Source organism: Squalius cephalus, assembly GCF_949319135.1.
Source record: "Squalius cephalus genome assembly, chromosome: 17".
In the NCBI taxonomy this organism is placed as follows: Eukaryota; Metazoa; Chordata; class Actinopteri; order Cypriniformes; family Leuciscidae; genus Squalius; species Squalius cephalus.
The window spans coordinates 17,500,594-17,618,397 of NC_137138.1; the positions used below are offsets into that span (position 1 = coordinate 17,500,594).

General features: G+C 36.6%; 4 protein-coding genes across 7 annotated transcripts; all 4 read left to right on the plus strand.

Moving 5' to 3' along the window:
* The first annotated feature begins 19,115 nt into the window (after nucleotides 1–19,115).
* On the plus strand, nucleotides 19,116–49,895 carry jam3b (junctional adhesion molecule 3b). Its single transcript, XM_079846973.1, has 9 exons — nucleotides 19,116–19,325; nucleotides 43,270–43,338; nucleotides 43,445–43,558; nucleotides 44,741–44,893; nucleotides 45,308–45,510; nucleotides 46,955–47,054; nucleotides 47,136–47,265; nucleotides 47,482–47,536; nucleotides 47,655–49,895. The coding sequence occupies exons 1-9, from the start codon at nucleotides 19,118–19,120 to the stop codon at nucleotides 47,688–47,690; spliced, it is 1,068 nt and encodes a 355-aa protein (XP_079703099.1). The 5' UTR covers nucleotides 19,116–19,117; the 3' UTR covers nucleotides 47,691–49,895.
* A 2,440-nt stretch (nucleotides 49,896–52,335) lies between these two features.
* On the plus strand, nucleotides 52,336–57,001 carry LOC307144289 (E3 ubiquitin-protein ligase rififylin). Its single transcript, XM_079846549.1, has 6 exons — nucleotides 52,336–52,503; nucleotides 53,382–53,557; nucleotides 53,630–54,052; nucleotides 54,644–54,854; nucleotides 55,658–55,681; nucleotides 55,787–57,001. The coding sequence occupies exons 3-6, from the start codon at nucleotides 53,753–53,755 to the stop codon at nucleotides 55,969–55,971; spliced, it is 720 nt and encodes a 239-aa protein (XP_079702675.1). The 5' UTR covers nucleotides 52,336–52,503; nucleotides 53,382–53,557; nucleotides 53,630–53,752; the 3' UTR covers nucleotides 55,972–57,001.
* A 2,541-nt stretch (nucleotides 57,002–59,542) lies between these two features.
* Nucleotides 59,543–89,205, plus strand: dixdc1b (DIX domain containing 1b). Of its 4 annotated transcripts, none has more exons than XM_079847268.1 (20): nucleotides 59,543–59,635; nucleotides 66,083–66,209; nucleotides 66,296–66,421; nucleotides 66,496–66,745; nucleotides 67,627–67,746; nucleotides 77,825–77,931; nucleotides 78,017–78,171; nucleotides 78,253–78,342; nucleotides 78,728–78,781; nucleotides 79,416–79,466; nucleotides 79,777–79,881; nucleotides 80,003–80,056; nucleotides 80,521–80,613; nucleotides 84,557–84,622; nucleotides 84,699–84,860; nucleotides 84,936–85,002; nucleotides 85,672–85,780; nucleotides 85,901–86,009; nucleotides 87,625–87,704; nucleotides 87,786–89,205. In XM_079847268.1, exons 1-20 carry the CDS (start codon nucleotides 59,603–59,605, stop codon nucleotides 87,790–87,792), a joined length of 1,965 nt encoding a protein of 654 aa, XP_079703394.1. In that variant the 5' UTR covers nucleotides 59,543–59,602; the 3' UTR covers nucleotides 87,793–89,205. The 4 variants fall into 4 exon arrangements, with proteins under 4 accessions (XP_079703394.1, XP_079703393.1, XP_079703391.1 ...); XM_079847267.1 differs by having other exon boundaries at nucleotides 59,558–59,635; nucleotides 66,080–66,209; XM_079847265.1 differs by lacking the exon at nucleotides 59,543–59,635 and adding an exon at nucleotides 61,190–61,470 and having other exon boundaries at nucleotides 66,080–66,209.
* A 370-nt stretch (nucleotides 89,206–89,575) lies between these two features.
* Nucleotides 89,576–112,533, plus strand: ddx10 (DEAD (Asp-Glu-Ala-Asp) box polypeptide 10). Its single transcript, XM_079847374.1, has 18 exons — nucleotides 89,576–89,881; nucleotides 90,401–90,461; nucleotides 90,544–90,674; nucleotides 92,496–92,654; nucleotides 92,757–92,877; nucleotides 93,277–93,466; nucleotides 93,577–93,703; nucleotides 94,631–94,793; nucleotides 95,000–95,084; nucleotides 95,967–96,068; nucleotides 96,575–96,662; nucleotides 96,969–97,057; nucleotides 97,399–97,729; nucleotides 99,025–99,144; nucleotides 99,221–99,385; nucleotides 103,342–103,398; nucleotides 106,896–107,059; nucleotides 112,181–112,533. The coding sequence occupies exons 1-18, from the start codon at nucleotides 89,693–89,695 to the stop codon at nucleotides 112,389–112,391; spliced, it is 2,553 nt and encodes an 850-aa protein (XP_079703500.1). The 5' UTR covers nucleotides 89,576–89,692; the 3' UTR covers nucleotides 112,392–112,533.
* The last annotated feature ends 5,271 nt before the right edge of the window (nucleotides 112,534–117,804 follow it).

Consider the following 117,804-nt stretch of genomic DNA (forward strand, 5'->3'; position numbering starts at 1 on the left):
GGGAGAGGCCTTCATATTCTTATCCATGGGGATAAGGATCGCTTAGCAACTTTTGTTGGTTACGGCCTCTCCTGGTTGTGACACAACCACTCCACAACATAGGACCCCTGGCAAGAGGTGACATTTACATCTCTGTGTGTTTTGCATTTAATAATACTACAGATGCCTACATGCGCAAGAGGCATCTGTTACCACTTGTGCATGTGACGTGTAGTATAGTGTGGACAGAGATCGTTTCTGAAACGCAGTGGAAACGCCATTATAAAATGACAGTATAAAACGAAAATGCACATAGCCTTGGTTTGTTTCTCTAAGGCTACGTTTACACTGTCAGTCCAAATCCGATCATATTTAGCTAGTGTGAACGGCAAAAAACGCAATTTTTACAAATCTGTTTTAAGCCTGATTCATATGTGGTTTGAAATCCTATTCAAATCGCCGTTTCAGTCTGATCGGTTTTCGCATGCATTATGTGACATAAAATGTAAACGTCAGACGTTGTTATAGGAAACATGATGAAAGTCGTTTGAATTTCATTTTGAATGAATTTCATTTCATTTTCAGACGAGCAGAAAATGATGATATGCTTTGTATAGCCTATGTAACGGAGACATGTTTTGAAACGGGCGGAGACGACAGCATGGAATAAAGCAGTGCATACCAGCCTCTATGTTTCTGCTGCTGCTTCATAAGACGCAGTAGTGCAGCGCGGCGGCTACACGTTGTCATGCTGTAAATGAGAAAACATCTGTATTGCAACACCCTCCATGTTGCGGTTGTTTTTTTGACGTGCATACCATCGCAACGTCATTGCCATAGAAACCAATGCAGATATTCCGGAAAACGAAAGATTGGCATGGACACACAAATCGGATCTGAACAGTTGCGATACACAGTGTGAACGTCAATCATTTTAGATCAGATTCCTGTCGGATACACAAATAATCGGATTTGGACTGACAGTCTGAACGTAGTCAACCTGTTTCCTGTGTTCCCAGTTGTCATGGATACTCGTTTAATGATCACACCTGTTAGTCTTTGAGCTTTATTATCGTGTATTTAAGTTCCTCATTTCCTTCAGTTTTTACTATCTATGCATGCTGTTCATTTGTGTTTCTTCGTATTGGATTACCTGAGTTTAAACCACGCTTCTATTTTAAACCCTTTTGCCTATCTTCTTTGGACTAAACTATTAACATAGTTGACAGAATTTTTGCGGACATTAATAAAATGAAATATTGTCTTATTTGAACGAAAATTAAATTTAAACCCAATCCGAATTTCGAAGGTCTTTCGATAATATAGATAAATTGAATGTAGATCATCTTGATTTAAAAAAATGTAATAGTTATTTTTGAAATTTTTTAGACCCACTCACTACAAAAAACGGACATTGCAAAAACTGTAATTTAAGGGACATAAAGGCAATTTCAAGCAAACTGAAAAACTGGGTGGCGGGTGCATAAAATATTGGTGTGAGATTATAATATACATTCTCTTAATGGATAAAATATGATATTTCTGAAGAAAATTATAAAAAATATTATCATCAATGGACATGAAATGTACCCTAAATTATAGAACGACCCATATCAAATTTTAGTACAGAGGTGGGCATTCTGAAACATAATCATATTAGCCTATTACTGAGATTTGAGTGTGAATAAACTTTAATATTCCCTATGTTTAATAAAGGAAAAACTTTATTCATCACCTTATTTAACTATATTGTATCACACCTCTCATTATAGCAGATGAAAATGCACCGACTGGCATCACAGAAGATTTGTACCCTGCTATTATATATCCAGACATAAGGTCATTTAAATTCAATGTGATTTTACACTAACTTCATTATCACTGACTATTTTTAATGTCTCTATAAGAGCTGGTAAGTCCCGCCCCTTCCGCTAACCCCACTGGACCTCTAGATTGAAAAATCGTCAATGCAAGTGAATGGGAGAAAATAATTATTTTCTGGTCCCGTTTGAATTGTGCCATGAATGTGAACATATGTTGTCTGTGAATTTTTTATATAATTTTTCATGTAAAGAATGCTACAATTTAGCGGGTAGAAGTTTGATACGGTTAGACTTTGTGTGAGAGCACTTTGTGGACTACAACTCTTCGCTGCTTTTTGAAACGTCACCACCACTCGCACACGGACACTAGCTCACGGATCCCGCTAAACATGGCTGTGTCTTTGGTGCACTTCACCGCCTTCTTTCAGGGAGAGGACAAAATCGTTGAGATTGGCGAAAACCACGGGTAAGTCAACTTTATGGGGTGACGTCACATAGGCGACATGTAGTCTTTCTCGTTATGTCTTTTCCACAACTGCTAGCCGAAGAATCATACCATATACTGTCAAACTCGTAACATGAAAAATTATATAATAAATTCACAGACAACATATGTTCACATTCATGGCACAATTCAAACGGGACCAGAAAATAATTATTTTCTCCCATTCACTTGCATTGACGATTTTTCAACCTAGAGGTCCAGTGGGGTTAGCGGAAGGGGCGGGACTTACCAGCTCTATAGAAGCCTCAACAGAAGCCTATGAGGAAAACTCAATTTGGGCATCTGCAAGGTCTTCCTCAATCTTCTGAGTCTTGTGTGGTAACAGGCAATCATCTACTTAATCTGGGTCCTTTTGGAAACTTTTTACATCTTTATAAAACTTAGTCACTCTGGACAGAAATAAGAGGCTTTAGTGGCTCCTAGATGTCAAGTAGGCCTATGAATGAATACTGATTAATAAGTTGGTATAAGTTTACTATAAAAATGAAAAATCAACCATATTTATTTATTTATTACATGTGATGCATATTTTGAAAGCACGTGCACAACTTCATCAAAACCATTAACTTAATTCCCTAAATTAAGTTTGATTGAAATTTATAATTGATCACTTGTTAGTCCAGCTAAATTCTTGGTGAAATGGTGCCACCTAAAGGATACAGCAATGGAAAAAAAAAAATCACGTGTGGTGTTGATCTTGTATATGTAATTAATGTAATTAATAATGGTTAGTTATTAAATTAAATTATTAAATAATTATTAAAAGGTATAAATTATTATTAATAATGTTTTCATTTGGGCATAGTCTAGCTCAAAGCATAAATTCAGAAGAAAAAAAATCGCTTTTATTTTAGGTCTAGGTCTCATTTCAACCGCTAGATGTCAGTCATGAACCAGAGTTTTCTGTCTTCATGTTATCTTTCTAGGACTTAACATCTAGAAATAAGTAATTCAGTCATGTTTCATTATTCTTCATCAGTTTATTATAAAAGTTAATAGAGCAGATTATCAAACAGCTGTAATGCTTTTTCTGCCAATTTGTCAATATATAGTACTGTTGACTATTGATTGACAGCATTGTGGATTTTGGAAAATACTAATTAGGGTGTATAAAAGTATGATAGACAATAAAAAATACTATTAATGGTTCTTCTGCTGCAGTTGATTTTGAAGTCATCATGAGAATACGGTAAAAAGGGAATGAAAACTATTCTTACTTAAGCCTAAAATGTATTGCAACATTACTTGTGTTGTCATCATTTCTTTACAGCAGACATTTACAGAACCAAAAACAGGTTACATTACAAGAAATTAATTGAGATCTATTGCATTTATAGAGCTCCAAAGACTGGGACAAAGGTCAAAGTGTATCTCAGTGTGCTTTACCTTGTATTCCTATGCTGTCAGAGCTGTTTTTCCTCAGTGCGCCTGATGGCGGTCTTGGAACTGGCCTTTTTTTTCTTTTTCTTTTTTTTTTTTGAGGAGAGACTTGAAGTGACTTTGCTGTGGGCAGGTGTTTCCACTAACAGGTTCAGGATGAGATTCCTTGGATCTGACAAGGCATTTAAGGCCTCCTCACGGTGCTCTGCCGCCTCAGGCGGACCTGCCGCTTAAACATTTAGCATGGAAATGGCCTGGGATGTCAGAGTCACAGTTTAACACATTTGCCATTCTGTCCAATATTCCAAATGCCTTCATTCATTCAATTCATGCATAATATTAGAGTGTAGAAAGATGGATGGATGGATGAATATATAATAGGGTTGTGTAATGGTTACTCACGAATCACAAATTACTCACGGTTCAATTTGTATCATGATTTAGGGTCACGGTTTCGGTACAGTTCGGTGTGTGCTATGTTCAGGGAAAAAATAAAGAAAATAACAAGAACAAATAATCTAACTACAAGCAACGGCACAAATAAATACATTAGAGCAAAGATACAACTAAAATAAAGAGGTTTCATGTATCTACAGTAACAGTATTTTTCAGGTACAGAAATTGAATAAAGTAATCAAATGTAAAACAACATTGCATATACTCTTCACTGTATAAATTACATAAAGATGAATCATTATTAAAGTTACAAAAGCTATTTAGTCAAGAGCAGTGAGTGATTTCCTTGTCTTTTGTTGTTTGATTAACATTAAAAACACAGACAGCAGGAATATTAGGCTGCTGTCACTTTAAGACACAGATCCAATATACTGATACTGTACACATGCGTTGTCTTTCTCGACTGTTTACGTTCACTTAAGACATAACCTACTATGTTTGCTAGTGCGCACACAAATCTTCTCACAGAATGCGCCCGAGTTCTCTATAGCGTCTTGTTTGAATGTTTAAATTGGCAAGGCTTAAATGAGTTTAGTTTAAACACAGATAGCAACGTGTGCTGTTCATCAACACTCGGATGATGACGGCATAAATGACTTGTCATATTAGACCATAGACCACCAGAATGCGTATCCATCAACAGAAACATTCATTAGCCTAACTCTGTCTGTTTTATGCGTTGTTATTTTTAACAAACCATATTATAGATGCTTATGTGTCGTCAGATTTGAGATGAACCGTGGAGCAAGTGAATGCCGAACCGTGGGTGGAGAACAGAACGGTTAGATTTTTTACAGACAGATTGACAGACAGACAGAATGATAGACAGATCAATAATTGCAAACGATCTCTCATGACTTGCCACCATATAACCTACTTTACAAAGTTTGCTTCTCTGACAACAAACAGTGAGTGAGAGGACTATCTCTTCATCTTTTAGGGCATCTTTAGTTGTGCCTGTGCCAAGAGGCTTTTGTGACTTGGCAGAGGGAACATCCCATAGCGGAGTGGCCCACTCATCTGTCATCACAGCTCCGCTAGACTCTGGCTGATGTTAACACACTTTGATGTCAACTGTACATTCTGATGACATTCTTTCTCTAGTGTTTCATTTACAACATTAGAAAGCATTTGGCAGATCACAAAATGACAGCAACTGACAGTCTGGAGCCTTTATGACGCGCTGCTAAACAATTGTCCTTGCTATGGAAGCTATGCAATGTCTGTTTTCATACAGTGTGGAGCCATAGAAGTTGAAATCCCTCTGGTGTCAGTATTTGCTCCTGGGGTAAACAATTCAGCTGCACCGTACTGATTTTACTGCAGTATTGTATTTCAATTTATGTGGGGGGGTTTTACCGCAATCTTTTCATTTGAAATATTAAACATTTTTGTTCCGTTTTATAGTTAATTTATGCTCAAATTATTTGTATGTTATATTTATATATGTTATATTTAATTCTGTATATTATATAAAACAAAATATTATAAAATATATATTTATTTACTTTTCCCTTTTATTTCTTTCCTTATTCGTTGTATGTTCTTAAATGAGTTTAATCTTTATTTATTGATGTATTTATTTCTCTTTTTCTCCACTATGCTCTGTTGAGCACTTCACTTTACCATTATGCATGACATGTGCAGTAAAATAACTTGCTTGCCCCTTGTGTAATCTACCACAAGGGTCTTTCTGTGGTTATTTTTAGTGAGGTTATTTTCATTTTTCACATTTTCACGTTGCTTACTCAGAGAAACACTAGAATGTTCATAGGCCAAGGGTAATATGCGACTTGCTTTCTAAAACAAATTGATGACATAACCAACAAAGAAGCGTGCAAGTCACAGAAAGGATTTTCAATAATATATACACAAGCTTGTTTGCGTGAAAGCTTTTAGCATGAGCCCTGATGAAACATCTGCTCTTAAATCTGACAAATGTGACAACCTCTCACAATCTCATTAGAGACCAGTCTAAACGAATAAAGGACTCCTTTTATCAGAAGGTCACAAGATGTGTGACCGATGCTTCTCACAAACCTCACTGACAACTTCTTTTAAATCTTTGAGCATATGATGACATATTTCCATAAAAGATGAAAGTAGTGAATAATGCAGAAGACTCCTTCATGAAACATTGACTGTTCCTCTGATGTCACTTCTTGACACTTTTTGATGCACCTCTCTGATGATTTGTAGATCTGTAGATCTGAGGCTCATGGTACCATAAATTATATGTAATGTATATTACATATTTGTATATTTATGGGTCATGAGATAAAGCTGTGATCTTTGATAATACAGCCTGATCTCATTAGTAAAATTTGTATGTAATGTTTACATTTTTGTACGTCTGGATAGTATATGCTGGAACTTCCTATTTGGCTGGACTGACAGCATCTAAAATGTAAATGTTATATTATATTTATATTACAGTTTTGTTTTTATTTGTAGTTGTGTTTCACTTTTATAGCTATAGATATTTTTGGTTTGAGTCATGTCAAATTAGTTCAATTCAAATGCAATAAATAAATGTCATGGCATTGAATATATTGAAGTAATCTTTGACTAAAAAATACAGTAATGTGTTAAAAATAAACATTTTGTGAAATTATTGAATAACTTTTTTCTATTTGAATACATTTTAAAATGTCATTTTTTCATGGCAAAGCTTATCATTACTCATCTTCAGTGTCACATGATACTTCAGAAATCATTATGATTCACCTTTTTTCAAGATTTAATGATTTTTTCAGGATGCAAGTCTAATTTTAGTCAATTTAATGTGTCCTTGCACAATAAAAGTACCAATTAAAAAAAAACATCTTACTGACTGCATTTTTGAACATTATACATATGATAACATTTGCTAATGAAATTAAGTTACATAATATTTATAACATAGTATGTTTGCTTCCTGTATGAATCACTAGTGCAATATCTGCTAATAAATGTACGTGTATTTTCAAAGGATTCATATTACACCGTATGAAGTTAATTAGCGTATGACGTTAAGAAGCTAACCAGCTCCAGATGTGGCCAGTTTCTCTTACAAAAGAACACCTTGAGTAAGTTAGCCTGTTAGCCTCAAACGTGGCGGGGGTTGTTTTGAAAGACACCAGTGAAACAGGTGTTATGAATTCATCATCTGCACACTGTATTATTGCTTCTGCTCTGAGAATTTCACTTTGCCAAGGGCGTTTGAGGGTTTGAGAGCTGGCAGCATCTTAAAAGGCCTTGCAACCTGGACAACCAACCTGGAATTTGAACAAACTTTGGGAAACACTAAATTCCTTTTACTACTGAGAGGCTCTTTTACAGCAAACACACCTCGTGCATATACACACACTCAGTGGTGAATTTGAATCATGCAGTAGCCTATTTGAAACATTATGTCAGTGACTGACTAATCAGAATCATAGAGAGTAAAAGTATGGTAATTTACAATGTTAAGCGTTTTTTTGCTGTCTGTTTTTGAATGAAAGATTTTTTTAAAATATGCAATGTATCCCTAAACTATATTTCATACATTGTCCGGTTTTGTTTAATCTTTGTGGTTCCAGCAGAATTAAATATAGGGAAAGTGATTTTACAACCTTCTCTGTCTTCTTAGGCATGAAATTCAAACAAGTAAATCAGATCACACAAGACTAATTGCTGAATCAGATTATTGTCTTGTCCGATAATCATGATTTCAAATCAAATTGTAAACCAGAAGACTAGAGTGTTTTTTCTACCTCAATTTTTTTTATTATTAATATTAGTACTTGTGTTTTGTCCTGTAAATCCTTCATATTTGTACACAGAAACTTACTTCTACTGTCACCTTAGGTGGATGGTGGGAATGTTGGATAGAGATTTCATCTCTGTAGCAAATTTCTAACTTAAACTCACTGGTACGTCTGTAAGATGTCTGCTAAAGATCTGTTAATCTGAAAAGCATCTGCTGTGTAAAAACATCCGATAAATGTCTTAGAAAAGGAAGTTTTACATACATAAACATCTTAAAGACATCTTCTAAATGTCTATATGACATCTTACAGGAAGAGACGTAGCTAGAGACGTATTGCAGATGAGCAAACACTCAGATGTAAATGCAGACATCAAATAGACATCTCCGAGATGTACTTGTGCTATTTCAACTCAGCCCTCCAGCTGTAATCAAAGGTCTAAGAAATGCCTCCCATTAAGTTGCATTCTTGCTTAACACAGTTGCCATGCAACGCAGGTATATATTTCCTCCCACAATGGAAATTACCTTGGGAGCTGCCAATGAACGAAAGGGCTATAAATACGATACATGATAATTATCATTGGTTCAGGGGTTTTTCAGAAGTGTGATTCTTTGGCTCATCTGTGCACGGGGAGGTTAGACTGTAGACCCAGGTGCTCCTGTGTGCAGCATCTGCTCGCATGGCAGACATCCAGAGCCCCGTCTCTCTCCCCACGCTCTCTTTTTCTGTCTCTTCTTTAGGGTTGGGAACGGAGATCCGGGTCTTGTTTAGAACCGCTTCCGTTTTTCCATTCTTTTGCCAAGGGAGTATTGTACTGTACCAATACCCTGGCAGCATTTACCACACTGCTTATTCAACGGCACGGCAACACTGAAAATGAATCAACATCACAAAACGGACATATTCTGATTCCCAAACCAATGACGCTGATAAACTGGGCCTTTTTAGTGAATCAAAAACATGCCAAGAAATCATTAGTATTCCCAATGTGATGGTTATTTTTAGTGAATCAGAAACATTCAGTGCAACCTATGAAGTCTGATTCTTGAATGAATCACTCTGTTCTTTAAGGTGTGTCAAAACATACATTGCAAGCAATGTATCCTAATCCAATTCTCAAACAAATTACTCTAATTAATTTTTTAAGTGATTTCAAATATAGCCTACGGTGTAGTCCGATCACGAGCAAATGAATCTAATGAGTCGGTTCTTTTAAATTTTTTAGACTATTTCCGGTCAAATTCCTTTAATGAGTCATCTCTTTTTTGTGAATCAAAAATATACAGCGCAACCTGTAGTCAAATTCTCAAGATAATGACTCATGAATCGGTTGTTTTTAGTGAAGAAAAAAAAAATGCAGTGTAACCATAGTAGTCCAATTATTGGACAAATGACTCTTATGAAATCCTTCTTTTTAGTGAATCAAACACATAGATTTAACCCTTGTGCTGTGTTCAAAACCCTTTACCTGGTGTTCCCCGTCAAAAATAACCGGCCTTTCAACTGTTAAGTCTCTCATTACACGATATTATAACTTGGATTTAATTTCTCAGCTTGTTTTCTTTCAATTAGCACAGATTTTGTATTTCTTTTTGGATCTGATTGATCATATGCCTCATTAATCTGAGTTTATGCACCTCAATTTTTGACAGAAAAAAAAACATTATTATTTGTGGTTAATTTTGTTAATATTGAATTGAATAACTAGTGTGCTTTAAAAGAAGTTCACAAAAAAAATCGAATTATTTTCTCACCTTCACATCATTCAAAACCTAAATATTATATTCAAAATATTGTAAAATGTTATTTAATTATTATTTATTGTTTTCCTTTTACCCATTTTATCCAGCTTGAATTTGCTTGAACACCACCCTTATTCAACATATATTTTTTGTGTGTTCCACAGAAGAAATTCATTTTGGGACAACATGAGGGTAAGTAAATGATGACAGAAATCTTTTTATTTTGGGTGAACTATTGTAAAAAGTGATCAGTTGACTTAACTTAAAAAAAGTGAAGAAATTCTTTATCTTAACATTTTTAAGTAATAAACTTCATGCGTAATTGAAACAATTAAGTTATGTGAACTTGACAATTCGACATAACTTAATTTTTTCATTTATGTATGAAGTTTATTTACTTGATAATTTTAAGGCTATAGGTTTTCTCACTTTTTTAAGTTAAGTCAACTGATCACTTTTCACAGTGTCCAATCATTTCAAGAGTTCCACTTACATCTAACTGAATGGAGTGCTGTTTGGGTGGGAGGGCTCTGAGCTTGGAATTTGTCCCGAACCCAGAGTTGGGGTGTGTTTTAGTTGAGAGTGAGGGGTTGGGGTGGAGGAGGGATGCAGGAAAACTGTCGTGTAGGCCTCCTTGCACTGATTATCTGAACGTCCTCCTCCCAAACTTTGTTAATAAAACATCATTAAAGGGAATTCTTTATGATTCACATCCCTGCTCTTCTTGCTCATATCGTTGGTCTACTCCTTTGCAGATGTTTCCTTCTGTCCTATTAGAGCAGTGACTACAGCCAGGCTGCGTTCCATCAGTGGGATACGCCGTCTCTATGTTTTGGCCAGCTCAGGCTCTGCCCTCTTTAGCTCCTCTGACCACATGCACGCCTGACACGCTGGAGGCTCGTGACAGCTGTAACTGTGGAGGGCCAGACGGTGATAGGGCCTGAATCTTGGCAAGACGAAGCAAACAGGTGGATAAGACCAGTGCTAGCAGACCCATCTGTGTATGGGGCTGGCCAAGGGCACACCTATATCACGTGCCAGGAATGTGAGGCATCGGTGTTCAAGCAACTTAATCTATTTGTGACTAATACCTGGAAAGAGTAAACATGGAGCTGTGAAAAGCTCCACGTTGCGCAATCTCGGGCTCTTTTAAAGTAAAACCTGATGTTTCGGCAGTGTGTGAATTTATTTAATTAGCATTGTAAGTGCTGAATCGTTTAAATCAACTATAGCTTATCGCAAACGCACATGCCGAAATATCTGCAAAAACATATTAAACGTGCTTCTTGCACATTTCGTGACACTAGAATGGAGTCACAACATGACTTAATTCCTCACTTTGTGACTCTGACTTCGACAGTTTTCTTAGGAAAGAGTGGGCTTTCTTTCTGGAAATGAACAATTCTGCAGGGATTTCACCATCAATATTGTGGGAAACGAGTAAGGCAGCAATTACAGGAAAAAAATATATATTCTATTATTCTCTCCTTTTTCTCCTTTCTTCTTTTTAAAATTCTCTCTCTATATATATATTTATATACATGAAAGATAGAGAGGCACACATGCACAACACATCCTCACACCAACACACATTTCACATAATCACATGTAAAACCAAACTTTGTTGTTTTGATTGTCTGTTCTTTTATATTTACAATGCTGTCTTTTTATATCTTGTCTTACTATGACCTGTCCTAGAAGCTAATAAAATAAATAAATAAAGCATGTTCATCTAAAACAAATGATCGTAAATCTTCCAGCGTTTATTACATCGCTGATGTTTCTGACGTCACAAACAATCTTGTAACCAATCACGTCAACGTGTGATCATCAACGAGTGAATCTCTGAGCTGCTGTGAGTGAGTGGAGGCAGGGATAATTTGCATATTCATAGAATGAGGTTACATTCAAGCTATTTTAAGGCAAGAAGAATTTCTTCATTTAAATATATCATTTTGGTGATCAAAGAGGAGTTTTAAGGGATACAATTATTGACTACATCATCGGGACTTTAACCGACAGTGTTAACAAAAGCAAACATGACATAAAAACACATTTTCTGAAACAATCATACCATTTCGCTTGCTTGTTCAAATCTTTCAGCTCTTTTATCTGGACTGTTTAATACATTAAAAAAGCCATATGGAGCTGAATGGTTATGTCAAAATATATTAGTTTACAAATCATGCACAAGTGTTTTGAGGTGAAAACATAATATTGTGCAAGGGATTGTGCAAAAATACATCTTTATTAATCAATAATCTACCCTTGTAATCAAAAATGTATGTGAAAGGAATGAAAGTTGTTGGTGTCTGTGCCGACAGCCTCCCTTTTCATAGACAAAAGTAGAGATTTTTCCTTTTGTTACATTTCATGGACATTTACCGGCACAATCCAACATCATATTACAGTTTGAAAAGAAAGGTGTAAGAGGTTTAGGACTTAATACCTTCTAGAAAGCTCCTCTAATGTCCTTGTAAGAAGCTCGACTCCGATTGAGAGCTTTACATCAAATGGATTCAGTGAATCTTAATCCCTCTTAATTTAGGTGTGTAAACCAGCAGTGCACACTTCACCCAAGTGAATTAAGCAATTAATTCCCTTGCGTTGTGCTGCACTGAGTCTACTCTATGATTTCATTGTGACATCTTCAAACCTTCGGTTACTTCCAGCAATTGTTTTTTGTTGCTGGCAGGGTCCGCCTGCATCCTATCTCCAGCCTCCTGCCCCAAAGGGATTCAAGGGGTGTAGGGTAAGAGCTTCAGCTCTCTCTCTCCCCTTGAACCAAGGCTGTGGGCACCAACACTGTCAGCTTCCATTACCTAATTGGAGTTGAAATGCAGCTGTCCCGTGTTTCCTGCGTGGCGTGCCTCGCTCAGCCTCACACAGATGCTGCGTGTTGTAGACTTTAAAGGCATCCGACAATCTCTCTGCGATAAAAAGGGAGTATCAGCCACTGACAATGTACCAACGGGTATAGCAACGGCTTTTTTTGTACACACTGAAGCTGTGCGAAGCTCTCATATGCAACATGAAATGTTTAAGCTAGCAAAGAGTTACGATGTGCTTTATCATGCAGCTGTTTTTCAAAATATGTGGAGGAGAATAACAACCACACCCCACAAATGTCACAATCCTATCAACTGCAAGTTGTGGCATTGGTTCATAATAGAAACAGTTGGAATTTAAATGACTGTACTGTAAATCTGAATTTGAATCAGCGTGCAGCATCCACAATGACTCTTATTTAGCTTCACCACAAGAAGGAAGTGATCAATGCCCATTTGAACGTAGACATTGATCAGTTTTCTTGTCTTCTCTGAAAGTACATCTCATTGTTGCAGGCTAAAGCTGAACTCATTGGTGAAAAGGGTTTAGGTCTATAGAATTTGAAGCTAAAAATCTGTAGGGCAGGGAGTTGCTAACTTAATAAGCATACTTCCTTTTTCAAGCAGTTCCCATAGGACAGCTTACAAGAGCCATACTGAACAATTATAAAAATTATATCCATTAGTGTTCGCATCCTATATGGAACAAAACCGCTCACTGCACTGTTAACCTGAATTTGAGCCCAAAAAAAAAAGCCAATCAGTTACATCAAAATATTAAAGTTAAGAAATTCAAAGTTTAAGTAAGCAGAACTAGCTGATTTTTATTTTGTACGCATACTGTACATTTTAACTGCTCTTAACTTGAAATATTTGAGTAAGATAATTAAAACATTTCACTTAAAATTATCATATAATCTCAACTTAAATATTTTTAGTAGTAGTTAAACTTAAGTAGATTTAATTAGCTAATTCAGTAAATTCTAACTTGCTAATTGCTAATACAATACTTTGATACATTAACATAGCATAGCATAGCAATTTCTGCACGAGTACAGCCATTTAGAACATTTAATATACCTGTTCTCAAACCGAGCTTATGCTCCACTCGTCACTATGATGTTAACCCCCACAAACAAACACACACATAAAAAAATGCACATAACAGATACTCTGCTAAATTAGCATAGCTAAACATTAAACACTACTAAATCCCCCACTTAACATGAATCATGCACATAACACTTAATTTTAGCATTTACTCTCCCTTTCGGGTGTCATGGCAAAGCATGCTGGGAAATAAAAATCCCAGCCCAGTTTCAGTTAAATTTAAGGTTGTCTAAATTAATAAAACTCAAAACAATGAAACAACGACAATTATTTCAAATGTGTCTGTTTGTGACACATGAAAAAGAAAGTTCTATATAACTCATAGGCCCGGTTTCACAGACAGGGCTTAGACTAAGCCAGGATTAGACCATAGATCAATTAGGACATTTAAGTAATTTTTATAAACATGCTTAGAAAAAAACATTACCGATGTGCATCTTAAAACTAAAAAGGCACTGATATATTTTTAAGATCAGTCAGTGCAAGTTTATTTCAGTGGAAACAGCTCAGACTTACATTTTAGTCTAGGACTAGTCTTAAGCCCTGTCTGTGAAACCAGGGGATAAAAGTTAATTTGATTGAACTAATGTGTTTAATTTAAGTTTACCTTACTCAAACCAATTAATTATTTTGAACAGTAGGGTTTACAGAGAAAAAAAAATCTGTAGAAAAACAGATAGTGTTCTGGCAGAAAATTACCAGCACTTTTTCAGTTAAGTTTACGGGCAATTCCTTCAAACCTAAAACAATGCAATGCATGATTCAAAATACAAGTAAAACCAACAAGTTCTCACTCCCAGCCGTTCACATATTGACACTTGGACGCCTCAGCAAACTTCCAGAGCGGTCCCCATAAGTCTTCAAATCATTTACATGTAGTTATATTAAAGGTGCACTGTGTAATATTTAGGAGGATCTGTTGACAGAAATGCAATATCATATACATAACTATGTTTTCAGTGGTGTATAAAGACCTTACTAAATGAACTTTCTGTGTGAACCAGCCCTAAGAAGCAGAAATGGCCGAATAAGTATTTCCATCATGACTAAACTTTATGCAAATACAGCTGGATTAAAGACAAACCATAAAACAGGATTAATCATATAAATAACCTTAAAGAATAATCATAATAATCATACGCATACATTTAACAAGATTTCATTTTTAATATAAATGAATTGAATAATTGTTACTTTTTAGTTGCATTTGTTTGGTTCTTTGTTCATCCTCAAACAATTATTTTATTTTTATTAAGAGGTTTTCACAAGAGTTAACTGTAAACTGCAAACATTAAACTTTGCTGAAATTAAATGTCTTTAACTGGAAGTGTTCTGTTAACACCGCTAAACTGAAACTAAATATATAAAAACTAAATAGAAATGTGTTCACAAAATAAAAACTAAACTAAAACTAACAAAACCATTAATGAAACTAACTAACACAAAACCTGGTAATGTATTTTAATTTGGTTCAGGTAACACAATTTCCACCCAAATTAGTGAAAGGATCTGATGTGCCGTACATATATCAGTGTATGTGGGTTGATATTGTGAGATTGTTGATCCTCTAAAAGACATTTCCTCCCCAACAAAGGGGGGTTGGTTGTCAGTATTGCAGGATGCAGCCCACTTGAGTTGAAATCCACATTTTCAAAAGGGATTTTATAATGTTCTTTAAAATCTGAAAAATCTTTAACATGGGCTATTTAAGCTGCATGAGGACTGGATCAGTTTTCACCACTTTTGGCTGAAGTCATTTTTTGGCAGCTTGACTTAATGTGTCATCTTACAGTGTGACTCATCAAACGAGTGGAACAACAACACAAAATCCTGAACTGAACTGTTTTTCACCATTCCTCAAATAAACTGCAGATGTTTTCTCTCTGTAATTGAATGTAACAAATTACAACTGCTTGCAATCAGACAAAGAACATCTCAACCCTTAAATGCTTGAATGTTCGCCAATTATTAGGCTATTATATTTGAGTCTTTAGTGAACCCGGATATCTAACACGGATGGATCGATTTCTGCCGTCGTGTTAGATAGCCTATCATGTTAACTCTCCTGATATTAGAGTAACAATGACAGAAGAATAAAAAAGGTAAAGAATAAAATAAAATAAAGCATATAAAGTGACTTGACTTGACTTGACTTGACTTGACTTGACTTGACTTGACTTGACTTGACTTGACTTGACTTGACAGATTACACAAGGAAAGCTAGACAAGATACAATGGTAAACATGGAGGCTATTTAAACAACAAGACTAATGACTAACAAGAAACACCTGTGTCAATAAAGATGCTCAACCAATCATAACATGACACATAAGACAAGGGAAGCACAAGATATGATCACATGAGGGAGAAACCAAGTCACATGACAAGAAACCAGGAAACATGACTGAGAATTTCTAAATAAAAGACATGAAGCATAAAACTTGAGCCCAAAACCAAACATGACAGGAGGGTAGTGAATTACATCCCGGGTCACTATAGACCCGAGGTATGCCTTTAAGGGTTAATAGAACAAACTATACAGTCACGTTAACTATACAGTCAGAACTTGTATTTTTTGGTTCCATACCTTTGTCACAGGAAAGAAAATAATAATAAAGCTTTTTTACTTTGTCACAAGAAATTTTAATAAATAAATAATAACAACTAAAATAAGAATATAATAGGTGTCATCATGAAATTGCCTTTTTGGTCCCAAGCCTTTGTCTCAAGAAATTACTTATTTATTGTTGTTGTTATTATTGTTGTTGTTATTATTTATTGATAATAATACTAATAGTCATTATCATCAACAGCAACAATTGTATGCATGGAAACCTTTGAATGTAAATGACACAGAACACAATATTTTGTGATGTTTATGAACACATCCTTCCTTACTATAGTAGGAAGAAATATGTTGTTGTGGTACATGAGGAAGCACAGATCGACGCCAGTATGGAAGTAGGGAATATTGTTTAACTTAAGTGCATGACGGGAAGTGTGTTAACTCAGGAAGTCGAAGGAATTCTGCATGACTGGAACAAGAGGAAAAGGAGTAACTGCATAGGTATGTTTGCAAATACCTTGGTATTTACAGTATCTGGTGTTATTATGTAAAGAACTTGTTCATCAGAAAGGCATAAGTGTGCAGTGTGATCTGACATTAGGCAGCCACATCTTGCTCATGCATATTTGACAAAGCATTGTTTTAATTGTTTATTCTAATGTAGAATGTATGGTGATGTATTTAATTTAGACTTTAGTCTACAGTTAACCAGCCTGTTTTATCAGACATGAGTAATGAGTCTGTCAGGTGCCTGCGGTTTTCCAGTAAACCATGTATAATGCCCTTAAGTAATTCAAGCAGTGTCCGATGCAAAATTACAAAATTCCTTTGACAGAAGCTCTGTTGCCCCCCAGAATATCATGTACATCTTCGCACACTAAACTGCTCCTGCTCTCCTGTGTTCAGCGGCCAGGGGTTGCCGTGAGTGTGAGTGTGAATGTGAAAGATGCCGGGATGTCTGCCTGAATTCATTCATTTCCCCTGAGCTCACCACACTGTCCACCTTACACAGCACCATCTGGCTCTCTTCTCTCAACAGACAGCTTTCACTGTTCATTTTCTCTGTTTGTGGTGCGAAAACAAATCACATTAAAAGCCTAAGGTGCAAAAGGTGAAACTTACCCAAATGGAAATATGTTATATTTCTATTCCACTTTTCTATTCTACCCCCCCACCCCCATGCATTTATTGCTAATTTTAGTGTTATCATAGTAAGACTATAAAAAATATATATTTTACATGGCTGTTGGTCTAATGGCTAATGGTTAAGATAGTTTAAATTCATTTTGAAATAAAATATTATAGCTGAACATCACTATTTATTTACCTATAGAACTTATGTAGCCCCGCCCCTTTTCAGCGCTGCGCTCGTTCCGGTCTGTATTTTCACAGCGATTTTGCGTGTTTATTAATGAACGGCTCGTTTTAAAATATTCCCGGTCGACTGACATTTGTTAAGTCATCTGCTTTAAACATTACAGTCCTCATGATAACTTTCGTTTACTTTACATTAAGTAAATCCACTTCAAAAGCTAAACCTGGACAGCAGCGCCATAGAAATATACAGAGCGACCGCAAAAACGGAAGTTAAAAGACAATATTCTAAAGATGGCGGCGCCCTCGTTTCTCTGGCGCATATGGTCTATAACCAGAGCTCCATTGGGTGCTGTGCTTTGGCTCCGAACTATAATTTAATTAGGCCTATAATTTTTGAGAAATAAGGCTTTGCTAAATAAGTAAATATCTTTTTTTGTTGTTGTTGTTGTTGTTTTTGACATCCAATTTCTGGAGCTTGCAACAATAGTAGGTAGGCTAGAGAATGTGTGGAAACAATATATTTAATACAATATGATGCTTAGTCCATGTCCTTTTTCAGCCTGGTTGTCATGTAGCCTAAATGTAATTTCCCCCTGTATTTTTATTTATGAATTTGTATTATTTATTTATATTTCTTGTCGAACAAGAGTGAGATTGAATGTGAATGGCCTTGGTGAACCCTTCAAATAAAACATAGAACATCAAGATATAAATACACTTACTTGATGCACTGATTATGGACTCCTCTTATAGTCTGTGCTCAAGTGCTGCAAGTGGTTGGCGAAGTGAGAGACTCTTGCTTTGAACGTCCTTGTTGTCGATAATGTCTGGAATAGGAAAAACATGATGTGCCCTAAGCCTTCTGGATTTGCGCTTATCTCCCATTGTCAGACACTGGAATGGTCTTTGTGTTGAAACGGTCCCACACACATTCTAACCTTGCCATCAGACAAATTCACATAAACAGAGTGTGATGACATCAATTATTATCTCTAATGCTGCGGCATTTGTGCAGATTGAAATCCTGAAATTCAAAATCCTGAAAACCCATCTATCTATCTATCTATCTATCTATCTATCTATCTATCTATCTATCTATCTATCTATCTATCCATACATCCATACATCCATCTATCTATCTGTCTAATAGATAGGCTCATGTGGTCATTTAAAATACACTTTTACTGTATGTAATTTCTTTTGAACCGTTTCTTTTTAACCTTGTATGTCATATATTTAAGTAGATTTTAATTACACATTTGTAATTATAAAGTTGCAGTTTGGTAAATTTACAATATTTAGTTTATACCCTAATATTAACACACTACAGTCAAAACAATCAAGTACTTTACATGTGCTTTTTAGTCTGTCAGTCAGCACAACAAAAGTGTAGCTTTAAAGCACAACAAATGATTATTGATAGGCTACATAATGATTTAAAATAGGCCTATAGCCAAGTACCAAGTCTTTGCTTGTTCAATGGAAATATCGAAATATTTACGAAATGTATAAAATTGTGATATAAAATTTCAAAGTTTGTAAAAACGTCCATGATCCATCCTTAGATAATTTGTATGTTCCAATATAATGCAGTTTTTGTATTATTGGAACTTAAGCAACTTCACTGGCGTGGCATGAAAAAACAAATCCATAAATACATGTTACAAATTCATGACGATGATGCTGTTTGTAGTCATGGAAACTCCTCACAATAGCTCGACGTGCCTCTCTCTCACTTCGGTCGGTGAGCGCGAGCAGAGCTCTGAGCTCCATCCTCTCCTAAAGCCCTTTACTTTGCGCATGTACAGCCGAACTGAACATTTCATCGACTCCAAGATGGCGTTAACACCACTGGCTTGCGTTCTGCTTCTCCTTTCCATGCAATGTGAGTACACATCACCGCACATTTATACTTTCTTTGTAGAAGAAGCAAAAGTGATACAAACTGTGGTGAATCATTTATCGAAGTTCTTGAAATGTGTTTCAATGAGCTTCCCTTTTTCACTAAAGTGCTTGTCTCTTTAAGCCAACTAAACTATTGAGCTAACCCGTTAGCTCTTTTAGATGCGATGTTAGATGTGGACGTTGAATCTAAACTGAGATAAAAGTAACATTTTGCGGTGGATGTGCGGTGTTTCTTGACACGAGCTTCAGGTTTTAGTTGTCTCGCGCTGAAATGTTTCTCATCGCGGGCTGGAGACTCACTCGCATCCCGCTCTGCTTGTTTGTCTAACCAACCATAAAAGAAATCCGTTCGCCTTATTCTACAGGTTACATTGGTTGTTTACGGGAATATTAGACTTGTTTTGTTGTTGTTGTTTTTAACTCAGGCTTTATTATGACATAAAACCTGTTTTCGTGCGTGTTTGCTCCGCTGGATCATTCGCCTCAGTTCTTTGTTCACGCTTTAAAAGTTTTTGAAACGAAATAAGCAAACAAATTTGGACTGAGTGGTTAGTGTTGTTGTTGATTTTCATTTTGCTTTCTCAAAACGGTCGCGTGTGTGTTAGGTTTGAGTGTGTTTTAACGATTGGAAACTATTTCTATAGAAACTGGGCATGTTTATTGCGAGATAACGGTTTTCCGCCTCAAGTGTTCACGAGAGAGGGGATCAGGCAGCGCGCGCCAGGCATTAACACAGGCTGTGAGTGATATCAACATTTACAGCATATTGCCTTCAATATTCACAATATACTTAAGTCTTATGTTTTGAGCTCAGGGAAATAATTAAAAAAGGTGGGATGTTTTTGTCCTGGATCGTTTGAACAGTCGGTTGTAATTGAATTAAATACTTAGTCTAGACCAATAGCTTAATTAAATTATTCAGTCAGAAGATGAAGATTTCGTTTCTTACGGTTGACTGGAAATAGCCTAATCAGTAGCTTCGCTTTAAAGATCATTTATATTTGTTAAGTCGTTTTGAGCCATAGGACTAAACTCTCTAAATTTGCTATTTAGGCTATTGTGTTTTTGGTAACACTTTACAATAAGGGTTAATTTGTTAATATTAATGTAGTAACATGTTACTACATTAACTAATATTAACAAATGAATCCTTATTGTATCCTTAGCAATTAGCAATATAGGCCTATTTGTTACTGTAGCCTATATTTGTTAATCTTTGTTAAAAATACAGTTGTTCATTCTTTGTTCATGTTACTTCACACTCACAGTGCATTAACTAATGTTAACAAATGCAACTTTAATAATGTATTAGTAAATGTTGAAATAAACATGAACAAAAATGAATAAATACTGTAGAAGTGCAGTTCATTATTAGTTCACGTTAACTAATGAAATCTTATTGTAAAGTGTTACCGTGTTTTTTCACCTTTTTATTTATCTCAGTTGCTTTTGTTTGATTAATAAAATGAACATTTGATGACCCTTTTAAAGGTTAACTGTAATTGTAGTTGTAGGGACTGTAGGCTGAAACTGCTCATCTCCTGTGATTATTCAAGTGCGCTGATTGGCTTAATTAGAGACCACAGCACTAAATACTGCTGGTTAATCTGTGTTGTGATGTACTCTAAATGTACCATTTCTCTCTTTTTAAATTTCTGTTAACTTATGACTTTTTATCCCCTCATTTATTCAAATTAATTTATTAATTTTGTTTTGTTTGTAAAAAATGAAAAAGAAAAAAAAAAGAAATCTGTTTGCAAATAGATTCTGCAAATTAGTCAGTAGTTTACTGACTATAAATTAAAAAGGTAGCTGGCCATGTTACATTTATTACTTGTAAAAATATTTTTTTCCATGTTTAGGCTACTTGTGTAAATACATTGCAGCATACTTATGTGAAGTGTGATTTTTAAGAAAAAATGTATGAGTTTCCTAGAAGTTATTAATCAGTGCAGTAAAATTTCTATTAAAAGTAAAGTTACAGCTGAATGTAAAATGAAAATGTCGGCCGACTCCAAAAGCAGTTTCTCCGTGGTTTGTTATACCTTATGTTTAGAGTGCATTTGTGGAGTGGAAACTCTGATGTCTTTTGCCAGCACTTTTGTTGCCAAGTTATGCTTTACTGGACAGGATAAAATAGATTCAGGAATAGTACAAAGGTTGAGATCACACCCCATATTTTAAATGAATACTTGGACGAGTGGCAGCCTTCCATTTTAGTCCACACCGAATGCTTTGGACTTTGAAGAAATGTGGTGTCATGGAACAATATTCTGAGATAATATTCACCATTATGTTGCCTATGAAAATGCTGAAAATTGTCTGTTGTTGAGATTAATACTTCAGATGTGATTAAATACAGCTTAAAGTGAAAAACAGTGAAAGTGATAGCTTGTCCCTTGAAGGCTGAGTGTCCTTTCTCTTCCACCCGCTGCTTCCCAGCAAATTGCTTTCTGGGGGTTCATGAAAAGCGTACTGGAGCTTCTGGGCATGTCCATCAGTTACAGGCTGACATTTTTGATGTGTTCAGTAAGCGACCGAGAGAAATAAGCTCAGAAAAGATAGCCGTACTCTGTGTGCTTTACTTAGGGCTGTTGCAGACAAAGACACGTTGCCCTTCCGCACATGCTTAGGTTCGTTTTAGTTGGAAGGTACCACATGAAAAAAAGTATGTTGTGAACAGTATCTAGTATTCGTAAAGGCTGTTTATTGTCACTGTATAGTGATGGGAAAAATTCCATACGGGGGGTCCCAGCGTAATCCACATGGGTACCATGACAGGCAGGCTTTGGGATGAAACATGCTGAGTCTTTGAGCAACAGGAGAACGGCACATGTCCGGCCGACCAGCCGGAGTATCCCGGAGTAACGTGAGGAAACAGCTGAGCGGCTGTGGGTGCGAGTGAATGGAGGACCCCCCCGCCGACACCAGGCTGAAATATGTCCCACTCAGCCCACCACATATACTCGGCATTGAGAACAAATGTGGAATGCTCACACACAAACAGAAGCGAGAATTCATTCACTTCATATGCGTAATAACGGGGACGCAGAGGTGAAGATCGTATAAAAGTGTCAGCTGAGGAAGAAACATTTAGCATTTTCAACATTAAAAACCATTTAAGTAAAAGTGTTAGAAGGAAATCTGAGAGTTTCTCAAGAAAATGGAAATCCCAATGAAATCTCTGAAAGAAACATGAAAGGTGTTTTTTTTCCATGCTTATCCTGGTTTTATTACTTTGTATTTTTTGGTAAGCAGTGACAGATGTGGAAGGGAAAGCCTAGAACTAACAGATTCCCAGATCAGGAATGGCAAGCATGCGCATTCCCTAAATGTCAATAAGACTTCCATGCATGTGTAAGATGGGCATTGATCAAAATAGTTCCTGACTGCAAGGCTGGATATCCTGGAGCCTATGCAAAGGAGTAGGATTAGGACAGACCCCACTTTTTATTTTTATTTCATGTCATTCCAAACCTGTATGACTTTCTTTCTTCTATGGAGCAAAAGAAGATATTTTGAAGAAAGTTTCAGCTGTTTTGGGGGTTCAAATGGGGTTCAAAACAGAACTGAACCCTTTGACTTTCATTGCGTGGACAAAAAAAAACACACACACTGAAACAAATCCCAATTTTTTTTTCCATAGAAGGAAGAAAGTAATTTTGAGTGAATTATCCACTATTTTTTAAAAAAAAAAATTTTCATGTAGCCCAATTATCATAATACATAATTAGTGTTTTTTTAACCACTTCCTTACTCAAGAAGACACAGTTCTTCCATATTTGTTCCAAGTTTGGGGGATCATTTTTGAACAATGAAGACTGTTCAGATGATTTCCTGTCATTGATCTCTATATTGTCACCTGCTTTCAAAAGAAAGGAGGATTATGCCTGTGCAAATGTCTTCCTCAACTGTGTCTTTGCCAGCTGCTTGTTAGAGTAGGTGAATAGCTCTGGAATAAATCAGTTGAAAACTCTCAGCTTCATCCAATAATTACTTATTAGCCGATATCAGAGATTGATATAACGAGTTTTTCTTTCCAGTTCAGTTTTCATTTTCAAATATAATTGTTTTGACCGAAATTAAAATTGAACCTTGATTTTTAATGTAATCACAAAGGTAATTATTATTGCTAAAAATAGAAATGCAACAGATCATCTGACAGCCGTGGAATCAAATGCTGCTCTCTCTATGGAAACCAGCCATGCCAGTGTGCTCTCATTATAAGCTCAGAAATGCATACAAGAGAAATAGTTTGAACAGAACTAACATGGTATTAATTAAAATTCTAATCATAACATTTTCTGTCGATTTTACATATTAGATACATATACAGACTATAAGGTGCTGTTCACACAGAATGCATTTTTGCATTCCTCTGTTCTGATTTTTCCATGTTTTTCCATATAAACATGCACTAGACGTATTTGACCGTTGTGCTAACGTCTTTTGATATGCCTGTCCCATGACACAATATTCAAAAAATGCAGCGCTCAAGTTAAAAGAAGTCTCTACGCATGTCTCTTTTTCATTTCATTGCCCTGCATCTTACAGTTTTAAAAGTCCTCTAATGACTTGTAAGGACAGAAAACAAATGGGATATGACACCTTCATCTCGTGTAATGGAGAGAAATGTCATCTTCATTGAGTTCAAACATCTGCCATTTGCACACCTATCACAAGTACAGATGTTGACAGATAGAACTCCCATGATTCACCTTGGTGATGATGATTTGAATCCCTCGCAGCAGATATCAAGTTCTAAAGCGACTGCTATGAAGAGCAGATGACTCCGGCGTGGTGATAAAAAAAGACCCGCAAATGTACTTCTTGACTGTTCCAGCAGAGGTTTTGAAGGAATAAGATGATGAGCGTGACAGACTTTGACATTTCCAAATACTGAAAAGATTTTTCACACAAACCGAAGCTCATTTTTTGAGGTTAGTGTTGTGAACGAGGGAGATGATGTGTGGCTCTACAAGAAATCCAGATACAAGATGCAAAGCTCCATCAACAAACAGCTCATCCATTTGGATTTATTATCTCTCCATCGAATTACACTTTGTCATTTTTACGACTCAAGTCAGACCCCCAGACAGTCAATCATAGAGACAATTTATCACCTGCTCGACGGCTCACTTTTTCATTGGGTTCGCACGGCTGTTCACCAGAAAAGAGAAAATGAATTACCCTCGCCTATTTCATATCATTTTTTAACTATTTCCATTTGTAGCGCCTATAAGCCTATATATTTTAAAGAGCAATAGCTGCAAAATACCTCGCTTAAAATAGTGCCCCACTGCCTCTGAGCTTGTGCTGTTGCCTATCAAAGAATGATTAGCAGTTGATAAGTTAAGGGAACAGAAATGGAGCAACCTTAATGAGAATCTTATTTGGAGTGTGACTCCTCTGGGTTAAAATCCACCATTAGCACCAGATTTGTTGTGTGTGTTTAGCCGACTGGTCAGATTGTACTGACAGATTGTGGCCAGACCATCTGGCGGGCTGGCGTTAAGGCCACCTCATAACGCTTCTCTCACTTACTTGCTAAGTTAGCAGGGAAGAATTTGAAAACCAGGCAACCTTTAAAGCTGAGCTTGACCCTCTTATTATAACCATATAGGCTATGTATTAGATCTATTTCACATCTGATTCAGAAAAAACTATTAAATCTGAGCTTCTTTATTTTTAGATTAATAATATAGAACTTAAAAGTCTTTATTTGAGTCAGATTACCATAGCTCCCCAATAGACATTACACAGGGCAGCTGGGCAAAATCAGAGGGGAAAAAAGCAAGTTACCTGAAATTCTCCTAAATACGAGTTTAATGGCTTGCCTGTGATTTGAAAAGTTTGATTCCTCCAGTGGCCTCAGAACATAAAGGCTAAGTTTACCCAAAAATGAAAATTATCCCATTATTTACTCGCCCTCAAGTCATCCTAGGTGTATATGACTTTCTTCTTTCAGCCAAACATAATCTAAATTATATTTAAATATATCCTGGCTCTTCCCAGCTTTATAATGGGAGTGAATGGTACCCTAAAATGTTGAGGCCCAAAAAAACGCATCTTTCTGAAGCAACGTATTGATGTATGCAGAAGCACAGAGGATAGACCAAAACAAAACACCAGTCTCGAATTAGAAGTCACGAGAATTTTTAAAGAGAAATGTCAGAGGATTTCAATATAAGAGAAGAGGTGCTTGAATTTGTTCCCCGGCCCTATTTGTTATAATCTCAAGAGGTGTCTATTCTCACCTAAGCTTACGCTACGCCTACATCCTACATCATGCGTCGGGTCAGAGGTCACTCTTCGACCAGAACTCGACTCTCGAAGCTGGAAGCCAGTGATTATAGTTTATATAAAGTTAACATTTTGTATAGTTTTCTTACAAAAACGCATCGCTTCACTTCAGAAGGCCTTTATTAACCCCCTGGAGCCGTATGGATTACTTTTATGATGGATGGATGTGCTTTTTTGGGGTTCAAAATCTAGGGTACAATTCACTCCCATTATAAAACTGGGAAGAGCAATGATATTTTTTAATATAAAGAAGAAAGTCATAAACACCTAGGATGGCTTGAGGGTGAGTAAATGATGGGATAATTTTCATCTTTGGGTGAACCGACCCTTTAAGTGAACTTTGTGATAGTACGCGCTGAGTACAGCTGCTGTGGGTTTGTGAGCGTGCCCTGAACAAGTGCTTGGGATATTTGTCATTAAGCCAGACAGTGGTCAAGATCGTTCTGCCCGGTGGCCCTGAGGTGGGTTGTATTTAAGCCTACAGTATATTTAATAGGCAAATAGGTTTGTTTTGACTGGTTGTTTTATAGATAAGGCTGTTAAGCAGTAAACATTTTGCTGACAATAATGCAGTTCAGTCATGGCGTTAATTTGTAGGCCAACGCGAATGGCTTGAGAATTTTAGTATAGCCTAGTGGTTTCCAATTAATGAGTAAATTAAAGGGTTAGATCACTCAAATATTGTCATCATTCACTCACATTCATTCCTAACCTGTATGATTTTCTTTCTTCTGTAAAACGCAGAAAAGTTTGTCTTTTCCACACAGTGAATGTCAATGTGGTTCAGTTGACTGTTATTTTAGACCCCATTGACTTTTATTGTATGGAGGGGGAAATGGTATTTAATGGAAACCTACTTTGCAATTCATTTTCGTCAACGGTTCTATAGCCCAAGTATCATGGCAAAAAGCTGAGATATGTGACGGTTATACACACAGTTTGTTAGGGGGGTCCCAAGGCGAACACATTATCTCAGAGATTTGCCTTATCAAGAGATTTGCCTTGGTAAACGCTGCATATCAGCGTTTACCAAGATGACCTTAAAAGGAGTCGCTAAGATAGGCCGCATGAGACGCTTCCTGAAGGAAACTAATCAGTCAGTAGCCTTTAAGAAGATTTGCTGAGACTTAAGACGTCCTAATAACGTGCAGAGATACGAAAACAATGCTAGAACGCTGGATGTAATTAAAAGATCTTACTGTTACCAACCCAAGTGGAAAAGATGCTGCTGTTATTGATGTTTTCTGGAACATCACAGCAAAGCAGAGTGCAAAGACAAATGCAGAGGGAATGTAAAGTTTACATTCTGCGTAAACTGCGTTTTTGAATGAATCTCTTGAATGAATGATTCAATGACAATACATTTTTAACATTCATTTGTCGCCACCTACTATTTTAACAATGTAATGATACAATCTTTATTTGATGCGTCAAGTCACTTTCAAAAGGTGATTTGCTTTATTTTGATTTCTTCCATAGACATCAGTGTTTATATCTGAAATATAAACTCTTATCCTAGTACTTATCCTGATGTTATCCTGAAAGTTCACTGTGATCGTGCTTCAAAGGTTTAAATGACATAGTCAAATTGTCATTAGGAATGAAATCAGGTGGGTGTTTGGATCGAGATCTTTTAGCGATTAGGCTAATCGTGCAGCTCTAATGTAAAAATTTAATTTGAGTATAAGATTACAGATGGTAAGGAAATTGGATGTTTTCCATATTCTCTACCTTTATAGGCTATCAAAATATTGAATATAGTTTCATATGTTCCAGTATCAAAATAGCAGTGGTCAGGCAAGGTCCTTTTGGCTCTGGATTATAATTTTGTTTACATCCATTTAGTATTCGATATACACTGAAAAGTGTGATGTGTATTTGCTAGCATTATTGCTCTACATTAACAGTCTCTATCTGTTGTACTTGTTCTGTTCATTGCCAAAGCTCTGAGAGTGTTCCTGGCCTGGGGGATGTTCTCATAACAAGTAATGATTGGCTGTAGCAATTTTTTCCTAATGCCCTTTGATCATTTCTGTCTTCTAAAAGTATTGAATTGGATTGTTTTTTGCATAAATTGTCTCTTTAGAGGACAGAATATTTCTAATTTGCAATTATACTGATGTTAGTTTCAACCATTTGCCTTTGAACTCAAGGGACACTTATTTTCTCCTTTTTTCTTCTTTCATTTGCTTTGCATTTTCTGCTCTTGTTTACCACAATGTTTCGGAAAGTATTATTATTTTTTATAAAGGAGTTCTTTAAGATTTTAACAAGTTTAAATAATGTAGTAAAAATATTTGTTACATATTTGTCTATGATGCAGTATGCTAACTGTGGATTAGTCAGGTTTATTGTGTTAAAATTGACAGCACTGCTCTCAAAGAGGCTGGAAGCCACTATTGTCTGAGGCCATGTTGTGCTTTACCTTAAATTACAGCTGTTGTGGCAAATTCAAAGTTCTTTTTGGTTCAGGAATTTTCTCAGAGTCGAGGTTCCAGGTCAGAAGAATTAACTTTATTGTACAAACAATAAAGGAGAAGCCAGCTGGTCATTCTGAAGTTACAACATCCAGCACTCATTTTTTATATATTTTTCATATCATCAAGTCTCCAATGGATACCCTCAAATCTATCTCTTCCCCTCTGTCACGCCTGACCTTGGCACAGTTAGAAATGTCTTCTCTATTGGTCAAACCTCTTTCATATAGTATTTTGACACCTTGCATACTGGGTATTTTTCCATTATCTCATCCTTTTCAGACCTATTTTTTCATGCTTGTCATTTCATTGCATCATACTTAGACATGAATCAAGGGAAAATTCTCCAACACAGCTTCCCTTTGTTGTTCTGTGTATTGAAGAACAAAGACAACACTGATGTGTAGGTTCTTGAAATATTAAAAACATAAAACAGAAGAGAAAGAAAAGAGACAAATAATTTATGGCAAAAATAAGGCCCAAGAAGACACGCAAATAATGCCTTTTAGCATGGTCCCTTGAAAGTACGGGGCATAGCCATTGCACTCCTCAAAAGTAAAAGTTTTCCCCAAAGTTGAGGGAAGGCTCTTTTTCTTTCCATTCTCCACTGCACTGATCTTATGGTTCTGTGCACATTCTTGGAATTTCCAGTTTGAGCGGATGAAACTGCCGCAGACATACAGTGAAATAAAGTCTCTGCTACAGTCATTCATGCAGAAATGGGCAACCATGCAGCTTTATTTCTTATCAGCACCACTCAAGATCACTCCTCATATGTCTGTGGGCAACATCCTATGGTTGGGGGAGAATATTTGGACTAGCTTGAAGACCATCAGTGTGATGGAATCTCCAAATCTGAGGTAGAAAATGTAGGGTAAAGCATTAAAGCTCTCATATCAGTATCCTCTGAATGCTGGATGTTTGAGCTGGCCACATTTCAGGAAAATATAGTGCAGTTGTCTATCATAAGTAAACATCGCATATGTTACACTTATCATGGGTGGGGTTAATTACATCTACTGCTATCCAAATTGGAGATTCCGAAATGACGGCAATAGAGTTGACAAAGTGGGAGATATTTTCAGCAGTTGAGGAAATACTATTCCCCTCGTAAAACTACCCTCATTAGTGAGTTTACATTGTATTCTCTCTGGGCAGCAAAGGCTTAAAGCAGATAAGCATAGTGCAGTCAGTCAGGACATTAAAAATGGGCAGGAATGCACATCTGGATCAACCAATGCAAAATGTAAGCAGCGTGGATAAATCCTAACAGTGAAGGTGGAGTTTGTGTTTGTGTAGTTTTCTCTGCTCCAGGTTTTGGAGGTTTGATGATGATCATTGTGAGATCTTGAACAGTTGAATCCTCAATTTGAGTCTTTAAATCAATCTTTTACTCTACGCCAGTGTTTCCTGCTCCACTTTTTTTGCTGAATCTGCAGCCCCACAGCAAAACAAGTCATATTCTACCTCAGTTTGCTCTCCAAATCAAATGTGATGAGACAAAAACTACATGGTAGTAATTGAAACGTCTTCTGTTGTGATCGTGGGCTCCACGCAATAACACAAACTAATGATACTTATGAACTGGTTCAGTGAATCAAAAAAATGCCAAACAACCAGTGTAGTTTGATTCACAAACACATTTTAATGAATCATTAAAAAAAACTCACTGAATCAACATCGTTACCATTACCTCACATTACCATTACCTTTTAAATGGACATTGTAACTGAAATAAACCCAAATTAATCGGAATTGAATCAGGAAATGTGTATCAATGCCCAGCCCTACTTTCCGATAAGTCTCAGGTTGTTTCATAAAAGGATGGATATTTAACTGGTTTCACTTTATTTGAATACTTCTGGCTTAAGCTCCACTTGTAAGAACAGTTCTTTCCTTTATTATTTGTTTTTAAAACCAAGCATGCTAGCATCAGATGTGTCTTTAATCTCCAACCTTAATCAGTGCAGCCTCCTGGGCCTTGAAGAAGCGCCAACGCAGTTGAAATGTCACTGTTGGTAAATCATGAAGGATTGTGAGAGCTCTGTCCAAGTTTTAATGTTGCCTCTGTGGCAAACCAAGAACATTTTATGATTTGAAAAATGCTGCGTTTGTTTTTGCAAGTGTTAACGCTTCTGGCAAATCTGCAAATGGGGAAAAGAGCAACAGAATCTGAAGGAATATATGTACACACCCTCGCTACGCTGCTACAGCCACATGATATCATGTGCTTTCCTGTAGTTGCATCAAGATGTCAGCCTTTTGCATCCTCCCACGGTCCACTGGAATGTCCACATTTGTTTTAGATGACCGGGCAGCGGATGGGCATCGAATGCTCCACATTTTCGCCGAGTGAGCAGGAGAAAAGCGTTTCCCAAACAAGTAGGGGATCTTCATGAGCAGGTGATGAAGTGGTTCCTTTGGGGAGGTCACTCCTTACGTGGTGCTCAGATGGTGTGTGTCCCGAGCCGTGAACCCCCCACTCTCACCCCACCTGTTTTACTGCAACATTCCCTCTCTGGCCACTTAGACGGCGAATGCGAACTATTCAAGTCTGAGGCATGCCTTTGTGAACATTTGTTGTTTCAGCCTAACTCGCTCTCTTTAAATTCCTCAGCCTTTTTTTAGGTGAAGCATAAGTATATTTTGTAGATTTATGCAAGAATCTCACTGTTTTAATTTGATCTAGTCTCTGAGGAATGATCAGTCTAGCAAATGAAATTGAAGATGTTTATACATAAAGATTCTCAGTACAGGCTGGGAAATTCTCACTGTTTTATAATGGAATTTATATGAATATTTTATGTTTGTTTATATTTTGTGTTTAATATATATGTGAAACAAATGAAGATATTTTGAAGAATCTTCTGCTAATTTTTTCATGCAGTTCAATGAATGGAGATTTGAGATTTAACGCATCAAAAGGCCACAAAAACAAACATGTCGTAAAATTAGTTCATATGACACGTTACATATAAGTCTTGTCTTCTGAATCCTTTGTGTTTTATGTGAGAAATTTAAGTTTATTCACTTAAAATTCTTGACATCTTGTCCTTTTTATTGTTTAGTTTTTTTTATATATATATTTTCTAATTATACACTACCATTCATAGGGATCATTGGAATGAGTAATATTAAAATTAATTATAAAAGTATATATATATATATATTTATATATATATACTTTTATTCAGCTAGGATGCATTATATAAATCAAGTTACAGTAAAGACATTTATAATGTTACAAAATGTTTCTATTTAAAATAAATGCTGTTCTTTTTGAAAATATATCACAATGTCCACAAAATATTATTGTTATAGCACTGTTTTCAACATTGATAATAAGAAGAAATCTTTCAGGGCTGGGAGAAAAAAAATCATGTTTTTTTATTCTAAAATAGATTTTTTTATTCCAGCATCGATATTAATTTAAATTCAATTGCTTTATTTTTGTCCCTGCTTGTAGATGAGGTTGACAGAAGTTGGCCACTTTCGCTCCAATAGAGGATGAAATGTGTCGTTATCTATGAGTGTTGAGTGAAGTAATATCCCAAGTGGACGCGTAGAAAAGACATGAGACTGAAAGCACTGAAAAGCCCTCGCGCTACTCATATGCTGAGAGAGAGATAAGACAATAGAGCTGCACGATTCATCTGTAAAAAGACTGTGATCTCGATTCAAACACCCACGCGATCTTTCAATTCGTCTGTCTATTAAACTTTGACAAAATCATATCATTCAAAGCTGTGTTGGCGCTGCCGCTGACCCGGAGAGAGTTGTCATGAAACAGCTCCACAAACAGTCTTTTCAACCTCATAGTATCATTACTTCTGTGATGCAATAGTTAAAATTATATTGGATAAAAGTTTACAGTTCAAATATGAACACTGATGTCTATAGACATCAGTGTTCATATTTGAACTGTAAACTTTTATCCAATATAATGATTTTATCGTATACGATTTTATCGTATACGATAGCGATCAAAATCAGCTTTTGATAGAAACTTGGTGCTTAAAATAACGCATTTATCGATTACATTGTTTCGCCACTTAGTGGGGACAAGTGACTGTTAAAAAATGTATTTGTTATTGAATCATTTATTCAAGAGAATGTAGTATTATATGATGCTTCTGAAATAAAAGTCAGAAAGATGTGATGGTTTGTTTTTGTAAATATGACTCATCTTATACATCATGTACAGTCTGTATAAGTGTATGATTTAACTTTTCCTGATGGTCTAGTGTTAAAATCCTTGTAGAATCGCAATTCTTAAAAAAAAAATCACAATGCATATCGTTTCGGCACACAAGTATCGTGATAGTATCGAATCGGGAGATAGGTGTATCGTCCCAGCCCTAATATATATATAGCCATACAGGTTTGAAACAACATTTTTGACTTAACTATCCCTTGTAATCAGCAAACAGGGAAAGTTGCAACAGTAGTAGAAAGTCGATCCGTGCCTTAAAGTAGCTTTTCCTGGTTAACCTCTCACCTTCAGTGTCTGTCCAAACACTGACTCACCTGTTGTCTGCTGTCTCAGACCGTCACACATTCTCAGTGACCCTCGTGCCTGGCTGGCCTGCGTTACCTCTACGGATCTGGCAGGATACACATTAATTTGACATCAAAGTAGCAGTGAATTACAGTCCCTCAAAACAGGTCCAAAAGCCTTTCTCAAACAGGCGAGTCTGTTAAACACAGTATAAATCATCCTGAGAGTAGACCCTCTCTCGTTTACATTAGGCCTTTTTGAGATACAAAAGCCCGGAAGACTGTTACAAGATGACCCGAGTACTCGCGTCTGCTGTTACGTGGTTTAGTATGCAGTTATGTTAATTCATTTCTGCAGATATAGGCCTAGTTTTTGCTGCTTTTTAGTGCCGCTGAAAACCTCAAGGTTTATTAGTTTGGCCATTTCCCAAACAAAAGGCTTGCAGAACCAGCTAGAGTATTTGCAGAACTGTGTTCATGGATTGATTGGGTTTGTGGTCAAGATTGAAAATTCTCTGTGCTAGTACATCACTGGTATTTCAGCAAAGCCAAGGCATGCTTTATGGCGTTGCTATAGAGCCAGAAGTGAATGCGGCCTGTATTTGTAGTGTACATATGCAAATGAAAAGAGAGAAATGGCCATGTAGGAACATACCTTTTTGCAGATTGTACTTATATAACACCATATAACTATTTTTTTTTATTTTTAGATTTTATTCAAATTTGATTTAAAGAGAAAACTAAATTAATAAAAAAATGTACAACACATAAATGAATAAGCACTCAGATATTTAAAAAAAGATAATAATATAATGCATTTTATACATTGAGATAGCTAATAAATGATTCTCATTTTACTTGTCATTTTCTAGAATTCCCTGTATTGTAAATACAGTATATGATGACAGGAAATCAATCCACAATCACTAATAAACTAACGTTATGCTTAAGCCAATAAACATATTGATTTCATTTTTAAATGCAACCTATTTTATAACAAATGCATGTGGCAGAGGTAAAGATTTTTAAGCCTACTCCAAAGAGAAGCAACAACTGTTCAGAACTGCGAGTAGCGCAACACAACATGGCTTTTGAGTGCAAACAAAAGACAATTAATGAGAGATGCTACGGGGGGCCAGCGCTGTACAATAGACAATGAGAGTTCAGGGGTTTTTGCTTGGCTTGCTGTTTTAGCACTGATTGTATCTTGAAGAGAGGAATGAATGCTGTGACCGGATCTATTATGCAGTTTATAGGCTTCCTGCTGATGGTTTAGTCACTGTTCAGTGAGAGCTTGGTTCTCTCCAATATAGACTGACAACTCCATTGTGTTGCTTTTATTTTGTTTTATAAATTTAGATTAGATTACATTAGATATATCTCATGTTTAGTATGATATAACTTTTTTTTTTTACTTTTGTGTTAAGGTGGTGATACACGGGGCAACTTTTTGAGCAATCTTGCCGAACGATTGTTGCTTGGGCACTTTTTCCCTTTGAAAATGGGCAATAAATTTCTATCTGGATAATTTAGATCGGTCGTGGGCCGTGTGTCTCATCTGGTTGCTCGTTGACGGCAACATTGCTCAAAAAGTTGCCCTGTGTATCATCACCTTTAGATTATAGTGTGTTAAAATGACATAAGCATGTCACATTTCCAAAAGAAATCCTTTTTAAATCTACAGAAAAAAACTTTTTTTCCACCAATGTGTGATTCCACAGAGAAGTTGTAAAACGCAACAATATTCCCTCTCAAAAAGAGTCACCCCCAGGGTGCTGTTTTCACCTGCCCCGTTGCATCCTGGGGCATTTCTTTTCAACAGGAAGTGAAAAGGATTATGAGCATATCCCTGTTAAATCAACAAGTCTCCAGCGACAGTGGGGTGGTATTATTCAGCTGTCAGTACCTCATTGCTTTGCTACACAATTCACGCGCTCAACAATAGATGCTGTTTGCAGCACTGGGACCTTTTAAGGCTCGAGCAGCAGAGAGAATATACGAGTTAATGTCCACGAGGACTGGAGCACCGCTGCAGTGACGCTTGTGTGCATTTCATGCTCTAATCCATCATCGTAAAGACGTCATCAGAAATCCAGAAACGTCACCATCTCATATTGTTTAATGTCACGAGAAGAGAAGGTTTCTCTTTACGTTTCAAAGCGTGCGCTTGTGCTGCCACTGCTCTTGAAGAAGGCTCTGGCAGAAATTAATTAGGATTATGGAAGAGGTCAGTGTGCTTGTGCTAGTATGCGAGGCATTTGCAGCGAGCGGCGATGACGCCATCTGTGCTGAAAGCAGTGAGCGGCTAATTCTGGAACTGAGTGCGACACGATTTACAGATTTTGGGTTGGAGCCGCCTCACGGCGAATACGTGATCCTCCGATCAGCCGAAAACAATTTGGTGAGCTAAATTAGGGCCTTTTATCGCTGACGGAGGAGATAAGCATAGCCTAAATATTATGTGCATGTATGCAAATGCATTGCAGATCTCTGATTATCAGTTTCAGTGGAAAGCAGTTGTTGAAATGGCATCTCACAGCCACAAGCTTGAAAAATAAGCCTCCAGTAGATCTTATCGGGGGGTGGTCAGTGCTCCCAGCTGCCCACAAATGGGACAGGAGGAGATGCACAGCTCTGACTTACCTGCAAATGCAACCAATTAGTATGTTGCACAGTCTCTGCCTGCTGTTGACAGCTGCTATAAATAGCAAAGGCTTCTCCAACAGTAACCTGTTCTCACCCCTGTGGAAAATAACTCATGGTCTTGCTACGTACAACTGCCCTCTGAAGAATCACTAACCTGCATTGGGAGAGGTTAAGTGATGTTGGTCAGTTGAGCCTATATTTTAACCAACCCGATCTCACGAATCAGTCACATTTGTACGAATTGGTCGTGAGATAGCGTTGATTTTAACACTCGTGTTCTATGCGGTTCTAACCCTCATGTTCTAAATATCATGTCGATTTTCCCGAGGCTTTTCATATGTAATATTTTTATATACAAAATAAAATAAATAAATAAGCAGAGGCAATATATATATTTTAAAAATGTAATTAAAAAATATGTTACATTTCTTATGTTTGGGGTCTCAGAGAGCACATTTGTTTTTTTCTATTTCATCTATTTTTCCATTTTCATTCATCCATTCTCCAAACCACTTGTCCTATGTGGGGTTGCAGGGATATACTGGAGCCTATCCCAGCATCGTGAACCCTAGGCAGGGAAAAGGCCATAGCTTTTTTTTATTTTAATATGTTTGTTTTTTTAATCATTATTAATATTTATTAATAAATAAAATATTTATTTATTTTATTTTAAAATATTTTATATATTTAAATTCTTTAAAACATTATTTTCATTTAAAATATTTTATTTTATAAATATTTTTGCATGTACAACACTTTTATATTAGATAAAACATTCAATTCCGTTAACAGAACTTGAGTGTTAAAATTTATATTTTTGTTATCTTTTATCAAATACTTTTCCTATTTCCTAAAATTGGGGTACTAAAAAGTAACCCGCCTTTGTACTGTTGCTATGTGGAATGCTTTTGTTCTGCCGCAGTAGCCATCAGGCCCTGTCCCGATTAATTTAGTATTCATTCACTCCCACTGCCTGAAACTGTGTCACAAAACAAAGGCTTCAATTGGCGTTCATGTGGACTTCAACCATGTGATGTGTGACACTAAACAAGTGGTCTATTTTTATTGGAAAAAAAAAAGAAATCTAGGCGATCTAATCAAGCCCAGTTATTTCCTGTGACTGGAATGTGGGGTGAAAAGTACTCCTAATATGATATATCTGTAAAATGTATTTCCCTGTACTGCTTTTTGGTGCCAAAATATAGTATTTCCAAATGCAATCAAATAAAGCCATAATCAGCCCAACACTAAATCACAGCTGACTGTGAAAATCTCACCTCATTTGAAACCTGTCTCTATGCAGAGGAGGCGTAAAGGGATACAGGACAGAGATGTGGAATGGGAGATACGCACACTCGCTGAGCCCACCGGTCCCGTGAACTCCAGTCGGCTGGAGGACAAAAGGAAAAGGGGCCTCCTGCAGTAACTAATGCTGACGCAAAGTGACATGTACTCAGGCATTCTGTGACACCGCTGCCCCTCTCTCACTGGCTCAACTCAAGCTTAGTCTTTGACCTGGCTAGATCAGAGCAGAGCTCGGCTGCGGTCTAGCCCTCAAATACCTCTAAGAGAGCCTATAGCATCCACATGCGAAGGCAAAAAATTACAAATGCAAAGAGCAGAGCCTCTGGCTAAATGTGAACTGGCACAGAACACCGAATTTGGAATAATGCAAATGAACCCTGTTGCATGTGATCCTGTGCAACCTAGTCTAGTTTACCTGGATTTACTTAATCTAAATAAATAAAATGCTACAGGATACTCTACATCTTTAATTTCTAAAATCTAAAAACCTTTCAATTCTTTAATTTGGATAATTTTGATGTATTTGTGTAATTTAATTATTATTATATATGTCTAATATAGTATAATAAAGTATAACATATAAGTATATATATATATATATATATAATATCTATCTTTTTTTGTGCTTATTTTGGGGATATGTCACATATAGGATATATGTATACAGACGTCTTTAACTGTTGCGTGCCGTATAACACTGGCCGTTTTCTGAGCGTCTCAAGGTGGTGCGTTTTTGAGGCGCTGTGTCAAGTTATAAAAAGTCAAACTTTTAAAAATGTGTCTCAATTCCCTGCATTCTGTTTCATCCCTTTGCTTGTCTGCTCGTTTTTGAACACAGGAATGCGTCCTATAGCTGTAGATTTCACAAAGACAATGAACATTCCTCCTACTGTCGACCATAGCAAGTCAGTGTTGTGTTTTAGTTAGAGGTGCACTTCAGGAGGAATGCCTGCTTGTTCTACACTTGCACTTTGAAGTGACGCCTAGTGACATTTGCTCAGCAGCTGAAGGAATATCAGAGGTATTTTCGTTTTGGAGATTGCCTTATCTTTGCTGAATGCTACTATTTTTAGTCTTGGTGGAACAAGAAAGAAACTCATTTCTTCCACGATAGAAATCTACTCATCTAGCAGTTCACAACATTTAGAGTAATGGGACTTTGGGAATATGTTACATAACAGAATAATTTTCCTCAACTGAATAAGAATCAGAGAGTACAGATATATCCAACATGAGGGTTACATGTAAATGAACAAAATAAATATCCAGCCAATATAATGACTGCGTCTATCTCCCTGAGGTACCTTCCTCTCGGCTTTCTTTATTAGACATCTTCAATTGAGATTGGATGAAACGGATGAGTGTGAGGGCAGAACAAAAGGTCATTATTTTTCATTTCTCCAGCCACTTGGGACTTTTTAGACTGTAAGCGAATGAATATTCGACTTTAGACCTCTAAAAACGAGCATTTTCTCTTCGTAATCTTCTGTGCTTATGCAAAGGAGTCTTTGTTGAACCTATCTGACTTGTAACACTCATGCAAATAAACCTATGGCAGACCTAAATGTGTAAATATCTTTAAAGGAGATAAAACTGTAGACCGTTTAGAATAGATCATCCATTTGGGCAGCGTCAAGAGAGTAAGAGCCGTCCGCAGCTGTAAAACCACCACCATTACTGACTGAAAGCTTAAACCTCTACACTTTTGTTGATGCCGTCGTTTTCATGAGTTCTGAGAGGTCAGCTATAAGCTACTTTCCCTGTAGCAGGTGGGATGTCCTACGCGGAGATTATTTAGAGGGGGGTTTAACACAGCCATGCCAAGTACTGAGGCGACTGGCTTCACAAGAAGCCTTAAACTCAACAGAAATACACTTTTACATGGGATTTTCCCATGGGATTTTTTTTATGCACATTAGAGTATATTGAATACATCCAGTATGGGCATTAATATTTTTGGATTAATATCATTAATATAAGTGGCTGATGTTTCTTTGCTAGTGACTTATACATTTTTTATTTTATTTTGTATTTATTTATTTATTTGAGATAATAAATAACTGATCCATAACTGTGTTTATGAGCTGTATATTGAGGAAAAATTGTGAGCTAAATGCACCTTTTTAAAGCTGAAATATGTCAAATTGACTATTATGAATTAAATTAAATTAAAAATTAAATAAATAATTTTCTGGATGAAATTTAAAATAAAATGTCTAAAATGTGCAATTTTAGCTGGATATTATTATTATTATTATTATTATTTCAGTTCCCCTGATGTGGCAGTTGTGGCATGTTTTTGTGATAAATGAATTAATTTGCTTGATTACTAACTTAATTATCCTACTTTAATACCTTGATTTGAGCATCATTTGTTTCCTTTTATAAAAAAAAGCCAACCCATGCACTGCAACAGGCTCAGTGAAAAACTAAATCAAAAATCGCAGACGAAGCGAGAGAAATGTTAATGATTAATATAATTGTTAATTATAATAATAACTGTTTTCAAAACCGAGTTATTGCCTAATTAAAGTGCTCCACATCACTCACTATGAGGTTAGGATGCTCCCTTAGAAGGCAGCTGTCTATGTAGGCGGTAGATAGCCCACTAGATTTCACAAGAGAGCTTGTATTCCTCCCATCGGCATTAAACAAAAACAGATGCCAAAATGCCCATGAGACAAAATGTGAATTTAAAACACGTGGTCTCCTCTGTTATTTCTCAATGGTTTGCCCTCGTCAGTCCACACAAGTGTTCGTACAGGCTCGAAGGGTGTAGTGTACGAAATACACTCCTCAGCGAAGTCACACTGGGAATATTGCTGTACAGTTCTCCATGTGAGGAGGATTTCTGACCTCTTGCACATCATGAATTGTTCAGGGCTACAAACATGCAGATCGTTTTAAAGCTGCGGGGGCAGAGCCCGAGTGTGACTGTCTATGATGTGAAATCACTCTGAACTTCAGAATCTATTCCAGTTGGATACGATCAGCTTATAGGGAGCTATGGGACACATCCAATCCAATCCCAGTGAAGTAGACCCGGGATGTGAAATGAATGGCTCTGTGGGCATCTCTTTCTCAGCCAGTGAACAACCTCCCAGCCTCCTCCCCCCTAGCGAAATGAATCAATGCTGCAGTTTAAAAATAACAAGGAATATTATCCACTTCATGCATTGCTGAGTGAACCGAATGCGTTGAATGCTCTCTGACAGGCTGCGTCGGAGCAGAATGTGTTCGGGCTCTTCTGCACACTGGTCGCGGATCACGATGCAGGGTGTGGTGGGTTTTTAAACGTCGCACTGTGGAGGCTGTCCAAACAGCCCCATGATTCTGGCTGTATAACTCATTTCTCTGTGGTGTAATGTTTCTCCATAAGCCGTCATGCTGAGTTAGGTGTTGAAGACAGGATTAGAAAATGGCCTCCTCGAATAGGGCGACCTCACCGTCGTGCACTTTTCTGAGTTCAGTTCCAAGGTGGTCCATTCATGCAGTTTTAAATACAAGTTAAGCTCAGACAGCGTAATGCTGATTACCTCAATAATTTGGGCAAAAAAAGGGCAAATATCGAGTTTAAGGTGAGACACTTAAAGTGAATGGGACTGATTTAAGAGCAGTAATGTGAAGCTTATAATTTTATAAAAGTACTTACACTAGCATTCAAAAGTTTGGGGTCAGTAAGGTATTTTTTTCTTGAAGTGAAGTACTTTTATTCAGCAAGAATGCATTAAATTGATCAAAAGTGACAGTAAAGACATTTATAATGTTACAAAATCAATTTGAAACAAATACTGATCTTTTGAACTTTGTTCATCAGCATTATTGATAATGATTTCTGAAGGATCATGTGACACTAAAGACTGGAATAATTCAGCATTACCATCACAGGAATAAATTGCATACATTTTAAACTATATTAAAATAGAAAAGAGCTGTTTTAAATTGTAATAATATTTAACTGTTTTTACTGTATTTTTAATCAAATAAATGCAGTGTTGGTGAGCATAAGAGACTTCTCTTTCCGACCCTAAACCTAATGTATCTTAATTTTTTTCTGTTAAAACTTGTGCTGTAAAGCGGTTTCAAATCATCATTTTGCAGTCTTTCTAGGGTTTAAGGAGTTACATGGTCATGGTGGCAACGCTGAATATGAACATAACTTCAAACAGAAAAGAATAGTTAAAATTATGTGCATATCTTGTGGTTATCCTATTGAAACAATGACTATTTTGGTGTTTACTTGGTGCCCTATTCACTTCCTTTGTGCCTCACTGTAAATCAGCCCCTTTACAAAAATTGCCACAAATTCTGTTGAGTATTACAGCACACAGATGCTTTATGTAGATATGGAAATTTGGCTAAGTCAGTAAAGCTCTCTCTCTCTCTCTCTCTTTTTGTCTCTCTATTATATTATTCAGTTCTGTAATGCCCAGGATTTTACCCAGGCATTACACTAAGATTACTGAAGAGAACCAACAGTTATGCCTCTAAAGGAAGAAGTGGGAGATTAAAGCTCGGCTAGGATTGTCACATCTCATCCAGCTGTGCTCTCCTAACAGGAAGAGAGAGGTCAGGATATATAGGTCATAGAACACCTGCCTTGTTTGAGGGCTCAATTATCCCTCAAATGGCACTTCACCCGACGGGACAGACCCTACATCATCGGGTGAGGTGTACGGAGGCAAACATTACTGACACAAGCTACGCTTTTGGTAGTGCTGCTGAGCACCAGCCTCCTATTTGATGGCATGAGAGGACAGGATGTGGCAGGGAAAAGTAGACTAGAGACGGCATCACCGCTTCCTGGACGTCTAGTCACAGAGTGGACAATGGGCTTTGTGTCCTCCATCTGGCTGAACGTGATTGTAAAAGAGGATGTAAACCTGTGGATGTGTTTGTGTGGGGGTTTTTTTTGGGCACATCCTGCATCCTTTCCCATTATGTCATTGCATTGATCGGCACCTCTTCCTAAAATTTCTGCATTAAAAAGTATTATTTACACTAATGCGACTAAAAATGTGTGACCATTATTCAGATATCTAAGCAGGGAAGCTTTGTGTGCAGTTTCACCAGATCCTGCGGTGTTATTGTTAACTGAAACCAATAAAAATGTTCAGTAATTGAAATAAATCTGAAATCAAATCAAATATAAAATATTCATTAAAATATAAAATTTAAAAATATGAATAAATCTAAAATTGAATCTGATATAAAATAAATTGGAGCTAAATAGAAACATTTAAAAAGAAAATAAAGACAAAAGTACAATTAAAATGAAAACAAAATATAAAAATAAAACAATTTAAAATATGAATAATACTATTATAGTAAGTAATACTAAAATAGCACTGGATCCTACTAGGGTGTGCATGAGTGTTTTCTGCACAGTGTGAGTAGTGATGTCCTGATTTGTGCTCAAATGACTCTTATGAACTCATTCTTTTGAATGATTCAGTCAAAAAGATTCAACTTGCTCACTTGTAAATCATCCAAAGCCATTACTCAGTTGACAACTGATTCACTCACTGAGTCCGATTCTAAATAAACCGAGAATCGTTACAGAGATTTTAGATTTGTTAAAAATGACATAATTCTATTTACTCCCTGGTTGCTAACATGACAAAGAGTTGCAATGATGCACATGACAAAAATGCATATTCACAACAGTTAAGTTGTATAAATTAATAATGGCATTCGGGAACAAAAAAATGAAACAACACCAATATTTCTTACAGTAACAATTTTTGTTGTACTGTCCTTCTCATATGTGGTTTCTCTCTCAGATTTGCATCCATGTCTGTTGTATTACTAGCCTTGTTCTGTGTTGGATGGATGAATTCTCAAGAGCCTTGGCCCAAAAATACAATCATCAAAGATTCATAAAAATTATCCCTAGCAATTGATGGCCATTAAAATTTCAGTGCCCTGAATATATGCTCTTTCAGGAAAAAAAAAAAAAAATACACAATGTTTTAAAAATATTTGTATGGAAGATTATGACACAAAATTACCACAGACATACAGTGCTTGTTTTGGATGGTGTTCAATTCCTTATCCATGGTGAACCCAATGATTTTAACCGACCAGCTTTTCATAGGGAGTTAACCTGTAACCTTTTAAAGTGGCAGAGAAAGCGTCGAGGTTTATAGGTCGTGTTCTATGCAAATAGAGCAAGTGTTCTTCTTCCTCTGTGAACACACACCATTACTAGATTCATTTAAATACATTTTCTTGATGTTGGACAAAAACGAAGAGACACAAACTTCTAAAAATAGTACGGACTTCAAAGTTGACCTTTTTGATTTAACATGTTTATTAGTGACTACGTGAACTTCTTGAGCCCCTCTGGCCTTCACTTTAAAGCAGTCAGCTGTTATTCATAACACAGAATGGAGACTGCCAGTCAGCCTCCACAATTATCTGTGGTGGGACGCTTTTACATCAGTGATGTTTGTTGTGAGAGTGAAACTAAAAATGGCTGGTAACATATCCGTTCACAGCTCACAGGGATGCGAAGAATGTGTGCTGTCAGGGTGGAGGGGGATGACTGTTAATTGAGTTTCATGAATCTTTAAAAGAGTTTAGCTGTACCAATATCGCATGTAGTTTAGGTCGCAACGACACCCCTGAAATGTCAGTGGGCGAAGTTGTTAATTCAACATAAAACTGATGTTTGTCTCCATCTTCTCGTTGCAGGCTACATCAGCACCTTGGCGGTCATCCTCAAGACGGCGAATGGAAAACCGTGGGTCAATGAGTTTGAATGTAAGGCTGAGTAATTTACTCCCCAGCAGTCTTTAGCTGCGGATTCTAACATTAAACTCGGCACTTGAACTGCTCACAAGCTCTCTCGTTTTGTCTTCCCATGCAGCAGTCGAGCTGTCCTGCGTGATAGAGTCCATCACCACTTCTAATCCCAGAATAGAATGGAAGAAGATTAAGAATGGAGAGCCCAGTTATGTGTATTTTGAAAAGGAAATCGCAGGTAAACTATACGACACTCTTCTGAACACTGTGCCATACAACATATTGATGCATAATATTTTACAATGAGGTTAGCTAATGCAATAGTTGACATGAAATAACAGTAAACATATCATTCGCTAATTCTACAAACACTACTGTTATAAAATTTGGGGTTGGTAAGATATATTATATCATATTATTATTATTATTATTATTATTATTTATTTTTGAAATAAGTCTCTGATGCATTTATTTGATCAAATTAAAACAGGAAAACAGCAATATTGTGAAATATGATTACAATTTAAAATAATTGTTTTCTATTTTAATTTATTTTAAAATGTAATTTATTCCTGTGATTGGGAAATATTAATTTTTAGCATCATTACTCCAGTCTTTAGTGTCACATGATCCTTCAGAAATCATTCTAATATGCTGATTTGGTGGTCAAGATACATTTATTACTATTATCAATATTGAAAACAGTTGTGCTCCAAAATAGAAATCTTATTTAAGATGATAAATGTCTTTAATGTCAATGATCAATTTAATCTGTGCTTGCAGAATAAATGCATTACTTTCTTTTAAGTACTAGAAATGAAAGTACTAGAAATAAATATGAATGAACAATAAACAATTAGATATTTATGCATAAACATTCACCCAGATTAATGTTGTAAAAAATATAGTAACAATTTGGAAAATCATTTTATAATAAAATCAAATTTGTAAACAGTTAACAACTTACTTGAACAAACAATGAACAATACAGCATTTATTAATATAGGGACATTTTTACGTAACACTTTTTTTTTAACACTTCAAATGATATAAATTAAAATCTGGTAAAATATTCTAAACAAACACCAATTAACAATGAATAATTGAGTAGTTATTATTGATGTTATATTATTATTATTATTATAAATTAACATTAAGCTAGATTAACAAATACTGTAAAGGTATTGATCATTGTTAGTTCAAGTTAGCTATTGTACCAAATGTTACTGTAAATGTTATCAAATTAAAACTCATGAAACCTAATACGTCAACCAATGTCAATGAATTGAAACGCATTTCCTCACATTCCATCAGTGTTTAGTAAGCATTTGGGGTTGGAGTATAATTTACATCACATTGCATGTAGGGGAACGGCTTTCAGTCCACCATTTTAACCTTCTCTCGTTTTCATTTTCTCCAGGTGACCTGGAAAAGAGAGCGAAAATTCGAGAACCTGCGACCTTAGTCATTCTCAACGCAACGAGATCTGACACTGCTGATTACCGCTGTGAAGTCACCGCCCCCAGTGACCAAAAATCCTTCGATGAGATTTTGATATCACTCGTTGTAAGAGGTGAGCGGTTCCACTCAAATAATTCTACATCTATTGATTATTGTCTGAAAGCCCTCAGTACTGTGCCTTGTGCTGAAATGGGTTTTGGTTTTTTTAGAGGAATTTTGAATCTGTTGTAGACATTGTTAGTATTTCCCAACTGCTACGATGTAACGTGAGATGGAGCGGCGAGCCAAGGCACCCACCCTTGGCGCACATTTGAGGATGCTTGCTCAAACCCTACAGGGCGTGTCCAGGGCTATATGAGGAAACCTCTGAAACTGCATCTGAGTTTAATCAGGGATCTAAAAGGGGAAAGAGCAGCATGTTCAGTTAGCCAGGATGCTTTGCAGTCAGAGTCACTATGGTGCATGTGTGTGAGGATGCTATTGTCTGTGCAATTACGTTATGTTGATTCTCTTGTGTGCCATGCAGTGAAGCCCGTCGTGCCCAGATGCTCCGTACCCAAGTCCGTCCCAGTGGGCAAACCAGCAGAACTGCATTGTGTGGAGGATGAGGGCCACCCAAAGTCCCAGTACCAGTGGTTCCGTAACAAGGAGGAAATCCCAGAAGACCCCAAGACCAGCCCAAAGTTCTTAAACTCCACTTACACCCTGAACGGAGAGATGGGCACTCTGGTGAGTTCGGAAAAAGAGGCAATGGGGTAGGCGTAGGGATATTTTTGGGGACCCAGTTGATGTGCGATGGGCTCAGCCATGAGGGGAATCTGCTGCCCTCATTTGCACATTCCAGAGTGCCATTCTCCGCCATTTGTACTCGGTGCCCTCGACAACCTTCACACCACTTTTTTAAAGTTTGACCTGCACTGCAGAACAGCCTCTTCCCCCTAAGGAGGCAACGTCTGAAGGCCCGACCGGGTCTTTAAAGATCTGCCAGATCCTCGTTTGACACCTCCGTCTTACTTTTTATAACATCGCACCACAATCAGAAAGATGCTTCCAGGTTTCACACAGATTTTTTAGTTTTAGTCTAGTTTTTGTTTTTTGATGAGAGGGTCCTTACATTTTTTCATTTTTATTCAGTTTAATCAGTTTTTGGTACCTAATTTTAGGTGACGAAAATTTAATTTGAATTGATGCAAGAGTTGAAAATTAAACTAAATATTTAAACCATTTAGTATATTTTCTTCCTTAAAAAAACAAACATTTTTTGTTTGCAGTTTTTTTCAACAGCGCGTTTTAAATAAAAACGTGTAATTATTGCTATAATCCACATAAAAAAATTTAAAAAACTTGATTAACCCTTATTCACACTATATACTGCTCAAAAGTTTAGGGTTGGTAAGATTTATTAATGTTTTAAAAAAGTCTCGGTAACACTTTACAATAATGTTTCATTTGTTAACAATAGTTAATTGTATTAACTAACATGAACTAACCATGAGCAATACATTCGTTAATCTTTTTTAACGTTAGTTAATAAAAAATACAGCTGTTCATTGTTTGTTCATGTTAGTTCACAGTGCATTAACTAATGTTAACAAGATTTTAATAAAGTATTAGTAAATGTTGAAATTAACATTAACAAAGATTAATAAATGCTGTATAAGTGCCATTCATTATTAGTTCACGCTAACTAATGTAGTTAACTAATGAACCTTATTGTAAAGTGTTACTGAAGTCTCTTATCCTCACCAAGCCTACATTTATTTGATCAAAAATACTGTAAAACAGTAATATTGTGAAATGTTATTACAATTTAAAATACTGTAACTATTTTGTTTTTGAAATAATATCATTTAAATGTAATTCCTGTGATGGCAAAGCTGGATTTTCAGCATCATTACTCCAGTCTTCGGTGTCACATGACCCTTCAGAAATCATGATTTGGTGCTCATTTCTTCTTATTACCAATGTTGAAAACAGTTGTGCTGCTTAAATTTTATAAAAAAAATTCAGGATTCTTTGATTAATAGAAAGTTTACTTTTGATCAATTCAATGTGTTCTTGCAGAATAAAAGAAAAAAAAAATATCTTACTGACCTTAAACTTTTGAACAGCACTGTAGGTTATTATGCGAAATGATTTGTCAACTTAAATGACTGTAATTTCTGGTTTTCAGAAATTCAGTGCGGTCAGGAAGGAGGACGCGGGGGAGTACTACTGCAGAGCCAGGAATGAGGCTGGGTTCTCTGAATGTGGACCGCAGTTGATGGAAGTTTGTACGTATTTATATTGCCTGCTCCCATGTGACAGGATACCCCATCAAATCCATGATCTCATACTTTGCCTTTTTTTTCTAGATGATATCAACATTGCTGGAATTATCCTGGGCGTAGTGGTTGTAGTGACAGTCCTTCTGTGTATAACAGTGGGCATCTTCTGTGCCTATAAACGAGGCTACTTCACCAGCCAGAAGCAGACGGGAAACAAGTAAGCACACGACTTTGACAGCCACTTCCGACTGAGTCACACTTGGTCCCAGAGCAGTTTTGACTCACCGTTTCATAGCTTTTTCCCCAAAGAAGCTCCTGAATGTCCCCAGCATATCCTTATTTAGCTTTTTCAGATATATGAAATAAATGTAGTTTTAATAAATACTAATATCATATAGTGGTGACTGACTGCTTAATGTTTGTTTTTTTTTAGTTACAAAGCTCCAGCAAAAGGAGATGGAGTGGACTATGTCAGAACAGAAGATGAGGTAGGTGGAAATAAAGAGATTTTTTTATTTTTTTATTAAGGCTTCCATGAGCTTAAGAAATTCTGAGAAAATTCAGGGAATCAGTTAAACCTACTTTGCTCAATCTTCTCTCTTTCAGGGGGATTTCCGACACAAATCCTCATTTGTCATCTGAGCGGAGGAAGACGGGTGACGGAAGAGATTCAGAATTACATTTAAAGTTATTGGCACTATTATACCTCGCAGACACAAATCCCCAAACGTGGACACAGATGTCGGAGCTGCCATGGCACGTGCCTTGCTTTTCGGCACGTCTGCAACGACACAATTTGCATTTTGCCAAAGGTGACAAATAATCATGTCTGATCACTGTTTAAAGACACTAGATGTTTCTTGTTTCTTTAATTCAACTTTTACAGCCCCTTTTTACAGCTGACTACAATTTTGCCTGTTGTAACATTCTGGCAGAACCCGATATACAGCAAGAAAACGTTTCGTCATTTTTTTAAAAACATTTGTTTTGTACTAGCTAAATTTGTCAGACTATTTTTGATGGAATATATTTTAAACTGCCTATAGAAAAAAATGTTTTACTTTTTTTAATATTTGTAAAATACTAACATAGAAGCTAGTGTTTTTTTTTTTTTTTTTTGGACTAATTTGGGGGTGAGAGAAACCATTCCCACCCACTTCACATCCTTGGTTTTAGTCATTGGACATGCAAATAATGTACCAGACCAGTTGACGTTGTGGATGTTTGGTTTTGTTTCAAATCCTTTCAACGGCATATCCAGCGACACCGGCTTCAATCAAAGGTCTTACGTACTTACTAAAGTGCTGGGGTTTCATGTTAATTGTGAAAGGACGTTCCATGTTCATGTTTGTAGATAGTCTTAGACAGTGAGTATCTTTGGAAAAATACCAGCAAAAAAGCTGGAGAATATTTTGAAAGACCAGTGCTGTGTATTCTTGATTTTAAGTGTCCTTCTATGCTAGCTGTTTATTTTGTATATAGTGAATATACTGTCTAGGTTTTATTATTTTTTTATTATCCTTTCTTCTTCTTCTCTCTCTCTCTATGATTTTTCTTTTTCTTATTTGAGTGAGAAATGCTCTCAATGTTACTTTTTAACTTAACAGGGTTTGTATGTTGACTAACTGGTTGTATATAGATCCACTGTGAGCTACACTGTGCATAAGTTTTTGGTTTAATTAAACGTTGAATGAGGCAAATATGACACTCTTTCCATGAAAAAAACCCAAATTGGTCATGGTAGAGAGGGGATCTGCCTTATTAAATACATTATTAAAACAAAAAGCCTGGAACCATGTAAACTTTTCTTCCGTAGCAATGGCTATATTTGGACTATTCACACATAATTTTGATCTAAATTATGTTAAAGAGTACAATCAGCTGAAACTGAATGCTTTTGTTAATATTTTATGAGTAAAACCTTTATTTTTTATCCTGCCACATGCTCAGAAACTTCTGAAAAGAATCATAAATCATTCCTCTTAAGTGCCTTCATGTGTAGACAGTGACATTAATGCCGTTTTCAATCACTAAATGCTGTAGCGGTTAATTGGAATATGCAGAACAATTTTTCTAATTCACTTCTAATTCATCACTCTTAAATCAGGTCAATATTTAGAAAAGATCAGGTGTTTGAGAGGAATGATAATGTTCTGCGCTCACCCACTGTTTTGGTCACATATCTGATATTATACATTTTTTGTAAATAGACCTGTTGTTGTGAATTGATTTTGAGGAATTCGTTTTTTTTTTTTTTTTTTTTTTTGACGTAGCTATTCTATTATGTATTAGTGCCTAAATGTAGATTGAAATAATGTTTCAGGAGGACAGAGCACTAGTGTTATTTCAGCAGATGGAATCAGAGTTTTATAGTTTCACTAGACTCATACGATATATAATTGATTTTATATAGAAGGTTAGAAAGCGAGGTACATTTCGAGTCACAACCCAATTCAGTCCCATATCCCTACATGTGGAGTACTGTGAGGGGAACAGAAAATAAGGTATTTTGTGGGTTTGGGAAAAAAGCAGGGCGAGCTGTACCAAATACTGACTGCCAAAAGAGCATTTTCTACAATTCCAGTATTATTCTGCTCTCAGATCTTTCTTTTCTTTTTATTTTGTTTGTAACTCTTGAGAAATATTTTTTGGAGGCTGAGTTCAGATGTTTTTTTTTTTTTTTATAGTTTCCGTTTGTGGTTGTTTTGGAGACAGCTGGAATTTTAAATGAAACATATTTCATTCACTGAATTCATGTAATGTCCCATTGGTTTGGGACCGGTACAAATCCTGTGTGAATTCTTGAACAGTATGTTTGTGATTAATAAAACTCACTTCATAAATTCAGTATGTTGTCTTCATTTTAAAATGAATTAAACGTTTTCTAAAATAGATTTGACATTATATATATATATATATATGAAGAGTTCAGATGCAAAAGCCTCTAAGTGCCATCTGAAATTTTCTTCTAGAATGATCATTTTTATCAAGCTCGTATATTTAAGTTCAGTAATTTCACTTAAATGACAATGCAAATTACCTATTAATTGTCATTTAAGTGAAATTACTAAACTTAAATATACGAGCTTGATAAAAATGATCATTCTAGAAGAAAATTTCAGATGGCACTTAGAGGCTTTTGCATCTGAACTCTTCATATATATATATATATATATATATATATATATATATATAAACAAAAAAGGATCATTTGAAGGATTTACACATAAAAAATAAACAATGCTTTGCAAAATCATGTACACTCACATGAGATGAAGGCTCCAGATATCAGCAGGCTAATAATTTTTACCAAACCAAATTATTATTTTTATTTTTTAAATGGAAGGGTCTATGACCTCATGGGAGCTGCCATATGCAGCCGAGATCACATGACCATGAATATGTCTCACATTATCTACATAATTCCCCTGTTTTTCGTCTTATCTTAACTTGGTGAATAAATTAATCTCGTCAATATAAGCAGGCGACTGCTATAATCATACTGAGAGCATCTTTAATTAATTTAAGATACCGATGCTGGTATTCTTATTGTCGATATTAGTCATGATGATAGTTTGGTTTCAGATCAAAAGGGCAAATAAATAGTTTTCGTTTAGAATATTTAAGGTTGTTGCTAAAACTGGCCGCTCTTACTCCCCTTAAGCACACAGTATGTGTCGGACACAATCCACTTGTTACACCCAACAGTCACCTCAGATAGGATTTGGAGGTAACCTGATTAACGAGCTAGTCTGAACCAGCAGCTCTGCCGAAGAGCCATGATGACTGAGGGCTTCACCTCTGATCCACTGACCTCTCTGGATTAGTCTAGTGGTTGTTTGGTCAGTAAACAGCTCTGGGTCTCTGGACCTACAGTACAGGGATGTGCTACTCAAAGTTTGGGTAAACAGCGCACTCTTCTGGTGCAGAAAGAAAAAAAGAAGAGAAAAAAAAATGCAAAAAGGGGCATTTTATTTCCCAGTAGTTTTGCTGTATGACAGTGCACACTACAGTATATGATCTATAGCTGCTTCAGATTATTCAAAAATCCTTTGATCCATGGAGCATTATGAAGTTAAGTGTTTGTAAAAGTAGGTTGCATTGGCCCTGATGAGATTTGCTGATTAGTGTTCTCTATATGATTTATTACTCATATAATATTATAGTAAAATATAGGCTACTATTACTATATATGCCATGCCATTGCATCTATCTATCTATCTATCTATCTATCTATCTATCTATCTATCTATCTATCTATCTATCTATCTATCTATCTATCTATCTATCTATCAAATATCTATCTATCTATCAAATATCTATCTATCTTTCTATCTATCTATCTATCTATCTATCTATCTATCAAATATCTATCTATCTATCAAATATCTATCTATCTATCAAATATCTATCTATCTATCTATCTATCTATCTATCTATCAAATATCTATCTATCTATCTATCTATCTATCTATCTATCTATCTATCTATCTATCTATCTATCTATCTAGAGACAGCATTTTTGGACATCATAAGCGTCCATTCCAGTAAAGTTGTCTTGGTAGGAGCTTTCTAGATAGATAGATAGATAGATAGATAGATAGATAGATAGATAGATAGATAGATAGATAGATAGATAGATAGATAGATAGATAGATAGATAGATAGATAGATAGATAGATAGATAGATAGATAACATAATATGTTATACATAATATATAATGTAGCCTACATAATATAATGTTACTGATGGGATGAGATTTGTTGATATATTTAGTGTTCTCTATATTATTTATTATTACTCATATAATATAATATAATATAATATAATATAATATAATATAATATAATATAATATAATATAATATAATATAATATAATATCCATGTCATTGTCTGTTTTTATTATATTTTATCTTATTTTATTTCTTTCATAAATATACATTATGTCTAACATTGTAGTATCAGATCAGCCCAGTTGATGGCAGTATAGATCAATAAACTACCGGTACATAAGCGAGAGAAAAAAACAACTGTGTTGCCAGATCTCGCTAGTAAAATAAACATCCTGGTCTGACAAATACACAGATAGAAGGTTTACATTTATTTACTTTATTTTTATTTTTCAATGTATGCTGCTTGGATTTACTGTGGTGTTTTTAACAATGATAATGCTGTTTGTTATTTGAGGAGCTTTCTTTAAAAGTTCATTAAAAAAAAATCTAAATGACCGGACATGGCAACACTGGAGTACCCCTCAGACGGGCTCCGGCGTTTCTCGCGTGATTACACGTTCTGACGTCATACTTCTTTGCGTTAGTCGAGAGAACTGCAGAGCGATTTCACCTATATTTCTCTACAGAGCGTATTCATTCATATCGTATTTTATCGTTTATGCGTTCCCGATTAAACACATATATTATGGCTGTTATAGGACTTTGCAACGGATATTTTGGGTAAGAATTCAAATGCATCCAGTTACCTTAATTATATTCTGCAAGATACTGTCTATGGCTGTATCTCAAACCCCAGTGAGCTGCCTACCTAGACAGCTTTTTTGGACATCATAAGCGCCCATTCCAGTAAAGTTGTCTTGGTAGGCAGCTCCTTAGGTTCTTGCATACCTGCAAATGTCTTACTGCATTATTACAATAATGTTTAATAGAGAAATCGCAGTATTGTTGCACTTTACTATGACTTATTCCTTGGATAACGAGCAGGGCCAAAGTGAACTGTCCTTTTTACTTTCTTTCTTTTTTATCATACTTGATTTTGGTAAATGACCTTAATAAGCCATTGTGACAAATTGTTTTCATTAATTTAAATCTGAAATATAAGTGTTAGATGGAGAAATTAAAATAAAAAAATATTAATAAAACATTTAATAGTATAGAATTAATACTGGTTGATAACCCTATTAAAAATGCTTAGCTATGTACAAGAGTGCATCACTAGACTATAAGAACAGGTTAGAATGACCATAATATGGAGAAGAAATGTTTACTTGGTTCTTGGATGCTGAAAATGTTTAGATACTATTACTGTAATGTATATTTGTCCAGTTTAATCTGCAGTTATTTTATTAGTAAGGCTGGCTAATCAATATTTACGTGTTTTTTGTTTAGTTTTTTTAATAAAACTTAAGTTTCTATTTTGTTTTCTATTTTTCTGTTTGATAGTTTATATGTTGGGTTGAGTTTGATAGGGTCACTTCCCCTAGTCCTTCATCATATAGCCAAAATTTCTATTGGTAAATATTAATAGCAAATACAAACATTTTGACTGATAAGTATATGTCTATATTTTCTATGTAATACCTGTGTTGTTTGTGCAGTATGGGTTGTGCAGACCTTATGTTATAGCTTGCTCTGTGTGGACATCACCGCCACCGTGGAAGAAAACGGCAGCTCATGGCACCAGGCCTACACAAACTCGGGCACCAGCCCCCTTCCAGCACCACCCGAACACGTGTGCAAGGCCTGCGGAGGCCAGTTTGACGCCGCAAGAACGGTAAATCAGGTTAAGTCGACTCAAATCCCTCAAATTCTGTTTAGATATAACAATGTTTTCTGCATTTCTTAGCATGTCTGCGTGGACTGCAAGAACAACTTTTGCAGCCGCTGCTCGGTGCAGCTGGATCTCCGGCCGCGGCTGTGCCACACCTGTCAGCGGCTCCACTGCACCTTCTTTGAGCGGGCAGAGCTGATGAGGCTGAAGGTGAAGGACCTCCGTGACTATCTCCACCTGCACCAAACCCCCACGCAGATGTGCCGAGAGAAGGAGGAGCTGGTGGAGCTGGTGCTGGCTCAACAGACTCCCAGAGGCAGCGGCAGCGCCCAATCCCGCTCACAGCCGCCTGCGCCTCCTCTGCCTTCCCGTCCACTTGCAGAATCTGAACCCCTCACGGAGGAGGAGGAGGAGGAGGAGGAGGAAGAGGATGAAGAGGAGGAGGAGGAAGGAGATGGAGAAGAGGCTGAGGAAGATGAGGAAGAGGATGAGGAAGAGGTATGTGAACAACTATTTCCGTTATGGCATCACTGTATTTCTCAATGTATTATGTACTCGTCGCGATGCAATCATTGGGATTGACAACCGCATTTACTTCAAACGGCCACTTGGACTCTATAAAAGTGATATAAAACTGTCTTTTCACTTTCATGACGCGAGTTCATCCGTCAAATCTTCATTAACCAACAGTAGCTTATATCTGGGTGGAGAGCGGAGCATTTGAGTCGTGTGAAAAACACAAAATTGATGGGAGCAATACAGCGACTGGATCTAAAACCTTCAGATAACACAGCTCATATCTCTGTCACTGTAAGTTACCAAAATTACAACCCGCAACACACAGTAGATACGTGTTTGTGCAGTGTATGATGTGATAAACAGTAGTTGTCCAGTCCGGTTCCGTTCACACAGCACTTGTTTTCTCCAAAAAAGCGGTTGTGAGTCCTGAAAATTTACAGGTGCGAGTTCATAGATTGAATGTGGTTGTCACTCCCACAAATAACTGAACTGTGTGTGAACAGAACTGTTTTAAGGACTCAAATGCAGGACTGACAACTGTATTCTGTTGCTGTGTGAACGTGTTCTTAGTCCACAGACAGCGAGGAGACGCTGGTGCACAGCAGAAGAGCCTCTCTGTCTGACCTGAGCAGGGTGGAGGACATCGAAGGCCTCAGCGTGCGGCAGCTGAAAGAGATTCTGGCACGCAACTTTGTGAACTATCAGGGCTGCTGTGAGAAATGGGAACTAATGGAGAAGGTCACCCTCCTCTTTAATGATCAGAAAGACCTTCATAACCTGGGTATGCTTTTTCTGCATGAACGCCCTGAAACTGGCAACCAAAAGATTGCAGTTTTGATTATTAAAAGTTTTGTTTTAATTAATGTATAATGGTATTCGAAAATGCATTCAAATGTTTTACAAAAATATTATTGGTTATTGTTTAGCTTTTTTTTTTTTTTTTTTACAGTATATCATAAATATTCTGCTATGAAATAACAAATTAATTGATAACTAAGATTGGAATAAATGTATAATAAATGCAACTAAAAAAAACATCAGTTTACACTACCATTCAGAAGTTTGGGGTCAGTAAGATTTTACTTTTATTCAGCATTAAATTGATCAAAAGTGACATTTATTATAATGTTTACAAAAGATTTCTATTTCAAATAAATGCTGTTCTTTTGAACTCTATATTCATTTAAGAATCCTGAAAATAATTTCCACAAAAATACAAAGCAGCACAACTGTTTTCAACATTGATAATAATAAGAAATGTTTATTGAGCATCAAATCAGCGTATTAGAATTATTTCAGAAGGGTCATGTGACACTGAAGACTGGAGTAATGATGCTGAAAATTCAGCTTTGCCATCAAAGGAATAAATTACATCTTACATTTAAAATTAAAAAGAGTCATTTTAAATTGTAATTGGTGATTTTACTGTATTTTTGATCAAATAAATGCAGCCTTTGTGAGAATGAGACTTCTTTTAAAAAAAAAAAATCTTACCAACCACAATCTTTTGAACGATAGTGTAACTTAAACCATTGTTGGTCATCAAACTTTACTGAAACTGACATCCTTTTTTTTTACTTTCAGTGTCAAATACAAAAACAGAAGCAGGTATGTGTTATGGATACCATGGCAATGCTAAATCAAAAATACAATTCCTGAATCTATGTGCGATAATACTATTTTTACACGTTGAATCTCTCGCCGTTCTTCCAGCTGATCCTGCTGAGCCCAGCGGCCAGGAGGAGAACATGTGTAAGATCTGCATGGATTCCCCCATTGACTGCGTGCTGCTGGAGTGCGGCCACATGGTCACGTGCAGCAAATGCGGGAAACGTATGAACGAGTGTCCCATCTGCCGACAGTACGTGGTTCGAGCCGTGCACGTCTTCAGATCGTGAAATTCGGGCGCAAAGAGACAGACTGCCCACTACAGGTTGTTGCTTTTTCACACATTGAGCAACATTTTGTCTCTGTTTTCTTTGATTATGTTCCATTTTGCTGCTTTGTTTACAAGTTTACATGATTAAATGCACTTATTTGTGTGTTTTTTTCATTGCAACAGTGCTATATTGTGGCTTTGGAGTTGTGTTTAATACATTTGTTGACTTCTGCACTTTTTATTTTTAATTATTAGTCTTTTTTCTTTATATCCATCCTACAACAGTATGTAAATAATAAGCAAGCAAAATTTAAAGGAAAAATTTGATGAATGTTCATTAGAGGTTAAGACAACACTTATAACTTCACTTAAGAGCCTCAAGAAGTGTGTCCGCTATCTGTATAAACAACACCGTATTTAAATGTGTGGAAAAGGCTTGGAAATTTCCGGGATGTGAAAACAGGGTAAGATGGTTGACTTTAAATTTAATTCGGAGCACTTATTCTCATGTTGTTTAAGTCTGTACAGTAGTTCACCATTGCAGTTAAATCACCACTAGAATGTGACCTCTTCAGGGGTCATTCCGCTCTTTGTTAAATTTACACACGGTACCAGTACTGGTACTCGTTTCTAGTGAATAGGTGCTATTTTCCAGGCTCTGTGCACTTCTAGATCACAGACCATCCCGTTGTCTCATTCTTTGGCCTTGACTTCATATCTTGGGCAGATTTCGTCCAAACTGCCAAGAGACATTTTCTGTCTTAAAATTTGCTTCAGTACATTCTTCTTTTTTATGGTGGCTAGTTCTCCACCATTTTTAGTAGTGCTAACAAGTCAGTGTTGGTCACAAGGTGCTCATTACTGTCTAAATTCTTTGTTGTATGATAAAGTGTTAACCTAATAAAGAGCGAAAAACATCAATTATAACTGTTCGTTTGTTCCAAAAATCTTTAAATCCATCATTTTTAAACTTGAATACTCACATTTATGGAGGAACAATGTTTTGATTACTCGTATGAAGTATGATTAAAATTGCAAGTTTATGAATGTATCATAATTGTGGTTATATAGGAATGTTTTTGTTTGAAATCTTTCTTGCCCATTGGCTGAGGAAACTGAGGCATATCACTGATCCCATGCTTTTCTGAGCTGAATGTAGATGACATGGAGATCCTTCTAAAGTATCTATCCCATCTCTTAAACACATATGAGGCATCTGGCTAAAAAAGGCAATCTTTTAGATTTTTTCACTTATTATATAAAACTTTTGACAGGATATGCAACCTGTACAAATTCTATATTTTAATAGCTTTGGGTTTAAAATTAATCGCATCTAACATAAAATTAATCAAACGATTAATCGCATCTAACATAAAAGTTTTGTTTGTGTAATATGTACATATATATATATATATATATACACAGTAAAAAATATTGTTGGTTTAACTTAAAAAATTAAGTAACCTGGTTGCCTTAAAATTTTTAAGTTTATTAAAGTTGAAAAATTGAGTTAATGCAATGAAGGAGATTGGTTTAATCATCAGAAACTCAAAATATTATGTTATCTGAACCACAGAAATTATCTAAGTTGATTTGACAAAAGAAAAAATGTTGTGATTTCAAATCATGGAAATATTTTTTTACAGTGATGCTGCCTTAAGTTTTCAAATCAACATGGATGTTTAAGTCATTTCAACTTAAATTACATTACTTACACTGAAATGAGCTGAATCTTGTATAATTTGTTTAAAAAAAAGTCGAAAATATACTTATATTGATGAGTTAAATCAATGTAAAAACATGTCAGAACTTGTTGATCATATTATTTTTTACAGTGTATATGTATTTGTGTACACACCCATTTATGTATGCATCTATATATGTGTATGTGTGTGTGTACATACACACACACACACACACATATATATATAATATATAAATATAATATATACGCTCATACTGTATATTAGATAAACAAAAACTTTTGTTAAATTCGATTAATCGCAATTAATCGATTTGACAACACAGATATATATATATAGTATATGTGTGTATATGTATGTGTAAATATATATATAAGCACACATATATATTATATATTTAAAAACTTTATGTTAGATGTGATTAATTGATTTGACAGCACTAGTATTTTCATTTTTAGCAAACATGATAAAATTAAAAGATCTCGATAACCCACTGTCATTGTTTTTCTAGTCAATCCAAACCCAGCATGGCCTTACACTTCCATAACCTCCCCACTAAAAAAAAAACTGATGATAAACAGACAGATGGAAAGACATTCTGTGAGCGATGAGTGTTAACTTCTGCTCTCGAGACATAGATCAGTTCTGCGGTACTTGAAGCTTTCACTGTGTGCTTCAACAGCTCTAGTTTTACAAAAAAATAAATAAAAGAAATGGGCAGTATGTAATTTATATGTTAAGTATACGCCTCTTGTTAAAATCCATGTAGTTTATGTTATGTAATAGCAAAGGTGCCCGTGTGTGTATGTATGTGCCAAGTGGAGTTATATCCCTTGAAATATCAGTAGGCTGTGATGCGGTCTGAAATATTTACATAAATGTGAAAATAAATATGATCTAAATCTCAATTCAAACTAAAAAGTAAAATAAAAAAATGTGAAGTATAGCATTATTTGGAAGCTAAAGTGTCTTTGCAAATGTATCTACACTGAATGCAGCACTGAGAAATTGTGTGCAAAGAGAAATAAGACTAAGTCAAGTAAAACATTGGATGTGTATCTAGACAAGTATTTTTGACAAAACAAGCACATGAGAAAAAAAATGAGCTCTGCATGCATTAAGCAACAGAAAAAAAGATATGAAATACTATTGAAAGGTGCTTAGAAATGCTTGAGTAAAGTTTTCCAGGTTGAGTGGAGACACTGGATTCTGTATTAACTTTTGCGTATCATTTTGTAAATTGTTTGTTTTTAGATTATTTAAGACTGTGACTTTCTTTTGATCTATATGAAATATAATCCAAATCAACTCAAACGCTGTTCCGGTCAATAACTAGCATGTCAGATTGCCAATATTGTCTTTAACATGCAGTGAGCCTGATGTGCTAAAAATGCTGTATTCCTGTGCATCGGAAGCCGATAAGGTTTATAATTATTGACAAATTTATATATTTTTAAATTTTGTTACTATATACTGTATGGTTGTTTCTTGTGCATTTTTTTTTTTTTTTTTTTTTTTTGTATCAATAAACAAATGTACAACAGCTGAACATTCGTCATATGTTTTTTTTTTTTTAATTTAAAAAAAAATGTCAGGAGACTGGACATCCCAAATATCAACTTTACAGTTCGCATCTTTTACGGCAGGGGGAGACAGACACCACTAATACGATACAAAAAAATAATCATACCGCACAGGGTAAAGGTAAACTTATCTTTTTATAACGACATGGATGACTGAAAACACTTGCGCTGTTGAATTTGCATTCTCTTTTAATGTCAGTTACTGAAACAATCTAAACTCGCAATGAACAAACCAATGGCTGTTTCGCGCACGTGCCACTGTGTCTAGTAACCATAGAAACTAAGTTAAGGAGTCTGCTGCAGTGATTTACTTTTGCTGGTGGAAATTTAACTATTTTTATATGAATGCGGATCAAACTTGCTGATGATATCGTCAAGAAAACGTGAGAAACCTAAGGTAGGTTGCTCAAACTTTAAGAATTGCTTTCTGATAGATTGTTATGAATGCTAACGCTACGTAGTTTTAATGTTCAGAGGCTGCTGAGAACGTGTTTAACCAGCTTATCTTTACAACAGTTTAGTTTGATTATTGATTCTCTTTTTGTGATGTGATTCAGTCGGAGTCAGCCGTTTAAATAGATCATACGCTGTGTTGAAGTGTAAAGGGAGTGACTTGACTCATCAACCGGTTGGTTTCATGTGCAAATAAAAACGGATGAAATTGTATGACTTTGTAGATCAGCAAGATGTTGCATTCACCATTTGTGGAGAAACCTCTAAGTTAAGTATGATGATCACATAAAAAAGTGGAAGACAGGTCAGAAGTAAACCTTTGCCACAGACTCAGTAGAGCTCATTTATTTAACTGTCTACAAAAGATGATCTGCTTTTATCAGTATCAATAAAATAATTTCAAATTATATAATTTATACTTTTTTAAATAAATAATGATGATGATAAAGGTAAGTAAAAGCCATTGTGCCATGTACACTGCACAGAAGATATGAATATACTGTATATCATGCATTTATACTGATTATTATGTATTGCTATAATATATTATATGAAATTAATAAATTAACGCAGGAATTAAAATGGACAAAAATAATGCTTTGAAAAAATATTAATATTAGGCTAATTAATGAAAATTATAAATATAAGTGATAAAATCAGTAAATATAAATTAAAATAGGCTATAAATTACTCCATTATATACCACAGTTTGCACCAAAAAAAAAGAGAATTCAATTTTTTATAAAGTCACGTACTCAATACAGCTTATTTATTTAATTGTCTACAAAATATTTATTGTTTAGACGACATGTTTGGGCTTCCCACTATTAACAAATTGATGGGGATTATTATTATTTATTGACAATTTCGAGTCATGTTTCAGTTTGACCCTCTCAGAGCAGTTTTTACAGCAGGGGGAGACATGTGGACATTTAATAATAATAAAACTAGAACGACCATAATGCCCAAATTGTAGATGCGTGTGTGCTTCTGCCTATATAAGTTACTTTTTTTAAACTAAAAATCAAACACACAACAATTAGCTAATTTTTAATATATATATAAAAAATAGCTTATTGTTGTGGGTTTGATTTTTAGTTAAAAACCAAAAAAAGTATAGAGGCAGAAGCAGGAAGCATGAGGCAGGAAGGATGTGGTCTAATGGGGTTGTACACAATGAACCCAGAGTAAACTGCTTACACATTTTCAGATTTCACATCATGATTTTTTACATATTGTGCTGTGGTGTTGGTTTAAAAAAGGAGGGACTACAGAGTGTGCTATCCAGACTAGAGCCCATCTACTGTGCTTTACTTTCAACAAGTTTTTGGTGGACTTAAAATGAGAAATTTTATTTATAATAATAGCTACAACAATATGAATTTTCCACTATCCCATACCAGACTTTACAGCGCATAAGCTGGAGACAGTAAAACAGCCAACGTAAGCTCAAGCGTCGCCATAACGACCGCGGAGCAGCTGCTGCGGACGCATGCGCAGTTCTTCTCCTCCCCATCCGCGTCCACCTCGTATCCTGTTTCAGGTCTAGCGAACTAACGGGGTGGCACATATGGCCATTGCCTTGGTTGAGGTGTTTTCAATCTGTAGTTTCCTTTGTTTACCTCAGTTCCACCGATATGCGGTCAAAACGCTTTTGCTGAGTAAGGACGTTACCATTTCCCCCCTCGCGCACTCTCACCTTGATGAGAAGTCAGAAGAATGATCGCATCCCTGTCTAAAGGAAATCTGCTTGACGTGCTGCAGGAGGGTCCTAATGAGGTACTGATACTACTGAACTCGTAAACCCTCATGCCTGTTTACACGTGCATTCTTTTCATTTGCTCATTTGAGTTCTGATAAGCCGAAGCTCAATGAAAAGTTTAAACACAGTAGCTATCGCAACTCAAAAGGCGTTTACGTATGAAACTCTGAAGAGTGCGACGGCATTGTTTGCGCCTTCTATGAGATGTTACTGTTGAACAACAGATAGCTGCTTTTTTCATGTAGTATTTGATGCTTGTGAGACAATTTATCGTATAAATTAGATTTACCGTCAGTGTTTATTGGTAAACAGCAGTAATAGTAGCCTTGTGTCATGTGTACACTGCGCAGACGTTGTATATTTAGCCTACAATGCATTTATAGACCGTTTAAATCACCCAAAACATAAATATATGTATAGATATTTATGTATTATATATAAATGCATTTTAATGGGAATTGGAGTTGCAAAAATAATGCTTTAAAAATGTTTTACATATGAAATTATGAATATTGAAACTTGTAAATTACGGCATGTGTACAACAGTTTACACAACAAAGTGATAGTTTCAGTAAGTGTTTTAGCTGTAAAATGCTAGTAACAGTCCATAAGATGTTTAAACTGAGAAAAGGATAGTGTTGACAACTGTTAAACAATGTGAGACACAATCCCATTAATCTTTCATTTATAGAAACCGTTCAATGCCTCACAATTGTAAATATATGTATAAATTATGTGATACAAATGTATTTACAAAGGCATTACAATTGCAGAAATAATGCTTTGAAAATGATGTTTTAAATATGAAATCATAAATATTGAAAAATAAAATGAAATAAAATTATAAGTAAAAAACAGTTAAACACATTATGCCATATAGACCACAGTTTGCACAATAAAAAGCTCTAATTTTAGTAGCTTGTTAGCAGTAACATGTCATTAACAGTCCATAAGACTTCCAAACTGAGTGAAGGATAATCTTGACATCTGTTAAACAATGGGAGACACAATCCTATTATATTGCATTTATAGAGTCTGTTTAATGCCACAGAGGTATATAATATATATGCGGTATAAATGCATTTACACTTGAATTACAATTGCATTAATAATGCTTTGAAAATAATGTTTTAATTATGAGCATTGAACAGTAAATTATAAATTATGACATAAAACCCACAGTTTGCACAATAAAAGATTAGGCTACTATATCATCATGCTCTTATAAGTGGTGTTACGTGTGGGAGGTGTTGAGCATATTATTCCATTTCTAACTATGTGCACTATCATCAGACATTCCCTACTGATGTTACCTAAGAAGACTGAGTGCTTCTACATCTGCCTGCCCTGCGGCTGTAACCATTAAACCATCAAGCACTGTTCTCAAACCATCATTGATTTTTTGTTATGAATCCCAGCTGTCAGTTCCACCTAGAATAAGGTGAGAATACAGCGCAGTGATGGAGACATATCCATCTGTAGTGTCGCTGTGGGAACAGACAGCTCATTTGTACAGCTGGCTGCACAAGACTATTGCTACCTTCCAGTTTTACAGCACAGTCAGCATCTTACTCTGGATCTGTGCTGAATGTTCTCCGTGTTAGTTGTTCTTCCTGAGAAGCCTGTCACTCTGGGCCACTGTTAGATTGAAGTGAGACAGATATGCTTCAGACAGAGCTTGCATTGTGTTAGTCAGCCCACCATGTGGCAAATCAATAAACACTACTCTGCACAGTTGGTGCATGAAGGGTCCTGTGAAAAACATGCAAAGCTCATTTTGTGCATGTGTTTTTTTGACTGTGCACGTGTCATGACACAACTACTAGAACTACTAGATGTTGGTTGGGAGGTTGAGGCCCCAGGAAAAGTTTCCCCACAGTTTTAGAATAATAGCAGACTGTATTTTGTCAGGGAGTGACACTTGACATCATGTATGTTCAATTTCGGTCATACACTATTCAGAAGTTTGGGGTCGATAAGGTTTTTTTATTCTCACCAAGACTGCATTTATTTGATAGATATGTTAGGGGTTAACAGTTTAGGACCCAAGGACCAGATGTTTGAATGAAGACCCGGAGTCAGAATTATAATAAATTGAAGTAAAGTTTTACTGAAGATAGTTTGCAGTTTCATCAGCAGAAGTCAGCTTCAAGACTCACACAGGAGTTCATAGGCCGCCCCACTTACAGTTACAAAGATCACAGCAGTTATACCCTTCACCAAGGTCTAAGCTATGTCCTTGCTTCAGATTGCAGTTTCTGATTGGCTAATTGGCTACACATATACAGAAAGACGGAAGCATATCTCCATCGATTATGCAGCTGACACTCGGACCCTGAAGTTAGTCACGTCGTGTCCCGAACAACAACTTAGTCAATCTACAATAATGCCAGTGGTTCCTTAACCTGTAACCAAGAAGACTAACACACACACCGACACAACTTTTCCAAGGTTGGATTTGGCTAGGCTCTAACTATAAACAGGAGAGTCCTCTCAAAACATCAAGATAATGCGTTCTTTCTCTCAAGGAGAGCTACACTTTAGTCTAACTGGAAAGTAAGGCTTTAACAAAAAAATGGTCCCTTAAACTATTGACTTCAATGACCCCTATATGTTTTAACACTTTGAAGACTTTTCTCGAACACACAACAAGTCCCTATTTCATTTCTGGAAGCCGGGCTAAATGAGCAAGCACTGTTACTGCATTCAGATATCAAATACAGACATGAAAGAATACATGAAAAGAACATTTCAATAATCACACTGGTAACTTTTATAACAAAGTAAAATCTCCAGAGAAGTCATTCAACTCATTTGATATTTAGAAGGAAAAATATTGATTGATACCTTGATTATAATCACTCATTACATATACTTTGAAGCAGCAGTGGATTCCAATCCACCCCCTTCAGATAATACAGTAAAAACAGTAGTATAAATATTATTCCAATTTAAAGTAACTGTTTTCTCTTTGAATATATTTTAAAATGTAATCAGTCTTCAGTGTCACATGATCCTTCAGAAATCAATCTAAGACTGCATTTACACTGCAGCCCAATTTGTTGTTTATATCTGTTTTTTTGTTTGTTTTGTTTTTGTCGTGACGTCCAGCTTACAACTTCTTTTAAAAGTGACCCATATCCGATATATACAAAGATCTGTCATGAAAATCTAGATGGCGCATGCTAGGTCCTTAACTCAACCTGTTTGCATTCACATCATTCTCTATAGGTCACAGCTGATTGGTTCCTGCTGTATCAGTAGCAATGAGCTCATGTGCGAAGCCTTCAAATACTTGGTTAGCATTTGCTGTAGCAGTTGAAACCCTCCACCTTCCCCAGTTCCACCTGCATAAATCTGCTATGGGTAATTTGTGTATGTATTATTGTACAGCAGCAGCATGTCTTGCTCATAGCAGCGTGTCATGTATGTATTGGCAGTAGCAAGACCCGTACTTGCTGTGCAGCAGCATCTGCAATAACATGGGAGGAAAAAATCTGAATTGGGTCACTTGAACCATGTAATGTAAATGCGGCCTAATATGCTGATTTGGTGCTCAAGAAACATGTCTTATTATTATCAATGAATGATAAAAAAACAGTTTTAGAAAGTAAAAATAGAAGGTGTCAAATTTGATCAATTTAATGCATCCTTGCTAAATAAAAAAATAATCTAAAAAAAATCATGCTTACATTTTTCATTTTCTTTTACTGCAAAAGCCTTTTTTAACACAGAAAGAGACATTTTGAAGACATTTCAATAGACCTCTTTCAATAGAGGTTCTCATGTTCAACTCACGGCTTTCTGTCGCATTGGATAACAGCTCAATTGTGGGGGATATTATCAATGAATAGCATGCAAATTTTTGCCATTGTATGGCTTTATAAGACTTGAAATATGAGTCATATGGACGACTTTTATGATACCTTTATGGTTTGTTTGTGTCATTAAGTTATTGCTGGGCTTATTTAGCTCACATAAGAAAACGCTTTTTCCACCTGCTGTATTTTTTCCTGCAGCCACCCCACATTCTTCTGCACTGTAAAAAAAAAAAATTCATATTTTGTTCAGTGCACAGCACATTTGCCAGAGGGAAGAACTGCGGCAAACCTCACTGCAGTCTTTATGTGTTCCTACATGTATTTGCTGAAGAGGAAGCGTGAGCGTGGGGAGTTAAGCTGTCCTTTTGTGACCAGGCAGAGAAAGTGCAAGTCAGACTAATCCATGCGTTGAACCCGGGTGATGCTGACCGGCGGGGGTGAATGGGGATGGACTTGGCCTGTCAAAGTTGGTGCTTCTTGAGCACTGAGGCATAAATTTCTTTTGACAACGGGTATCCTAGTGGGTATCAACACAGGCACATCCTGTGCATCCTCTCCACCAGGACCGTCAGCACTAATAATGAATGTCTTTCTGGGATGCAGTTTAACAGTACATAGAGTCATTAATAGAACAATATTACATCAACGTGGTGGACACATTACAAAAAGCAAATAATGAAGTAATTGCAGGGAAAAAAGGATTATTCTTTTATTGGGGGGTGGGGGGCTACTTGCCCAATCTGCCCTTGAGCGATCGACTTTAACCAAGTTTGCATTCACATGTATGACATGTTTGTCTTTCTAGCAGCAACTGGCTGCCTATGTGTCCTGGGTTAATGCACAGCTGAGGAAGAAGCCTGGACTGAAACCTGTGAGTGATCTACGACAGGATCTCAGAGATGGTGTGGTCCTAGCACACCTCATTGAGATAGTGGGTAAGTCTATACATCATATACCACATTGCAAGACTCTAATATAATGCACATCTTGGTATTGAGATGTGTTTTATTTATTTGGCAAGCTGGTGAGCTGCTGGATGGCATTCATTATGTGCCACGGGACGATCAGGAGAAGAAGCAGAATGTGGAGAAGGTTCTGCAGTTTGTGTCATCCAAACGGATCAGGATGCCACAGACGTCTGCCAGGGGTGAGTTACAGAGCAGACTCTTAATCACACTTAAGCTGATAGACCTACTTATTTCTTTCTCTCTGTCATCAAAGACATTGTGGAGGGGAACCTGAAATCCGCCATGAGGCTCATCCTCGCTCTGGCTGCACATTTTAAACCCTCCGCATCAGCCAGTCACAGAGCTGGAGCTTGTGTAGGCAGGAGTTCCACTGGCTCCTCGGCCAATCACAGGCCTCATTCCACCATGGCCATGGCCCAGAATGCAGCAGCAGCACTGGCAGCTGCCAGGCAGGATGCTGCACGCCCTGGCCGCTCCGTCTTCCATCTACGACAAGAATGGAGGTACATATATTGTGCCTTTTCTCTCCTTCTCCTTCTTCAATAGAGTTTTGTAAACTTTTATTCATTGAAGTAGAATTGCTGTCGTAGAGGAACTGTTCTTTACAGTATTAAGCGGAAATTTGGACATGCTCTCCTTCTCATTTTAAGAAGATTCTTTAGCTTTGCTTAAAAGAATAGTTCACCCAAAATAACATTCTGTTATCATTTACTCACCCTCATATTGTCAACTTTATGTTAGGCTGAAATTGACGTCATTATGCGCTGAAAATCTTGACATCCACCCTTGCTCTTCTTGATGCGTACACGAGAGTAACAATGTCCAGTTCATGAACAAAGCAATTGAGTCGGTGAAATGTTATCAGTGAAAAATTCTTACATTTTGGACTTTTATAATCCTTTTATGGTACTTTTGCAGCCTTTTTGAAGCTTGAAAGCTTCAGTCCCCATTCATTGTAAATGCATGAAAAAGACCAATCAGGACATTGTTTAAAATGTCTACTTATGCATTTCTAAGAAGAAACGAAGTCATATCAATGGGTAAATGATGATTTAAAAAAAAGAACTTCATTTTAGAGTGAACTGTTTCTTTAACAGATGAACAGATGCCCTCTTGCTGCTGTCTGAGGGTATTGCCGCTCAGTTCAGAGGCAGCATATGGAAAATCAGATTTGCAGTTTCATCCTCAACTTATGCTTTGCTGTCAACTCTAGCAACAATCTCTAATATGCTTTGTTTGCATAAGCCTGAAACAGGCCAGAATTATGAAAAATATTTGAGAGAGGCTTGTCAATCCGTTTAGCTTACAAATGAAAAAATCATCCATCCTTGAAACAGCATTTTACAGTTTCTAATCTCTCTGCAATTTATTTTTTTGCTCTTAGCCGTGGCTGCAGTAGTGAGGAGGACAGTGAGAACCCCTGCTGGAGTGTCCGAGCATTGGTCCAGCAATATGAGGGACAGAAGGGGTCATTTGAAGAGGAGACAGAAGCAAGATCCACTGGGTAAATTCTGAATATTGATGGTTAAATAAAATGCAGCCCGTCTGTATATTACTTTACACTGAATTAACTAATAGTTTGAACATATAGAAGGGATATAAAAGTATATATAAAATATAAAAGTAAATAAGTCTAATAAAGTTGAAGTCAAAGCTGGAAATGTGAATTGTAACATTAACATATTTGTAAGTACTGAAAGAAATAAGGTCAAAAAATGCAGATAAATAGAAAACAAGATGCTGATGTAGATACAGTATAAGCTTGTAAATTGAGAATGCATTCAGCTGAGAATCATTTGCTTCAGTGTCATCAGTTTTCACCATATCTCTTAGTTACCAAATGCACAAAAACATGTTATCACAACCCCTTCTCTTTATTCTCTCTGCTTTTATGAGAGGAGAACACATAGATTGGCTGGAGGAGGCTGTCACGAGGATTTTCTCACTGCTTGTTTTGTAAAGCCTAAGATGTTGCTGCCCGCTGGCTTTCTCTAAGGCATCATCATGATTTGCCACTGAAAACCATAAAATGTGTCTGTCCTTTTATGTGGGTCTTTTAGCTGAAGGAGCTGATTCAGTACCTGATTATCCAAAAGAACATCATTTGTACGCTTAGTCATTATGCGTTTTTGAAGGTGTCTTTAAAGGGGTCATGAATCGAGAAATCAAATTTTCCTTGATCTTTTGACATATAAGAGGACATTGTACTATAAAAGACATCCTGTACGTTTCAGAATTCAAAACTTCCTTATTAGTCCAAAAACTACTTTTAATAAATCCAAGCTCAGAAAACAACTTGTTTCAGATTTTGTTTAAGACATAATAGTATGATGAAAGACTGCCTCTGCAGATCAACGCCTACTTATACATCATCACATTTTTGGCCCCGCCCACTGGCGTGTTAGTGATATGAGAGAGATACCGGATCACTGGACTAAATATAACATTACCTTCCAAAGGATCCAAATGCTAGGAAAGGTTTTTATTTATTTATTTTTATTAAAATTTTTTTTACTTTTTCTCAGTAGGGCATTATTTGTTTGTTCGGTAAATAGATACCGAAATGACTCCACATTTCATTGTGGAGTCTTTGAAATCTCTTATTTACATCGTGTTTGCACTGTTAGGTGCGATGAAAGCATTTGTGAGAGTGCAGAAATCGAGTTGCAATGACGAGATCACTGCATTCATGCGCTCAATATGTCCGTGATCGGCTACATGCTCATCGCTGAAACCTTTCATGCGACGGGAATAAATCTAAATATAATGCTATAATCAACACTTTTCACAATTAGTTAATCTCAACAGCTGTAATAGTAAAAACGTAGTAAAAGTCTGAGAGAGTTCCAAAAAAAGACTGAAGTCTCACAGCAGACACGCCTCTTTAAACAGAGCGTTCAAATAAGAGGCTAAAATCAGGGTAGAAATTTTTTTTTATATATATATATGTAAAAATCATACTAATGTTATATAATAATAATAAAAAAATGCAGTTCATGACCCCTTTAAATGTATTCACATAACATGAGTGTTATGTAAGAAACTATTCTAGGACGTTGTCTAGGTCAGTGACTTGTGCTGAAGTTAAGAGGCACTTGATCAGTCAAATCTTGACTGATCTGAATAGCTCACTGCCCTGTAGGCTAGTTGATGGTGATTTACAGTTGTTATAAGGGCTAAGATGAGGTACATTTGGAGTCATGCTTAAACTTAAATGCTTTTATAAACTTTGTAATTGACCCTTATATATATATATGGGCGTTTACACTGGGCGTTTTAGGGAGAAGTAGGATTACTGTAGTTATTCACATCAGCTTATTCCCACTTTCTAATGGCATTGGTATTTCTGATACTTATGAAATCCATTTGTACAGAACAGTATTTTCAACTTTGAGTCATGTGAGTGACAGGTTTGGATTTCACCATGTCCCAAACTCCCAATCACATTCTCTGTTCACTATACTCTTTATTAAATAGTACTGTGAAAATGTTGTGAGTGTGACAGACGGATATATCATCAAGGCTGATAAATTAGCCAAGATTTGGCCAACTGTGTCTGCTCTCTTTTGAATCAGTTATTAAATCTACCAGCAGCCCAGTCAATTGATAATACGCTATTTGATTTCAAATTCTGTGTGAAGTTTAAGTAAAACATTGCATAAAATGTTTATGTGCAAATAGTATTAGCTGATATGGGCAAAAAAGTAATGCCCACCCTCTGTGAAAGAACTTATTCCTGAATGACAAATGTCAAATCAGAAGTACACTACCGTTCAAAAGTTTGGGGTCAGTTTTTCAAATTTATTTGAAAGATATTAGTACATTAAACTGAGTTAAAGGGTAAGTAAAGTATTTTACATTGTTACAAAAAAATATATTTCAATGCTCAATTATAATGCTGTTATTTGTAACTTTCTATTAATCAAAGAATTGTTTAAATAAAATATCACAGTTTTCTACAAAAATATCAAGCAGCACATATGTTTTAAACATTGATAATAAGAAATGTTTCTTGAGCAGCAAAACAGCATATGATTTCTGAAGGGTCATGTGACACTGAAGACTGGAGTAATGATGCTGAAAATTCAGCTTTGCCATCACAGGAATAAATTACATTTTTAAATACTGTATATTTTAATAGAAAACAGGTATTTTAAATTTCACAATATTACAGTTCTCACTGTATTTTTGATCAAATAAATGCAGCTTCGGTGAGCCAGAGAGAGCAATTAAAAAAAAAAGTTCTTACCAACCCCAAACTTTTGAACAGTTTTATATATATATATATATATATATATATATATATATAAGTGCAAACTGTCCAGAGCAGATCTGTGCCCATCTACAATATACCAGCTCCCCTCCGTCAAAATACTGATTCTAACAGATGGGGAGAGAGGCAGGGCAGAGAAAAAGAAGATGAAATAGAGGGAGGGCTGGAGGGGGAGGGTAAACAGAGGAAGGCCGGACCGAGTCTGACATCTTCGCACAGAAAAAGAGGAGCTAGTGAGGGAGGGAGCCCGAGAACTAGACAGGGACATGCAGATCTCAGCGATGGAGAGCTTTACGGAGTAAAGCAGTCGCCTGTGAACAGGTTGAACTGAGAAGAGGAATAATTAGCCCAACTCACAGCCGGAGAGAGAAGGAGAGGAGGGGGCAGGATGCAGCTGCCTTGGTGACAGAGCAGTGTCTCTCTCTCCTGTCACTGTAGACGGATTGAAAACAGGATTTCCATATGGACAACATCAAGTGCATCTGAAGAGGCTTTGAACTTCCACATCGGATCTGCTGTCAGTTCCAAGCATGGTGATAAAGAGGAGCTAGTTAGCAAACGAGTGGTAACGCTGTAGATGCTGTGAGCTGAGACAGGACTCTAAAGAAGTTGTCTGTAAGAACGATGGTGATTTCTAAACTTCTTGATGTCCTATTGATGAATAAACGTAGTGCAGAGGGCTAGAAACTCTAGTGCCAAAATGGGAGCCAAGCAATTCAAATGGTAAGACTCACTGCATTTTTAGGATGTTTTAAATGGAAAGTTTTACCTAAAAATGAAAATTCTGTCATCATTTACTCAACACTGATGTCGTTCCAAAACAGTATGACTTTTTCATCTGTGGAACATGATGACATTTTGAGAATTGTCCGTGGTGTCAGTGTTCACCAAAACTTTCTTTTCCACTGCAGAAAGAGTCATACAGGTTTGGAACAACATATTGTGAGTAAATGATGACAGTTTTTATTTTTGTGTTAACTATTCCTTTAAAAACACTTAAACAGTTGATAGTTTGCACGCTTGCAAGTTTTTTAGCAATTCACTTTTTTTCCTATATAATGTCTAGTTTGTTTAGATTTTACTCACAAATTCACTTTTTCTGATGCGGTCATAAAACCTTAATGCTTTTAATGCTTCTCAGTAAAAGGTTCACATTGACAGCGATTGGAAGCAAAAAAGCTACCAGAAGTCATTTATTTGAAGGAGAGTTGGCAGACTGATGTGATAAACCATTGACGATGTAATACCATTGAGAAGGGTTTTATGCAAATTCTTAGCAAACACATGATCCACAGATACATATAGTGGCTTGCCGACCTTCAGCGATTTAGTGGTTGTCAGTGAATGGACCTGCATTTTATGATAATGTGTGGCTGTGAATGACAGCTGTCACTGCTTTAGAGTGTCAGACCCAGTTTACCTTTCTACTATAGCTCACATGCATGATTTTGGATCAATTCTCTATGTCAGTGCCACCTGTGAGGTGCTTTAAGATCCAATTTTGTGCCTTTGTCATCTGTCATATGCATACAACATAACACAATATGAACTAAATCCAACACTTTGAGCAGTTTGTTTTCCTTACAACAGTGCAAAGAATGCCGGATATGTCTGCTCAGACTCTTCTCCTCAAAACAGCCTCCCAGAAGTGAAATAATTCCCGAACTCTCACCCTGGCAGCAGAGAATTTCCGTTATGTTGACGTTGGCCTTTTTCTTTAAATAACACAGGCTCTTGTCCCCAATTACTAACGCTGAAACGTAAATATACTTAAATGAGCTTCCTGCAATTCTTCCTGATGACTTCTGGGTTTGTGATGGACTTCTGATGAGCTCTCATGAGAATCATCTAATGACCCTTCAGACTGACTAATCTCGTGTGGGAAGCAGAACATGTTTATTTGCATTGGACCACTTGTTGGTCATTTTTGCGCTTTGATATGCGAGTCCTGAGATCTAGTAATATTTATCAGATGTTTCAGGAGGATCACAGCGAGCTCTGTTAGAAAGATTACTGAGTTTCCTGCTGGGACTGTGAAGCAAGACTGAATCATCAGGGCAGGCTTCACCATGAAGCAACAGTTCTGTATGTTCCCATTGCATTCAATCAGCGGTTATATAAAACCCAGTCAGCGAATTCTGCAGTAGCTTATGAAAAATGGAACACATTTTGTTTGTTTCTTTTTGTTTTCCATTTCAAATAGAATGGTGAGAACACTTTGCATAGAGAGAATCTCAGCGCAGTCTTGTGTTTCATCCAGAGAAAACAGCTATAGCGGATCTTTATTTATAACTAGAAGATCGCTTTGCCTTTGTGGGTTCGCTTTGATTCCTCTCCAGTGGAATCAGTCAGTCATTCCCTAGCTGTCATTTTCCATCCATCTTTGCTATGAATAAAGGATGTTTCAGCTACAGCAATTGCTGATGTTGAACACTTCAAGGCCATTTGAAATGCTTATAATGAAATGTTTGGTTGTGCAATGCTGAATGTGTTATATTTCATGTCCTCTGGGCAGCCAGTTGAACCATACACTGAATCTAAGATTTTTTACATCATTGTCTTGTTAGTGGTGCTTGCTAAGGATCATTTTTACTATTACTAATACATTTGAACCAGCACATAGCCTGAATATTAAATGATGTGTAAGCTGATCTGCTCTGCTATGGAGTAATACTTTGAATATTGCTAAATTTGTTGAGGAAAAAATGGTTTTAAGCGACTGGATGTGTGATATATATTAGTACTATATTTTTAAAGTTGCCCTGTACTAAATATGTAATTATTTCAGCTGTTTTTACATTTAGATTACCTCTAGATTACTAACTAAAGATTAGTTAATCTTTAAAAACACTAATGACTTTAGTCGGTAAGACTTTAGTGTGAGTAAGTAAGATTTATTAATGTTAATGTTACTCACCAAGGCTTAATTTATTTGGTACTGTAAAAGCAGTAATATTGTGAAATGTTATTATAATTATTACGGATTTCTATTTTTATATATTTAAAAATGTGCCACTGCCACATGATCCTTCAGAAATAATTCTAATATGCTGACTTAGTTCTGAAGGAATATTTATATTCACTGCCACATGATCCTTCAGAAATAATTCTAATATGCTGACTTAGTTCTGAAGGAATATTTCTTATTACAGTTTTGCTGCATCATATTTTTGTGGAAACCGTGATGCATTTTTTTGCAGGATTCTTTGATGAGTAGAAAGGTGGAAAGAACTGGTTCGAAATAAATAAAATAAAACTCAAATAAATTAATTTTTTTTTTATTAAAAAATTATATATATTATTAAATTATATAAATTGTATTATATAAAAATGTATTTAAAATTTTTTATAAAAAAGTTTTACTGTCACTTTTGATCATTTGATTAATAAAATCCCAGTTTTGATCCTTGCTGAATAAAATATTTGTATATTTAAAAAAAAATCAAACTGGAAAAAAGAAATCGTACTGACCACAAACTTTTAAACAGTAGTGTACAATGGAAGGACTCGAGTCAAATCTAAGAATCAGAGTATTGTAAAAACTTGGGGATGGACCAGTAATTTTTTTTACACGGGTTGATTTCCAACCCCATAAGTACGATTTCGGCGCTCCAACACCCCCAAAACATCCCCAGACATACAAATATCATTTTTTACTACTTTTGATTGGCCATTGGGCTACTTTTGTTGCACAGACCTGGCAACCCTGCACCCAGAACACCCTAGCAACCATACAGCAACACACTAAAAAGCACACAATACACCTTAGCATCTACTTAACAACGCCCTGGCAACCACCCTAGAATTGCACTTGCATTTTCTTCAGAAAATGTATAAAAATATATTTTTCCTCTTTAATAAGCCCTCTACTCCATTATTTAACTTTGTTTTGTTGTATGTTGGAGTAACTGTTTCATATCAATGCGCACATTGTTTTTAGAGTCTTGTTTTGAGAACAGAGCTTCAAAGATCAGTAAAAACCCCTTAATAAATAGTGAGTGATTTTTCCAGTCTAGTTTGGATCACATGAGTTTCAGTTAACTCTGTGTCCATCTATTAATTATAATGTTGTTGTTTTTCTGGCAAACACAGCACAAAAGGGAGAATAAAATTGTGGAGAAACTGAACTGAATAAGTGAGTGTCTTTAGTGTCTGTGTGGGTCACAATCAGAAGGGGGGGGGGGGGGGGGTTGGATTTGTTTTTGAAAGAGAACGGTCCCCTCCTTCCCCCTCCCCACAACGTGAGAAAAATAAAACAAAGAGAGTAATGTGGAGTGCGACGGGCTGTCTCTTTCAGGGTCTCTGCGGTCTGTAGCCTGGATCAGGACAATGAGAGCCAGCACAACATAGGCTACATACTAAACAAAAAAAACTACAACAACAAGCTCTCTGTTTCTTTCGAGAAGAAGCATTGTTGCTTTGTTTAGACGACAAAGCGGATCACCCTTGGTCATTTGTCTTTATCCATCACACATAAGTAAAATAATTTGCAGAGCTCAAAAATGTTTGGAGATTTCCAGGCATGATATACTCTGGCTGTTTTTTGTTTTTTATTAAACTGCTGCACTAAATCCACACAATGAATTTTGACTTGGGGATCCCCGGGCCTTAATCTGTCTGAAAATGAACATGAATTCTACAAAGGTCACCCAGACGGGATCCATTTGCTCTGTGTGTTGGTCTGTGTGAAATGCCAGTTAACGTTTCACTGCAAACGAATTGAACCAATGAGGTGGATGGGATTTATTCCCCGATATAAGTCTAGTATTGACTATGACAGCATAGTCTTCACACTCTGTCTAATGTGAAGGTCATTTGTGTCAATGGGTGCAGGACTGTTCTTTCATTTTTGTGACTTTGCTTAGAGGAGAATTGATGTAGGGGAATTCAACTTGGCATGCATGAAGACAGCAGACAGAGAAAGAGTGAGGTTGTTGGCACTGCAATCTTTTGCTGTCCCCTCACAGACAGGTCTGCCAGGGCTACACTTGGATAACCCATCATGGGTTAAAATTAGATCCATGTCCTTCGCCCCAGGGCCTGAAAGACATTGTGGTGTCAAGCCTGCACTCATCCACTAGTCTAATTCATGTGGAAAACTAATACTGACAGAAATCTCTATATTCATACTTTTCACATACACTCTTACAATGAAAGTGAAGATGAAGATGACGAAGATCCTGTTTGAACTAAAGAAGGTTTTACAATCTGGCGCCACAAAGGGTTAGTTCACCCAAAAATTCTAATTCGGTCATCAATTAAACATCCATCCATTCATTCCAAACCCATAAGACTGTTTATCTTCAAAACACAAATGAAGATGTTAAAATATACATATATATTAAATAGAGATAGAAATAGAGATTTCTGATCCATTACAACACAACTTTGACACTACAAAAAAGTTCATAAAGATATTGTAAGTTACATCGTGAATATGAAAAATGGAAGCTCAAACCACCTGCTTGTTTGAACCAATGAGGTGTGTTTTTGAGTTTCCATTTACCATATTCGATGTGCTCTATGTATGTGCATTGATCATAAATCGGGATGGGTATCGAGAACCGCTCCCATTTTAGAACCGGTTCCAAATTTCCAAGAATTGGTGATTCGATGAGAAACGTGCATTTCAATTCCGCTTCTCGTTTTCTTTGTGCACATTTTATTGTGATTTTAAACCGTTCAAGCGCAAGAAGACTTGTGTAACAGTATATTGGATCCGTGCAGCTCTTAAAGTGACAGCAGCCTAATAGTCATGCTGCTGTTTCTATAGTAACGTTAATCAAACAACAAAAGATACAGAGAAAATTCACTCGCTGTTCTTGACTGAATAACTTTTGTAACTATATATTTGTAATGTAGCCTATATTGTATTCATAAACTACACTGTTATTTAACATTTGTTTACAAATTCTGTTCCTGAATACCTGAAAATCTTAAAACACTGTTTATTTCAGTCGTATCTTTGTTCAGTTGTGTTTATTTGTGCAATTGCTAATTTGTTAATTTGTTCTTTTTTAATTACTGAGTGTTTACTTGTCTTTAATAATGCTTGAAATTTATATTAGTTTGGCTAGTTGTTTTTATATGGTATTTTTAAACCATAGACTAAAGTTCCTTTAGCCTGTTGATTTTTGTTCATGGTATTGATACTTTGCAGTCACGTGATATCTGACGGGCAACAAACGCGGTTAGTGCATCCAATCGCACAACAACTATCTGGCATGTCGTGTACACCTCAAAACACCAACTTTTGTATATTAAAACTGGCAACGTCCTGGCAAGATCCTTGATTAGTTTACTGGTTTTCGTTGCTAGAGAATGACGTTCTTGCCCGCCAGCCAGTACAACTGACGTCACGTGCAAAGTATCAATTCAGCCACAATGAAATGTTTTGCAATAAGACTTAGAATAAATGTGAATGAAACATTCAGTCGATAAGCAGAATCGAAATCAGAATTTTTTTAAATTCAAACGATACCCAACCCTAATCATATAGCATCATAGTTCTGTCATGACAACTCTCGGAGTGTTTTGCATGGTAATGGATATGACAGTGTTGATATGTTTGAATATATCTGCTACACTGCTGCTGCTGTTATTGCTGCTGCTGCAGAGCAAGTACAGGACTTACTACTGCCCATACATGATACGCTGCTGTGAACAAGAAAGATATGCTGCTGCTGTACAATATAGCATACATTAATAACCCGTTGCAGATCTATGCAGGTGGAGCTGGGGAAGGTGGAGGGTGTCTGAAAGTGCTTGCGAAGTACTGTGTTTATTAAGATTAAACCACTCAATTCATATGGATTTATTTTTACAATGTCTTTGAGCTGATAAAGAAGCGCTGTATAGCATAATTCAAACTGAAGGTGTTATAATTTTCATGCATGCCAGACATTGGCTCATAAGCCTGTGCCTTTGAAACGGATTAACGGTGCATTATTGATAGGGCATCAGATCAAACAGAAGCTCAGATCCTGACAGACTTGCCTGTTCATATTTGCGAGGAGTCTCCATGGCAACTGACTTTAAAAAGGCACTTTCTTCCTTTGCTTCAGGACTGTTTATTTTTATCTAGCTTTGCCTTTTTGAGAAACCAGATGCAGCACCTGATAAACATAAATTACAAAAGTCTTTGTGATGCTGTAACTCACTCTTGGAACAACTCAATGGTGATTCTGCAATTAGTGGAATTGTATTTAGAAATACAACAGTATAATAAAAAGGCATGTGTTAGACAAAATTTGACTTTAAAGTTATTAGCCCCACGTCAGAAACTGTATTTTTTTGTTTATTTCCACAGCCTCAGTTCACAGAGTCCCACCCACAGTCCCAAAGACTCCATCAGCCTATCAGACGTGAAGGCAGGACTGTTTGACACCTTGTCCAGGGAGAAAACTATTAAATCAGGTATTGATCCATTTCAATCAATCATCTGGACATTGATGGTCTCGTCCACGTACAACAGTCTTGATCTATCCCTGTTTACCATTAGAGGACACAGTGAAATTGGCCCTGTGTGACCAGGCCATTGTCTCAGGGCATGATAGTCAAGCTGGTGACTGCACCTGGGAGGACAAACTGTGCGAGCAACAGGAACAGCTGGAGAAGGAGATGCAGGAGGCACGGAAAATGGTGTCCAGCCTACAGGTGACACTAACATGTACTATCACCTAATTTAGTTTGTATTGCTTTTTGAGAGCTTGTGGCTTATAACAGGTGGTTTTGTAGGCTCTCCTTCTGCATGGTTCATTACCTGAGGATGAGCAGGAGGTGACGCTTAGTCTGGGTGAGGGAGTTGAAAATGCAGAGCAGCAACTGGTGCGTATCTTTATTTCTGTCACAATTGTGTTTTACCCCAAATTGGCCTCTTTTTCTTCCATATCCTGCATATCCCTCCCTCTTGATAATATGTGACATACTATGCCCCTTCCTCCCCCCATCTCTCTCATTCTCTCCTGCTCTTTCACTAAGCTCTGTCAGGGCAGATCATGTTACTCTCACGGTGAACTTTGCTTTGTTTGTGGGAGAGACGCAGGTATCCGTTTCTCCCCTTCTCTCCTACGATGTCTGTTTCTCTCCCAGTTCTTCTCTGTTTTCTATAAGATTGTTGTGTGAACCAGTTCCTTCTGTGTTTAGTGTAATGTGTAGTTATATATGTGGTTTTGTTCTGAAGCAGCCAAAACCCTCTGTTGTTGTGGTACAGGTTGTAATACGAAGTCGTCTGGACCAGAGCATGGAGGAGAGTCAAGATCTAAAGGTGGGCATTATTCATATTATTATATAATTATATATATATATATACACGTTTAATCTCTCTCTCTTTCTCTAATAACTGCATTAATAACTGCATTAGTCTGCTATCAATGGCTCAAGTCTCCGTAACTAGCTCTAAAATGACGTTTTGTAATTAGCAATGGAGGCTTGGGATTAGAGGCAAGAAATTAGTCCTACATACAAGAGCATTTTAAGGACAAAAACCTGACAAAAGTATATATATATATATATATATATATATATATATACAGTATATATATATATATATATATAATTTATAATATAATTTTACTGTATGTGAGTAATTCTAATAGTAATAATAAATATTATTAATATTATGAAAGAATTATTTATTTTTAATTTATTTATTTATTTGATATTTTTTTCCCTGGAAACACACACTGTAATATATTACTTTTCCATCTCTGGACTGTTTTAGCATATTTTTGAATATGATTTAAATTAGTTTGACTCCTTCATTATGTAGTACAGATCATTTCATAATCACTGTGGTATTTTTCAGTTTGGTCTTCGGTTAGTTATTGATGGGCTGATCTTGTCCATTCCTGATATTTTTAAAACTAGTCTAAGATGTGAGTTTTTTTTTTTACATGCAGAGGGAGCTATTGAGGTTCAAACAGGAGGCTCGCAACCTGCAAGGAGTGAAAGTGAGTCTTACTCATCTCCAAACCTATAAATATAAATAACACCTATAAATAATGCCTGTAAATAATACCCTCAAGGTGATGATAACGGGGGCAACTTTTTGAGCAATGTTGCTGTCAACCAGGTGAGACACTGGGCCCACGACTAATCTAAAGTATCCAGATTGAAATTTGTTGCCCATTCTCAATGGGAAAGTGCACAAGCAACATTGCCCAAAAAGTTGCCCCCGGTATCATCACCGTCACACTTAAAAGCATAAAGCAGAGCAAGTTAGATATGTTGAGATTGATTAACCCTGTCCCGTGTCATCAGGACGCTCTTCAGCAGCGTATGGCTGTGCAGGAGTCCTCAGTCCTGCAGCTCAAACAGGAACTCCTGCGCACCAGTATGGCCAAAGATGAGCTGGCAGGACAAAATGTGAGTGCATCTGTCTTTATGCTATGCATATTAAATTATTTTCAGTTATATCAGTTATATATTCTTTTCAGTACCATATCTGAGACCGGTTGTCAAGTATTATCTGTGTATATCTTCTCAGGCTGAGCTACAGAGGAAGCTAGAGGAGAGGAGCAGACTTCTCAGCGAATATAAGGCATTTTCTTTTTTTTCTTTTTTTTGTGATATGGAAAATATAATCATATTTATTACAAAAATGTACCATAATTCTACTAATTCCACTGTTTTTGATTGTTTTTATATACATTATAGTGTTTTCTATTTTTATTTGTGATATATAGTGTAAATTAATTTAGATCTTCTGTTTTTATCTGGTAATTATACATTTAGAAAGAAATGATCAAAAAACTGTAACTTTTGCTTTTTTTCGCCCCTCAAATATCTTCAGTCGTGTTACTACTTTTGATTAGTAACTCATAGTGTAAGGCTAACTACTTTTTCGAAAGAGTAGACTGACTGTACATTATGAGTAGCTTGTAGCTTTCCTTCATATCAAAAGATGCTATTTCTATAAAAGATATAAAAGATGCTGATCATACAGCTTTTCTAATTAAACCACATATATAATGTATTTAAACACACTGTCTTTGTGCTGCACAGAAAGAACTGGGCCAAAAAGATCGACTTTTGCAGCAGCAACAGCAGAAGCTGGATGAGGCACTGCGCAAGCTGACAGACAGCAGCAGCCAGCAGGTACGAATCTGCAGACTGTGAAGGAGAACTGCATGATGGGAATGGAAATGCAAAATAGTTACTGCTTTCCTAACAGAGGCAGAGATGGATAAGATGGATAGTGTTATAATTTAACATCATAAACCTTTGTCTCTCCCAGCGTTGTCATTATCAGGGCTCGACAAAAAGGACAGTGCATTACCAGTGTGAGAAAGGTTCGGGCTAGTTGATGGAACCAACACACATGGCCAAGTCAATTCAGTTTGCACATGCATAGAGCTTCTGTTAACACAAAAAGAGTGAGGGGGTGTAACAGAGAACCTGTTCTTACTTCTAAAAACAGCTTGAGACATGTTTTTCAAACCTGAACTAAAGGTGTGAAACACGATGCAACAGCCCAAAGTTGTTGTTCCTGTGTGAATAAAGTCCTCCTTATAGATGGTATGAAGATGGTACAGCTATTATTGCAAATTAATGTATAATTTAAAAAATAAAAACTATTTACAAGTTTTGCTTCAAACTAACTTTTTTTTCTACATTTGTCTCATTCATAAAGTAATATTAATATGTCAAATATATAAAAATTCTAAATATATAATGTACAAAACAAAATATATAATGAACATAAGTCTAGTATGATTTTATTTGTATATGTAGGTTAAATGTACAGTAAATGATTTTGAAACTTAATTGAAAAGTTTGTTGCTGAAAAATGGTAAAGGTTTGTTTTTTTTGTTTTTTTTTTGCTATTAAAAATGCCTCAAGGGCATACCAGAATTTACCAGAATTTTTTTTGTCTAATTTATAAAGTAATATTACTGTGTAAAAAATTATAAATATATAATAAAATATATATGATGAAAATACTTTCAATATTTTTCTAGTTGTACTATGAATGTTAAATGCACAGAATAATAACTTAAAAATATGCAGCTAAAAAATTGTAACGTTTTCTTTTTTGCAAGTTAAAATGTCACCAGGGCAGGTACCAGCCTAAACAGCCCAGCATTTTAAAAAATCCTTATGGTTGAGCCCTAATGATTATTAAGCTGTTTCCCTCATTATGTAGCTGAAGACTCCTGCACTTGTTTTTGTAGGACGATTGTGTGTGAAAGAGAATGTCTCTGTGTTTCTCAGACTTGCCTGCAGAGGGAGCTGGAGCACAAGGAGAGTATGTGGGAAGTTCGGATCATTTTACTGACTCGGATCTTTGAATCTCGTTCAGCAAAATGAATTAATCTTTTTTTCGAGTCATTTCGTTAATTTCAGCAGAATATAATTAAAATATCATGTTAAATAGACCAACACATCTAGTACTTACGAAAATGTTGATTACATTTGAAAAAATAAAAATAAACTTGCAGCCAAAGCCAAATTATAAGAAACCGAAATGTTTAATTAATTAATTAGTTGGGTCTTAAAGGGGGGGGGGGGTTTGAATATGATTTCACTTTTCTAACTTTAGTTAGTGTGTAATGTTGCTGTTGCTGTAGTGTGTAATGTTACAAGCTTCCTCCCGGGTTGGTGACATCACTAACCCTAACATTTACACAAACCCGCCCCTGGGAACGCGATTTATAGATTATCAAGACAGAATATGCTAATCAATGACTAGAAGATAACTACACATCAGATACAAAAATTCATCAACTAACCATTCAGAAATGTTGTCTATATAGTCTCTCCATCTTTGTCTGACTTTGGATTGAACATTAAAGGCTAAAAGTTTTTTAAATTTCCAGTGCATGTCTGTGTGAGGTAAAAGGACAGGAGCTCTTGAAGCTCCACCCCCTGTACCTGGAGCAGCAGCTCATTTGCTTTTAAAGGAACAGACACAAAAACAGTGCCTTTTTGCTCACCCTCAAAAAGTGACAACTTTAACATGCTATATAAAAATATCTGTGGGGTATTTTGAGCTAAAACTTCACATACACACTCTGGGGACATCAGAGACTTATTTTACATCTTGTGAAAAGGGCATTATACCACCCCTTTAAGTTCAGGCTAATGCAGTCTGTTAGTTCACCTCACCTCCTGATCCAAGACGTTCTTTCTTTTGCAACTTCAAATTTATCACGTCTGTTCCCCGCCTCTCGTGTCTGTCTTCGGGTTCGAACTTCGAGACGTTACGTTAGTTCAGTCAACTCGTCAGTGTCTGATCTGGGCCGTGTGACACAGCCCCCATATATGCATTTGAATGCACTGCAGTACCAGTCCGGAAACAGAAATGATTAGTTCATCTCTTAAGTCTCGAGTCTTCGGGTTCGGCCGGGTCCGAGTCTTTCATTCTTCCTGTCAGTCCCATAGAGACTATATATATATATATATGTGTGTGTGTGTGTGTGTGTGTGTGATCTAATCTAATAATAACAACTATAATAATAATAATAATAATAATAATAACACACCACAGATGCACAAGAAACATTTAACAATAAAAAAGAGACGGACAGGGACTATAGCCGCTTTCCGACCGGAGGAACCTTTTCACAGTTCCTAGAACTATTGGCTACTATAAGTACCCGGATGTCGGCGTGTTCGCACCGCAGGAACTAGGAACGATTTTAGTTCTAGGAACTCCATTTGTAGGAACTAATTTAGGTCCTACTTCAGAGTAGGGTCTAAACCAGCACTATAGGAACTACCCGTGACGTTAGTGTACGCTGATTGACCGAACGCACGCGGAACACCAGCACCCGCCATTTTTAAAACAGCTAGAATGTAAACACACAGATTATAGCCTATATATTTACTCCAGAAACTAACTATACAAACATGGAAAACAGTGATAGATGGGTCTCTAAACATTTATGCTGAAGAGAAAATCCAACGCAACTTTGAGGGGACCAAGCCAAACATGATTATGTTTATCTGCCCAGCTAGCAACACTGGACATCAACCACACGGCATAGGCTAATAACTTTTTTTCATATACTGTCTACTTTCTATAACAGAATAACATATTAAACACTACTGTTAGACATATCGCTAACTAATAAACACAGAGAATGCCAGCATTGTTTGCTCTGGCGTTCTCAGCGCCGTCAAAATAAAAGTCACGGTTCTTGCGTCACTCCCTTACCCCTCCTACCAGTTCCTATGGCCACTTGGCCAGTGCGAACGCAAACAGCAAAACCAAGTTTAGGGGAGAGTAGTTCTTAGAACTGTTTAGAAGTGGACAGTTCCTAGAACTAAGTTCCTGTAACTACTTGGTCGGAAAGCGGCTAATAACAAGATGGAACTTTTTTATTTTTCAGATAATGTTTATTGCACATATATTTTGATAATTTTATGTTAATTCCTATATATAAAACAAAATACATTCAGACACAGTCAATAATACGAATCTAATGTTGTATTTGTAGCGAGATGCCAGCGGTCAAGTGACAAAAGAACGAAGGACTCAGACACAAAAGACTCGAAAGATGAACTAATCATTTCTGTTTTTGCATTCAGCCTATGGGTTTGTGACTTGAAGAACGAACGCCTCAAACCCGAACCAGAAGAGTGAGAAGACTCGAGAGATAAACTAATCATTTGTCTTTCCGGTACTGACAGCATAGTCTCTATGGGACTGACAGAAAGAATGAAAGACTCGGACCCAGCCGAACCCGAAGACTTGAGACTCGAGAGATGAACTTATCATTTCTGTTTCATGTACAGAACCTATGGGATGTTGCGCGCATGCGCGGTCAACACAAAATGAACTAATCAGTCTCTGAGACAACTCTGTAGTCCCGAGTCATATTAAACATTCGTTCAAAATGAACAAATCGTTCATGAACGACACATCACTAGAGAGTATTCTCAAAGAGTTAGTGAGCCATAGGTGAGACAGAGGTAACACACCTATACATATTGGACTGTTTTCCCCACGGCTGTTTGTTTTCACACATTGCAGAGTATGTTTAGTGCTTCCATTTAATCATTAAAGTTTCAAGTAAAGACTTGTCTTATGTTTCAGCTTCCTGGCTCGCAAAACAACGGCTACTCACACCCACCGGTCACAACATCAAAACCACACCATGGGGTAAATAAGCCTAAAGCCTTTTCTCAGTGATATTATATTATATCTATAGAGATCTATGTAATTGTGTCTCTTGTAGGCCGAGGAGCTGCAGTTAGTAAGAGATGCTCTGCGTAGTCTGAGGAACAGCTTTGGAGGTCACGACCCTCAGCATCACACTCTGGACACGCTTGAGCAAGGTGTGGCCAGCCTGATGGATCGCCTCTGTGACCTGGAAACACGCCACAAACAGGAGAGGACGGTACGAGGAATGTTTGGCACCCGATCTACATTGCCCCAGAATTCTTTCTTCTAAAATCAATCTGTTCCTTTGTAGATCCGAGGCAAATCTCCAGGACATAAAGCATCTCACTCAGATGGAGACTCCAGGCCTCCTACTTCAAGTAAGAATACATCCTAATCCCAAAACAGGAAATGACAGGACTAGGAGGAACAATGTGAATTTGAGCGTTTAGTCATGAGTCCTTATATATCATAAGTCAGTGATCACAGATTAAGCATTAGAATTAATACAGTTACTTACATGTTGTGGCATTTCTGTCGGGTCCATATCTTTCTGTAAAAGCCTGATGGGTTTACCAAAGAATCCACAGTGAAATGTACCGAACAAACATTGAAAATAAATAGCCACATTCCTAATATTAGGATCACTTGAAAGGTCATTTTATTTTTAGTCCAAAGTAATCCTGTTGTAGCAATTATTATATAACATGTGAATGAGCGTGACTAAAGAAGCAATGATGCAGAAATAGACGTTGATTTGACAGTGGAGGCAGTCTTGTGCTGATGAATCCATCTCTATTATGTAATAAAAACCGGGATGTACAAAACGAGTTGCTTTTCCAGCTTGGCAATTAAAAACTGTTTTTGTACTAACATGGACATTTGGAGTTCTGAAACGTACAGTATGTTTTTATAGCACAGTGACCTCTTATATGTCAAAAAATCAGGGGAAATTCGTTTTTTTCAATAAACTTATTTGTACTAGTGTAGGTATATTGCTGCATATTTAAACACTACTAAAGTGAAGAATGTCCTCTGTTCACTTACAGAAATTGCTCATTCTCACAGCAGCCCTGCGCTAAACTCATCAGCGTGCACCAAAGTCCTGTACTTTACTGACCGCTCACTCACGCCATTCATGATCAACATCGCCAAGAGGTCAGTAAGACTCTTTGTTACACATATATTTGGCTTGAGTGGGTCTCTAGTCTTAAATCTCTATAATGCAGTATACTTTAAGTATGTGCTATGAAACTTTCCATTGTCTTATGTCGGCAGGCTGGGGGAGGTCACCTTGCGAGACTTCAAGGATGCCGTAGATCGAGAAGGCAATTATCGGTACCATTTTAAAGCACTGGATCCAGAGTTTGGCACTGTGAAGGAAGAGGTAATGCCACATAATCAATCAACAGGATATATTCTCTATATTCAAGCATCTAAATCAGTGGTTCTCAACCAGGGGACCTCAGAAAACTTCCAAGGCCCCCTGGATGAGAACCACTGATTTATCACAGACATGATGACTTAAAAATGATCTAAATAATATATTATTATTAATAATATAAGTAAAATTAATGCTATTAAAAATATATCAATAATTTTAATATAAATTATGTAAACTGAAATTGTTTCTTTTTTCCCCTCAATGCATAATATATTATTAACAGAATTATAACAATATGTATTCAAAGGAGATGTAAATGAATGAACTACAATTAATTTTGTGATTCCAGAAAGTTCGATATAAACACTGTTGTTTTTTATTGAAGAACACGCACTTTGTGAAACTTTCTGGAATCACAAAATGAATTGTGGTTAATTAATGGGTCAGTAAGTGATTTCTGAGAAACACTGTTAATATTTGAAATCAACACCCAAACAAACACAGTCCTCCCTCATTTGCTTCGCCCCCAAAATAATGAACACTCTATGCAACACAGGAAACCACCAGCTGGCACATCAGACAGTTCGTGCAAGGATGGATGACTCAGATTCAACAACAACATACAACACCATATCTTAGATCTATAAAATGGCAAAAAAAAAAAACAATGTTACTCACTTATGAGCAGAAACAAAGCAAAAGTCTGTTTTCAGACCTTAAAATTACTGTCTAAGAGCCATGTGACTGTCATGTTTGCCTCGTGCCTCGCTGTCAGGACCAAACTTCCCCTGTACGTGATTTTAAAACATAAGACGATACCCAGATTTCAAAAGTAGACAAACAAGATTTCACTTCTACTGTTAATGTCATTTTGGTAGGTTACATGGTTTTCACTATGAGATGATAGCCTAATTGTTATATAATTCAGTTATTTTTATGGTATTCCAAAAAAAAAAAAGTATTAATGTGATCTTTGGTACATTTTACTAGTATTTACCATACTTTAAAAATTTAAATGTGAAAAATAAAAAAAAAAGCATTTTCTTTATCAAAAGCCTTTTTTCAAAAGGTACATCTTGAAAAAGGGGGGGTCGTCTTATATTCGTAGCAATATGGTATATTCCTCTGACCTTTTCCTCTTTGGTAATATATCTCAGCCATCTCTCTTCTATAGTCTTTTTCAACAAATGTCCCGCTTGCTCACTCTCTCTCTCCTCTCCCGTCATGAGTTTATACACCGCCTACAAGTGTGTTTTGGTGCTCCGTGGATCAGTTCGATCCACTCCTATTTACACGGCCAGGACTATGTACAAACACCTTTTTTTCAGCACAGAACATCTAACAAATATTCACAAAATTGTTTGTTTAGGTGTTTTTAACGCTGTTGAAAATATTACATTTTCAACAGCATTTCTCAGAAATCGCTTACTGCACCTTTAAATGACCTATATCAACATTTCCCATTTCTGTTAAAAATATATTAATATGTGTTTTGACTGTACAGTCAAAAATGCTGAGAACCACTGATTTAAATTAAATAAATCAATTAAAACATTTAATTAAAATGTTACATATATTGTATAAAGAGAAAGTAATGGAGATAACTGGCTTCTCTCAGGTTTTCCAGGATGATGCAGTGGTGCCTGGCTGGGAAGGGAAGATCGTGGCCTGGGTAGAGGAGGATCATGGGCAAATAGGGTACTGCGTGCACCTACACAGCTGGCATCCACATCTGTTTCTCACCATTTTAAGCTCACTCTCTCTTTCTTTCCTCCACAGGACCTAACATGAGTCTGCAAGAATCTGTCAAAGGAAATAAAGACATCTGTGCCAAATATGAAATAACATTGATTTGTAACTTAAGTGTACAGACAATGGAGTTCTCTTCAGTGCCCTAAGAAAGTCCCACCCACTTTTTACTCAATCCTGCATGAGCTGAACAGCAGAATGAACCTGAAAGGACATGGAGGAACATCTGAAGGATCACCAAATGGAGAAAGTCCCATCTTGTGTCTTGTCCAGACCGGTTGTAATACACGCATATAACTTTACAGAGGATGGGAGAAAAGCATTAATGATCTGTTTTAAAGGTCTTGCCATAGAACAGACACCCATTCCAGCAAATGCTTTATGAGCAGACAAACTCTTCCCTTGTGACGCAAGGAGCCTTTTGTTTGTTACTGTAATGACACACTGGATTTCTCAATTTACCTACTTTAAAGTAGATTCTGCCAGAGTACTTTTTTGTTTATTTCGTTTAACCAAAATTGATATAATTTTGCTGTGGAAAGAGACAAGTAGGGAATCTTGACTGTCAAGAGTACTTGAGTGAATGTGTTGTGAATCTTAAGAAAGAATAGCAGTACAAATATGTGTGAGTATAGAGTGGAAAAGAGTTTCGCTATGAGATTGTTTTTGTTTTTTTATCTTAGAGAAAGAGTTTCCCTAAAACATATGTTAGACACATTCCAAGGACCAAAGCATTTTGCTTGTTTGATATATGATCTTACGATATCATTCAGTATGTCGTTTTAAAGAGCCCTCTGTTAGTAACATTCACACAGGCGATGAAGGCTTTTTTGTATGAATGTCTTTTGAGAGTTTGAACTGAAGATTTGACTGTATGGCATAAATGTGAGATTACTATTCATGATTTTGACACAATATATAAATGTAGTACATATAATTTGCAAGAAAGCGCTTATTGCAGGCTTTCAAATGTAATTTAGAAACTACGAGATGTGCTGTTCAACTGCACTGATTTGAGTTTACAGGAAAGTGCCTGGAATCTGCTACAAGAGAGAGGTGACCGAGTTTGCCTTTTGTATTTTTTTTTTTGTTCTGTTTTATATTTATGTAAATATGTTTATATCTGAGAGACAGAGCGAGGCATAGTGCCTTTACACTGTATAAATGATGTCCTATAAATACTGAATAATATTTTAAAGATATGAAAATGTCTCCTTTGTTTCCAAAAAAGGATATAATTACTCTCAACAGAGAAGCCTGTTGCTAACAAGAAAGATTCACAAAGGATGGTTATACAAGCAGCTGTATGCTTTACTGAAATTCTGCTTTTACCCTCCCGATTACTGCTGTTTGCATTTCTGGTTGAAGAAGATTGTTATTTGGTTTGCAAATAAACAGTTTGAAGCAGTATACACTATGTATGTGTTTTTATTAAATAAACGTAATTGTTAAAAGTATTATCATTAGTATTAATCTTCGTTATCCCCCTATAGTGTTAAAGAATATTACACTCAATAATATATCTTTATCATATGTATGTACAGAATGTTATATTTTTGTTGATATTTGGAACAGCACTCACAAAACTTATTTCAACAAACACTGTTTCTGAGGACCATTAGACTAAGATACCCATGACGTAAATAAAAACGTACATTCTTCTATCCCACGATCTCTTCAAGTAGATTATAAGTAGATTTATAAAATATTAAAATAGAATGGAATGTGTAAAATGTGAATTATTTGAAATGTTAGCGTTTACTTGCGCTGTGGGCATCTCTGAGATGGATCAATAAGTGTCTCACCGCCCCGGGTCGTCAGATGGCGCTGATTCACTTAATCAGCAACGCTCACGGCGAGCAAAACATCTCGCGAAGTAAACATTCACGTGTTGTTACGTCGGTCACACACTACCTAGTCTACGAAATAGAGTAAAAATGCGTGAGAAAAACAACAAAGAGAAGAAAAAGGTAACCGATGACCCTGTGAAGAATTTTGAGAAATGGAAAAAGAAGTACGATAAAACGAAAACCAGAGTCAAACGAGCTCAACAGACCACTAGGAAGAAACGCGACTGGGAGGTGGAGAGAGAAAATATACAGAGACTGGTGAAAAAATACTCGGAGGTAAGATATATATCTATTATGAAGCATTTCTGATGTCTAATGCTTGTTTCTAGGGGCTGCCACGTGTTTATTTACCTGTTGTGCAGCTGTTGTGACATCTGGCTTGACAGACAGATCAGTCACAGTGTAAACCGGACTATTTAAGAGGAATGTTGACAAGCACAAATCTTACTAGTCCTTAGGATATTGTGGGACATGCTTCAAGTGTTGCTGATAGTTGTATCTGGTCAGTGGTCAGGCATCCTTTCAGCTCAAGTCTTCACATAAACATATTTTGTCAGTAGTCACTGGTCCTGGGACAGAACAGGCCACACACACATAACTGTTATAAATGTTTACGTATCAAGGATTTGGATTTATTTGATTAAGCATGTTAAGTGTTCAGACGTGTTTCAGTGGTCTGCATCTTGCATTTTATATGCTACATCTGATCTGATGCATCAGTTTGATATTTTCTGAGGTCCTAATACACCCAATCCATCTTAAAACAGGTTTTAACATGAGTAACTGTTTTCCTAGATCAATTCCAAAGAGGCTGTTAAGTTCTCTGATTTTCCACTCTCAAAAAAGACTCTGAAAGGTGAGCAATCTTGTTTATTTGCATGCTTATACGTTCACTTATGTCTTCTTGACCTTAATAATGATCTTGATCATGTCTTTAGGTCTTCTTGTGGCTCAGTACAGGCAGCCCACAGAGATTCAGAGGCAGACTATTGGCTTTGCTTTGCGAGGTAAAGATGTTCTTGGTGCTGCAAAGACGGGCTCTGGAAAGACTTTGGCCTTCCTCATCCCGGTAAGCAATACACCTCTGAGGTTTGTTGTAGTTTTAACTTGGTAACATTATTCGGTAGCTCTTTATTTGTGACCCTGGAGCACAAAACCAGTCACATGGGTCCATTTTTTAAATTGAGATTTATACATCAGCTGAAAGCTAAATAAATAAGCTTTCCATTGATGTATGGTTTGTTAGGATAGGACAATATTTGGCCGAGATGCAACTATTTGAAAATCTGGAATCTGAGGGTGCAAAAAAATCGAAACATTTAGAAAATCACCTTTAAAGTTGTCCATTTATGTTCGCGATTGTGCTGCATTCACTCGCAAAAATAAATGTTTTATACCTTTACGGTAGGAAATGTACAAAATATCTTCATGGAACATGATCTTTACTTAATATCCTAATGATTTTTGGCATAAAAGAAAAATCTATAATTTTGACCCTTACAATGTATTTGTGGCTATTGCCACAAATATACCCGTGCGACATGTGACTGGTTTTGTGATCCAGGGTCACATTTTAGAGTCCTGTTCCCCATGTACATACTATGTACAGTAACTGCAATAACTGATTAATAACTAGGTACTAACCCTGAACCTGCGCAAAAACCTAACCGGCTTAACCCAATATTTTCTTAGGTAAGTACGTGTACTGTTAAATAGGTGTGTTAATATGGACACAATTGTATAAAATGTTTAAAAAAAATTGTTTATATTAATATTTGTTATTTTAGATTTATATATTTTTTTTTGGGGGGGGAAATATGTACACTACCGGTGGTAGTGGAATAATTAAGTTTTTATTTTTAAATGTTTTTAAAATAATTCTCTTGTGCTTTTATTTGAACAATAATACAGAAAAAAATACTGTGAAATATATATTACAGTTTAAAAGGCCTGTTTTCTATTTTAATACATTTTCAAATTCATTTATTCCTGTGATGGCAATGAATTTTCAGCATCATTACTCCAGTCTTCAGTGTCACATGATCCTTCAGAAATCATTCTAATATGCTGATTTGATGCTCAATTATTAATTGTGGTTTTTAATATTGTCTATTTTGAACAGTTTTGCTGCTTAATATTTTTGTGGAAACTGATGTCTTTTTTCTTTGTATAGAAAGAATACATTGAATAGAACGTTCAAAAGAAAAGTATTTATTTATAATAAATTTCACTTTTGATCAATTTAATTTGTCCTTGCTGAATAAAACTTTTTTTTTGTTTTACTTACCCCAATCTTTTGAATGGTGGTGTATCACAGTTTCCACAAAAATATTAAGCAGCACAGCTGTTTTAACATTGAAAAAAATAAGAAATGTTTCTTGAGTACCAAATCTGCATATAAGAATGATTTTTGAAGGATCATGTGACACTAAAGACTGGAGTAATGATGCTGAAAATTCAACTTTGTACTACAGGAATAAATTACATTTTAAAATATATAAATTACATTTAAAAATGTTGTAATCATTTTTGGCAACATTAGTGTTTTTACTGTATTTTTCATCAAATAAATGTGGCCTTGGTGGGTATAAGAGACTTCTTTCATAAACATTCAAATAACATAATTATTCCAAACTTTTGACTTTTCAACTGTGGTGTATATGTGTGCAGGTCTCATTTTCATCCCATTATTTTATAAATAGTGTAATATTATATTATAAATAGTGTAATATTTATAATATAATATTAAACATGTTATATTTATGTAAATAATATGTAATGAACATTTTAGAGAACCATGAGGATGAGTAAAAGATGATAGACTTTTCATTCTGCAGTGTTACTCAGAATTCAAACCTAATTTGGAAGCCTCTCTTAATACTGTCTCCAGGTTTTGGAGTGCTTGTATCGTGAACAGTGGACAGCGGATGACGGCCTCGGCGCTCTCATCATCTCTCCCACCCGAGAGCTGGCCTATCAGACCTTTGAGGTGTTGAGGAAGATCGGCAAGAACCATGAATTTTCTGCAGGCCTTATAATTGGTGGAAAGGTGTGCCTCGCTAGTTTTTAGTGTTTGGCGTGGTTCTTGCATGTTTGTGTCTAGGTTTTGTTTATTGTGTAATAATTGATTATTATTTGTCAATGACTGCAGGATCTGAAAGGTGAATCAGAGAAGATCCATCGCACAAATATCATTATCTGCACCCCAGGACGTCTGCTGCAGCACATGGACGAGACGTCCACCTTTCATGCTTCAAATCTACACATGCTTGGTAAGATGAGGTTTAGATGGTGCTGTGAATACACTTCTGTTCAAACGTTTGGGGTTGATACGATTTTTAAAAATTATTGTGCTTCAGAAATCATTCTAATATGCTGATTTTTTGCTCAAGAAACATTTCATATTAATGTTGAAAACAGTTGTGCTGCTTAATATTGTTTTGGAAATTTTGATGCATTTTTCCATGATCTTTGAGTAATACAGAGTTCAAAAGAACAGCATTATTTGAAATAGAAATCTTATATATCAATGTAAAAGTCTTTGCTGTCACTTTCAATCAATTCCCTGCATCCTGACCCCAAACTTTTCAACTGTGGTGTATATGTGTGCAGGTCTCATTTTCATCCCATTATTTTAACATTAACATGACATGCATCCTCTTCCACGGCAGTACTTGATGAAGCCGACAGGATTCTAGACATGGGTTTCGCTGACACACTCAATGCCATTGTTGAAAACCTCCCGAAAACACGACAGACCCTTCTCTTCTCCGCCACTCAGACCAGGTCTGTCAAAGATCTGGCCAGACTGAGCCTGAAGGACCCAGAGTATGTGTGGGTCCATGAGCAGGCCAAGTTCAGGTAAGATCGTGATTTTTATAGTCATTTGTGTTGTCAGTTGGGTCAGTCAGCTTGCTCTTAATGTCAGTGGCTTTTTGACATCATGGGCTTCTTTGACATCTTCTCTGCAGTACTCCTGCAACTCTGGAACAGAACTATGTGGTGTGTGATCTGCACCAGAAAATCAACATGCTCTTCTCATTTTTGAGGAGTCACCTTCAGAAGAAGATCATAGTCTTCTTTGCCTGTTGCAAAGAGGTAAGAGCTCAAACTATTTCTGTTCTGTAGTACATCACTGTGCATGTTCTCAGAGAATACTTTGTAAATTTGTTATAATATTGTATTTTTGAATTTGTGTAAATTTAATACTATTTAAAAATAACTTGCACTACTGTTCAAAAGTTTTGGGATTGGTTAGATGGTTTAAATGTTTTTGAAAGAAGGCAATTATACCCACCAAGGCTGCATTTATTTGATCAAAAATACAATAAAACCACTTATATTGTGAAATATTATTTCGCAATATTAAGTCCACCTTCACTGTCTTTCCCACATACGTGGGAGTTACGGTGTGGAGAAGCCCTGAAGAGGTTAACACCTGGTGCCCAGAGTGAAGCACGGCGGTGGATCAGTGATGGTTTGGGCTGCAATATCATGGCATTCCCTACTGTATTTGATGGCCATGGACTACCGAACCATTCAAACATTGTACCCTGAAGGGGGTGCCATGTAACAGCATGATAATGAACCAATGCACACAGCGAGACTTGTGACAGAATGGTTTGATGAACATGAAAGTGAAGTTGAAAATCTCCCATGGCCTGCGCAGTCACCAGATCTAAATAGTCACTTTGGGGTATTTTAGAGGAGCGAGTCAAAAAAAAAGTTTTCCTCCACCAGCATCACATAGTGATCTGAGGAATGACTCCAAATCTCTCTGGCCACTGTGAAGGACTTGTATCTGTCTTTTCCCAAGTTGAATTGATGATGTATTGGGCACAAAAAGAGGCCCTACACCATACTAATAAAATATTATGGTCTAAATTCAGGTGTTTCAGTTACATTGTTGAATTATTGTGTGTGCTGTTATAACTTATATTCCTTTTAAAACGGTTAATACCAAATCTATTTTCAGGATCTATTTGCATTCTTTTGAGATGTATTGTTTTTTCTCCTTATGTTCAGGTTCAGTATCTGTTCCGGGTCTTCTGCCGGTTACGTCCTGGTATCTCCGTACTTGCTTTGCATGGGAAACAGCAGCAGATGAAGAGGGTGGAGGTTTACAATGACTTTGTCCGCAAGACTTCTGCAGTCCTATTTGCCACAGATATCGCTGCAAGAGGACTTGGTAATGGAAATTTGTTCTGTGGACATCTGCCCATATTGGTTTAAATGACTGAAACTAGTGCTGTCAATTTATTGTGTTGATTGACTACAAATCTCAACAAATGTTTTTGAATATCTGTTTAAAATTGTATTAATTAATCCGCATGTCCTACAAAGAATTCAGTTTGATTGACTGCCATATTTGAAAAATTTTGTTTTTGGTCCTAGACTTCCCTGCTGTGAACTGGGTGCTGCAGTTTGACTGTCCTGAAGATGCAAACACATACATTCACAGAGTTGGCAGAGCTGCCAGGTAACCCTGATACTCTGTATTATAAACTGTTTTATTCTGTACTCACTTACATTTTGAAACCTCATTGTAAAAATCTTAACAGGAATCTGCATTTGCACTAGAGTGTTTTAGCTGTAACACTAGATGGCAGATTTGATCTGTTCCTCATCACTTCCATATTCTCAATACATATGGAAACAGTGTTGAAATTTGAATTCTGCTCTTCAAATGTTTTAAATAACATTTATAGGTCCTTTTATATGTGCTCTTAACCCTTGATGCTCTTACAAACACACTAGCATGTTTTATATATTCTTCAAATAAACAGTTTTCTGACACTTGCACTGATACAAGTTACATACAAGTCAATTCATATTCAACCACTGTACAGATTTGTCTATTGACACTGCTCATGATGGATTAATGCCAGCCCAACTATTGAGTTCCATTTTTAGACTCTGGCTTGACTTGTTAGTTTCACCTTGAGGGCAAGTATTAGGCTCTACAGTCTAGCTACAGAAACATGTCAAGTTTCTCAACGCTTAGAGCGAGACAGCACACACCTGCCATCCACCAAAGCTGTCTATTTTCTTTGTGCTATACTTGTCTTTTCAGTGTGGAATCGATATCCTCAGTAACTCCCCTTCATATATCACCATCCTCAGCAGAAAGCTTTAACACGAGCACTCATAGAGCTGAGTGTTTAAAAAAAGACACCTTTGTGTGAGAGGCCTGTAATGCAGCAGACCACCCAGTGGGACCTTAAAGGGATAGTGCACCTAAAAATAAAAAATCTGACATTTACTCATGCCGTTCCAAACCTGAATGCTTAATATCTGTGTAAAAGAAAAGAGGACATGTTTTGAGTGCAATTATTCCTTTTAACTGTCTATTTCTCTGTAGGTATAAGGAGGAAGGTGAGGCGCTTCTGATCCTGTTGCCCTCGGAGGAAAAAGGCATGATTGCACAGCTTCAAGAGAAAAAAGTTCCCATTAACAAAATCCAGTGAGTGCAGCTCTTCTTTCCTGTGTGATTGCACAGTGAAAATAAGATTGCACTGTTTCTTCTCTGGATGCTGGTTCATCAGCATTATGCAGAGACTGAATGCGTGGTCTTTGTGAAGAAAGGAGGAAGTCATGTGCATGCTGAGAACAAAATATGGCAGCTTAATTCATGTGATCATTATGATCAGTGATATCTGCTGAGAGAATGAAACTGCAGTCTCCACCAGCCTGATTTTATGTTTGCTATTAGTTTTTACTGTAGTTGAGTATCTGAGATATCAATTTGTGTTCTTTACATGATCTACCTTTATTCATTTACATATATTTCATTATCAGACACTGTATAAAATATAATAAAAATAACATAAAATAATACAATAATATAAAATATTAAATAAGAAAAAAACATATATATATATATATATATATACCTGCCTTGAACACAGATTGTAATACCAGGTGTAAACAAGCCCATTGACTTAATCGTTTGTTTTAATTCGTTCTCAGAGTGAACCCAGAGAAGTTGGTGTCAGTTCAGCAGAAGCTGGAAGCCTTCCTGGCGCAGGAGATGGACCAGAAGGAGCGGGCGCAGAGGGTAAGGTCAAAGAGGAGACCTGACTTCCTGTGCAGTCTGTCACACCTCGTCTCGAACACTGAAGGTCGATGTTATACTGTAGAGCAGAGCCATGCTTTTAGGATAATCTGATTGTCTGCCTCACGCTCGGGACTGAGCTTTGTGAGGCTTATTATAGAGAGATGAGCAGCGTGAAATGTAATCGGGCAAATTGCTGCCATGAAACGCCTGCTTGTGCACTCTCACTAATGTGTTTATCAGGGATAAGGTTTCAGATTTTATCGTCCATAATACCTCTTCAATTTTTTCCCCTCCTCTCAACTGTAGTGTTTTGTGTCATACCTCCGCTCAGTCTATCTGATGAAGAACAAGGATGTCTTTGATGTTTTCCAGCTCAAACTCCCAGAATATGCCATGTGAGTGGATGCTGTGAAGTAATGCCCAGTACCAGCTGTCTTCTGTGTAAATGTTTTTGCGCATGTGTCTACTTCGAACAAACGCATGTGTACTTTAAAGTGATGTCACTGTTATGCAATTAAATCCTCCTAAAAGAAACCTCCACCATCTGCTTTGAAAAGAGACCGTTTAATACATCTTTTTCATCCGTAATCACAAAAACTAATTAAAATTATAAACTTTTTGGTTGTTTTTTTTGGCCAAAACTGTCTTTAAAAAAAGTTTGGTTCTCATAAAAGAACCAAAAAAAGAGGCATTTTGATCATTCAATTTCATTTTTGTGTGATCTCATCACTGTCAGGTCATTGGGTTTGGCGGTGGCACCACGGGTCCGGTTCCTCAATAAGACCCAGCAGCAAAAGAGTGGAGCGGCGCAGGACGACAGCGGTGCTGCAGGACACGAGTCTGAAGATGAGCTGCAGAGCTTCAAAGCCAAACTCGAAGGACAACAAGCTGAGTCTCAGTCCTCACAGTCTGAGGAAGAAGAAGAGGAGGAGGATGAAGAGGAGGACACATTAAAGCCTGCAGCTCTGCTATGTGGCTTTAATGAAGAGGACGACGACGATCTGGACCTGCTGACTGTCAAGCGTAAAGACGTGTTCAGTATCAATGAAGAAAGCCAAGACGATGAGGTAAATAAACAACACACATCTGGTGTCATTACAGTTATTCCACATTTCTGATGGTCTGTGCTTTGTGCCCACTGGCAGCAGTAAAGGGTCCCATTTCAAAATAAATTTCATGACTGTATGCTTGATTTTATGCTCCTGTTAGTAATAATTGTGACGGAAATAGCTAAAACTATTACTTCGAAGGAAATGTCCACATACTTTTGGCCATGTATTAGAGTAATAGTCATTTTTCCATGCAGAAAAATCTAAATACATTATTATATCTTAACAGGATGTTCCTGTATGCATCATACCAAATCACAAATTATACACTTCAGCTGTAAACCTGCATATTCTAAAGCGTCCTTGACTCTAAAAGAGGAAAAGAATTGAGATGTGTGAGAATTGTGATTCAGGAGGGCTTCTATTCAAGTTCTCTGCACTTTGCGTTCAAAGCTTGTTGTTTCAGTAGGTCTGCAGATATCAGGACATGCTAAATTATGTAACACTTCTCTCAATATGCCTCCGAGACACAGCATGACTCCTGTGCAGACCTGGCAAGTTTATGAGAGACGCGGACCTGTGAGTCATGTCGAAATTGCCTGATTTGTCTTTAGGCTTCACAATCAAATACTGCAGTACAGTATATTTCACAGAATTGTTTTTACTTTATTTTTATTTAAAGAAGTGTAGCCTAGGTGAGCATAACAGACTTAAACAATAGACTTTTTACATTAAAAACCGTACTGATGTATATAATATTTAATAATAAAACAGATTAAAATATTGACATAAAACAATATTTACAGTTCTAAAGACACTTTATATCAATTCAATTTACTCCTTTCACAATAATCGAACGTCTTTGATCATCTTTTGGTAGCTTTTTTCAATTTTTCAATATATATTGATTAGTCAGAACCATGTAAATGATTTTATTTAAATTTTTATAGATATACTATTGCATCTATAGTTTTTTTCAAAATGATGTGATCAGGCTAAAGGCTGTTTGTGCAGAAATGCAAATGAGCAAGTACCTTTTTTGAGTTTTCAGAGGAGTTAAGTGGAAAGTGGTTTTCTTCAAGATCTGAACCTTTTCACATCTCATCAGCACTCAACTTTAATGACCGCGAAGGAGAAAGTGATAGTGTCTGTGGAGTGGTGTTGGGTGTCAATGCCCTGATTGAAAGAACTGCTTTCGGAGCTCCTTTATGAATTCTCGTTTTCAGTGGGTTTAATCTTGGCTCCAGGGAGTTTGAAAAGACAGCTTTTATGATTACTAATGGTTATGTAAAACATGTTTTTTCTTTCTTTAGGGCTCAGATGCTAATTCCAAGAATAACAGACAAAAGGAGTCCAAATTCAAAGATGCAAAGAAAATATATAAAAGAAACTTAAAGGTCAACACTAAGAAGATCTTCACTGAGGAGGGAAAGGTTTGTATTATCAGAACTCATATGTGAGTGATAGTCATGAAACGCAGTGTAAATGAACTGTGATATATGTGTGCAGGAGGTGCAGCAGTGGCCTCCACTGCAAAGGACCATGGTACCAGATGAAGAGGAGGATGAAGAGATTTCTGGCATTAACGTGGAAGCAGCCAAAGAGCGACTCCGCAGAGAAGACCAGGAGTTTGACAAGATCGAGTACCGCCGTAAAATCCAGGAGAAACACAGGGTGAGATTAACTGTACCATCATATTTTCCATCCTCCTGGTTCATGCCAAGTCCATGTGGCTCCTCCTTCAATAAAATGATTCAGAGAGGCCTTTAATTCATTGTGTTCAGCTCCAGGTGTTCAGATTAAAGTAATATTGAAGGAGCTGAGGGCAATGGGCAATCGAAAAGACACTCTGGCCCTGTGGCTTGTGCTCTCGCAGGTTCAGGCAGATCGAAAATAACTGAGATACCTGTGCAGGCAGAGTGGCTTCAAGCTCCAGGCATCAGTGCTCGAGATTGGGCCTCTGACTTATTACTGTAGTTCTGAGTATTGGACAAGCTTTTAAAGGATTTCTCTCTGGCAAAATTACACTATTTGCAACATTCCAGTGGAGAGTGTTTTCTTGTTAAGAGTCAAGTTTGGTGAAGCACATCCCTGGTTTATGTCTGATGCAGTTTTCAGTTTATTAGGTTTTTTTTGGAATCGATCCTGGGAGTGTGTTGCTCAATGAGAAAGCACAAAAATAATGGGATATATTTCTATACCTGGACACAGATGAGGACTGGCCTTTTTCCATTACAGTTAAAGCCTAAAGTTAGTGTCCTAAAATAATGATGACATAAAAACAAATATTTCATTAAATCATAAACATTTAAATTGCTAAATAAATCTTTTAAAATAAAATCAATCAAAATTAAATGTTTTCTAAAAGATTACATATTTATTCATTTTGAGGAAGTAAATTTAGTATAATAAATTATTATTTAAACCCTTTGTATAGGGTTTTATAATATTTTCAAGGTAAGATATTTGTCAATTACACTCAGGATCTGTTGCACACCAAATCCTCCCTCCTTACTATCTTCACGTGATAAGTTAAATCTGATGTACTGTAACCGACTACCACAGCAAGCCTAATAATGTCCCTTTAGAGGCTCTGTAGAATGGTTTATTCATTTTCCATGCCTGAATTTGTATTTAGGCTTCGGCACATCCCTAGCGTGAAATAAGATGTAATGCCTTTTTTTTTTTTTTTGCCACGTCATTTCAATGAATAAACCATTGTTTTGCATAATCTCTGATACAACAATGTTCCCCAGTAGCCAAACAGCTATTTAGCCAATGTTATAATATCTGGTCAGGTTGTATTGCCAATAGATAAGATAAAGTGTTTTTTTTACAAATTTTGTCTCATCGAATATACTATTTCGGAATTGTGTTATTAAAAAGGGTTGCAAACTCATTTTACACTGACTTTAATTGGCCATGAATATTAAAATATCAGAATATTTTAAAAGAGATGTTATTGTTCATGTCAACCCAGGATAGTACATTTTTATGTCTTTCACTTCTCAGCCAAGCAAAAACTAAAATAAAACCATGTTGGTGCCAGTCTCTCCTGCCAATTTCTCCTGCCAGTACTGTCAAGTGCTGACATGAAGACTGGCATACAGTAAAAACTCCTCTTTTGTTGATTTTTTTTTTCTCTGAAAGATACGAGGCAGAACGCAGAAGACATTTTCGTGTGTCTGTGAAAGTTCCTGTGAAAAGCCCAATCATTCTAATTTATTTAGTCATAGTGCTGTCATAGACTTTGAGAGGCAGCTACCCAGTAATCCATCAGATACGTGCACATGCTCATTAATCAGACACGCTGGTGGTTTTTTTTGTTGTTGGTTTTTTTCATATTCTCTCATGGAGTCTTTATTACTCAAGCAGAATAGCATTTGTAACTGAGCCCTGTTAGATTCAGAGACTAACATAACGCCTAAACTTTTTCCTGTCCCTTTAAAACCGCTGATGGGTTTTGCTGCATATGTGACGTGTCAGCAACTCTAAGGGTAGTCTAATTTTGTCTAACTTTAAGGGTAGGCTTAGTCTTTAGACCTCGTAAGTTTTTTTTTTTTTTTTTATCAAATTTCTGCCATTTTTTTATGAAAAAGTACCACAGTTTCCTTGTGGATCTGTGGGTGGATGTTAACCTATTTATTGAGTGAACTATTTATGGCTTTCTCAGGTATGCTCTGGTCAAGCTCATGCTTAAACTTTATTAAGTATAACTTTTTTTATATATACTAATGGCATGTCTAAGAACCTGTTTACACCTGATATTAAGGCTTTTTGGTCGATTGGATCACAAGTGGAAGACACTAATACAGGTGTAAACGGAGTCTAAAACGTTTTGAGCTTGTCCACTTTTGACCACTTCCAGAGGTGAAAACGCATTAGACCAGATTGCTGTCTTGGTGGAAACGCTCATGAGGTCAAATGCGTTCACACAGCCACAAAAGACCGCCCACTCTCCACCTACTGATTTAATACATAAATGGGAAGTGCGCTAGCCAGACGGGATTTGTCGGCTGAGGACCCAAGTACCAAGCACCAAGCATGTTCTCTCATCATTCCTGATTCTAACACACACTCTGAGTTTCTTGGGGCTATCAGAGCAGAAAAGAAAGCTGCTGCTCTCCGTATGTTTTTACAGTTGCTCAGATTTTCATGAAAATCGAATGAGATCCTCTTCAGACCATGTAGGCAAAAAGTTATCAAAAGCTTTTTGATACACCAAAAAGCTGAGCTTACTCAGTTTTAAGACATCGTGGTCAAAAGTTATGACATTTCCAAAAATGCTAATAACTTTTTATTAATTTAGCCTATTTTAATTAAACTTGATAGATTCATTGGGTCATGCCAAGAATAGTGAGACCAATTATAGCATATTTGGTCTAACTTGCTGTCCGCCAATTTGAAATTCTACTTTTTCGAACTCTTAGACCGTTGGTCTGATTTTCACCAAAATTGGCTCAGATTATCTTCAAACCATGTTGGCAAAAAGTTATCAAAAGCTTTTCGATAGACCAATCCGTTCTCGAGTAATGCATCAAATTTGTTGGCATGATGCCAAACTAATTCTGCGGCTGTAACAATTTGGCATATTGACACCAAACTTAGCATATTGGTCACCTCACACTGACCACACCATAACAATTAGATAACAGCGCCACCTATTGGTCTAGTGATAAGCAATTTAATCATATTACAGTGATTTGTATTTGTTAGATTATTAAAATAATCTAAAAACATCTTTAACTGCTTATTGCTTGCGTCACATTGTTCCTTTTTGTGCTTGGCCCCGATAATTGCTGCTTGCAGCTATATTATTATTATTATTATTATTATTATTATTATATATGTATTTGATCATTTAACTTGTATTATTAATAAAATATACCATAGTAAAAATAAGAGAAAATACCAAAGGCTGACTGGTTGGAAAATGAATCTGAGTACACGGGTAAATCCTAGTAATTAATTATAAAAAAATAAATAAAAATCAATTTACCATAAAAGCTTACCCAGGAACATGGCAAAAAATGATAATATCTGTAGTGAAATTATTTGAAATGTTTTGATAAAAGTGATCTAACTAATGATATCTGTCTTTAAAAAGTATTAGTTTAATATTTTATCCAAAACATTTAGACATATTTAATGGCAAACTACCGCTGTATCTGACTTTAGTGATGTGGCACTGATATTTGTTCAATGATGAATCCAAGTGAACCGATGGATATGATTCCACATTTAGCCTCATTTGACATTTCGAAGGTAATGAAAAGCCAATGAAATGCACTTGACATTGGTTTTATTACACACTGAGCTTTCTGATTTCTATTCAACCCTCAACCTCTAAATATTTCCCGTATCCCAGACATCTGTGACTCACTAGTAATGTGTATAGTTGTGTCTGACAGTCCAGACGCCCTTCATATTACAAAGTGACACAAGATAAACATCCAGTCCTCTTCAATCTCTCTCCAAAAGAAATGCAGAGCACTAAAGTTAAATTGAGTCGTTTGTAATAATCTCCACCTCTGGCTGTTTGACATGTTTATGAGATTGTGCCATGACCAAATCTGAGTATAGTGCAGCTTTTTATTAAGTCTGTTTCTTTTATCTCTTATTTTGAACAGGAGAAAAGACTGAAGGAGAAAGCAGCTCGGAGGGAAGCGAATAAACAGCAAAAAGAGGTATGTCAACCGGATCTCTAAGTCATCTCGGAAAGCTGTTACATCTATTTAGATATTAATGATGAGTGCTGGTTGTGTTGTGAAATGAGGAATTCATGTCACAGGGAGTCAGAGGGTAGAGATGCCCCTCAGTCTCTGGCCTTTCCCCCCCCGCAGACAGCCCATAATTCATAGGCTGGCAGCTGTCATGTGTCCCATCTCTCTCTGCCTGTCCTCGCTGGGGGATTGAGCTCTGCGCATCCATATGGAAATGCAGCTGCTGCTCTCCTCTCGTTTGTCATCTGATCAATGCAGCGGACTGTCCAAGAACTCAAGACTATTCATCACCTCCCTAACAATGAATCTCAGCGCTCTTTTAGCATTCATTCATTCATTCCTTCGACTTAACAGCCTGACTGGTGGTCGATCTGTCCATCGTTATGAGTAGTCCAGATTAATTTAGAGAGCTATTGAATCACCCTTTTGACAACATACGCTGTTACAGATAGCAGTGCTGCTTCATTTCCTGTCAGTTTCGCTTCTTTTGGTGCTCGAGACGTTTGAGGAAATAGATGGACCTTTCAGAGTCTTGTTGTTCAATCGGTCGCAGTCATCACAGAGATATTCATTAATATCACACCATCTGTTTACTGAAAACTTCTCTTCAAAATGCTCAGTTTTACCTTTCCAAAATATTTTTTTTTTTTTCAGAAAGAGCACATTTTTAAATACATTTTTTAAAACATCATGGAAATGTATGTAGTGAATATATTATTTATTTTAGAGATACACAGTATATACCGATGTCAGCTTATTTTTTTTAGTTTGTTGATACTGATTTAGGCTATATATAATATATGTTCGAGCCAATATTGGATATTAAAATGTTTCTGACAGCATCTATCTGACCAGCATACCAGAAATCCCTCTTGTATTAAATATTAAATAAATCGAAATAATGTTTTTATAATTCAGAATTCAATTTTTGTAACAGTAATGTAATGCCTGAATCCACTATTTACAGCTTATATATAGCCTACCATTCAAAAGTTTGGGGTCTGTAATTTTTTTTTAATGTTTTTGAAATTCTTCTGCTCACCAAGGCTGCATTTATTTGATTAAAAATACTCTTAAGATCTGTACTATTTTGAAATATTATTACAATTTTAAATAAATGTTTTCTCTGAATATATTTTAAATATATAATTTATTAAAGGCACAATATGTAAGATTTTTAGATTAAATATCCAAAAACCACTAGTGTTATATATTTTTTTGACCTTGCAACACACTCAAATGTAAAACAGAACAATGTAAAACAGAGCTGCGTTACCCCACATACACAACGAAAAGAGCGGAAGTGGCCAACTGCAGCATAAGCATAATAAAAGCTCAGATACCTGTTTCTCGCAGATCTCATTCAGTAGCATTCGCTCCCTCGGCTCTCAGCACATCCTGCTTCATACCACCATTTGTTAATAAAACTTAATTACCTTAGCTCACCCATGAACATGATTTCTGCCCGAGACCGTCGGATTCCTATCCATCGGCTGTGGAGGGGAAGACAACAACCACCATGATTCCACACTCATTCACAGCGTCAAGCTACAAATTTGTTTTGAATAAGCAACCTCTAGCGGCGAAACTTACATACTGTGCCTTTAATTTAATTTTTTCAAAAAAAATTTTTTAATTTTCGCCATTACTCCAATATTCAGTGTCACATTATCCTTCAGAAATCATTCAAAAATGTTCAAGTAACATTTCTTATTACTATTAAAAACAGTTTTGCTGCCTTTTTTGTGGAAACAATACATTTTGTTTCAGGTTTCTTTGATGAATAGGAAATAATTTGTTACATTATAAATATCTTTTGGTCAATTGCATCCTTGCTGAATAAAAGTATACACTTCTTTCTTTCTTTTTTGACCTCAGACATTGAATGGTAGTATACTATTTATTGTATATTTTAATTTTCCTTTTCTTTTTGTCTGCTCTAGTTTTGTTTGAAGTTCTTGCTTTATTCCAGAGAGTTTTATACTAACAGCCGTTTTTGGCTGTTCTCATACTCTGGCGTTATTCAGTGCACATAGATGCGTCTGTTCAAAGCGCAGGTCTGTCAGCAGAATTCAAATGGGTCTTACAAAGCACGATTAGATGAGAGCACAGGCAGAAACACTGCTGAATGCTGAGTATCCTGTACCTGAACAGACCCCTTATCAGGTCCAAGCACAGATACACAGTCCCCTGTAACCAAAATTTTGACGGCAAAAGGTTGGTCTACATTGTATATTATTCAGTCCAAGTGCCACCCAACTTGGACAGGAAGACATTGTCTAACTGACATGTGAAGTGACCAACCAGAGTTCAATTTGTATGCTTTATTTTACAATACATGATTGACGCAGAAAAAAAATTCTGTGCGTAGTACTGTATTTATTTGAATGTACACAGTGTGGGTGTAGATTTATGGGGGTTTTGTGAAAGAAAGAAAGAAAGAAATGACTGTCTGGCCACAGCTATTCGTTTTTCTATGTCTTACCTAAACTAAAGTAAAGAAGAAAAGGTCAGAACACAGGGTCAGACACACCGTGCCAGGTTTAAGAAGCTTGCCTGTGGGCACAAGTTAGTCTGAAGGTGGAGCAGGCCAGTGGGAAAATAAACTTGTTTGTTGCCGGCACAGGGTCAGATTTGTTAGGTTCTTGGAAATTTTAAAGAACAAAGACAGAGCTGGAATTGATTCCTTCACCGCTACCACTGAGAAAAATGGACACTATTTGGTTCTAAATGATCAAAGAGTGGACCTATTTAGGGAGAGGTGGTGTCCCTTGAAGAGGATGAGAAGTACTCCCTATGGCCACAAGAAGGTCTAGAAAACATGGAGAGATCTATCCATTAGCATTAGCCTTTATCTCAAAGGCAGTTGCTCAGCTGGACTCGAATACGCTCTCAGAAAATATGTACAAAAATTCTACCTTTAGGGGTACAACAGCTTAATCACTGGGGCAATACCCTTAAAGGGACAACTTTGTAACTTATCTCTAAATGTACTTATCATAGTAGTCTACTCTCTAAAGCCGATATCATGCACCATTTAGGGGCAGATAAATTGTCCCTTTAATGTAATGCTCCAGTCAGAAGCTGTTGGTACCTCTAAAAGTAAAATTTTTGCACTTTTTTTTTTTTTTTTGCACAATGTTTTTTTTTTTATAGGCGAGTAGGCTATCCTTCAGCATGCATCAGGGCACATCAGTATTTATGCAAAAATGCAAAATGGCAACATGCATTTTTGACTACAAATGGGATCACAAAACATTTTTGACCCTGATTAAACCTATATTAAGCGTTGTATTTTTAAGCATTAAGGGTAATCAGGCTAAATCCCAAAAGTGTGAATGTGAAAGAAAATATTAATTGCAAAAGATAACATGTAATATACCACATAAGTATAAATACAGAGTATAAGTATAAATCTGAAAAAAACAGCATGAAATTTACAAATTTCCTCTGTTACACAGGAGAAAAACAAAGCAGCTGCTCCTCCTGATGACGAGGATGAGGATGATGATGATGATGAAGAGATGGTAGCGTATCTGTCAGGTGCTGATGAAGAATTTGATCCCAGCACCCTTCCTGACCCTGACAAAGTGTGTGAATCTGAGTCCTCCTCCAAGGAAGATGGGTAAGAATGAAGCTTTTGTGAACAACATGAATGACTTTCATCATTTTCAAAGGTCGTGCTGCATTTTAAAGCTCTGAAATTCATCTCAATGAAAGCCGATCGAGTTTTTTGTGGAAAGCTTGGAGCACTAAAAAGGCACAGGACATGGCCTAACTGATATTGATCCTCTAAAATATGAAGTTTCTAATTGTGTACAGCTTCTAATTGAATCCCTATATTTGAGAGTGGAACCAAATATCATATTTTCCCATCATCACTGCATTGCAAAGGGTACGCACTGCTTTGTGTTAGTGGATAAACCATTACACTGGTAAATCAAGCCAATCAGTCTGACACCACATCACGAGGCCGTAATTATTCCGAAATGAGGAATTGATTCTTCTGATACTTAATTACCGCCTCGGCTTTCTCAGCTCTCTCTGCTTGTATTGAGTTTGTAGCGTTCGATTAGGCTCAGGCATGCTGATCCGGTGTTCTTTTTGTACTGAGGTCCGCTGCAGAATTGCCTCTCAGAGGAGGAATCCCTCTATAGGGGAAAATGAATCATGATGATTCATTTTCCCCATGGCAGCATTAAGCACTAATCCTTTAGTTGTCTGTAGATAATCTATAAAATGCATAATTACATCCAGATTTAAAGTGAGAGGTAGGACCATACGTTATGTTTTTTTTTTTTTTGGCACTCTCACCCTTTGTTTCTAACACTCGCTTTTTGTCTCTTTTGTAAAGCCTGATCACGTCCTCTGTTCTCCTTTGGCGTCGATCTTTCCATCTGTCGGCCTGCACCTTTATGTCTCTGTTTTTCTGTCATTCATGTACGCACATTAGGACGCTCGCCGACACACAAACACTCTTGGTGTAACGGTGCAGGTGATACGGCATAGACAGGAGCAGTGGCTCTGATTAATGACTTGGTGCGGGGTGTTTACTGCATGGCTACACTTACCGAATGCAAGAGAGGCTCCGGCGCTGTAAATCTGATAAATCTCTCTCTCTTCCTCTTCCTTTGGCTCACTCAACCACTTTCTCTTCCGTCATATCGAAGGCTGTTGTTCGGGACTGGAGCCAGAGGCATCACTAACCCTGAGCTCTTTCCTGTTGCGGTTCCTGTCTTCCTGCTTTGCTGTCTTGACAGATACCCCCCTGCCATAAATCTAATGGGATCTTATTGGCCCTGTCTCACCTCTGCCCCTGCCAGCACTTTGCATCCAGAATAGCATGATGCTGTACAAGTCTTTGGGAATATTTCTTAAAGGGAGAGTGCAACTCAATGAATCCTGAGTTACAATGAAATAAATGATTGGTCAGTTTATGAAGAAGGTTCATGTGAAAAGCATCAGTGTTTGTAAATTAATCAGTTGATCTGGTCTTTCATTTACGACTCTCTTCTCAGTAATTAATTCTCAAGTTTAACTGACTGACTCATTGATCCTGTCACAGCAGTTAACAGAGGGGATCCAACAACTAGGGCTGCACGAATAATCGAAATTAAACGAATGTACAGTGTTCCTAAACTGATAGTTCACCCAAAATAAAACATTCTGTCATAATTTACAGGGCTCAGCATTTCACTCGTATTTGCAAATAAAAATAGGTGAGTGAAGAACTGTAAAATGTATTTAGGAATACGTGTAAATAAAAAGTAGTTCGTTTTTCTTTTTCAGAAACATCTTAAATGGCATAACAAGAGGTTTTAAAGGTAACACATGTAGTTTCTCGACACTAGTTGCACTCCTTTCGTGCGTCAACTCAAACATCACAGGTGCAGCTCTTACGGATACTTTCAATAAACGGTCCAACATTTTAGGGATACTTTTAGCTGTGTTGCTATGTGCCATAAGTAAGACTAACACTCTCTCTAGAGCGAACACGAGCGTCTCGCTTGTAATAAACCCATCCAACGTATCTGTACCGGGCACATTTTTTGACATTATGCTCCACAACTGTTTGAGGCGGTCTACACTGGAAACATCAAAGTAAACAATATAAACTGGAACATTTGTCTTTCTGAATGGGTGCATGATGATGCTGTATGACATTGAAGTGTCCATTGTAGCGCGTTGCATCGCAATGCCCTGTTCTCTTTGATGTGTTCATGACCTGATCTTTGAAGGTCTAAACAGAGCAAAATTTGGCTTGCACTTATGTAACCGAAGTTGAATATCAGCCATGGTCCCACACCAGCTAAACACCCTCTGGCTCCGCCTGAAACAGCAGCCACGCACCAAACTCATGCTATAGGTTGAACTGGAAAGAGATTGACGATTGCAAATGATCTACTGTTGTACATAATTATTAAATAGAGTTTGAATATAGAAATATTTAAAAACCAATAGTGCATTTTTTGTATAATTGCTTTTTTTTTATATATATATATATATATATATATATATATACCAGAGGTGCTTTATTTAGCTAGTCGATTTTGAAGACATAGTTTTGCACATCCCTATTCCTGAGTCATTGAGCTGGCTGGACATAGCCTGTGATTTAAAACTCTGTTAGACCAGAAGCCCTTAACAGCTTAATGATGTGTACTAGATACAACCCTGACTGCTAAAGACCAGAGAATAGATTTTCCCACCTCCAGGTGGTCTCTGCACAGTCTCTGGACAGACCTGTAATGATATTAGTTGTCCTGGATATACATGAGTGCACAATTCAAGTCTTAACTCATGTAATTGAGTTAGAACCATTTAAGACCCTCTAACTTAATTAAATTCTGTGCTGATCTGTCGTCCTTCCTGGTTTCTTCACGGTTTAATTATGTAGAAAAGCTGTGCAGAACCAACTTTAGATGAGATCCCTACTAGATCATAACTCGGGCACAAATACGCAAATGTGTTAGCTTGTATTTGAAATCATCTGCGGCACTGACGTTTCAAGACTCGGATCATTTCCGCCTGTGTTCGTAACCACTCTGCATGGCCCGCTTTGGACCATGGTATTCGGCGAGACAAAAAACCCTGGACGTTAGCCCCGACGAGGCCCAATCAAGCCCCGGAAGTGACAGTGGAAACGCGACTGGCCCTGGCACGCATTAGCACGCCAGCTTTTAAAGCTTTTAACAATTTATTGTGCAGCTCTAGTGAAAGTCCAATAACATTTCCATTATAAAATAGATGAATTTTTGGTTCTTGCTATAAATCAGACCAGAGGACTGCTTTTCACACCTCAAAAGTCTCTTGACAGGACTTTAATAGTATTCGTTGCCCTGGATGTGCATGAGTGCATCATTCTAGCCTTAACTCGTTTAATTAAGTTGGGAATTGTTTGCATTGGCTATCAAGGTCACCCACATGAGCCGGTACATTGAAAAAGCCCTTTACCTCTAGATGCATGTTGATGGTTGGAATTGTCAACGCCTCCCAGATGCATCTCAAATTATTGCTTTTACAAACACTGTTTTAAAAGATCAAGTAAGAGCAGCACATCACAGGATCTTTTGTGTTTGCAAGTAGGAGATGGAGGTAAAGCAAAATATAAAGCAAATATAATGTCTCCTATAAACTGACATTAAAAGACAGAATCTTGAAGGTAAAGCCGTTCAAATTAGACTTCTCAAAAAGCAGAATTTTTTTAAAGCAAGGTGTTTTTAATTAAAAGTACTAGTGCAAAAAATGCCCGTGCAAAATCAGTTTTTGTGTGTGTTTTTAGTAATTGTTGGTTTGGTGTGTGCTCATTGTTACAATTACACAGCAAAAGTTCAGTGACATTTTTATTTGTGCATGGTAAAAAGCACACAGTGAACTCCGAGAAAACGCTATGCTTGAGCAAACAGTTTGTGAATAGGCAACTACAAATGCTCGTGAAAGAGACTGTGAACGCATTGAATAGGATATGTTTAGTTGGTGAATAGCATAGGCTACTATTACACAGTAGCGATAGCGTTAAGCGCACCAGAATGAAATATAATATTCAGAAGTAAACAGCATAGCTGACTTACAGATTCAGTTAACATCCACAAATGAATAAGCACCTCGATTCAGGGAGCAGTGCAAAGTGCCCGTGCAAAATCAGTTTTTGTGAGCTGATCGCCGTCAAAAAAGTTCAGGAGATATTTCTTGCGATGGAAATATGATCAAAAATAACTTTATATTGATTCAATGGATTAATTGCATTTTGAAAAAAAAAAAAGTCATGAATTTATTGCATTTTTGGGAAAAAATAATCCGTTTTTATAATAAATCTTAAAAAATTGCGAGGAACAGACACACACACACACACACACAGACAGACAGACGTTTCTGTAATTTATAGATAGATGAACATTCTTTGATATTCAGAATATTTTAATGTGAAATTTAAAAAAAAAAAAATGTCAAGGTAGGTTCTTAAAATGTTTTTAGTGTTTACCTTTTTAACTTTTTTGGGGTCAGTAGGATTTTTTTTTTTTTTTTTTATAAAATTCTTAAGAGATTAATACTTTTATTCAGCAGGAAGGCATTCAATTGTTTAACAATAAAGACATCTAAAACGTTATAAAATATTTCTTTTTCAAATAAATGCTGTTCTTTTGAACTTTCCATTCTTTAAAGAATCCTGAGAAAATTTAGCGTGGTTTCCACAAACATAATAAGCAGCACAGCCATTTTTAACGTTCATAATAAAAATATTAATGTTAAATAGCATTGGTAATAAAAGAATTTCTTGAGCACAAAATCAGCTGATTTCTGATGATCCTTTATGATTTCTGAAGGACCATGTGACACGGAAGAAAGAAGTAATGGCTGCTGAAAATTAAAAACAATTTAATCTACAAAATAAATAAAAAATAAACTCCACTTTGCCATCACAGGAATCAATTACATTTACTTTTAAATTCTTTTAAATATTATAGTTTTTACTGTATTTTTGATCAAAATGGTGAGCGCAAGACACTTTCAAAAACATTGAAAAATCTTACTGACCCCAAACTTTTGAATGATAGTGTATATAACAAAGACTTTCGGGAAAAACTCATTTTACATAAAGTGGAAAATGTACTTGAATTTGAATGTGTGCATTTTCCACCGCTGGCACATCTTACCCCACTCTCCCCTGTATATATAGCCGGTCTTTCCCTTCTATTCTGTTTTTCACATCTTTACATTAACCCTCGTTTTATCTTTGTCTTCGCAGCGATTCATCAGACCATGGTGGCAGGAAGAGAAGTTTCAGCAGCGACAGCAGTGAGGATGATGATGATGATGATGGTGATGATGAAGTACAGCAGACACAGGTGGGCAGGAAGAAGCCCAGGAAGGAGTCCACAGCAGCTCCTCTGGACACTGGCCTGTCGCTGGCCGAAGACGAGCAGCTTGTGTTACATTTATTGGGTAGTCGCAGCTAGTTCCTTTGGAACAAAAGGTTCCTGTACCCATCTTCCCCTTCAGAGTTTCTTATTCATTGTAATTGTATGTTGAATATTAAGAATGCCCCTTTACTAATAAAATTTTCCTGATTGCGATGGAAACTTTAATATTCAGTGCCGCACATATCTTTATGTGATTTATTGTGAGTGTGCAGGTTATAATTTCCTTTCCTGCCTCTTCCCTTCTTTACATCCTCTCCTCCTCAAGACAGGAATTGAATTCTCATGTGGCATCTTGCCAGACAGCCTCAAATTACCTAAAAACTCCTGTTTTGCAGTGAAGCAAAAAAAGCAGCGCAGCTGATGCCAATCCTGATAGAGAACCACTGTGAAGTCCCAGGTGTCATCTATAACCTATTACTGTTAAACTGCTCTCATTATTTCTGGTTTGAATATTGCCTTCCTGTCACATTGAACCGTCACTTAAATGTGTGATTTACTCTCGCTCATTTCTGTTGGAAATGGAGGATTCTCTAAGAAAACTTTGGTTTAGTGGCTGTTGTCCCCTATTCAACACAAATCTATCTTTCTGAATTGTCTGGTTGTCTGCATTTAGCTGGCTCATGTCGAAAGGGAGATTGGATTGGGTTTATACTATACAAATAGCCACCGTTTTGCACCAGCATAACCTTGCATTGTGCCATGGTGACCTTATTCACCCTGTTTTTAGACGCGTTAATGGCTTCTCAAAATCCTCTGGAGATATAATCGTTCGCCCACTCTGATTTGGCAGCTAGTTTTCCACAATCAGTGTTATGTAGCCGCTGTTTGACATAAGTGTCCTGAGTCACTCCTGCTATAAAGTACCACAGTGAATATACTTGAGTTGTAGTTTAAGGACATATTTCTATAAAAAAAGGTGTTCCAAACTTTCAGAAATATGCTCTGGTCAAGTTCACACACAATTGAATTTATTAAAGGGATAGTTCCCCCAAAAATGTTGTCAATTGCTTACTCACCCTCAAATTGTTCCAAACCTGTTTGAGTTTCTTTCTTCTGTTGAACACAAAAGCTATTTTAAAGAATGTTGGTAACCAGACAGTTGACAGAAGCCATTGACTTCCATTGACTACTATAGAAAGTCAAAGGCTACCGTCAAATGTTTGGTTACTGTAAAAATTGTGTTCAATAAAAGAAAGAAACTCATAAAGGTTTTGAATAACTTGAGTGTGAGTAAATTATGACAATTTTAATTTTTGGGTGAACAGTCCTTTAAATTACCACTTATTAGCATAATGAAAAGATTATTAGCAGGATAGAAAATAACAGGATGGAAATAAAAATCTAAAGGTAGCCATTGCTCAGTGATGGATTGAGTTTGCTTACATGAGGCTGTCGACTTTTTATCATTTTTACCTTTTTTTAAACATATTGCAAAATACTAATAGAATCATGAGTGATATTGAGGAGGTCAAAAATCATTTATTTTTATAATATATGTAATATAATTTATTATATAATATAATAATATAATACATTTTTTATACAACAATAATATTAAGAAATAATGTATTTCTGTACATGCTTATTATAAAGAATATAAAGATGTTTAAGATTTTAGAGAGCATTTAATTGGACAGAAAATCTGAGAAGCTGAAGTGCAGAATGAATCAAAATTGTTGATCCGTGTTGGTGGTGAAGGAGGCATATATCTTCCAAATGTGAATTTTGTCATTGTTTTGTCAAACTTGTGCTATCCAATATATCACATTAAAGTGTACTACATGATAGGAGTGACTCTTCTCACAGTGGGCTTGTTTAATGTTTTGACTCTCTCTGTGTAGTTCGGTTCTGTGTATCCCTCGTTGATTCTTATCACTTATCACCTTTCCCGAACGACTGCAGGCAGGCAGTACTCATAGTGTTTGTGGTGGATGCGACAGGCATGCAGCTTGATGTATTATGTTTGTGTATGACTGGGTTGCATAGATTCTCTTTGTGTTTTGGGTTTGTGGATGCAGTCATCCATCACAGACGTGAGTTTATTAGGCGCCTTCATCCTGCCTGGAAAGCTATTTCCCTTGGCGCTATTTCTCCCCTCTAATGACTGTTTCAGCACTGAGGAGTGTGTAGCACTTCAGACATTTCTCTGTAGCGGTGTGCACCCAGAGCTTCATGTACATGCACATGTTAATGATGATACAAATTCAAATTCCAGCTACTGTTTTGTTTAACAAAGAAATGTTGTTAAAGAAATAGTTGACCTAAAAATGAAAATTCTTTCATCATTTACTCTCTCTCTCACGTCATTCTGAATCTGTATGACTTTCTTCTAGCAGTTCCATGCAATTAAAGTGCAGGCCGACAAAAAGCACCATTAAAACCATTATAATAGTAGTCCTGTATTCCAAGTCTTTGAAAGCGGCACAAAAGCTTTGTGTAAGAACCAGCCTGAAATTGAAATTATTTTCACTGAAAACTGTCACCATTTACTTTCATAAAATTTCTTTCATTGTATTCCACAAAAGAAAGGAAGTCATGCAGGTTTGGAACGATGAACGTTGGATTTTGGATGAACTGTTCTTTTCAGGCTAATGGAAGCAGATTTGAGAAATATTTTATACACGAAGGCGAAGCTGCGAAGTGGTTCCAAGCTAGTTGATGTCTGTTGCTTGATGTTTAAGTGGCTTTTCTGTTCCAGAGCTGGTTATAAAGAACGGATCGACTGCAGTGCCTTTTGGGAGAGGATGAGTTGTACCTTGCTGTCATTAGAAAAGCTGAGATTTATCACAACTGGTGCCTCTGATCTGGTGGATGCATTTGAGAGCGCCTCTCCATATGCTGTAGTTTGTAACATCGTAGAACATTACGATCCACAACCTGAATTAATGAGATGCCCAAGGTGCTATTTACCTCTTCTACTCCCTAGATCGTAGCTTTTTATTTCCCCGTGGTGACAGCATTGTTGTGAGTTATGAGGATTATGTGATTTAAATTGTCATTTTTTTTGTTGCTGGGGTGAATGGGTTCACATCTTATTATACTGTATTCTGATTTCGGTCCTTGCCAAGTGGTTGAATCGCTTATTGACTCTGTGTTCAGGTGAAGATCATAAGGCATAAGGCATGTGTCCAGAGCTGTCTGCCCTGGTGATCTGACTGTGAAGGAAAAGGGGACAGCTGTCACTCGACTTTAGAAAAGGTAGGCAGGACCACTAGAGAAGAAATGGAGAATTTCTGACCAGCATCTTTAGTCCGTTTGAGGTTAAAGGGTATAAAAACAATGTTTAGAAGTTTCTTCCTGTGTGAACAGAGTATCAAAGAATAAACCCTGAGATTCCTCTGAAAGAGCATCAGTCATTTTCATGAAAGATCTGTTTAATAATTATAGCCAATTTTTTGCCATCTATTTGCGATTATTCTTTTATAATTATTATGTAAGAGATAATCCACGGCTCGAGTATCAGAATCGAACTTTCAGACAAAAACCATGGTTTAATAATTAATATTTTAAATATGTAATGATGTGACACCAGGTGATTTGAATGAACTCTTCAAGGACAAGTAAGTGTCTCTTTTTGCCTATTTTCTTTGTGCAGTCTGTGTTGGGGACTTAAAAAGCCAACCCTGTTACCATGAATTTGGACAAAAATCCAATACACCATTACATTATTCTTTTCTCTAATAAATAACTGTAGTGTCCAGACCAGGGGTGCGTTTCCCGAAAGCATCGTTGGCCAACTATGGTCGCAAGTTCATCGCAATGTCCATTGAACTCTATTGGTAACGACGGAACTTGCGACCATAGTTGGCCAACGATGCTTTCGGGAAACCCACCCCAGGCTGGTAATGAAATGTCAGCCTTGTTACTTTTTTAAAGGCATAGGTAGAGGTGGCACAATGCAGTTGCTTAAAAAAAACATTGTCTGATGGTTTAAAACCATAAAGGAATTGACATTAAAATCACCTATTCAAAATGGAAAATCCATCCAGATGTATTTGAATTTACAGCTCCAGTATGTTTTCAGAACTGGACAGCACCATCTCTCTAATCTAGCTGTATCTTTCTGAGGATTTGTTGTCTCATTTACATTCAAGTCCACGCGATCCCTCTCTGTTGAATGTTTACTGGAGCACTTCATTGATTCACTAGCCGTTGGTGCTCCAAATGTTCCTTCTCATGGGGTTTATTTGGCCGAGAGAGCAGTCCTCGTGCGTCATTAAAAATAAATGGCGAAAAATAGTAGGGGAGCACGAACTGGATAGTGAGATAAATGAGAACACTTTTGGGCTGCTGATTACGCGGAGTCTGAATTAAACAAATATGACTAATTTAAGTCATTTTACCACAACTGCCAGACACTAAAGTAACTGATTATTCCTAGTTTTTCAACGAGGATGGAAGATACTTTTCTTTTTTTTTAGTCGGGCGCGCGAGACAGTTTTCAGTTTACCTGATTGGAGCAGCGCGCGCAGGGAGTCTGACAGAACGCTTTCTGAGGTAAGACGCTTTTACCTCACGACAAATTATATTAGTAGGCTAGTGAATATTTGATCTCTATCTGACAAAAACCACGGCATGCTGAACTAGGATGTTATGAAAACGTCGCAAGAGGATGTGCTTACAACGTCAAGACAACATTTTTGCAACGTTGTGATTTATTTATTACGTCAAAAGAAAATGATGTAACGTTAGCCTATTACGTCCGTACCATAAAACGTAAACCTTTCCACGAAAGGTTTTTACAAGGAGAAGGCTCGCAGAATGCGTAATGAATACAGGTTACGTCAGAGATCTGTGGGAAGTCGTCTTTCCAAACCAACACCGTTTCCCACAACAATTCAGTGAACGCGACTGTGCTGTTATACCAGGTACGGTTAAGACATTTAATTAACATTCTTTATCTTCCAAAAGCAATTATTGTTGTCTAGGAAGTCAGTAAATAAAATGTAATACAATTATTTACGTTTATCGTCTTTTAAGTTTTGAAACATATTTTTCTCCTTTTAAGGGTTGTCATAAGAGATGGCTAATTAAAATAAATCTGGATATTTAAAAGCAGTTCTCGTGGAATTGTAAACCTGAATTCACGGATTGTGAATAATGAAGGCATCTGAGATCACTTTTAACGGGGCATCCGAGACTAACGGGACGCGCGCGGAGAAAGTTCAGCACGTGCACCAGCCTTTCTCGTCCACCGTCGCTCTTCTGGTGCTGGGGTTGGTCATTATAGGGATTATATTAATCTCACTGACCACCTACCACTTTCACAAAAGCAAGATGAAGAAGAGGAAGATGCTAAGGGAACAGGAGGAATTTGAGCGGGATAACTGTGGCTCCTCTGTCCCGGTCAGGGTGAAGCCCTCACTGAGCCGCTGCGTGATCGCTCGCCCCGCTCCACCGCAACATCCGCCGACAAACACTGACGCGAAACAGCGCGAGGGAGTCGTGT

Bases quoted from the DNA above. Each gene is read 5' to 3' on its own strand.
- LOC307144289 (XM_079846549.1), top strand. From the start codon at position 53,753: ATGAGGCTGAAGGTGAAGGACCTCCGTGACTATCTCCACCTGCACCAA. The intron at 54,855-55,657 runs GTATGCTTTTTC...TTTTACTTTCAG, and splicing joins GAAAGACCTTCATAACCTGG to TGTCAAATACAAAAACAGAA. The intron at 55,682-55,786 runs GTATGTGTTATG...CCGTTCTTCCAG, and splicing joins AAATACAAAAACAGAAGCAG to CTGATCCTGCTGAGCCCAGC.
- jam3b (XM_079846973.1), top strand. From the start codon at position 19,118: ATGATGCTGTTTGTAGTCATGGAAACTCCTCACAATAGCTCGACGTGC. The intron at 44,894-45,307 runs GTGAGCGGTTCC...TGTGCCATGCAG, and splicing joins GATATCACTCGTTGTAAGAG to TGAAGCCCGTCGTGCCCAGA. The intron at 45,511-46,954 runs GTGAGTTCGGAA...TCTGGTTTTCAG, and splicing joins ACGGAGAGATGGGCACTCTG to AAATTCAGTGCGGTCAGGAA.
- ddx10 (XM_079847374.1), top strand. From the start codon at position 89,693: ATGCGTGAGAAAAACAACAAAGAGAAGAAAAAGGTAACCGATGACCCT. The intron at 94,794-94,999 runs GTAATGGAAATT...TTTTGGTCCTAG, and splicing joins TATCGCTGCAAGAGGACTTG to ACTTCCCTGCTGTGAACTGG. The intron at 103,399-106,895 runs GTATGTCAACCG...TCTGTTACACAG, and splicing joins CGAATAAACAGCAAAAAGAG to GAGAAAAACAAAGCAGCTGC.
- dixdc1b (XM_079847265.1), top strand. From the start codon at position 61,411: ATGATCGCATCCCTGTCTAAAGGAAATCTGCTTGACGTGCTGCAGGAG. The intron at 66,746-67,626 runs GTACATATATTG...TTTTGCTCTTAG, and splicing joins CATCTACGACAAGAATGGAG to CCGTGGCTGCAGTAGTGAGG. The intron at 80,614-84,556 runs GTACGAATCTGC...CTTATGTTTCAG, and splicing joins CAGACAGCAGCAGCCAGCAG to CTTCCTGGCTCGCAAAACAA.